Raw genomic sequence first — 144,179 nt, 5'->3', positions numbered from 1 at the left:
GCTCGTGATGTCAATAACGTGATTGTTTGATGGAGAGTCGATTATTTACAGACCGCTGTCATATAGCTGGAATATCACTAGTTCGGCGTTAGACAGAAAGCAAACAAACAAGATGAAGTGTGGTTGAACGTCGAGTGCAATTGTTTTGTACTAACATAGCGACGTGCATGGACGTGTTTGTGGCTGCTTGTGCTAGCATGGAGACTAATACCTGCCTTTGTACAGCTGAGCCACAGACACAATATACCAAATGCAATCTCTGAAGATTCAGGTTAGAATTGGTCGTCAGCAACCACGTCCAACAGAGCCCGACCCGTGAAGATCCGGATTAGAATTGATCTTCAGTAACCCATGCTTGTCGTAAAGGCGACTAACGGGATCGGAAGGTCAGGCTCGCTGACTTGGTTGACACATGTCATCGGTTCCCAATTGCTTAGATCGATGCTCATGCTGTCTATCACTGGATTGTCTGGTCCATGCTCGATTATTTACAGACCGCCGCCATATAGCTGGAATATTGCTGAGTGCGGCATTAAACAACAGACCAACCAATAACATACCATGCCGTAGTTTAACATCGTTATCCCACTGAGATACAGTATAAGTTGAAGTGTGTACTGGTATATTTTACGAGTGATTCTTTCAATTCGATCAGCTTCCATTGCAATTAACCTGGTTTATGTCGGTGTACATGTTTGTGGTTGTTTGTTAGTTAACGCCGTCATATTCCAGAAATATATACTGAACAAATATAGTTAGGGATATATGCAAATTTTGAAATTATGAATAATGATCTATTTATTCATTGACACACTGATAAAATATAAATCATAAAAATACCAATATCCCTAACTTATTATGTCTAGTATATATGTCGGTGTATAAGCTTCGTTTTGACTTCGACTGTGAGATGGCCACAATCTTATGGTTGTTGGATGTTGTTTTGCGCCGCAACCGGCTAAATGCGCGCTTGATCAGGGCGGTCGAAATTGCTCAAGGCAGGTGAACTAGGTTTTGAGAACATTCATGAGAACACAAGTCCACCTGTCGGTCACATCGATACCTTGCCAATTTAATCGGCTCTTAAGACAACAATTAGAGAGGTAAACATTTGAAAGAATGGCCACGCTACAACAAAGTGTGACGTATTTTACAGACGCTTGTTTCACTTTGCTTAACGTTACGGACCTTCAAGTGACTAATCTTCGTGTTCACATGGTCTGAAAAGTACTTTTCCTATGCATCTCCATGTAAATTATGCCCATGACATTGTCTTTAGTAGAATATGGAGGCACGAGATCGCTCACTACCCATTATGATGCGTGTTAGCGATAAATAGCGAAGTAACTGGATTAATTGGTAAGAAACCATCCGATGCCATTAAACTGAAATCTGTGACTTAGTCAAAGAACAAGGACAAGGGAAAGTTGCGCCCTGGGGTAGTCAAAGAACAAGGACAAGGGAAAGTTGCGCCCTGGGGTAGTCAAAGGACAAGGGAAAGTTGCGCCCTGGGGTGGTCAAAGAACAAGGACAAGGGAAAGTTGCGCCCTGGGGTCAAAGAACAAGGACAAGGGAAAGTTGCGCCCTGAAGTGGTCAAAGAACAAGGACAAGGGAAAGTTGCGCCCTGGGGTGGTCAAAGAGCAAGGACAAGGGAAAGTTGCGCCCTGGGGTGGTCAAAGAACAAGGACAAGGGAAAGTTGCGCCCTGGGGTGGTCAAAGAGCAAGGACAAGGGAAAGTTGCGCCCTGGGGTGGTCAAAGAACAAAGGACAAAGGAAAGTTGCGCCCTGGGGTGGTCAAAGTTGCGCCCTGGGGTGGTCAAAAGAACAAGGACAAAGGGAAAGTTGCGCCCTGGGGGTGGTCAAAGAGCAAGGGAAAGTTGCGCCCTGGGGTGGTCAAGAGGACAAAAGGGAAAGTTGCGCCTGGGGTGGTCAAAGAACAAGGACAAGGGAAAGTTGCGCCCTGGGGTGGTCAAAGAGCAAAGGACAAGGGAAAGTTGCGCCTGGGGTGGTCAAAGAACAAGGACAAGGGAAAGTTGCGCCCTGGGGTGGTCAAAGAGCAAGGACAAGGGAAAGTTGCGCCCTGGGGTGGTCAAAGAGCAAGGACAAGGGAAAGTTGCGCCCTGGGGTGGTCAAAGAACAAGGACAAGGGAAAGTTGCGCCCTGGGGTGGTCAAGAGCAAGGACAAGGGAAAGTTGCGCCCTGGGGTGGTCAAAGAACAAGGACAAGGGAAAGTTGCGCCCTGGGGTGGTCAAAGAACAAGGACAAGGGAAAGTTGCGCCCTGGGGTGGTCAAAGAACAAGGACAAGGGAAAGTTGCGCCCTGGGGTGGTCAAAGAACAAGGACAAGGGAAAAGTTGCGCCCTGGGGTGGTCAAAGAACAAGGACAAGGGAAAGTTGCGCCCTGGGGTGGTCAAAGAGCAAGGACAAGGGAAAGTTGCGCCCTGGGGTGGTCAAAGAGCAAGGACAAGGAAAAGTTGCGCCCTGGGGTGGTCAAAGAGCAAGGACAAGGGGAAGTTGCGCCCTGGGGTGGTCAAAGAACAAGGACAAGGGGAAGTTGCGCCCTGGGGTGGTCAAAGAGCAAAGACAAGGGAAAGTTGCCCCCTGGGGTGGTCAAAGAGCAAGGACAAGGGAAAGTTGCGCCCTGGGGTGGTCAAAGAACAAGGACAAGGGAAAGTTGCGCCCAGGGGTGGTCAGAAATACTCCTACCCTTGCATGCCCCAAAATCCAGGTCAGAGCCAATTACCAAGTCATCTTAAATTTACGATATGTTAAACATTAGGTGAAAATACGGGGTTTTTTTTGTTGAAAAATCTGTTATGGTTATTTTATTTTTCCGATACAACCATGCCAGTTACGCTAACCAATAAAGTTAGTGAAGGAGACCCATCGCACCCGCATCAGGATATCCAATATAACAGCATCAGAACTACCAAAAAGTCACACGCAAACATAGCCAAAGACAACCATCAGAGCTACGTGTACAACCATCAGAACCACATGAAGTACGTTCATGTCCAGATAAGACAACAAACACAACACTGTAAAACGGCCTTCACATGGCAAATTTAAGTTGACGACACATGTTGTCAAAGAGAGTGAGTATGTTGTCAAACTCGTGTTTGAGAGTGTGAACATTCCAGCAACTCGCCAATTTCAGGGTTGTCAAACTGTTGTCGAGAAATGGGATCGGTCTCTATTCTCACCAACTTTTCCACCATTTTTCTGTGTTGTCAAACTAAGTTTGACGTATGAAGTGTTGTCAAACTCGTGTTGTTCAGAAACTACCAGTCACAGTCAACGAAATTATCACGTGATGTTTTGGGTCTCCTTGTCACAGACCGCACCGATAGAGACATGGCGCTCAAATGACACGAAAGTTTAACAACATGTGTTTGACGTGAGAAAGAGCGAGTTTGACAGCTTTAAAAAAAATTAGCATGTGCTGTCAAACGTTAGTTTACCATATGAAGGCCGCTTGACACAACAATGTAAGTCACATACAACAAACAGAATAACGTCAACGTCAAATCATTCTGTTATTGATGCATAGAGAATGACGCCATGCAACAAAATATTTGCAATTCATTCTGTTACTGATGTAACGTTTGATCACATATATAACAATATCACAAAGTCATCACAACTGAATCAGGGGGAAAGAACCAACTTCAGTGAGATTGATCAATGCTCACAGTGCTTATTTTACTAGCGTGTCACAGAGAAAGAAACAATTTGCTCAATTGAACGGAAAGGTTTGGTGATTATTCCCGTTTGACATCATATGATGTCGACAACAAAATATTTCTCTGTCGTTATTATATGTGAGGCTCATGTGCACACTATCACTCAAGCTTCGTTTAAACCCATGCAGTGTTGTGCCCGAGTCAACACGAGCAACTCTCCAGGTAGTCATACAATGTCGGCTGCAAACTATTTCTCTTTCATTATTAAATGAGGCTCACGTCATCACTCAACTCTATAAACCCATGCAGTGACGTGCTCGGGTCAACACAAGAAACAAATGAAAATAATTTTAATTAATATCATTTCCTTTTATCTGTACCACCTATAAATGGGTTGTTTGTTTCATTAGAAACATCATCACCCGGCATCGACCCAGTATGTTGCTGTTGCTGACAGTTCTGACACTGTTTTTCTGTGGAATCTTTCAGACGACAGTCGAGGCTCAGAGTTTTGACTATGTTATACCTCATAGGTGAGATAACCATGATTCGTTGGTTTGAAACAATGAGTGAGTGAGTGAAGGCCAAACCCGTGAAGGTCCGGGTTAAAATGTGCCTTCAGTAACCCATGTTTGTCGTAAGAGGCGACTAACGGGATCGGGTGGTCAGGCTCGCTGCCTTGGTTGACACATGTCATCGGTTCCCAATTGTGCAGATTGATGCTCATGCTGTTGATCACTGGATTGTCTGGTCCAGACTCGATTATTTACAGACCGCCGCCATATAGCTTGAATATTGCTGAGCGCGGCGTAAAACTAACTAACTCACAAACTACTGAAGGCCAAAATTCTAATCCGGACCTTCACGGGTCTGGTTTGAAACAGTTTACAGTGAAACATCCGTATTCCAAACGGCACACTTAACTATAAATTGTCCCAATGAACGAATGAACGGTACTTACTTGTTTCTTGTGGTGCTGTTAGTGTGTCAGGTTTTGTTATCCACGAACATGTGTTCATGTGAGGAATATGTCATCTATAACTGGGATGTGTCCACTGGACTATCGGTAAATGTTTCCGAATTTTCGTGTCGTTTGTTAATGAGCAATAAAGTAATACTATGTTCTATGTATGAAGACCGACCAGAAAGTGTGGACTAACCATGGCCACATTAACGTGGTTTACCTGTTGCTTATTCACGTTGGAATAATCGACATCAAACATATCTATGGGATCCAATTCCAGGTTCGTGATAATAAAGTAATATCGGACTGCTTTCCAGATCATAATTAAAATATACCTTACCCTTAACATGCAACCGCCTCCGTGGTGTAGTGATTAGAGCGTCCGCCCGGAGAGCGGACGGCCGCGGGTTCGATCCCCGACCGCGTCACACCAAAAGACGTTAAAATATGGTACTTGTTGGTGCCTGTCTGGCGCTCGGCATTAATGGGTACAACAAGGACTGGTCGGCTCGGTGTCAGTATAATGTGTCTGAGTGGGGTATTCATGCTTCACTGCGGCATGGTATCTCAGTGGTCTAGCACTATTAAACCAGCTTAAGTCTGGGCTAGTACAAGCAGCCGCACATACACATACACACGCATGCACGTCGTCATATGAGCGAAATATTCTCAAGTACGACGTTAAACCCAATTTCACCTCACCTCACCTCACCTCACCTCACCTCACCCTTAACATGCGTAGTGAGCAGGCAGTCCGATGATGTCACCGCTGTGTTAAGTATTACTGCGCAGCTGCGATAGTGAGTGAGTGAGTTTAGTTTTACGCCGCTCTCAAAAATATTCCAGCTATATGGCGGCGGTCTGTAAATAATCACGTCTGGACCAGACAATCCAGTGATCAACAACATGAGCATCGATCTACACAATTGGGATGCGATGACATGTGTCAACCAAGTCAGCGGGCCTGACCACCCGATCCCGTTAGTCGCCTCTTACGACAAGTGGGTTACTGAAGACCAATTCTAGCCTGGACCTTTACGGGTCCCGCTGCGATTGAGAGATCAGACAACGTATGTATAAATTCGAAGAGGTGATTTTGGGATAGGTAAGAAACAAATTACTGCGTTCTAATCTTTGTTCAGTTGTATATTTTGGAACAACTCGTTGCAAGAAACTTTTATCCTGCACCCCTTCCTGTTGGTCTGGGCCAGTGTCGTGCTTTATGTACCTTTATGTGGCAAACAAACCTCTTAGCTATGCTGAGGTCTGTAAACCTTTACCATTAATTTTCTAGACGCTCTGAAAGTAGACCACCAGTGGATCCTCGGTGTAAAATCCCACTGGACCAACACTTCTGCTACTACGGAGTGCCGATGGTAACGTTTGATGACGACGACGTTATAATGATCTACAGCACGAGGTACAAGGGAGTCCACATCCCAGGCATCGACGTTGTGGTGAGAACACTACATTCTTTCTTAACTAACCCAGAGCGGTGGGGTAGGCTAGTGGTTAAAGCCGAAGGCCCAGGTCCGATTCCCCACATGGGTACAATGTGTGAAGCTCATTTCTGGTGTCCCCTGCCGCGATGTTGCTGGAATATTGCTAAAAGGGGCGTTAACTAAAGTCATTCACTCACTCTTAATTAACCCACATGCAGATGGTGTTGGGGGCAGACATGCACAACCCAGAAATACAGAAATGGTTTGAGATGTCCTGTGCCTAAACGTCAACGACAAAAATACCTATATCAAGAGAATATGTGAAAGAGTGAGTGAGTGATTTTAGTTTTACGCCGCGCTCAGCAATATTCAAGCTATATGGCGGCGGTCTGTAAATAATCGAGTCTGGACCAGACAATCCAGTGATCAACAGCATGAGCATCGATCCGCGCAATTGGGAACCGATGACATGTGTCAACTAAGTCAGAGAGCCTGACCACCCGATCCTGTTAGTCGCCTCTTACGACACGCATGGGTTTCTGAAGACCAATTCTAACCCGGATCTTCACGGGTTATATGTGAAACATATTTACAACCCATGCATGAACACTAACCATCTCGTAAATATACCTCAGTTCCTTGTCTGTCCGCACCATCTACATGTATCTTGTTCCAAGGGCCGGCTGTTTGAAATTTCAGAGGTTATGTGTTCCTTAAAGTGGTCGAAAATTTCTCTCTGTCCCTATGTTTCAGCAAGACAATAAAATATACATAATGTGTTCTGGGTCCAAGGAAAAACTGTTTGGCTCCTTCTTCGGGGAAAAAGAATATTTGAGCATTGACTGAATACTTTGGGTCAGATGATTAAATATGCACTAATAGTGTGTCACACATCTTCTCGAGAAACGGGAGGTACCTGAATTTAGCTGGAATGGTAGTCATGTTTGGGTTGACACATGTAACGAATTCGACAATCCGGTTCGTAAACTGTCCTGCACATCTGGGCTGATTAGAAGATTAGTAACTTGGGGAGAGGCATTGAATAAAATAAATGAATCCAAGTTAGGATTTAGACATGGATATACGACTACTGACAATATGTTTATATTACAAAGTATTTATACAGAGATACCTCAACACCAAAGGTGGTAAACTCTATACACTCTTCGTTGATTTCGAAAATGCATTTGATTCAGTTGACAGACAAAAGCTATGGCCTATTTTTAATACCCATGGTCTAAGTCCTAAAATGAAAAAAATTATTCAGAATATGTATGAAAATGTTAAAGCTTGTGTTAAGAATAACAATGAATTCTCAGATTCCTTTGAACTACAACTCGGGGTAAGACAAGGCTGCATACTTAGCCCATTTTATTCTCCTTTTTCATAAATGAATTAGCAACCCAAATTGAAAGCAATTGTGAGTATGGAATACAGTTACACCCTGACCTAGTACATATTTTTCTTCTGCTTTTTTGCAGACGATATCGTGCTATTCTCAAGCACTGTTGCAGGTTTACAAAGACTTATACAAGAACTTGAGAGTTATTGTGACAAATAAAAATTAACTGTAAATAGAAATAAAACTAAAGTAGTAGCTTTTAAAAAAGGGGAACGTTTATGAAAAAACGAGAAACAGTTGTATAAAGGTAAAGAATTAGAATGCACCAGTTCGTACAAATATTTGGGAATGTTCTTCAGTAATTGTTTATCTTGGACAGCACATGTTAATTACGCTTGTTTGCAGGCACAAACGGTCATGATAGGTATCTTTAAACATTTAAATGTACTTGGAGACATAGATTATAAGTTCATACTTTAAAATATTTGATGCCAAACTTAAGCCAATTATATTGTATGGAGCCGAAATATGGGGTTTGAATTATTGCAATGATATGGAAAGAGTTCAATTGAAAGCATGTAAAAGATTTCTTGGTGCTAAATCCAATACGATGAATACAATGGTGTATGGAACATGTGGTAAATACCCGATGCACTTGTTTTCAAATATCAGAGTTATAAAATACTGGTTAAAATTACTGAAGATGCCTTCTTATAGGTATAAGATAAAAATGGACACACAAATTGGGTTTCTTCTGTTAGAAATTTTCTATTCTCGAAAGGGTTTGGTTTTGTATGGAACGAATAGTATGTTGATTCTGAGGGTAAGTTTATTTGAGAACTAACACGAAGATTAAAAGATATCTATTTGCAAGAATGGTTTGAAAAGTTATCACTTTCCAGTAAATGTTTGTATTATAAGATGTTTAAATGTACTTTTGACGCCGAAATTTATCTTTCATGTCTAAACGTCAAAAAGTATAGGACAGCGTTAAGCAGATTAAGATGTTCTTCACATGATTTATTTATCGAAAGTGGAAGATTTAAAAATGTCAAAAATGAAAATAGAACTTGCAAATTATGTGTTATTAACCAAATAGAATATGAATATCATTTTCTTTTAATTTGCCCTGCTTATAATTCCCTGAGAAAGTTGTATATTAAGAAATATTATTGTGCCCATCCAAACCTTTATAAATTTTCAGCATTGTTAAATAACAAAAACCATACTATACTTCAAAACTTGTCCATGTTTGCTTACTAACCCATGTTGTTTAGGACAGAATATATCTCAGAACACAATGTAACCTACAGTTGATTATTTTCTCTTCTACTTGTATATTACAATGTGCGTGTAAATATTGATTTATAAATGTGTTGTGCTACAGGCCTGTGGCCTTTCAGTACCCGAAATAAATATATATATCTGGGTTGATTGCAATAAATACAACATACGTGTAACGTCAAACGAGCGTCAATAGGTATTTACTAGAGGAAAGATGCTGAAGTAATAATGAGACACTTGAAGAGGTAATGCCCGTTTCAATACAATATTATATCTTATTTTTTATCATTTCCTCTTGACTGGGAGCAGCCATTATGTTGGTAGTTAATGCAAGTAATATGATAGGGAAAATCTGATTGGCCAATAGGAAGGACAAAGAAATGATATAACTAGCCACATGCCACTGGTGGCGCTACCATTAAGCCACGGATTTACAGCCTAGTTCTGCAATGGTGGAAACTTGTATGTTATTTTGTTTCGGGAGGATATGTGACACACTATCCAGGCGTCACTCATCGACTCCATCCTAAGCACACAAAAATCTCTGAGTATGAAACCAAATCAACTCAAACACTTCTGTTGGAAGCAAATGCAAGTAATATGATCGATGAAATCTGACTGGTCAATAGGAAGGACAAATAAGGGCCATAAATAACCAGTGCAGATAGAACCACGAAATTCCATATCCAGTCGTTACTCATCGGTGATAACAACTGTTAGTCGACTTTAGCACACGCAGAGTATGAAACCACACACCTACGTATACATAATAAGGTCATCCAGATGTTTACCTAGGTCACCCAGGTGCATCTTAAAAAAATCAAAATGACCGTCTTTTTTTCTGCTCAATGCCCAGGTATAGGACAGCAGACATCTGAGTGTAAAAACCAAACCAACTCACACACTCGCTAATTCACTTCAGATGCCTCATCACGCCGCCATTGGCCTTTACAACCTCAACACTGGCTTCAACTACACCTTGGACTGGTACGCTATGTTCGGTATCTTAAACTGCTCCTGACCTACGGTGCTGGAGGATGATTCGTTCCTCTGGTGTAACCAAGGCGCGTCATGCTTCAGTGACAGTTTCAACAGTTTCTTCCAGGGTCTACCAGCAGAACGTCATCCAGTGGCGAAGACAACCGGTAGGTCCACAAGATTCACCATTGTCACCAATACCTAAATAGCTAATGCGGCACTGCGAGAAACTATGGTAAATTTGTATACACCAATCCATGGCAATGTTCCACAGAGATAATATATAAATCCGGTCAACGATGGGCAGTAATTCGGAAGTATTATACATTCAGTTATTTCCTGTTATTTTTATCTTATCCAATTAAAAATACTTAAAGGGAAACATCTTTTCAGGCAAAATCATCAATGCTTTCTCTGACTGGGTTACGTGGGACAACAATACTGGTATCTATGGCGGCTCGGTACATCTGATGCGTTCCAGGGGTGAGTTGGGGAGCATTCTCTATCATCCGGGGTGGCATTTCCGTGAACCTACCCTAAGCCATGGATATATGTCCATGGTTGTCGCAATCTTAAATTATACACCCTTGATGTATGTTTGTCAATCTGATTGGTTACGCTAGTGTGTTTGTTAAACCATCCTCAGCATGGCAGCCAGTCCCATTCATAACGGACGAGTTTGAGAGAAATTCAAGATTGAAAAAATGACTGACACACAAAAGAATGCCCTCAAACAGCGTATTGATGGAGAGGATGTTTTCATGACTTTTAAAATTGTCAGTGGCTTCGTTTATTTGGTACTAAGAGACACATCCTTGCCTTCTCCCTTTTATTTGTTTTTTTCCAACTCAGGACAAAGACGTAAATCTTCATATAATGTAGTTGTTGAATGAATACAGAATGCCATTTAGAAAGTGGTCAAATATATCACTTTCTCAGAAAAGTACATATTCTAGTACTATTGCCGTCTCTTTGTTTGTTGTAGAACACAGCAATAATGCAGGTTCATGAAGTTCATCTTTAAATGCAAAATGCGTTATATTTGGGATTAATACTTTTGGGGTTGAGACCCATCCGGGATTCGAACTCACACTCTCAGTGTGAGGCACCAAATCGCAAGCACAGCGATCTAACCCACTCAGCCACAGATCTTTCACAAAATGTTTCGATCACGTACTTTGTATACCTCTCTGAGAAGTGTAAGTATTTCTTATCTGCACTGAGTAATACACTCCACTGATTTTTCTTTCAGTGGCTTTTCTTGACCTTTTCTCCACTAGTCGTTGGTTGGAGTCACATATTCCTGACCTTTTCTCAACCTTACGCTAAGTCGTTGGTCAGTTTAAAGTCACATATTCCCTTGATAATCGACCACCCAGTTCTATCAACTATAAGATTTCCGACCTTAACGTCGCCTCTTACTGACTGTGAAAAACTTCAGTATATGTTTTAAAGGGTTTAAATCACACTCATATTCATTTCATTCCAGATGGTCCCTACTGGACGGACACCTGGACCTGTGGCAGCTTTGTTCAGCGGGCATTTCAAGCACTCTATGATCTCGGCGTGAGATTCTATCCCGACTTTCAACCAACCTACGACCTGGCCATCGCCTACACATATATGCCTGAATACCTGGGCAACCACACGGAGATATTCGGCGTTGACGGAGACCCAGTCTTGGCCCAGAGGCTGATCTCGTTCTTCAAGACATGGGGCAACAAAGATATTGACCATTTGTACATGTATTACAATGAAGCTTACTGGTATGCGAAGTTAACAACCCGAGCTCCAGACACGCTTACCCAAATGGTAGTTCCGTTACCAGGGTACGAGTAGACCATTTAACAGGGGATGAGGTTCATGTGGCAGCAGTAACAGATTTTTTTGTGGGTTTGTTTGGGTTTGTTATGTTTGGAGTTTGTGGGTTATTTTTTAGTTCGTTTTGGAGGTTTTTTTTTTGCTTGTTTGTTTGTTTTTGCTTGTTTGGTTTTTTTTGTTTATTTTGGGGTTTTCTTTTGTTTTTTGTTTTGTTGTTTATTTTGTTTTGTTATTTTGGGGAGGGGTTGTGGTGGGAGGGACGTTTGTTTTTGTTTTGTTTGTTTATTTTGGGTTTGTTTGCTGTCTTTGGGGGAGAGGAGTTGTTGCAAAATATATTGATGTTCCTGAACTAATAAGCGGGAGAATGACAGGTTTCATGGATTGAGAACTGCACAGATGCTGCCACCGTTTTCAAATGAGGGATGCGCAACATCCAGAACCAATGTAATCACACTCAATTGTATAAACGCATGTATCCTTCACGTATGTTCTTGTTGATTTTCAATCCATAAAATTTGCTCTTCTTCGTCAAACCAGTTTCTAATTCCACTTAAAGAAACAACCCGAGACATCACCGTGAGGATAAACCGGGCGATTTCCTATGCCATTGCCATTTACATTGCCAAATGAAATCGGGGATCATCAACAGGGAACAGTAGTTATGTATCCCAACATGAACTTGCCCGACTCTCCACCCTCCTTCTTGCATTGGATCAAATGGCCGTCACTTCGTCTGTGTATTGAAATGTTTTAATATCAAGGGCATTTCCCAGACAATAAATTGACAAGTTTGGATTTTCTCGTTCCAAATACACAAATAAATACTTTGATTGGATATCTGTACGTATTGTTCCTAATTAGTGTCTTCATATGGTGTGCCACTGCCGTCCCCAGGTGTACTTGTCCTGTGAAGCGACTGGGTGAGTGAGTGAGTATGGTTTCACGCCGCTTTTAGCAATATTCCAGCAATATCACGGCGGGGGACCCCGGAAGTGGGCTCCACACATTGTACCTATGTGGGGAATCGAACCCGAGTCTTCGGCGTGACGAGCGAACGCTTTAATTACCAGGCTACCTCACCGCCCTGTGAAGCTACTGAACGGGTCGGACGGTTGGCACAGAATTGTAGACACGAACATGCAACACAGCATAACACACGTGCACATCAATGTCAGTCATTGGCCTCCAACACAACCATTAGTATCGGGCAGCCAACACAACCACTAATCTCAGACAACTAACACAATCATGGACCACCAACACAACTATTAGTATTGGACAGTCAACACAACCATTATTATTGGGCAACCAACACAACCATTAGCATTGGACAGCCAACACAACCATTAGCATTGGACAGCCAACACAACCATTAGCATTGGACAACCAACATAACCATTAGCATTGGACATCCAACACAAACATTAGCATTGAACAGCCAACACAACCATTAGTATAGGGCAGCCAACACAACCATTGGTATTGGACAGCTAACAGAACCATGACATTGATGGATAACAAATACAACCATTAGTATAGGGAAGCCAACACAACCATTACTATTGGGCAGCCAACACAACCATTAGTATTGGACAGCCAACACAACCATTAGTGTTTGACAGCCAACACAACCATTATTATTGGATAGCCAACACAACCATTATTCTTGGACAGCCAACACAGCCATTATTATTGGATAGCCAACACAACCATTAGTATAGGGCAACCAACATAACCATTAGTATTGGACAGCGAACACAACCATTATTCTTGGACAGCCAACACAACCATTATTATTGGATAGCCAACACAACCATTAGTATAGGGCAACCAACACAACCATTAATCTCAGACAACTAACAATCATGTCAGTCATGGACCACCAACACAACCATTAGTATTGGACAACCAACATAACCATTAGCATTGGACAGCCAACACAACCATTAGTATTGGACAGCCAACACAACCATTAGTATAGGGCAGCCAACACAACCATTAGTATTGGACAGCCAACACAACCATTAGTATAGGGCAGCCAACACAACCATTAGCATTGGACAGCTAACAGAATGATAACAGTGATGGATAACAAATTCAACCATTAGTCCTCGACAATTAACACAACCATGACAGTCATGGATCACCAGCACAACCATTGCAGTCATTGACAACCAGCACAACAATGATCGTAATGAAAAATGTACACAACCATGGCAGTCATTCAAAACCGATATAAGACAGTCATGAAAGACAACATAATAAGTTGTTCACTGGTCACGAGGGGGGAATGGGTTGATGTACCCTCGATGTTTGTTTACAAACAAACATCGAGGGTACATCAACCTTTCGGGCTCAGGGAACATAAACAAACATCGAGGGTACATCAACCCATGGGCCACGAGGGACCAGTGAACAACGTATTTATCTTACCGAACATCTTAATGTTAATTTTGAATTGTTTTAAGCACGGGTACAAATCTTTTTGTAGCCATCGCTAGATTTTGCTGACAAGAAAAACAGATTTAGAGTTATCTCCCTTCCATCGATTTGCATTCGCAAAACATCGGTAATTTCCGTACAGCATACGTGATTCAATGTAATTCCAGATAAAGAATTACTACCGCGAAGTACCAAATGAGTTGCCATTGACAGCGGGATACATTGAAATGTACCTCGCTTGTACGCGGGGTACATTGAAAATAATAGAAGAGCGCTCAGCCAATCAGAAAGCGGCATTTATGTGTGAGGTTAGATAAAACCATTTGTCATCGACAACCAACACAACCATTAGTCTTAAATAAAAGCACAACCAAAATAGTCATACACAACAATACAAAAATGACAGTAATAGACGTTCAACTCAACCATAAGTCGTTTACATCCTTCACAATCGTAGGTCTTGTACAACCAACACAACTACGCTACTCGTAGACAACAAACACAATATCTGAAGTAAAAGGCATACAACACAACTATGACACACATAGACATCCAGCACAACCACAGTCCTGTACAACCAACACAACAATGACAGTCATGGGCAACAGATACAACCGTTAGTCTTGGACAAGCAACACAAATGTGACAGTCATCGTTAACAGACAACCGCGACAGTCATAGCCAACCAACAGAACCATTAGTCTTGGACAAGCAACACAAATGTGACAGTCATCGTTAACAGACAACCGCGACAGTCATAGCCAACCAACAGAACCATTAGTCTTGGACAACCAACACAAATGTGACAGTCATTGTTAACAGACAACCGCGACAGTCATAGACAAACAACAGAACCTTTGGTCTTAGACATCAAGCAGGACCATCATAGTCAAGAATAACAAACACATGACCAACCAACAGAACAAGGGCAGTCATAGACATCCAGAACAACTGTTAGTCTTGTACAACCAACAACACCATGACGTCATGGGCAACCAACACAACCATGGCAGTCAAAGATAACAAACGCAAATATAGCAGTCGTAAACAGTTAACAGAACAAGGAAAGTCATAGTCACCCAGAACAACTGTTATGGACAACCAACACAACGATTAGAGTCATGGGCAACAAATACAACCATTAGGCTTGGATGACCATCATAACCATGAAAGTTACAGCTATTAAACATAACCGTTACAATCATATACACCCAGCACAATCACAAGGCTTGGCCAACCATTTGTCCAGAACAACCAACCCCCTCCCAGTTTTGAATAGTCATAGACATCCAGGACAACTTTAGGTTCTGGGGGTAGGGGGAGGTGGGGTGGGGAAAAGACCCACCAAACATGGTGGTTTTGGATAAAAACGCGACCATGAGAGTCAAAGACAAACCACGCATGATATCAACATGAAAGCATCAGTATTTGACAACCAACACACCCAAGTGACTAAACGACAATAAACAAGAACGGTGTCAGAAACAGACAACAAACACAAACAATGTCAATAGCAAACAAAATACACAACAATGCCAGTGACAAACAGCAAACACGACAACGTCAGTTACGACACGACAAAGCAGCACAATGTCACTAACAGACAACTAACACAACGATGTTAGTGACAGACCATAAACACAACAATGTCACTGACAGTATTGTGTTTGTTCTCTGACAGACAATAATAACAGTCACTCACAACGGGCAAAACAGAGTTCTGTATCGAGAAAACACAACAAAACTTTATTATCAGACTCTGAGCAAATCACTCCGAATAAAATGAGTTCTTTTTTAAGAATAGTTAGCATAATGCCTTCTACTGTCAAATTAGGGCTTTTGTTATCACAAAAGTTCAGAATATTATAAATACACTAAGTATATACATTTTAGAACGATCTGTTGTCAAAAACAAAACAACAACGTCAGTGACAGACAATCACAACAACGTTGTTAGACACAAACAACTAGCAGAGTAAATCACTGACAATTACAACAGTGTCAGTGACTGACAACAATCATCACATGGTCAGTGACAGGCAACAACAGCGTCTCTCAAGGGTAAACAACACAACAATGTAAGACACAGACAACAAACAGAATGACGTCATCGTCAACACATTCTGTTACTGATGCAACGTTTGATCACATATATAACAATATCATAACGTCAGCACTACTGAATCAGAGGGAACGAACCAATTTCAGTGAGATTGATCAATGCTCACAGATCAATGCTCACCGTGCTTATTTTACTAACGTGTCACAGACAAAGAAACAATTTGCTCAAGTGACCGGAACGTTGTGGAGATTATTTCCGTATGACATCCAGACAACCTATATAGCTATAACTGTGGGTTTAATCTTTCATTTGTGTCTAAGTGTCTTGAGAGGATAATAGCTTCACACTGTTATTGATGCAAAGGGAATGACTAGAGCATGCAACAAAATATATCATTCTGTTACTGATGTAACGTTTGATCACATATACTATTCCAAAAAAGAAACGCATACAAAATCTATTAATTACCTATTGTGTTCAAACAATCGTCCAAATATGTAACAAAAGTGTTGATAACATGATTTTACACAATTGCACAAGTAGAAAATCGACTTTACCTGAAAATGTTGATTTTGATGCGATTTCTTACAAGGATTAAACAGGCATCGCCACAACGCAACAGAAATCACCTTCCAGTTGAAATTGTGCAGCAAAGAGCATGCACTGTCAGGCTATAAAATGCAGATTACTTTCGGAAATCGGCATTCGTTTTGAAGGAGTTTCAGGTCAAATCACTACGCCACGTCTTGACGATGCGACACAGAACATCGCCATTGAAAGAATGCACGCTGGAGATAAGCAATCTTTTGTTGCCAGGCGTCTGAATGTTAGTCTGAGCACGATATCACGGCTTGCAGCTCGTTACAACCAAACAAGTATAACAAACGACTGTCCCCGTACAGGCAGACCTCGAGGCACCACTCCAGCCCAAGATCGGGTCATCCGGGTACTACATTTGCGTGTTCGTACGGCCACGGGTGAGAGCACAGCAGCCAGGGTGCCTGGACTTCGGAGGATATCCGGTCTAACTGTACGGAACAGGTTGATAGAGATTGGACTGAGAGCCAGAAGACCTGACGTCGGGGCCGTTATCTAAAATAATCCACTTGGTTGTATAGACATTTCCTTCTCTAAACTGATGTAAAAGTTCATGTACTAAAGTCTATTTGTGGACGAGTTATACGTGTTTGAAAATACAACATTTTCGCAACAGATTTCTGGTCTATGCGTTTCTTTTTGGGGATAGTATATATAACAATATCATAAAGTCATCACTACTTAATCGGAGTGAAAGAAACAATTTCAGTGAGATTGATCAATGCTAACAAGTTGTGGAGATTATTCCCGTATGACATCCAGACAACCTATATCACTATCTTCTCTTGGTCTTATCTTTCATTTGTGTCTAAGTGTCTTAAGAGAGTAATAGCTCCACACCTAGAGCAACATTTGATACATAATTATGTTACTGAAACATATCAGCCTGCACACAAGTCAAATCACAGTACTAAGACAGCTCTTGCGAAGGTCTACAATGATATCATGACATCCATTGGGCAACAGAAAGCTACACTTCTTGTCCTCCTCGATCTTTCATCTGATGTTGACACTACTGACAACACCATATTGCTAAACAGGCTTAAACACCTTTGGCATTCGTGGGCAGCTCTATAGTGGATCAAATATTATCTTTCTGACCGTACAATGTCCGTGAAAGTTCAAGATAAGCGTTCTATCACATTCAAAAGTCAATGTGGGGTTCCTCAGGGTTCTGTTCTCGGACCACTTCTTTTTACTTTATACAATCTAACAATTGGAGATATTATCAAGAAACATTCTTTGAACTTCCACTTCCATGCTGATGATAATCATATGTATATTTCCTTCCAAACTGCAGAACTATCTATCCACATCACAAGACTCGGACAGTGCATTGATGACACACGGCACTGGAGGAATCTGAATTACCTCAAACTGAATGACGAGAGGACAGATATGAAATACACAATGCCATTTCAGAAAGTGGTCAAATGTAACATATGTTATATTTGGGATTACACTTTCTCAGTAAAGTACAGATTCTAGTACTCAGAGTCAGGCACCTGATCGCCAGCACACAAAGTCAGACGCCTAGACCGCTCAGCCACCGCGGCTTCCACAAAAATGGAAGTCGGATAACTGGTAGTCTAGACTGCGGACTTTGTGTACCCCTCTGATAAGTGTTAATTGGCACGGCTCCCACGGCCGAAAGCTATGAAATACACAATGCCATTTTAGAAAGTGGTCAAATGTAACATATGTTATATTTGGGATTACACTAGGCGTCTGACTTTGTGTGCTGGCGATTAGGTGCCTGACTCTGAGGGTGTGGGTTCGAATCCCGGATGGGACTCAACCCCCCAAAAGAACAGGAGGTACCAAACCAAGGGCACCGAGAACAGTAGGGAGTCTGACGACAGTATAGTTGGGATGAAAGCAAGACATTTCAAAGGCGAGGTACGCATATTTAGCATACTTTTCCTGAATCTTGTCAATCACGTTGCTGTCAAAAGGGACAGAAAATTCAATGATATAATTATAATTGGCTTTATCAAAGAGGACACGATCAGGTTTGACAGACCACAACTGTTTCCAGAACCTCTCATTGGCATCCATCGGAGGCCGTCAGCATGTTCACCATTACCCTTTGTTTTGAGTTGCCTGTAAAAATGCTTCTCAAACAGATTGTTTCTAACCTTTTTATTTGTTTGATGAATTTGTTCTTCTTTTCCCATTTTCTTCTTTCTCTCAGTCCAAACCTTTACTTTTCCCGTAAGGAGAAGTACATTTTCTTTCGTTGTCCTATATTACAATGTAGAACAATTTTTTTAGGATTACAACTTCTTTATTTTGTGAGTGCGACGTTTCGATACAGATTATTGTACTCAATACTCAAACAAGTTGTCCTATATTTAAAAATTTTAATTTTCTCCAGATTGACTTTTGTCTTTTAGACATTGGGTTCCCTGACGATCTCATTTTAAGGCACAGCTCTCTATCCAGAAATGTTTCTTGTAATTTCATTAAGTTTTACTAGAAACCGTTTTTTCTTTGGTCTTTTGTTATCATCAATAGATATTAGATGTGAAGTTCCTTTAGAGTTCGAGCGGCAGCATAGACACAACAATTAACTTCATGTAACGAACAGTCCGCAGAAAGTTTTAGGGAAATAGCTTCATTAAATAAATCAATTTCATTTTTGGGAAAAAACATTTTAGTTCTTTAATTTGCCTCCATTTGTTAAAGGTAAATCACAAATAATAAATTGAGTTAATCAAAATGTAAACTGGATTTTTACCTGAGGAAGAAGAAGAGTGAGGGTCAGAAATTTCGAGGCCAACTGGCTCTATGCCGGAACAGTTTTCATCAGAAAGAGGAAAGAGGTTGCCGCAGACGTCCATAAGGAGTTTTGAGTCTGCAGCTACTTGAGCATTCTGCTCATGCAAAGGTTCCTGACGGGCACCAGTTGTGGGTTCAACTGGCTCACGGCGCATGTGAAGCTTAAGTTGCCAGAGTTGGTCCCGGAGATTTTGCTCCGTCGGGTAAGCATACATTGACATTGTATTTTCCCAATGCAGCTTAAGCGATTTTTGCCATTGACGCGTGGATTTTCAGGCCATCCTGTCGCTTTTGCACACTCAATTAGTGTGGTTTTTAGATGGTTTGACCATCTGTGCCTTCCCCTGGGGCAAGTCCCATCTCCAGTATGGTTTGTATAATTACCGAAGGAAGGCTCACTGGGCTGCGGAAGTAAAAGATCGAATTCTTCTTGGTTTTCAGCATCATAAAATGTCCACAACAAACAATTTCTCTATCATTATTATATGTGAGGTTCACGTTATTACTCACCCCTCGTATTAACCCATGCAGTGATGTGCCCAGGTCAACTCAAGCAGCTCTGCATGGTGGGATGTGTCCGGCGAACTAATTACATTCATATTTAATTACCCTTATACATATGTACTACCTATAAAAGGGTTCTGTGTTTTAATAGCAATATTGCAAAATTTACTGTGGCCCGGCATCGACAATGTTGCTGACAGCTCTGATACTGTTTTCTCATGAAATCTTTTGGACGACAGCCGAGGCTGGGAGTTTTGACTATGTTATACCACACAGGTGAGATAAACATGAGTCGTTGTTCTAAAACAGTTTGCAATGAAACCGCGTTCTTCCGAACAGTACAGTTCACTGTAAATTGTCCCGATCAGCGTTTACGTTCACTTTCATGTTTCGGATAACCGGATTACCGGGAACCAGTCCAGTGGTGGTGTTTGTGTGTCCTGTTTTGTTATGGAAGAACTGGGTTCATGCTCGGATGTGTCATCTCACACAGGGGTGTTTCGACTGGGCTATCAAAGACATATTTTCGAGTTAAACAGTAATTCTGTATGTCCTATATCGTCCTGAAAACGAGGACGAACCATGTCCACGATAACGAGGTTTTACTGTTACTTGGACATGTTTGCGACAAACATGGCAACCATGAGACCATTCCAAAAGGTATGAAACGTAGTTTGTCACCGGAAGTACTAAGGTTTCGCTAAGTGTCCTGACCTACCTACCATGTCTAGTTTCCACCATTACTATCATCATTGCCTTGCCAATTTACAGACATGTCTGAAATCTTTTTGTGGTAGTCGCAGTACGTATCAGTATTAAGCAGGAAGCTGGGTGATGTCATTCAAGAACTTTGTTTTATGTATTCAAGCGCTACTGCCATAAGGATATTAGGCTAAGTATCCATACATTTGAAGGCCTGAGTTTAGGGTGGGTAACAAAAAATGTTACTTTTGTCTTGCTTCAGTCGTATATTTTAAACAACTCGTTGCAATAGACTTTTATCAAATAGTACTCCTCTCTCACAAATTCACAAATCAGTTGAAGATAAGCATCGTTGGGCGCGGAGAATTCTTGGATGGGTGACCATTGGCAGCTTGACTCCTAAGAGTTTCTTGGAACTTCAGTTCTGCCCTACAACAGCACGTGTGATACATATGGTCTCACCTTAGGCAAGTGAGTTTGTTCAAAATTGCCTCTGTTCACCCAGCAGAAAATAGGTACCAGGTGGGAAATGTCATGTGACTATTAACCCTCTGGCACCTCACAAGCAGCTTGGGTTATCCGTGATTATTAATATATATATTATTTGCCTCATGAAATAGGAGGTCATCGGACTTACTAATCAACAGAAGGGAATCGATTATTTTATAAGTATCTTAGGGACCGTTCACCAACAACACACGCACGCACGCACGCTCGCACGCACGCGCACACACACACACACACCTAAGCCATAAATTATGAACGGTCCTTTATTTTGTCGTCCAAGCCCTACCTATAAACCCACCCTCATCCTGTTAAACATCCGGGTTACAATACAGGTCACCAGAAACCATTACTGATCAGGTGGCCAGTAATAGTGATGATATAACCCCGAAAGAGTTTTCGATTGACTCGATAATTTACTGATAAAATAATACTTAAGTAAACAAACCTCTTGACCATGCTGATGCAGGTTCAATATTTCCAGACGCTTTGAAAGCAGACCACAATCGGATCCTCGCTGTCAAAATGCACAGGGAAAACACTTCTGTTTCGGCGGAGAGCCGATGGCGACGTTTGATGACGACGACATCATAGTGATCTACAGCATGAGTGGAAGTGGAAGCCATACCCCAGGCACCGACAGAATGGTGAGAACACTGCATTAATTGTTGATTAACCCTCTTGCAAATAGTTTTGGGGACAGTATTACATCATCCACAAAAAAACAGGACAGATTCTGAGTGTCCAGCGCCTAAACGTCCTGTGTCTATACAGCCTCTGTAAAGGGGGTATACTCAATGACACTTAGCTCGCATGTACACCTCCCGTCTCTTCTTACCCCACCACCCGTGAAGATCCGGGGTGGAATTGGTCTTCAGCAACCCATGCTTGTCATAAAAGGCGATCGGGATCGGGTGGTCAGGATCGCTGACTTGGTTGACACATGTCATCGGTTCCCAATTGCGAAGATCGATGCTCATGCTGTTGATCACTGGATTGTCTGGTCCAGACTCGATTATTTACAGACCGCCTCCATGCAGCTGGAATATTGCTGAGTGCGGCGTAAAACTCACTCACTCACGCTTAACCCGACACTATGTAAACGATTGAAAACGTTGAGCCAGACGTTTACAATATTCACCGATAGTGTGTCACCCATCTTCCCGAGGCAAGGGGAAGTCCATCTTCCACCATTGCCGAATTTCGCTTGACCTTCATGAAAGTTATGTTCTGGCTGGATTAACGGGTCTATGCATAGTCCAAGCTAAGCCACCAAACGAAATAGACATCCCTGCAGATTTCGGTTGATAGCAGAATTGGAAAACATTTGCCCCGTCAAATGGACGTCGACAGATATTTTGTCATTTTGTTCATGTTATTAATCAAGGTGTTGACATTATTTGATGCACTTAGCAAGGTAATACTCGTTTCATTCCAATATACATCAAGACCGTCATTTGTTGGAAGCAAATACAAGTACTATGATAAGTGAAATCTGATTGGTCAGTAGGAAGGACAAAGAAGGGCCGATCGAACCACCAATTCTGTATCCAGATGTTACTCATCGGTGATAGCAACTATTGGTTAGTCGACTCTATCCTAAGCCCGCCCCGGTATAGCTGGAATATTGCTGGGTGCGGCGTAAAACTAAAACTCACTCACTCATAGGCACACGCGACCCCTGAACATCCTCACGATTTGCAAAACATGAATCCCGTCAACGAGGTGTCGACAGATATTTTCCCATTTTTCATGTTTTTAATCAAGGTGCTAAAGTAAGTTGATGCACTTCGCAAAGTAATACGCGTTTCATTACAATATACAGTCTGTAGATCTTGATTTTCGATCGGACCGTCTTGACTGGGAGCCGCCATTTTGTTAGACCAATATGCAAGTAACATGACAGGTGAAATCTGAGTTGTTAATAGGAAGGACATAAAAGGGGCATAAGTAGCAACGCGCCATTGGTGGCGCTACGAACGAACACGAAATTCGAAAAGTTCGACACGGATACAAACTGGTATTCTATTGCCAGTAAACCACCTTGTATCGGGGAAAGCACTGTACCCAGATGCTACACATGATTGACAGTGGCCAATCTATCCTGTTCAGATAACACACACTGATCTAAGCACGGTTTGAAACCAAACCAACTCACACACTTACTCGCTAATTCACTTTAGATGCCTCATCACGCCGGCATGGGCCTGCACAACCTCAACACTGGCTTCAACTACACCTTGGACTGGTCCCCTCTGTTCGGCGTTCTGAACTGGAGCCGACCCACGGTGCTGGAGGATGATTCGTTGCTCTGGTGTAACCAAGGCGCGTCGTGTTTCAGTAACAACTTTACCGGCTACTTCCGGGGACCAGGAACAGAGCGCCACCCGGTGGCGAAGACAACTGGTAGGTCCATGAGATTCACCATAGCGCCGATACTGTCACCCATACCTGCTTAGTTAATGAGGCACTGCGAGAAACTACGATTATGTCTGTAACTAGACCATCACAGCCGCCTTAGTGAGATATACGACCTTTTACTGAAAAGTGACATCATAATATGATACAGAAGACGTCATCCATTAAGTAATCACCTTCCTCTCAACTCACCATTATGGTGCCAACCAAACAGATCACAATCAAACAGAGGCACCATAAGTCCCCAAAGTAACCATTATGGTGATCTTCGTTAAGTTGATATATATACACTAGCATAAGGACATTAAAAGGTCATAATTGCGACTGCACTATTCAAAACAGAAAAAGGCTTCAGATAGCAATCAACTTAACGTAGATCACCATTATGTTACAACCAAACATATCGCAATCAAACAGAGGCACCATAATTCCCCAAAGTCACCATTATGGTGATCATCGTTAAGTTGATATATATACACTAGCATAAGGACATTAAAAGGTCATAACTGCGACTGCACTATTCAAAACAGAAAAAGGCTTCAGATAGCAATCAACTTAACGTAGATCACCATTATGTTACAACCAAACAGATCGCAATCAAACAGAGGCACCATAAGTCCCCAAAGTCACCATTATGGTGATCTTCGTAAAGTTGATATATATACACTAGCATTAGGACATTAAAAGGTCATAACTGCGACTGCACTATTCAAAACAGAAAAAGGCTTCAGATAGCCATCAACTTAACGTAGATCACCATTATGGTGACTTATGGTACCTCTGTTACCTGACCCTCATCAGCATATTAACTCTCCGGGTTTTGGCGATAACTGACGAATGACGTGGTCTTCATCACCACTGAGGAAGTGGTAAATACTATATTCTCAGGTAAGGATGTATTGCTTATAAATAATGTGCCAATATGTGTTGGTTTTCTGCCTGAAAATGAGTGAGTGAAGGGGTGGAATAAGTCCAGTTATATTCTTTTCATTATCTCACCTGATTAATGTTTTAATGGAAACATCTTTTCAGGCAAAATCATCAGTGCTTTCTCCCACTGGGTCACGTGGGACAACAATACTGGTATCTATGGCGACACGGCATATCTGATGCGTTCCAGAGGTGAGCATCATCCTACTCTAAGCCGTAGATCCATTCACGTGGTTCTAACAATCTCAAGTTACCTTTATTTGATTTCTGTTTGTCAATTTGATTAGCTACGCTACTAGGTATAACCAATCAGATGGCGAGTACAATACGCAAAAGTATGCCCTTTAAAATCGATTTGCATGACCTACCACGATTCACAGATGAGCTGACCCGTGAAAATCCGGGTTAGAATTGGTCTTCAGTAACCCATGCTTGTCGTAGAGACCACTAACGGAATCGGGTGGTCAGGCTTGCTGACTTGGTTGGCACATGTCATCGTATCCAAATTGCGTAGATCGATGTTCATGCTGTTTATCACTGGGTTTTCTGGTCCAGACTTCATTATTTACTGACTGCTGCAAAGGAGCTGGAATGTTGCTGAGTGCGACGTAATAAAAAACCAAACTATGTGTTTTTATTGGACATGGCACTAATCACACCTACATTTCATTCTAGATGGCCCCTACTGGACGGACACCTGGACCTGTGGCAGCTTTGTTCAGCGGGCATTTCAAGCACTCTATGATCTCGGCGTGAGATTCTATCCCGACTTTCAACCAACCTACGATCTGGCCATCGCCTACACACATAGGCCTGAATATCTGGGCAACCACACGGAGATATTCGGCGCTGATGGAGACCCAGTCTTGGCCCAGAGGCTGATTTCGTATTTCAAGCATTTGCGCCAGAAAGACCATCACCATATGTATCTGTATTTCAATGAAGCGTATTGGCATGCTAAGCTGACATCCCAACCTCCAGACGCGCTTACCAAAATGATAGTTCCCTTACCAGGATATGAGTAGACCATTTAACAAAGAATTAACTTTCTGACGTCCCCCCGCCGTGATATTGATGGAATAGTGCTAAAAGCTGCATAACGCCTAGCTCACTCACTCAATCTTCTCCTTGCATTCAACCAAATGGTCTTCCATTTGTCTGTATTATATATCGACGTTCGTCAAGGCCGATTCCAAGACGGTCAATTGAACAGTTTGGAGTTTGCCGTTCAACATTTCATGGAACACCAATAAAATGCTTTGATGGGATATATTTATGCTTTGTTTTTAATCAGTGTCATATGAAGCAAGCATCATTGCCGTCTTAGTGTTTGATTGTGGACAGAATAATTCAGATATATGAAGACGATTGAACCTTATATTTGGAATTACACATTTATGGTACTTTGGTTTGGGGGTCTCACCATTGATTTAAATCCACCCCCTTAAAACTGAGGCACCCAATCGCCTCCCCTCTAACACAGCAATCTAACACATTCATCCTCCGATCATTCCACTAAACGTCATTCGGAAAATTGGAAACAAGTAAATGTGACAAGTGTTATGATTGGGACCACAAATTCTTAGAGAAGTACACAATCTGGTGTGTTTGAGGTTCAGTATGATCCGAAATCACATCCGATAATAAGCCATTCCGGAACAGACACTCATGTGATTGAATTGCTGGCGTTCCCCGCGACCCATTTTAATCGTGACCATTTAAGCATAGGTTGCTGGGTATCTGCCACGAATCATCGCCGGTTCGTCTGCTGTGGGTAGTGGGGTGGTCATCGGAAAGAAAGTCACAGGGAAAAAAGTCACGGATAAGTCACAATTTTGGCAAGGAAAAAAGTCACAGGAAGAAAAGTCACAATAATTGTATAGTATCTGTTTAATATGTTTAATTATGATCATAAATCACAGAATGAATCATAAATCAGTTCCTCACAGAGGATCAGTCATGAATCACAGTTACTGATCACATATCCTCATACTGTCCTTCGTCGGCAGGTTTTATAATCTCTATATATATGCTATTTCTGTTCTCGTCACGATATGGCTGAAATATTGCCGATGTGACGTTAAATAATAACTCACTCACTCACTCACATATCCTCACAGAGGACCAATCATGAATCACAGTTACTGATGACGGTTCCTCACAGAGTATCAATCATGAATCACAGTTACTAAGCACAGTTCCTCACAGATGATTAACCATGAATCACAGTTCCTTACAGAGGATCATTCATAAATCACAGTTACTGATCACAGTTCCTCACAGAGGATCAATCATGAATCACAGGTACTAAGCACAGTTCCTCACAAATGATCAATCATGAATCACAGTTCCTAACATAGGACCAATCATAAATCACAGTTACTGATAACAGGTCCTCACAGAGGATCAATCATTATCACAGTTATTAAGCACAGTTCCTCACAGAGGATCAATCATGAATCACAGCTCCTGACAGAGGGTCAATCATAAATCACAGTTACTGATCACAGTTCCTCACAGAGGATCAATCATGAATCACAGGTACTAAGCACAGTTCCTCACAGAGGATCAATCATGAATCACAGTTACTAAGCACAGTTCCTCACAGATGATTAACCATGAATCACAGTTCCTTACAGAGGATCATTCATCAATCACAGTTACTGATCACAGTTCCTCACAGAGGATCAATCATGAATCACAGGTACTAAGCACAGTTCCTCACAGATGATCAATCATGAATCACAGTTCCTTACAGAGGATCATTCATAAATCACAGTTACTGATCACTGTTCCTCACAGAGTATCAATCATTATCACAGTTATTAAGCACAGTTCCTCACAGAGGATCAATCATGAATCACAGTTCCTGACAGAGGGTCAATCATGAATCACAGGTACTAATCACAGTTCCTCACAGAGGATCAATCATGAATCACAGTTACTTATCACATTTCCTCACATACGTTTTTTCCTGTGTCTTTTTTTCCTACATCCAGCGTGGTTGGTGTTTTCAATTTTGCTTTAGAATTGGTCCCCAGCTATACTTGTCCTGTGAGGTGACTGAAGGGGTCGGGCGGTTAGTACACAATTGTGTCCAAAAGAGTGTCTACAAGCTTACAACAAAGCGAAACACAGAAGCACATCAATGACCATCACGGACAACCACCATTATCATTCGTCACTACCATGGTAGTCATAGACAACCAACACAGCCCTTAGAAATGAACAGTCAACGCAACGCAACCGCAACCGTGACAGAGGTGACAGAGGTGGATAACAAACACAATCGGGACAAGGAGCTCAACCATTGGTCTTGGACAGCCATGGTAGTCATGGGTAACAAACACAGACATAACAATTATAAACAAGTAACACAACAACGGTAACCATAGGCAACCAACACAACTAAGGCAGTCATTGACATAGAGCACAGCCATTGGTCATGAATAAGCAACATAACGATGGGAATCGTGGACATCCAAGCAACCATGGCAGTAAAAGGCAAACACAACAACTATGAGAGTCAAATACAGTCATTTGTCTTGGACAACTATCGCAACTATTAAACACAACCAACATAATCGTGACAATCATAAACAACCAGCACAGCCATAACAGTGATGGACAACCAGTACAATTATAGGTTTTTAATCAAACATGTGACCATGAAAGTCTTAAACTATCAACGCAGCTATGCCAATAATAAACGGCATAGATATAGAGCAATGTAAATGATAGACAACCAACACAACAATGTCACAGACAGACGAAAAATAGAGCAATGTCACTGACAGAGGACATATTGGGCAATGTAAATGATAGACAACCAACACAACAATGTCACAGACAGACGACAAATAGAGCAATGTCACTGACAGAGGACATACTGGGCAATGTAAATTATAGACAACCAACACAACAATGTCCCCGACAGATGACAAATAGGGGAATGTAAATGATAGACAACCAACACAACAATGTCGCCGACAGACGACAAATAGGGGAATGTAAATGATAGACAACCAACACAACAATGTCGCCGACAGACGACAAATAGGGGAATGTAAATGATAGACAACCTTCACACCAATGTCACAGACAGACGACAAATAGGGGAATGTAAATGATAGACAACTAACACAACAATGTCACAGACAGACGACATATAGGGGAAAGTAAATGATAGACAACCAACACAACAATGTCACAGACAGACCACAAATAGGGGAATGTAAATGATAGACAAACAACACAAAAATGTCACAGACAGACGACATATAGGGGAATGTAAATGATAGACAACCAACACAACAATGTCACAGACAGACGATATATAGGGGAATGTAAATGATAGACATCCAACACAACAATGTCACAGACAGACGACATATAGGGGAGTGTAAATGATAGACAACCAACACAACAATGTTCACAGACAGACGACAAATAGGGGAATGTAAATGATAGACAACCAACACAACAATGTCACACACAGACGATATATAGGGGAATGTAAATGATAGACAACCAACGCAACAATGTCACAGACAGACGACATATAGGGGAATGTAAATGATAGACAAACAACACAAAAATGTCACAGACAGACGATATATAGGGGAATGTAAATGATAGACAACCAACACAACAATGTCACACACAGACGATATATAGGGGAATGTAAATGATAGACATCCAACACAACAATGTCACAGACAGACGACATATAGGGGAGTGTAAATGATAGACAACCAACACAACAATGTTCACAGACAGACGACAAATAGGGGAATGTAAATGATAGACAACCAACACAACAATGTCACACACAGACGATATATAGGGGAATGTAAATGATAGACAACCAACGCAACAATGTCACACACAGACGATATATAGGGGAATGTAAATGATAGACAAACAACACAACAATGTCACAGACAGACGACATATAGGGGAATGTAAATGATAGACAACCAACACAACAATGTCACAGACAGACGATATATAGGGGAATGTAAATGATAGACATCCAACACAACAATGTCACAGACAGACGACACATAGGGGAGTGTAAATGATAGACAACCAACACAACAATGTTCACAGACAGACGATATATAGGGGAATGTAAAGGATAGACAACCAACACAACAATGTCACACACAGACGATATATAGGGGAATGTAAATGATAGACAACCAACGCAACAATGTCCCCGACAGACGATATATAGGGGAATGTAAATGATAGACAACCAACGCAACAATGTCACACACAGACGATATATAGGGGAATGTAAATGATAGACAACCAACGCAACAATGTCACACACATACGATATATAGGGGAATGTAAATGATAGACAACCAACGCAACAATGTCCCCGACAGACGACATATAGGGGAATGTAAACGATAGACAACCAACACAACAATGTCACAGACAGACGATATATAGGGGAATGTAAAGGATAGACAACCAACACAACAATGTCACACACAGACGATATATAGGGGAATGTAAATGATAGACAACCAACGCAACAATGTCCCCGACAGACGATATCTAGGGGAATGTAAATGATAGACAACCAACGCAACAATGTCACACACAGACGATATATAGGGGAATGTAAATGATAGACAACCAACGCAACAATGTCCCCGACAGACGACATATAGGGGAATGTAAATGATAGACAACCAACACAACAATGTCACACACAGACGATATATAGGGGAATGTAAATGGTAGACAACCAACGCAACAATGTCCCCGACAAACGACATAGAGGGGAATGTAAATGATAGACAACCAACACAACAATGTCACACACAGACGATATATAGGGGAATGTAAATGATAGACAACCAACGCAACAATGTCACAGACAGACGATATATAGGGGAATGTAAATGATAGACAACCAACACAACAATGTCACAGACAGACAACATACAGGGGAATGTAAATGATAGACAAACAACACAACAATGTCACAGACAGACGATATATAGGGGAATGTAAATGATAGACAACCAACGCAACAATGTCCCCGACAGACGATATATAGGGGAATGTAAAGGATACACATCCAACACAACAATGTCACACACAGACGATATATAGGGGAATGTAAATGATAGACAACCAACGCAACAATGTCACAGACAAACGACATAGAGGGGAATGTAAAGGATAGACAACCAACACAACAATGTCACACAGACGATATATAGGGGAATGTAAATGATAGACAACCAACGCAACAATGTCACAGACAGACGACATATAGGGGAATGTTAATGACAGACAAACAACACAACAATGTCACAGACAGACGACATATAGGGGAATGTAAATGATAGACAACCAACACAACAATGTCACTGACAATGTCACTAATAAATTTCGAGCAGAACAATGTCACTGACAGACGACAAACAGAACAGTGTAAATCATGTTAAACAATGTCACTGATGCAACGTGACATTGTGACAATTTTATTAAATCAGAACTATTGAAGAAGATCTGTTTTCATAGAGATTAAGCAAAGCTCACAGATACCTGTTTATTTTACTATCTTGTAACAAGAAACAATTTTCCCAATTGATAGGTAAGTTTCCGAGATTAAAACCGTATGACATCATGTAACGTCGACAACAAAATATTTACAATGACATTACTGAAAAAAATAGGAATTTACATGGACCTAACTACACCACAACATGATCACGTGGTCACGCACTGTTGTGCCCGGGTCACTACAAGCAACTCTCCGGGGGATCATGCAGTGACGACAGCAAACTGTTTCTGTATCATTATTATATGTGAGGCTCACGTTATCATTCAGCCCTATAAACCCATGCAGTGGCGTGTTCGGGTCAACAGATTGGAGAAGTGCCCCGTGAACTAATTAACTAATATTTAATTTCCCTTTCATATCCCTTCCAACTATATATGAGTTGTTTGTTTCAACAGAAACATAACAAAGTCAGTCACCTTGCATCTTCATATCGACAATGTTGCTGACAGCTCTGATACTGTTTTCTCATGGAATCATTTGGACGACAGTCGAGGCTGGGAGTTTTGACTATGTTATGCCACATAGGTGAGATAAACATGAGTCGTTGTTCTGAAAGGTGTCGTGCCGGGAAGGCTAAAATTTATTTTTTCGTTGTCCCGGGAAGGCTAAAATGTATATTTCGGATTTCCCTGGAGAGCTAATTTCCAAGGGAGTAGGGGAGTACCGCCAAAGCTAAAGACACGGTGCCGGGATGTATAATCGGTGTCGGGAGTAGAAAGTTTTCTTTTCAAACCATTGTTATAGTAGAGTGTTATCTTCTTCGCTTGTTTAGAACTTTAAGATGAAACTATTTACTATTTCGCTATTCCGAACGGTACAATTCACTGTAAATTCTCCTGATCAATCAATCAGTTTAGTTCATGAAGGACATAGGCCCATATGCAAAATAAATATGCATAATATGTACAACATATACAACATACGACACACACGTTACGTCAACGTTTCAACAGTTCAGTTACTTCTAACCGAATTACCGAGGACCACTTTAGTCGTTTGTAGGTCATGCTTTGTTATGCAAGAACATGGGCTCATGGGAATGTGGCATCTAAACAGGGGTGCGTCGACTGGTCTGTCAAAACATATTTATCGGATTCTCGAATCATTGTTAATGAGTAACTCTGCACGTCCTACATCGGCTTGGAACGAGGACTAACGGTGTCCACACTGAAAAGGATCGACTGTTTCTTTGACGCGTCAAAGATATATACGAATATATTTACAGGACTCCATCACAACACTGGTATATTGCTTAGTGCGGTAATAAATAACACGCAAACAAACCTTTTTAACCATGTTCACTTTTTTAATATTTCCAGACGCTTTAAAAGTAGACCACCAGTGGATCCTCGCTGTAAAAACCCACAGGACAAACACTTCTGTTCCGACGGAGTGCCGATGGTGACTTTTGATGACGACGACACCATAGTGATCTACAGCATGAGGGGAAGTGGAAGACGCGTTCCATCTATCGACAAAGTGGTGAGAATAGGTACCATATTAATTCCGATTGGAGACAGAAATGCATCACCAAGAGAAACAGAACAGATCCGATGTGTCCAGCGCCTAAACGTCATCTATCTATAGAACATCTGTGAAGGACTGACTGACTGACTGACTGAGTTTGGTTTTACGCCGCTTTTAGCAATATTCCAGCAACATCACGGTGGGGGACACCAGAACTGGGATTCACACCTTGTACCCAATCTGTGAAGGATGTATGAACACCACATATGTATATTTAACAGCTCTTCTGCATAAGTGAGTGAGTGAGTTTAGTTTTATGCCGCAGTCAGTAATATTCCAGCTTTATGGCGGCGGTCTGTAAATAATCGAGTCTGGACCAGACAATTCAGTGATCAACATCATGAGCATCGACCACCCGATTCCGTTAGTCGCCTCTTACGACAAGCAAGGGTTACTGAAGATCAATTCTTCTGCGTAAGCACCCAACACCAGGTAAAACCACGATCCCCTTTCCGGGAGAAAGTTGTGGGAGGCCGTTTTATATTCACGGGGTAAAGTGTTCAGCAAAGTGTTGAAGAATTAAAAACTAATGTGTTGTGGGTCCAAAGAGAAATTGTTTGACCCCTCCTTCGCGCAAAGAAGTATTTGAGCAGCGGCTGAAAACGTCGGGTCATGTGATTACAATATGTAGTGAATGTGTCACCCATCTTCCCGAGTCTATGCAGTCTAAGCAAAGCCCCCTTCAGAAATCAACATTTGCTTGGTAATTAAACTGTCCTTTAGATTTCGGCATCCCTGCAGATTTCGGTAGATAGCAGGATTTGCAAAAGAACAGAACGCTGCCATATAGCTGGACTATTGTTGAGAACAGCAAACCAACCTCAGCAAACGCAGACATCTGAGTATGAAACCAAACCAACTCACGTTTTCGCTAATTCACTTTAGATGCCGCATCACGCCGGCATTGGCCTGCACAACCTCAACACTGGCTTCTACTACACCTTGGACTGGGCCCATATGTTCAGCATCATAAACTGCTCCCGACCCGCGGTGCTGGAAGATGATTCGTTCCTCTGGTGTAACCAGGGCGCATCGTGCTTCAGTTCCAACTTCAGCAGCTTCTTCCAAGGGCCAAAAGCAGTACGCCATCCGGTGGCGAAGACAACCGGTAGGTCCACAAGATTCACCAAGATTCATTTGCTCAGAAAAAAGTCAAATTGCGCATACAGCATGAAATGTTACTTCCCAGAGAATTGTTTGTTAGTTCCGAATGATCCGATTGTGTTAGTGTTGAAGCATAATATATTCACTTATTTTCTACTTAATATCTCATTCTATTTATTTTCTAATAGAAATATCGTTTCAGGCAAACTCCTCAATGCTTTCTCACACTGGGTCACGTGGGACAACAGTACTGGTATCTATGGCGACACGGCACATCTGATGCGTTCCAGAGGTAAGTTGGGGGGCATCCTCTACCATCAGGGGTTGAATTTCTGTGAGAAAGTATTTGAAGCGCCTTGATTCCGATTCTGTTCTTGACTACATAATTCCTGGTGATTCTTACTTTCATATATATCAGATACATGTCATCATCATGTCCATTAAGACAAGCGCTGTCTTGGTTTTCTTGGTAATACGCGTTACCTTAACTGACGTGTTGTCCTTGCATTTTCTGCAAATTGCTTTAACTGAAAATTAACATCAGCAGTGGATAATGTACGATCGCAAGAACTACGTTTTGGTTTGGTTGGTTTGTTGTCTAACACCGCACTCAGCAATGTTCCAGCTATATGGCGGCGGTCTGTAAATAATCGAGTCTGGACCAGACAATCCAGGGATTAACTGCATGAACATCGATCTACGCAATTAAGATACGATGACATGTGTCAACCTAGTCAGTGAGCCTGACCACCCGATCCCGTTAGTCGCCTCTTACGACAAGCATGGGCTGCTGAAGATTATTTCTAACCCGGATCTTCACGGATCTCCAGAACCACGGAGTGGATCCAGGGGTTATTGTAAGTTTACAGAAACGCGAGTCCAGGAGATATAGATAATGGTGAGGGGCCAAATTAGCATACAACAACACCTTACTATATGGGCATCAGATAGCAGACTAAAGTAACGAACAAGACTATGGTTCTCCAAGCCCCTCGCCGGTGGACTGATCACGTGGTCCGCCTGGAAAAGCCTACTGCGATTCTCTTCGGAGTTATATCGGAGAGTCCCATGTCTACGTGGGTTATAGTTTTACGCCGCTTTTTGCAATATTTTAGCAATATCAGGGCGGACAACATCAGAAATGCGCCTCACACAGTGCACCCATATGGGGAGTCGAACCCGGATCTTCGGCGTGACGAGCGAACGCTTTAACCACTAGCTTACACCACCGCCCCCGAGAGCCGCAGGAATCACTGCATAAAATATAGTTGTAGGATGTGTAAAACACAAGTAATTAAATGTACTATTTTCCACTAAATGGTCGTTGCTGTACAAGTCTGAAAAATCACATTGTATTATACTTCAACTTAATTGTCTGAGCTAGTTATACGTCGGGACATTATTCGCCAGAACCCTTATTCTCTCAACAGACTTTATCAACATCTACGTCTTAAACCTTAGCGATACCTCATACATTAAACAGACTCTATGAAAACACTAAAATGGATGTTTTCTGGGGCGTGATACTAAACAGACCAACACTTCATTCCAGATGGTCCCTACTGGACGGAGTCCTGGGACTGTGGCAGCTTTGTTCAGCGGGCATTTCAAGCCCTTTATGATCTCGGCGTGAGATTCTATCCCGACTTTCAACCAACCTACGACCTGGCCATCGCCTACACATATATGCCTGAATACCTGGGCAACCACACGGAGATATTCGGCGTTGACGGAGACCCAGTCTTGGCCCAGAGGCTGATCTCGTTCTTCAAGACATGGGGCGACAAAGATATTGACTATTTGTACATGTATTACAATGAAGCTTACTGGTATGCGAAGTTTACATCCCGAGCTCCAGACACGCTTACCCAAATGGTAGTCCCGTTACCAGGGTACGAGTAGACCATTTAACAGGGGATGAGGTTCATGTGGCAGCAGTAACATCTTGGTTTGAGATCGGTCTTAATTACCTGTGGCCGGTTTTGTTTAGTGGGGTTTTTTTCTCGTTTGTTTGTTGTTGCTTTTGTTGTTTTTTTGGTTCTGGTTTGTTTTGTTTTGATTGTTCTTCTGGGTTTTTTGTTTGTTTGTTTTTTGTTGTTGTTTTGGGGGTTTTGTGGGGGTTTGTTGGTTGTGTGTGTGTGTGTGTGTGTGTGTGTGTGTGCTTGCTGTGCGTGGGTGCGTGTGTTTTGTTGTTGTTTATTATATGTATCTATTTTTTGGGTTTTGTGTTTTGTTTTGTTTTGGGTTTTTGTTGTTTTGTGTTTTTGTTGTTGTTGTTTTTGTTTTTGTTTGTTGTTGTTGGGGGTTTTTTGGGGGGAGCGTCGTTGTTGCAAAATACTGATATATTTCTGATATTTTAATTTGTCTTGACCAATACCCAGAGGTGTCACCATGAAGATAAACCGGGCGGTGTCCTATTCCAGGTTGGAGGCTCATGTAAAATATACATTCAAATGTTAGCTCTACTCATTGTCAAATGAAAACGGGGATCCTCAACAAGGAACAGTAGTTTTGTATCCCAACATGAACTCGCCCGACTCTCCTCCGAAAAACACCACCATCCTTCTTACATTGGATCAAATGGTCTTCCCTTTGCCTGTACCACGAAACAACAATAAATTGCTTTGTTGGGATATATGTTCGTATTGTTTCATCAGTATCTCTATTTTATGCAAATACCATTTGCTTCTTTCTTTCTTTCTTTGTCTCTGCACTCAGCATTAATCCAGGTACATGAAGTAGATCGGTAAATGTAACAAGCGTCGTAGTTTTAGGGTCAACATCACCATCTTTGTGTTCCCTCCCACAAGGGTAAGTTTGTACTTCTCGCATAGCCGAAAGTTATGAATACTGTCATTTAGAGAAGGGTCAGATGTAATAAGTGTTATATGTGGGACAATACCTTCTTAGAAAAGTAGAAACACCAGCACGTTTGATGTTGGATCTCATCCGGGATTCGAACCCACGCTTTCCAGGTGGAGATAGGACGTTCATGATCAGCCAGTCAAACAGCTGGAATGGAATCTACGCTACTGAGTCAGACCACCCTGTCATCTCTTCCAAGCAAAGGTTGCTGGTTATCTATAGACGATGCAAGGAATCCCCTGTTGTTGGTGGTGTTCGATTATGTGTTAGAATTGGTCCTCAGCTATGCTAGTCTTGTGATGCGACTAAACGGGTCGGAAGGTTGGCACACTTGTGTCCAGAGACACACGAACATCGAACACAGCATGAAACTCATGCACAATCATTACAGTCATACACCACCAACACAATCACGACAGTCATGGACGACCAAAACAGCCATTTGTGTTATTCAACCAACACAACCGTTACAGTCATGGACAACCAAAACAGCCATTTATGGATGACCAAAACAGCCATTTGTGTTATTCAACCAACACAACCGTCACAGTCATGGACAACCAAAACAGCCATTTATGGATGACCAAAACAGCCATTTGTGTTATTCAACCAACACAACCGTTACAGTCATGGACAACCAAAACAGCCATTTATGGATGACCAAAACAGCCATTTGTGTTATTCAACCAACACAACCGTTACAGTCATGGACAACCAAAACAGCCATTTATGGATGACCAAAACAGCCATTTGTGTTATTCAACCAACACAACCGTCACAGTCATGGACGACCAAAACAGCCATTTATGGACGACCAAAACAGCCATTTGTGTTATTCAACCAACAAAACCGTCACAGTCATGGACGACCAAAACAGTTATTTATGGACGACCAAAACAGCCATTTGTGTTATTCAACCAACACAACCGTGACAGTCATGAACGACCAAAACAGCCATTTGTGTTATTCAACAAACACAACCGTCACAGTCATGGACAACCAAAACAGCCATTCATAGACGACCAAAACAGCCATTTGTGTTATTCAACCAACACAACCGTGACAGTCATGGACAACCAAAACAGCCATTTATGGATGACCAAACAGCCATTTGTCTTTTTCAACCAACACAACCGTCAGTCATGGACGACCAAAACAGCCATTTGTCTTTTTCAACCAACACAACCGTGACAGTCATGGACAACCAAAACAGCCATTTATGGACGAACAATACAGCTATTTGTGTTATTCAACCAACACAACCGTCAGTCATGGACGACCAAAACAGCCATTTGTCTTATTCAACAAACACAACCGTCAGTCATGGACGACCAAAACAGCCATTTATGGACGACCAAAACAGCCATTTGTGTTATTCAACCAACACACCCGTCAGTCAGGGACGACCAAAACAGCCATTTGTCTTATTCAACCAACACAACCATGACAGTCATGGACGACCAAAACAGCCATTTGTCTTTTTCAACCAACACAACCGTCAGTCATGGACGACCAAAACAGCCATTTGTCTTTTTCAACAAACACAACCGTGACAGTCATGGACGACCAAAACAGCCATTTGTCTTTTTCAACAAACACAACCGTCAGTCATGGACGAATCAAAACAGCCATTTGTCTTTTTGTCATATTCAACTGACACACCATGCAAGTCAGGGAAAAACAGCCATTTGTCTTATTCAACAACACAACCGTGACAGTCATGGACGACCAAAACAGCCATTTGTCTTTTTCAACCAACACAACCGTCAGTCATGGACGACCAAAACAGCCATTTGTCTTTTTCAACAAACACAACCGTGACAGTCATGGACGACCAAAACAGCCATTTGTCTTTTTCAACCAACACAACCGTCAGTCATGGACGACCAAAACAGCCATTTGTCTTTTTCAACCAACACAACCGTCAGTCATGGACGACCAAAACAGCCATTTGTCTTTTTCAAGCAACACAACCGTCAGTCCTGGACGACCAAAACAGCCATTTGTCTTATTCAACCAACACAACTGTGACAGTCATGGACGACCAAAACAGCCATTTGTCTTTTTCAACCAACACAACCGTCAGTCATGGACGACCAAAACAGCCATTTGTCTTTTTCAACAAACACACCCGTCAGTCATGGACGACCAAAACAGCCATTTGTCTTATTCAACAAACACAACCGTGACAGTCATGGACGACCAAAACAGCCATTTATGGACGACCAAAACAGCCATTTGTGTTATTCAACCAACACAACCATCAGTCATGGACGACCAAAACAGCCATTTGTCTTATTCAACAAACACAACCGTCAGTCATGGACGACCAAAACAGCCATTTGTCTTATTCAACCAACACAACCGTCAGTCATGGACGACCAAAACAGCCATTTGTCTTTTTCAACCAACACAACCGTGACAGTCATGGATGACCTATATAACTACTTGTCATGGACAAACAACACAATCTCAACACTCATAGACAATAGAAGCAACAAAACCCTTTCCACATCCATAGGGCTGAGTAACGCTCACATGCAAGCAATACTTGAAATTCATCTTTAACAAAAGATCGTCCTATTTGTATACAATATCTTCATAGTCGTTAGGTGTATGGGACATTTGTGTATCTCCTAAAACCAACTGCAACTTTAAACCTACTACATCTGAAACAGGTCATGCAGAGTCTCAGGTGTACAGAGATAGGGAGTTTAAGATACCCTTCTGAATACATGTCCTGATGTTTCACCTTGCAAACACAACAAAAGACCGGGATATATTGTATAAACATATTTATTGGTGTCACTCATCACCTGCCACACATATAAGAGGCAATAGCCACAGTTCCACGTCACCTATTTAGCCACGCCCTTGGCAAAACCAAAGCTGCACCTAGAAGGCCATGGCCAACTTCTTTAAGTGTCAGTTAGAAGCTGTTACACTGAACAAAGCAATAATCCTATGGATATACAACTTAGTAACAAAGAGTGTGACATAGATAGTAACACCGTTAACCAGAACGTGATGCAATGTCACTTGCTTGGTAAGGGAGTTACATATACTATTTTCACTGAAATACTCATTGTAATTTATATCATTCAAAAAAGTAGGGGATGTTCAATTTTTCGAGCATACCACTAGCCAATGCAAATGCATATGAGAAAAAGTGATATATATCCATACAGATGAAACATTTCCAAAGGAATGGAATAAATTGTCACATTTCCCCTTAATTTCTCTTCATCATCTCTTTCCTCCTTGGCTTCATCATCTGCATTTTATCAATCTTGTACATCCAATATCCCCTACTATTTTTTAATGGTATAGTCGTATATCCATACAACTGTCTCGCTAATGGCTGATAATGAGAAAGCGTAACATGTTTATCTGATAAAACAGGCAACACAACACCACATGAAGGACATGCTTACATGACAATATATCACTGTGGAAAAAATAAGAACACTGAAAAGTGAATCAAGTGTCATAACACTGAACAAGTAAATCACGTGTCATAACACTGAACAGGTCAATCAAGTGTCATAACACTGAACAGGTCAATCAAGTGTCATAACACTGAACAGGTCAATCAAGCATCATAACACTAAACAAGTGAATGGACAGTCCATTGTAAATAAATAAAATATATAAAAAACACAGACACAATGTACTACCACATTTTCAAAACAGATCTTTAGGATTCCATGTGTCTTTATCAAATGAGTTAATATAAAAATTAAATATTCTTCACTGAACAAAAAAAGGGATTATGAATACTGGGTGGGATGGTGTGTAGTGAAAAACAATAACTTAATTTCATAAACATTTCCCAAAGAATTATTCCATGTCCTGAACAGTCTTTAGTTGCATGAATATCAAAAGTAAATGATATTACTCAGGAACACAACACATAAGATATTACTTTATACCCAGTAGTTGGCTATAATAAGATCTCTTAATGGCATCGTCCTTTGTTGTAAAAGCTGACAAAAACATAATGACAAGAAGGTTCTATTCCAGAGTCTTCTTGTCCTTATAGTTTCATTTCCATGCAATTTCATGTGAAACGGACTTCACTGAATGTGATGTAAGATACCGGTAGTAACTAGACAAACTGGATACAGAGTTTAATTTAGTTTTTTAGCCTTTCAAAACCGGTTAATAATGAGTATAACACTGTTGTACATATGTATGCTGTTACACTGGAAAACATAAACCTCTCACCATTTAATAGGAAGCACAGTATATTTTCTCTGCTAGGATATATGAAAGTATAAGCAAATATGACAGGTGGTGTTCACTGGAGAGTCAAAGAACAATGTCATTTCAAAATCCCTGAAATTCAAAGCTTTAAAACACATGGGGTTTCTGTCAGATCTGGATACATATGATACACATAAAAAAGCTGGACTATGTATCATGTCTCAATAGTATAAAAAGCAAATATCATTATGCACACTCACCAAATAAACACCTGTCATGGTGTCATAATAACCAAATATCAAAATGCCTCAAGCTGACAAATAACAGTATATACTACTCAATATACTACTCAATTTTAGGTAAAGATAATTGGATGTCTTAAACAATAAATATACATTTGAAACAATGAGAATCAGTTTTCTGTAGCTGTTTACGAGATAAAAATATCCAACAAAGACTTCAAAAGTGGAACAGTGTAAGATCTCTTCATCTTTCATATTTCATATACACATGATGCTATGTCTAACTGCTAAAGAAACATTAAAATATCCCTATCAAATGCTTTGTCTTTCTTCTATTTGTATAGTTGTATACCTGACAACTTTTGATGGGGATATTCTGACCTTCTCAGTGGGGGCTGAATGTATATGTGAAGATGTTGTCATGTGAATAGTATTTGATACTGACATGGAACAGTACATTTTCATTCGTTTGGAGTTGATGTAAGTAGGCACTCTTAAGATTACTGAGTTTCTTAACTCTAAGTATTATATTCAGTATTCCGAGCAAACATTACTATCATAATGAGTGGCAGCACTATCCACTTGGCTAACCCACATTTCCTCAAAAGTTAGTGAGTGAGTTTGGTTTTACCCCGCTTTTAGCAATATTCAGCAATAGCACGACTGGGGACACCAGAAATGGGCTTCATACATTGTACCCATGTGGGGAATCGAACCCCACTCAAGAGAGAATCAATTTTGATACTATCACTAATAGTGAGTGAGTGAGTGAGTATGGATTTGCACCACTTTTAGCAATATTCTAGAAATACCACCATGAGAAACACCACATTGCTTCACACATTGTACCTCTGTGGGGATTCAAAACTGGGTCTTCAGCATGAAAAGCGAATGGTTAAACCACTGGGCTACCTCACTGATTTTAACAAATATTAAGATCATAACAGTAAACAAACACTTAACAGTTCTGTTAACATGAGCATGGCATCATTGTCACCATCAGACATTCAAGCACTGTCTGTCTTCAACTTCACTTCCACAGTCTCTCACTTCCATCTGTGAAGATCCGGGTTAGAATTGATCTTCAGTAACCCATGCTTGTCGTGAGAGGCGACTAACAGGATCAGGTAGTCAGGCTTGTTGACTGGGTTGACACATGTTATCGTATCCCAATTGCGTAGATCGATGTTCATGCAGTTGATCCCTGGTTTGACTGGTCGGGACTTGACTATTTACAAACCACAGCCATAAAGCCGGAATAGTACTGGGTGCGGCGAAAACCTAAACTCACTCACTCACACTCTCAGTTCCTGTCTTATTGTTTCTATATATTGAACACAAGATTTAATTTTTGACAATGCAACACAAAACAAAAAGTAGCAACACGCAGCACCATTGAGTATCATAAATAATCATTCATATATAAGTATTGATTACTGACAGTGTTTTAGTGGTGGTCCGATTAATTGAAATAATCGAAGATTGGTCGCAATGACTAAACGACCAAGCAATCGATCATGTTTTCTCATAATCGAACACAAACAATTCTGGAACACTTGTTTGCATTAACAATATTTTTCACAAGGTTGGTTTTGTCTGTTACATTTCATAAACATTACAAGCTCGTTCCAAGTCAGGATTGAATTTATCTTAAAGACTCCTGGAAATTTATGTTCCTAACATACTAGTCATCCTTTAAAGATGTTAAATTTGCACATGCATTTTGTGGAATTTGCAAAATGACTCATAAGAACTACATGTTTTTTCTTTGTTTTTTGTGCAGTAACAAACATAACCAGAAACATTTGATAAATGATGCTGACCAATTATTTTCGATGATTGATCGGTTGTATTGAACCAATCATCAATTATGAGATTTTATCCAATTCCCAACACTACAGTGTTTATCAGCAAATAATTAATTTTGTACTTATTGATGTCTGGCAGAGCCTCCACATTCAACAGTGGCCAAGTTAATCCACAAGTTATTTCTCCATGGTCAGTACTTCACAGGTTTGTTTCCACAACACTCTTTGTTGTAGAGTACACAAACCTAATGTGAAAGGAATGATGACATATTGCCTTAAATCTAAGTTGCTGATTCAATCAGAAGTGGTTATTGTGATTTGTAACCTCGGATAGGCCAATCAGAATTAAATATTTTCAAAATTCATGTACTAATATTTTTATGCAGGAATCAACCAATATTGCTTCTATGATGGCAGCTGAGCATAAGTGTACACCACACTGAGCTGTTGTCTTACTGTTAGGTGAGTGAGTGAGTGAGTTTAGTTTTACGCCGCACTCAGCAATATTCCACCTTTTTGGCAGCGGTCTGCAAATAATCGAGTCTGGACCAAACAATCCAGTGATCAACAGCATGAGCATCGATCTGTGCAATTGGGAACCGATGACATGTGTCAACCAAGTCAGCAAGCCTGACCATCCGATCCCGTTAGTCGCCTCTTATGACAAGCATAGTCGCCTTTTGTGGCAAGCATGGGTTGATGAAGATCTTTTCTACCCCGGATCTTCACGGGTCCTTACTGTTAAGTAGTTGAACTAACATCAATGTTGAAATGACTGAATGAGTTTGGTTTTACGCCGCTTTTAGCAATATTCCAGCAACATCACGGCGGGGGACACCAGAAATGGGCTTCACACATTGTACCCATGTGGGGATTCGAACCCGGGTCTTCGGCGTGACGAGCCAACGCTTTAACCACTAGGCTACCCCACCGCCCCCAATGTTGAGTGAGTGAGTGAGTTTAGTTTTAAGCCGCACTCAGCAATATTCCAGCTATATGGCGGCGGTCTGTAAATAATCGAGTCTGGACCAGACAATCCAGTGATCAACAGCATGAGCATCGATCTGCGCAATTGGGAACCGATGACATGTGTCAACCAAGTCAGCGAAAGTGACCACCCGATCCCGTTAGTCGCCTCTTACGACAAGATAGTCGCCTTTTTATGGCAAGCACATGGGTTGCTGAAGACCTATTCTACCCCGGATCTTCACGGGTCCCCCCAATGTTGAAGATAAGGGGTATAAACATGGTTCTCCTGACTGTCAATCACCCCATATACCTGCATATTGCGACACATATGCACGTGTGTTTGTGCTTGCTTGTACTCATCAGGACCAATGCCTGATTCATTGTGCTGACCCATTCCGATACCTACCAGACAGGGAAACAACAAATACAATCTTTTTATCGTATTTTGTGTAGTGAGTGAGTGTGTTTAGTTTTATGCCGCACTCAGCAATATTCCAGCTATACGGCGGCAGTCTGTAAATAATCGAGTCTGGACCAGACAATCCAGTGATCAACAGCATCAGCATCAATCTACACAATTGGGATACGATGACAGGTGTCAACCAAGTCAACGAGCCTGACCACCTGATCCCGCCAGTCACCTCTTACGACAAGCATGGGTTACTGAAGAACAATTCTAAAAAAACAGATCTTCACTGTTTAACCAAGACAGCCAAATAGTTAATGAATGGGCTGACTGACTGAGTTTAGTTTTACGCCGCTTTTAGCAATATTCCAGCAATATCACGGCGGGGGACACCAGAAAATGGGCTTAACACATTGTGCCCATGTGGGGAATTGAACCCGGGTCTTCGGCGTGACGAGCCAACGCTTTAACCACTAGGCTACCCCACCGCCCCTTAATGAATGAGTATGGTATGAGGCCACTTTTAACAGTATTCCAGCAATGTCATGGCAGGGGACTCCTAAAATGCATATCAACCACTGGACTAATATTAAGGAAAGGAACCTGGACCTTCAGCAAGGCAAGCAAACACTTTAACCACTGTGCTACCCCACTGCCAAGAAAGCCCTGTATTTAATAGTAGTATATAGGAGATGCAGGATCATGTGCCACACAAATAAACACTGGTTGCTATGGTAATGATAGACTTGTGTCAATATAAAATGGAATTAACTGGTATCTTTATCCCTGTCAGTTTGAAAACAGCTGAGGTTAGCATTCGTCAAACTGTCTCCATCAACACTGCCATTTCTTTTAACTGCCGGGAAAAATTCTGAAACAGAATGAAGACAATGCCTAAAGTTGTACACATTTCTGACATATATTTACTGTCACAGAAAGATATAGCTCTGAGGATTTATAGTTCATAAAATTGTTTTTAATTATTTTCAATATTAAGTCATATTATAACAAAACAAGATAAATAATAAACTCCAAAATATAGCATACATTCTAACTACATCTAAGAAGAATAATGCATGAAAACAATCTCAATTGTGTGAGGTGCCAGATAACATGGCTACCACAGCAATGCATTATGGCTGAATTTGCCAAGTTTGCCAAAAATATATTTCACCTTCATGATCAGTGATGTGCGATGTGTATCATTTGTGCATTTCAACATCTATGTTAAACATGCTGAGGGTCAAATTCAGAGATCAACAGCTAGCTGTTTTAAACATGTTTGCTTCAAACACCTATACATGTTATATGAATAAAATTAATTCCCAGCATTTCAAAGAAACTCATTTGTTGTCCAAGATGGCAGCACCTACCCTAAACTGGGTGAGCGTCATCTCCACGGAGTGTTTGGTGATGCTGCCACCTGTCTCAGCGATGGTGAGGAGGAGGGTGATGGTGGGGGGAGTTGAGGCTCTTGCAGTCATCGGAACTAATGGCCACACCCACTCTCCACTGCAGGTCCAGCAGCTGGGGATCAAGGGAGTGAGGGATTGAGTGCTCAAAATGTATGGTTTTCATTTGATTACATGTTCATTCAAGCAATGAATGAATACGCCATTTTCCAGTTTTGTCATTTAGAGTTATCTGCACCTTATGACGTGACCGCGGGCATGACAATCCAGTCTGATAAAGACACAGATAATAAAACTTATCAATTACAAAAAATCGAAGGTAGTTGAATGCGATTGAACAACCCCCAAAAACCCTAGAATCTGCACTTTACTGATAAAGTGTGATCCCACATATACTCTTAAAAAAAAGTAGTGGAACCTGAAGTTTCAATTTGGATAGGAAATTTAAGCATTAACAAACTTTTCAAAGACAAACATCTTAAGAACAAACCGCCATTTCTCTTTTGCACCACCCTTAAACACAACTCATGGGATGAACGCAGTAGCCCCATACACGAGCATGGGGTGTCATTCTTGATTTTGGCGGTTTACAAGAACATGAAGAAGGTCGAAAAATCACTGTAGACCATTAATCTTGACAATCATCTTGCATCACACACTTGTAAGTGTTTGTTTCTAGCCGGGTTATTTGGTTTGAAAATGAAAATCGTACACATGCAAATTTCACATCATAAACCAATCATCTTTCAAGAGCGATTACTGTACAAACAACTATGGTCGTAACGAAGTGCAGGTGGTGATGCACTCTCACAACATTCATTATTATCATATCAACATTGACTGACTCTGAAATATCTCCCAATTTTTCAATTGTAAATTAACAATGAAGTTCCCCTACTTTTTTTGTAAGAGTATATAAGATATGTTACATCACATATATATCGTGAAGCACTGTTGTGTCGAGACTCAACATTCTGCTTGTGTTTATAGCATGACTGTGAATATGCTGACAACGCTGACAGAGAAGGATAAGAACAGAAGATTATCGCCATTCTAATACTATGTGAAAACACACACTGTAATTCAACTGAAGTTACAGAGTGGTAACTGTAAATAGAGATACAGTGGAAACCGCAGAAGTAAAGACCGCTTAACTAAACTGACCTGATTAGTAAACACTATTCTTTGGTCCCGGCAAATTTCTTCATTAATTATCACTATTAGAGTCTGGTTAACTAAACTTGGATAAGTAAACAATACCGCTTAACTAAACGTCTTCTCACGGTCCCTGGAAGTAAATTACTTAACAAAAGAGACCAGATAACTAAATTAGTGATTACCACGTAATCCGACATGAGGGGCACGTGTCAGTCTCCAGTCAAACAAACATCCTACTTACAGCTCACTGGCAGCACGCAGTTGACAATACACCGACAACTGAAGGCCAGCCCTGATAAGTTGTTCATTGTTACATATACATGCATACGGTTGTCATTTGCCAGTTTTTATAAGTTTGGATAAGTAAAATACCTGATAAGTAAACAATTTTGGTGAGTCCCTTGAAATTTTACTTATCAGGTTTCCACTGTAGTAGCATAGGCATCAAATTAACCAACAAAACTCAGCTCAAAACGTTGCCAGAGATCTTCTGTAGATCAGTTTTTATCAGCATGACCAATGATTGTATATGATACTAACCTGTCCCACGTTCAAGCATTGCAGTTGTGATGTTGTTTCCATGAGTTGTCTCCCCTGACAAAGAAATATGAAACGTCAAGCGTGTGTGAGTGAGTGAGTATGTGTTTATGTGGCTTTTAGCAATATTCCAGCAATATTATGGTGGGGGACATCAGGAATGAGCTTCACACTTTGTACCTATGAGAGGAATCGAACCCATATTATCAATAAGACATATTCAAAGCCCACGAGGGCTTGTCACATTTACTCAATTCTGAGTGCAAGGTAACAACAAGTACTTTCTTTGAATGTCTTTCACCAGTGAATGGAACAACTCTCACTCACATAGTGAAGAGATTTAGTTATTCTTTTCAATAAGAGCTGCAGGATCTGTACATGTCAGCTAAATATGATCGTACATTCCCCCTTACCTGCTCCCTCCAGGTGTGCACCAGTGTGTCCAAAACATCCTTTGTGAAAATATCTGATGTGATCAGCTGATTTTGAAATTCCTCGCCATCTAGCTTTAATGCTGCAGCCGATCTGAGAATCAAACCAGATGCAAAATCTAAGATAACATCACAGCCATTAGGAAGGATCATCATCATAATCATCATCGCCATCAACATCATTATCATCATTTTCATCTGATCATCATAATCAATATCATCATCACATCACCAAACCCACATCAACTACATCATCATCGTCATCTTCATCATCATTAAGACATTCTAAAACATCATTATCACCTCCACCCCCACCATCATCATCATTGTCACCATAACAACAACATCCAACATCGTAATCATTACCATCTTACCATTTATCAGGCAACTTACCGAAGTATATAGGTGAGAGCATTCACAACACTATTCATTGAGACCTTGGTTGGACTTGCTGAGGCGGCTTCCAATAGCTGCAAGAATCAAATACATAATGTGCTATGAATGTATGCTAGCTTAACACACAGTGTATTTGTATATGTTATACATCACATCACCATTCTAATAGTGGGAATGGCACACATTGTTTTATTACATGTCATATATATTCATACCAGTCAAAAACAAGAGTTTCATAAGTCAAGAGATATTTATTCTACAGGTTTTCATTACTTATTTTTTAAGGAAAAAGTTTCTTGGCAGAAACAATATTTTTACAAGTGATATTGTCCATAGTCACATTCATATACAAAACTTAAATGTACAAAACAATTTAGTGTTTAGGTGAAACAATTTAGGTTAATGATCAGTCATTTATGACAGGGGGGCAGGGTGGTGTGGGTTTGGTCGGGGCATGGGGCATGTTTGATTCACAAATGTACCTGAAGATGTATAGCCCCTCAATTCATGCTTGTCATAATTTTGTTCGACCCTTCAGATGTCCTTTTCAATTTTTTTCATGACCTTCAGTGAACGAAAAATGTAAAAGCACAACAATATTTTTCAACTTTGGTTGACAAATGATATTTGTTCCTTTCTTCGTACAACAACAACTTTTTTATTAAACTTTATAACTTCTTTATAATCAACAAGGGAGGGGCTATTTATTATTGGGCTTCAGAGGGAATAAGAGGAGGGCCATGGAAAAATATGGGTTTTCAAAGGAGGGTCATACAAAAAAAAATAATTGGACAGGGTCATGAATGAATTGATATTATACAAAAAATTAATTTTGTTTACATTTCTTTTCAATTTAATTTCAAAAGGTTTTTCTTAAATTTTGAAATGTAATGTAATTTTGAAAGCACACTGATACATAGAAATAAATGGTCTGTAAACCTTTCCTTACTTTAGATAAACTATCACTAACCCCCAGGTATTTTGTGATCTACCAATGGATTTAACAACCTATGTTTCACTTGTCCATGAAAATTGTCCTGTTTTGTCATTTGCTTTTCCAAATCATGAGCAACTCTGATGTACACAATGAACCTGCATGACATTGTGAAACTGAAGCTGCAAGATACCATCTATATTAGAACACACACATTGTCAACTGTCAGTGTGATACGTCGTCAATCAGGAATCACAACATGACACAATCTCAGACTCATTGTTGTTTTGTTACCATGGTAACTGTCACTTGCAACATCTGTGTGTTCATTCTACCTATCAGGGAAATAGCCAAATAAGAGTAATGAGTAATGTACTTCAATTCCCAACAAGACAGACAAGCTGGAGACACAAAAATATAACTAGCCAGTCTTGAAAGTTGCATGCTCAGGTTATTAAATGCATGCAAGTAGACAATACATGATCAATTTTCTTAGATTTACGTTTAACAGCTTCATAATCATTAACATATTTCTTGCGATATGTTCACCGGAAGCCCTAAAAAATCATGCTAGTCTGTTAGCCTGAGACTAATAGAGTCATCATCATAATTTTTATCAGACTTTCTAGAGTTCTTTTAGCATTCACAGCTTTATAAACATAAAGATAGCTCTTGCGACATGTTTACCTGAAGCCCTCAAAATTACCGCTAGTGTGTAGACAGACTAGTAGCTGTTGAGAGCTGTAACTCTAAACCAGTCCTCTATGCTACAAACTGAATACATTTTACATTCCATCAGGACTAACCACAAAGTCTGAGCACTTGTGAAACAGCGAGTATTAAAGAGATGGAGGTTACCTGTGTATACTTCTCTGGCTTTACTGGACCAGATTTGTACTGCAGAAACGTTGAAACATCCTGGCACTGAAAACATGCATCAATAGGGAATGAGTTGTACACAATTACCAAGACCTTCTGAAAAAAACCAATTTGACCATAATTGAAGTACTTGAAGGAGAATCTCTTTATTTCTTTGGTATAATAATGATTTATTCTGTTGAAAACATCTTGGAAGTAGTTCTCCCAGATATTTTCAAATACATTGACAGTCATCACTCGGACAGAAATAACTAGCTGGTAGTAACCATTTGTGCAATTGGCAATAAAGTAGTTAAGAAGAGCTGGCAGGGTCCAGTCTAAGTAAACTTAGGCTCAGTATTTTTCCTTACATTGCAATACTGATCAGTATGGCAGTGTAACAAATAATACTGAGCCTAAGTTTACTTAGACTGTTGCAGTGTCAAGCAAATTTCAAACACTGTTTATACCGCCTCCATAGTCTATTAAAGGGAACGTCTGTCCCGAGAACAGGTTGGCTGTCCTTGACCCTGTCTTCTACTTGGCTGTCAGCATTATGGGGACACAACAAAGAATGGTCAGTCTGGAGTCAGTTTAATGACAGGGGTATTCGTGTCAGACTGCATCATAGTATCTCAATGTGTTAGCATTAATAAACTGGCACAGATCTGGAGAAGTACAAGTAGTTTAATAGTTTGTTCGTTTTTTGTTTAACGCTGCACTCAGCAACATTCTAGCTATATGGCGGCCATCTGTAAATAATTGAGTCTGGACCAGAAAATCCGGTGATCAACATCATGAGCATTGATCTTAGGGGTGGGTATTGCAGAGAATTTTCATATTGCGATATATTGCAATGTGGAAGCATATATTGCGATATGTATTGCAATATATTGCAAGGATTATTTTGTTAACAAAAACTACTTATAATCGAGTTAATGCTTGATTATAAAGCAAAAACACAACAAAATCACTATGATTGATTAACCTTTTATAAAAACTTTTAATCATGACAAAATAAAAATGTAAGTAACATTTGGCACTAATGAAACAGGGAAAAGAACAATTAAAAAAAAACCGAAATATCCGAAGATTACGAAGTTTACGAAGTTTTCCAAATGCATGTCAAAGTACCGGTTTTCGATCAGCGAATCGCAATACGTATCGTTTTCAGGTCTGAACCGGTAAATACTGGTTAACCGGTTATATTGTGCAGCCCTAATTGATCTGCACATTTGGGATACGATAAGTAGAGCAATGCTCATGACGCTGATTATTTTAATAGACATTCATGCATTTCATTACAGTAGTGCAATAATTTCAAACACAACATCGGACCACGTTTCACATCAGCTCTAACATATTCATATTCTTGAATACTGACATACTCATTCTCAATGATCCAGAATTAAGGTGCAGAATTAATTTTTCCTATTGTAATTTTTTTAACTGTGAGCAAGGGTCTGGTGTCGACTGATGAACCCAGGAACATAATCAATGCAAACAGGGACCAATAACCACAGGCTACTGGCCTGCCTAAAGGGATGGAACTACATTCCAACACTGCAAGAATGATCCAAAAGATGCTGAAGCTATCATAAAATTGCATGACAATCATTACATTATTGAACCTTTCAAACATCTGTCACTTCACTTCCCCAAATATGGCAATGTTCGTCCTAAGCAGAGACCATATATGGTCTCTGGACTATGACAGCATTTACTCCATCTGACATTATCAGCTAATCTAATTTCAACCAACCCATATTCATTTTCTTTTGCATCAAATGAGACTAACAGTTGATGTCATTTGCATCCACTCTTAATTTTGATTGGTATGAGATGTATTCTGGTAAAATCCTATATAAATACAAGTTTAATTACGATATTGCTTGTTCATCATAGAATGAGGGTGGAGGAGGGTTGCAAACTTGTATTACAGCAGTTCTATTTTTTACTCACAATCTGTGCAAGCATATCTTGAGGAAGCTGACTTGCATCTGTAATAGCTTCTTGGAAACCTGAACAAAAACATCAGTGACATGACAAACTGTAACAAAACAAAGATTCTTTTCAGGAGAAAATCTCTCCACTTTCAACATGATTAACATTGCTAAATTGATTAAACGTAACAGGTAAACACAGTGTTATGTCTGGAACAGTTACTGCAGAAGTTGTAGCTGTAAAAGTCTCGTTGCAATTGAAACACATGAACGTGCGGATGGTTTCAACGGTTTAGGGTCAATTTTGTCATTTCGTAAAGAGGTGAAATGTACCAGGTCATAATGGGATTACACTTTCTTAGAAAAGTACTAATTCTAGTTTTTGGTGGAGTTTCGTCCTGGTCTCATGCCCACATAGTCCAGCATATAACTAAACGACCTTGCACTATATACCAAGGTGTGCTCGCCTAACTAGTTTCAGATACGCATTCGCATTCGTGTGGTCGGCGACAGTTGAATGATGTAACATAAACATGGTATATTCATAGGCGGATCCAGAGGGGGGTGCAAGTGTGCACCCCTCCTTTTCTCAATAGTGTGCACCCCCCCTTTCTCCAAAAGCTGTATCCGCCCCTGGTATATTAGTAATATACCATGTTTATGTTACATCATTCAACTGTCGCCGACCACACGGTAGTTGAATGATGTAACATGAACATGGTATATTAGTAATATGACATGTTTATGTTACATCATTCAACTGTCGCCGACCACACGAATGCGTATCTGAAACTATTTCTGCAAACTGTAATGTTTTATGGCGCCTGTGTCACAGCTAGCATCATACCACTCCAACGCTGGAGGATACACTGGCCATGAAAAATATTTACAATTTTGATGTAAGTTTATAAGAATAACAGCTACGAATTCCGGACGAGCGATTGCGATTATATATTAAGATTTATTGCTACCCTCCAAATAACATTCCAGGAACTCATTGAACAACTTGAAAGTATTTTAAAAAATACTCCATCGTATATTAAAGCAACTGCGTTTGTATTTCTACTTGGAAATGGTTTGATGGTTTCACCTTGCGGCAAGCTTTGCAATATAGCCGCCATGTTGTTTAGTCACGTGACACCGGTTGCAAAATCACGTGACTTATGTCACATGATTCCTAACGAAACCTCTGCTAGTGAATACGTTTGCTTTTATCAGGAATGGGCGCGCTTAGTTTAATACGACACACAAATAAGATCGTTATATCCGAACGAGCGCGGACATGATGATCATTCAAACTCCAAGTGAAGTAGAAAGCTATGGAGAATCTTCATGACCCCCCCCCCCTCTAAACTTTATGTACAAAGTAACACACACCCCATCATGCCATGTACAAAATAAATGACCCCCACCCACCCCTTCCCATAATTTTTAAGCCCATTTGTTTAATATCATTATGTACAAAATTGAGAAAAATGGCTGACCTTCCCTCCCCCTCCCCACCCAAACCCCCGAAAATTGATGACTCCCCTACCTGCCCAGAACAAAATGGATAACCCCCTTTAAAATCATCACCATTCCCTCTTTCTTGTCCCTTCCCCCCTTAAAATGTAACATATGTTACATTTGACCACTTCCTAAATATGATCAGTAACCAATTAATAACCCCTTTTCACTTGCATGTTAACATACTTAATTAAATCACTGCAGGTATTCGCAAAATTAATTTGAGATGACATTTCCAAATTTGAAAGAGTTTCCAGGAGGTCCATCAACTGAATCATATTTAATGTTTTCACAATGTGACAATTCCACACACACAACACTGGATTGTGAAAACGAAAACATGTCCTCAATGATATTTGGTATCCTCACAATCATCTGTCTGTCACAAGTATATTCCCAACAACGCAAGTGGCCAGTTGAGCATCGGTAAGTGAAATTTTAGCCGTTCTGTTGTATATTTGTGGTGTAACGAAAACACTTAGCAATTATCCAGCTTATCGTCATCGGCCAGGACGGCGCCCTTCTATCCAAAATGTAAAATTTAGGTATAGAAATGTTTCCTTAACAAGTAAAACATGTTTTGGACAGGAGTGTCCCTAATATACAATGATTCAGTAATGAAGGTTCGAATTACATCGCCGCCGTGATATTGCGGGAATATTGAAAAAAGCGGCGGAAAACTAAACTTACTCATTCGAATTACATCTATTTCCCTAATATGACCCCATGTTTGTCTGCACAACATCAGGATTATATTCGTGATTTCTCTGAATGAAATAGGCCTACTGTTGAAAGAGCACCCACTCACTCACTCACTCACTCACTCACTCACTCACTCACTCACTCTGTGTTGCAGGCGAGTGTCTCACCGGCCACCGTTAGATCCGAGATGTGAGAAGCCCAACCCACCATTCTGTGCAAATGGTATCAGTATGCCGAGGTTCTCCGATAATGACCGAGTGGAACTGTTCCATATGTATTCCGATCTGACGCCAAGCCTACATTTGCCTGATGTAAGAATACCAGTGTTAAATTTGGGTTAGATTAAACACTAGGGAAACGGCTGATATTTGATTAGGTAGTGAGCATGCTTAGACCTTGACGCTTCAAAAGTATGGGACAAGGAAAGTGTTTAGGATCTACATACATTTTGAGGATTAACAAATAGTGTGGGTTTTTTAATGTGTCCCATCTTTGGACTGGTAAATGTGTCGGATTCGGCTGTATCCCTAAAGGGGATCCGCGTTCAATTCCCCATACATAAACCCATTTTAGTGCCCCCAATATAATATTAAATAATCATTTTAAACCCCACTGCGACATTGCTGGTGGGTGGGCGTTCTATCCATGTTATCAAAAGCAAAACTGAAGATATGTTAAACTGTTCCGCTTGAATAAATGAAAAATTGCATATTTTGTCTTTGGCAGTTTCCGAAGCACGTGGCCGTAGGTTTCCGTAACGTCAACACCAACACCAACTACACCGTTGACTGGTACGGTTTGTACCTCATCAGTCAATGTTCATTCGCGAGAGTGCTCGAAGACGACAGTCTTCTCTGGTGCAATCAAGGCGGCTTCTGCGTCACTGATGCAATAAGCGACAAGTTCCTGCCCGAGAACAACGGACAGATGTCTCTCATAGCAAACATGACAGGTAGGAACAGATAGTAGTGACAGATGTCTCTCATAGTAAACATGACAGGTAGGAACAGATAGAAGTGACAGATGTCTCTCATAGCAAACATGACAGGTAGGAACAGATAGTAGTGACAGATGTCTCTCATAGCGAAACAAGACAGGTAGGAACAGATAGAAGTGACAGATGTCTGTCATGGCAAACATGACAGGTAGGGATAGATAGAAGTGACATATGTCTCTCATAGTAAACGTGACAGGTAGGAACAGATAGAAGTGACATACGTCTCTCATAGCAAACATGACAGGTAGGAACAGATAGCAGTGACAGATGTCTCTCATAGCAAGCATGACAGGTAGGGCTAGATAGAAGTGACAGATGTCTCTCATAACAAACAGGACAGGTAGGGCTAGATAGAAGTGACAGATGTCTCTCATAACAAACAGGACAGGTAAGAACAGATAGAAGTGACAGATGTCTCTCATAGCAAACATGCCCACAAGGGTACAATGAGTGAAGCCCATTTCTGGTGTCCGCCGCCGTGATATTGCTGGAATATTGCTAAAACCGGCGTAAAACCAAACTCAGTCAGTCAGTCACAGCAAACATGACTGGTAGGAACAGATACGCAATTGGAATACGATGACATGTGCCAACCAAGTCAGCGAGCCTGACCACACGTTAGTCGCTTCTAACGACAAGCATGGGTTGCTGAAAACAACTCAAATCCGGATCTTCACTGATCGTTATCCTGGAAAATTACTGTCAAATGTTATTGGTCGTTTCAGGGAACCAGTTTAACAAGTATGCTGGCTGGTTACAGCATGAAAATGATACAAACATTGACTGTGGAGGCAGCACTATCCTTGACACTTCAGGTAAGGATCTTCTCGAAAATCAGGCATGGGTGGCTTTCGGTAGAATCTTTGTATGCTCATTCATAATATATACACAAAGAATTTAATTAAGCACCCCCTGTCTGATAATTGCTCGTTTTGAAAAACACCGATTTTCATACAAAATCATGTCTGTACAAGTATGACCCTGGAATGTTTAATGTTGCTCATTTTGCTTGTCTTACACGATTTAAGGTCAATACCGAGTGTAATCTCCATGTGACTATATGACTCTCCTCCTCATACCCCGCCTTCTGTTCCTCCGAAAGGGCAGTATACGCCATTCCTCGTGTAAAGCAGCTTCCAGTTGGGCCAGGTTCGGTACAGAAGGATCCCTTTGTTGTCATGTCCCATATATGTTCCAAAGGGTTAAGATCTGGGCTCATTCAATCGTGCGCTATATCAGTGGTGCTTAAATAAGTTCTTTGGGTATAGATCTAATACACGGTGATTACTCCTGTTAATACACTAAAGTGATGTCAAGTCTCGTACAAAGTTTCTTTGGTATGTCCTCAATCAGCAATATTCCGGGGCGGTGGGTTAGCCTAGTGGTTGAAGCGTTCGCTCATCACGCCGAAGACCCGGGTTCGGATATTCCAGCTGTGTGTTTGCTGTAAATTATGGAGTGGACCAGACCTTCAATTTCTGACAATAGCATCGATCTATGCAATTAATACATATCATGCCAGACATCAAGTGAATCACTGATCCTGCTGGAGGCTAGTTTGTTTCCCAGACACTAGAGAATGTATTAAACAGGAGTCATACTCAAGTCTAGCATGATTTGGCAAGTATAGATTGCCTCCTTAGATTAGGGATTGTTCGGGGCTCCATTTGGCTTTGTTTTCTAGATGTTTATATTTCATAATAAGATAACGTTATTTCTGGGACAAAATGTCAGACATCATTGTACTATTTAAAGGTTCAACATTCTGGTTTCGTTCCAACGACTGTGGTAGTTTCATAAACAGAACCTACCACGCAATGGCGGATATAGGAGTGACATTCGTGAAGGGCGCCAAGGCAAACTACACAATGATGGCCAGCCGAGGACCAGAACCGACGTTTCTCGGAAACTCTTCGGTAATCTTCGGCTCGGGGCGGGATGAATCGTTGGCCAAGAACATCACTGACTACTACCGCCTATTTAACAACACATTTGGTGGATTCAATTCGGCGACAAATATGCTAATTGCGCAGACTTATGCCGAAACTCACGGAGGTTTATACATTCATATCAACTCCGAATATTGGTTTGCACCTCTTGTTAAACCGTTTTTTAGCATTATACAACTAGCTCTCTATTTCCCATAAAGCGACCGCTTGGGTGGTCGAGTGGATATTATGTTATAATTTCATCTCAATGTACTCGTCTGAGACAACGTAACTGTTAATTCACTACAGAATCGTTTTGGGTGATATGATGTAATATCAAAGAGTTGATCATTATTCGGACCTGTAACATGTTTTTGTTATCTCATCATCTGTTATGTTCGTATGTGCTTTCTTTGGTTCAAGGGGCGGTGGGGTAGCCTAGTGGTTAAAGCGTTGGCTCGTCACGCCGAAGACCCGGGTTCGAATCCCTACATGGGTACCATGTGTGAAGCCCATTTCTGGTGTCCCCCGCCGTGATGTTGCTGGAATATTGCTAAAAGCGGCGTAAAACCAAACTCAGTCAGTCTTTGGTTCAAGGTTTAATATTATACGTGAGTATGGAGAGGGGCGGTGGGTTGGTGGTGGTACCCTATATGGAGATGCGTTATTCTGGTGTACATGTTATTCTTGATTGATACACACTTGTTTGTCAACATCCTCGGTGATAATAAAACCTATCATGTACAAGATTGTGTTCCTAATTGTGTCATTGAAACGATTGCATGTTGATACCGCGTTGAGACTTGGCGGTAATGTCTCAGATCATGAATGAGTGAGTTTGGTTTAACATTGCTACAACCCGTGAAGATCCGGGTTAGAATTGATCTTCAGTAACCCATGCTTGTCGTAATCGATCGGGTCGGGTGGTCAGACTCGCTGACTTGGTTGACACATATCATCGTATCCCGTTTGCGTAGATCGATGCTCATGCTGTTGGTCACTGGATTGTCTGGTCCAGACTCGATTATTTACAGACCGCCCCCATATAGCTGGAATATTGCAGGGTACGGCGTAAAACTAAACTCATTCACTCACTAACATTGCTACATACTGCATGTTAGTTACATCAGGGATGTCAGCACAATGTGGCTGGAGGACCCGGAGTGCACGCAGGTGTTAGAAGATGACCCGTTTCGTGAAACCAGAGACCAAGGTTTTGGTGATGACAAGAACCCATCGGGACTCAAAAGCACGATCGGAAGGCCTTCGCATGACAGAGGGGTGCTTTTCTGAACGTCGAATCGGCTCGACTCATCACAGTCGTAAATCCCAGGTTCAGGGGGAAATAGCGGATCCAATCAAATTCACATCTGATTCACCGTTAGATCAACCGCATCCAGTCTTGAATCCCATGTGCACAGGAAAACAGCGGCTCCAATCAAATTCACATCTGATTAACCGTTAGATCAACCGCATCCAGTCTTGAATCCCATGTGCACAGGAAAATAACGGCTTCCATCAAATTCACATCTGATTCACCTTAGATCACAGCATTCCAGTCATGAATCCCATGTGCACAGGAAAATAACGGCTTCCATCAAATTCACATTTGATTCACCTTAGGTCAACCGCATCCAGTCTTGAATCCCATGTGCAGAGGAAAATAACGGCTTCCATCAAATTGACATCTGATTCTCCTTAGATCACAGCATCCCAGTCACGAATCCCATGTGCAGAGGAAAATAAGGCGTAAGATGAAAATCACATATGATATGATTCACTTTAGATCACGTGAAAGAACTGATACCAGTGTTTACCAGATGCTTCATACAACTGTCACTGGTACCTGGACATGTTGATACAAATGTTTCTCAATTATAAATAATGGACGAAAATACGAATTCATAAGCGGGCAAGTTATAATGATGTTTATCAGGCTTTATATAAACATGCGAGGTAGCATCTGTGTTTTTGTCATGCCATAACGACCTACAACGCAAAGCAAGGCTATCTATACTACCCATCAAAGGTTTAGACTCGCTTACTTCAATCAACTAGATTTTGCAAAATACTCCATACTGTTTAAGGGTACTGTTCACACATGAACTGACGTATTGTTAAACAAATTCGTAACGTTGAAAAGTTTACTGTTATGAGTTCAATAAATGATGAAACTCAGTGAAATTGGCGAATTCCTACCAAACCTTTACACCAAAACGCAGCTGTTCACATGCACGATGTTTTGCGCATGCTTTACAGCATTTGGATGCATGATTCTTGTGTGATTTATCTGCATAACGTTTACAGTTGGTTCCCCCAAGTTAGTGGAGAAATTCATCTTCGATGTAACCATATATATATACATAACATAAAAAGTCTGTTTGCAGTGAAAACGTACCGATGAATTTCACTTTAAACAAACAAGTAAATCAAATAAAGTGAAATTAACACTGCGACTCCTCATAATTTTACCTTGCCAATTGAACATTTGAATCTCAGAATTTTATTCATCTTAGGATAAAATTTGTTTAACGCCCTTACAATGCAAACCAATAAAAACGATTTGAAACTATGATCGTTCGTTAAACAACTTTTATCCTAAGTTTAATAAAATTCTGATATTTAAATGTTCAGTTGGCAAGGTAAAATTATGAGGATTCGCAATCTTAATTTCACTTTATTCGATTTACTTTCTTGTTTAAAGTGAAATTCATCGGTACGTTTTCACTGCAAACAGACTATAGTGAGTGTTTAAAGAGAGTCTAAACTATTGATGGGTAGTATATATAGGAGGGCTCTCCTTAACGTATATATGTGAATAGTTGGTAGGTTATAAATATAGCATGATATCGCATTATCTCGCAGTATCGCTTCAAACAACGTTGCTCGTTGTCATTGCCGTTGCTTTTAAACCCTGAATAGAAAACTGGTATACCTAGCAACTTAATTACAGTGTGATCACAACGCTCTTTATCTATGTAGACGGCGGGTGTGTTTATTTATTGTATCCGAAAACCTTTGACCCCTGGCCTGTATCCGATCTCACGTGTCTATCGCTAAAGTAGCCCATGGAAGCTTACAAGCACGTGTTGTCATTTGATCATGAGGGTCACGAAATCTACACCAGACCTTCAAAATGGCTGCGGTCGATAGGCTTGTGTTGATATTTCTCGTTGTCATTGGAATAACATCAGCAACAGAATGGCCAGTCCCATATCGGTAAGACGTTGTTACTATTTTCAGATTTGTTTTACAGAGACCTGTGAATATGAAATCTTGAATTAAACGTTGTACGCCTCAGCGATCTTGTCATATCGGGTGGGGTAGATTAGTGGTCCAAGCGTTGGCTCATCACTCTGAAGTGAGTGAGTAACTATAGCTTTACGCCCCTTGTAGCAATATTCCAGTAAATATCACGACGGGGGACACCAAAAAAGGGTTTCACACATTGTACCCTTGTGGAGAATCGAACCCGGGTCTTCGGTGTGACGAGCGAACGCTTTAACATTTTAGGATACCTCACCGCCCCAATTCATGAATGTGAGTTTTGTCCCTGAAACAAATGATTTTGGTAAATGATTTTGGACGCTTAACAATTTTGTATCCGGGCTAGAATTAATCTTCAGTAACTCATACTTGTCAGGCTCGCTGACTTGGTCAACATATGTCATCGTATCCCAATTGCGTAGATCGACGTTCATACTGTTGATCACTGGATTGTCTGGTCCAGACTCGATTATTTACAGATCGCCTTCATATAGCGGGAACATTGCTGAGAGCAGCGTTAAACAACAAAACCAACCAACCATCAAATAGTGAGTGGTTGGCTCGTTGGTTTGTTGTTTAACGCCGCACACAGCAATATGACAGCTTTATGGCGGAGGTCTGTAAAACTCGAGTCTGGACCAGACAATCCAGTGATCAACAGAATGAGCATCAATATATGCATCAGAAAGAAAATATGTGCAATCTAACAACTTTGTAATAGCATGCGTTCCTCGTATTTGGATAGAGACAATGAGGTAGCTTAATGGTTTAAGCGTCCGCTCATCGCGTTGAAAACCCGAAGCCCATTTCTTGTGTCCCCCGCCGTTGTGTTGCTGGAATATTGCTAAAGCGGCGTAAAACTAAACTCACTCACTCCTTTTTAGAGAAGATACAAGATCTCAGTGTTCTAAGGGTACATATATGGTTTTTCAGGCGGTTTACGTCCCGACCCCCAACAAACCCTTACTGCCAGGCTGGGGTGATCCCATTCTGTCCCACAGGGCGAGAAGCCAACACCATGCCGACCTTTCAGGCCACTGACGTGATAGAGGTGTATGCTCTGAAGGCCCCAGTCTGGGAGTTCAAGTTTGGTGACCTGCTTGCCAAGTTTGTAAGTACAATGCATCATTTTAATGTAATGGGCACTAAGTCAACTTTGCGTTCTGTAGCCTGTCTCCCTTAGTCCGCCCAGCTCTTTCTGTAATGCTAAAGCCTTAAATGGAGCAAGTCTATAATTCCTTAGGGTCTCCCATCTCACTGGGGCTCCTTTTCAGTTTAAAAGGAACCATTTGTTTCTATTAAAATGATATATATTCAGTGACTAAGCGTTAGTCTATTCATCCTGAAGATATTTTGAAAACGTGCCGGTTGGGCAAAACGTTGTAAGCGTGTTTTGTGTGTTTTTGTCTATGTTATATAAATCTTTTGTATAGTATTTTGCAAAATGATGGTTTGAATCAATATCACTTCAGTGCAGTTTTCTATCATGTTATTTGTATACGTTAATTGTCAATAACAATGTTACAGAGACATGTACTATATTTCAAAATAATTATTTGAATCAAATATAACATCAGGGTAGTTTTCTAAAGTTCTAATTATATATGTTAATTGTCAATAATAATGCTACTGAGACATCATTCCCCCTTGGGAACCCGTACTCTCAGAGTGCGCCACCTAATCACTAGCACAGTTAGCGTCTTTGCACTTCTCAGAGGCTTTGTGACTCAACGCGATTAGGTCTTCCAGTTCTCTACCTCTCTGAGAGTTGGGTTTGAATCTAGGAACGGACTCATTCGATAAAAAAGTATTAGGTTTGCACTTAGTACTATCCCATATATAGGATTTGTGAGGTCTATGAGTGTTACTAATAGTGCAGCAATGGACTTAACATCTGCTTCAGCATATCATGCACGACGCCCTTGGGTTCAAGAACCTCAACACCGGCCTCAACTACACCATGGAGTGGTACGAGCTGTTCCAGCTGTTCAACTGCACCTTCGCCCACGTTCTGCCCAACAACACCTTGGAATGGTGCAACCAGGGCGCCACCTGCATATACGACGGCATTGACGACATCCACTGGTCGCAAAACGGCACCTTGGTCAAGGTGGCCGACATAACCGGTATGCAAGCAGGGGGAGTGTGAGTGAGTATGGTTTTACACCGCTTTCAGCAATATCCCAGCAATATCACGGCGTGGGACACCAGAAATGGGCTTCACACATTTAACCCATGTAGGGAATCGAACCCGGGTCTTCGGCGTGACGAGCGCACGCTTTAACCACTAGGCTACCCCACCGCCCCTGCATGGAGAGTGAGTGAAGGGATGTTGTTAAACGCCGCAGTCGTTATATCACAGGCAGGGTGAAATATGATAATACGCAAGATATGTCCACTGCTTGTCCATCCGATTTACATTTTTGTCGGCGTTGACATGAGGAGCATGTCAGTACTTCCTCGGGTACATCAGAGGTTTTGAAGAATGAGTACAATATGTTTCTTATCGGGCATGGAAGACTTGGAAAACCTGTCTTACCACTATTACAAATAAATGCCTCGACTTTTCCAATAAGTGAGTGAGTGAGTATGGCTTTACGCCGCTTTTTAGCGTTATTAAATCAATATCACGGCGGGGGCCTTCACAAATGTAAACCCATTTGGGGGAATTGAACACGGGTCTTCGGCGTGACGAGTGAACGCTTTAACCACTATAGGCTACCTCACCGCCCCACTTTTCAAATGAAAGAGCCTAACCACCTGATCCGTTAGTTGCCCGTGAAGATCCGTGCTAATTAGACTTGGTCTTCAGCAACTCATGCTTGTCGTAAGAGGCGACTAATGGGATCGGGTGGTCAAGCTTGCTGACTGTGTTGACACATGGCATCGTATCCCAGTTGTGCCGATATGCTCATGATATCGATCACTGGATTGCCTGGTCCAGACTCGATTATTATGACAGCTGTCATACAGCTGGAATATTGCCGACTGTAGCGTTAATCAACAAAAGAACAAACTGTCGCCTCTTACGACAAGTTTGGGTTTCTGAAGGCCCATTCAAACCCTGATCTTCAGGGCGAATTAATCCGTTAGTAAACGTATTCTTTCTGTCTGTACCAGGTCAAATGTTCAACGAATTTGCACAGTGGACACTGTGGGACAACAAGACTGGGATTTTCTATGAAACGTGGACTGCTGAAAGTGAACCAGGTAACCATGAACGGCCGCAGACATTTCAAGCTGAAAACCTGATATTGTCATCAAGCACACATTATTATGCCGGAAAATAGTATCAGCCAAAACAGTTACAAAATACGTTAGGGTGAAGCATAATCCTTCGTAACATTTCAAAATTAACATATTAAACGACCTAGTAGTCACTGAAATTTCAGCATAGCCAAAAACTCCCACAGATAATGAGTCGCAGAAACATGAGTTTATCTAATGTTCAAAGATAAATTGTTATCAATATGACCAGGGCCGTTCAGCAAAGCGATCGTAGGGCTAACCCGATAACTCCCATACGTTAATATAGATTTATGTCAACCTTAGCGAGAATGTCGGTTTGCGGAACGGGGCCATTCATTTCATCTCGCAAACCCCAAGCAACGGTACCGGTGATGCGACCTCGTCTGACGTCCCTGATTCATAGACCTTCCGTGTGAAATCTGTTATTCTATAATATGAATGTGGAAGGACATGCATATAATAATATAAAAAATCCGGAACAAAGGATAAAGCAATGCTCCACTCGGCCCAATGAGTAAGACAAATTTTGCATTTTCAAATAAAATATTCTGATATTCGAACACGGAAACAAAAGTGTATCCTCAACATACAGCAACTATGGCAATGGAAGAAGACCAGGGTCCCGATCCCCAAAACGTTCGTAGCGCAGCGACATTCTTAAGTCTATGATAAACTCTAGAGTTACGACAGGTCGTAACGTTACGAACGCTTTGTGGATCGGGACCCAGCCTCGGTATACTAGCGTAATTGGGTGCAACCACCTGGGAACAACACTGAAAAAAAACATATTTCGAAAGATCGCCTTTTTAAGCATATTAACAATACCCTTTTCTGACGAAACCCATTCCTTTCTTTCGTCTGTTTGTTTTAACATGTCAAATGTCGTAATTCATGATCCCGTAACAACTTTTCATTCCAGGTGGGAAAATGTGGTTCGATTCCTTCGACTGTGCGAGTTTCGTTTTGAGGGCATTCCAGAAAATTGGTGACCTTGGAGGAAAATTCAACAACAGCGTTCACCTAAATTACACCCGTATACATCTCTATAGCAACGAGCCTCAGCATCTAGGCAACGCCAGTACCTTATTTGGACCGGGTCAGAACGAGACCCTTGTGAAGGACATGCTGGCTTTTTATGGGCATTTCCAATCCCACCAATCTATTGGCCACTTGCTGGAGAGCCTTGCAGAGGCTTACGAGGAGGTGTATACAAGCCATCGCTTCTACTTCTTCTATAACTTCGAGTACTGGTTCCTGCCGATGGTAGAGCCTTACATAAAGCTTACCTACTATGAAGTGCCTTTGCCTGGTACACCTGGATATAAAAGACTCCCTGATTACTGATGATGATCCAGTGCTTATCACACACCACATATGTATCTATTAAAAAACATATAAAAACTTGATGCTTAGAAGCTTAAAACATACAAGTCTGGGTGTGATTGTGGAAGGCCGCCTCATGACAGGGTAAGACTGCTTGAGTAATCAATACACCCTTTTCAATGATTGAGTGACTGTTATTTTTATGCAAAAGTTCAATGGTTGAGTGACTGTTTATATTTATGCCGCTTTTAGCAATACTCCAGCAATATAACGATGGGCTGACACCAGAAACACATTGTACCCATGTGGGGAATCGAAACCGGTCTTAGGCATGAGGAGCGAATGCTTCAACCACTAGGCTACCCCTACGCACACATACACTCGCCCTTTCAATGATAAGAAAACATTCAAACTGAACACAAAATATTATTTATTATGACAGGCAACATGAACACTTTGTACAACATGTCTACATTCAGTCTGAGACAAGAATATGTGACCCAATAAATATATGACCTCTTGAAGGCAGATGGACTATAGTCATGGGGTAATAAAAGAAATAATGCACACAGTGGTTATCGAAAACAGGGGCCCTGCTGTTTCCTAACTGTTCACTCTTCATTAAGCAACAGTTGGGCTTTCAAAAGTAATTACATTAATCATAAATGTCAGAGTGTAATAAAGGATTTCTGTCTCCTACAAATGAGCCTGTTCTTGTATTACTGAAACACAGTGTGCTGTCTTTATGTGACGGAAAGTGTATTTGGGAAGACTAGTTGTATCTGCTGAGAAAGTGCTGTTTGAAAATGCTTACACATTACATTTTAAATCACTGACAAAGATATCACCCAACACATGCACATTACTATTAACACTAGAGTTTTATCGTATAGTTGGAATTGAGAAATAAAACAAATCCATTACAAAGCTGGAAACTAGAAATATTGATTTGCCATAACACACGGATATACTACTCAAATTTTGATAAGGGATACTTATATCTCTCAATGATACGATAGTTATGTCAAGTGTGTATAAAAATATGACATCTGATTATCCCTGTCAAAAGGTGAGTAGTATAGTATTCCTTAATACCATTACATCTATGCCAGACAGACTCTATAAAAGAGTGAGTGAGTGAGTTCAGTTTTACACAGCTTTAAGCAATATTCCAGCAATATCACGGCAGGAGACACCAGAAATGGGCTTCACACATTATACCCATGTTGGGAATTGAACCCGGGTCTTCGGCGTGACGAGCAAATGCTTTAACCACTAGGCTACCTCACCGCCCTTCCCTGTAAAAGAAGAATGACTCTGGTCCTGCATGCATAGTGGTCTCACTCAAATATAGAATAGATGAGGGGAAAGATGTTGCACCATCCTCTGTATCTCAAGAGCTAACATTTTTGTAAACCTCAATTAACCCCTTGATCTATTCCTGGGGTTTTTGTGATCTCAAATTACCTGCCCCTGATTTTGACAAGTGATTTTAACAGCTTTGCTAATAAATCTAACATTCTAATCAAAATACTAGTTACAAATAAGCCTCAACACTGGGTGGGTCACATTAACACCATAGCAATATGAGTTACCTCCCTTACCCATTTCTTTCTTCCTTTCACATTTGACTAGTCCGTGAAATATTTATGAAACTCAAGGGCAGGTAATTTGAGATTTCCTGAACTACTGAAATTGATCCAGGGTATAGTGACTTCATCAAAATGCAAGCCCTGGAGGTATATTAGATGGTTTTGCACCAGCAGTAAGTTAACACAAAGATGGTCTGTTTCCTAAAATTGGAGAAAGGGATATCTGCCAATCCGTAACCCTGACAACTACTTTGACTGAGATGGACTGGAAGTAATGCTGTCATTTGCCAGTAATGACTTGAGAAATGGAGACAAAATACACAATTGATAAAGAATATCTTTGCTCCCTTGGTAGCGGAATGTTTCGAACATGAAGTAATGAGGCTGGCAATGTGAAGGAAATATATTCAGAAAGAAAGGAATGTTAATTGAATGACTACTAAATGTAAAAGTAATTCTTTTTACTTCTGAACATCTGATAAGCATTTATTTTTTAGAGTGATAAACATAATGACATTGGCTACTATTTCATATTTTTCTTGTTTCAATTAACTTAAGGTTGACAAGCAAGGGTATCATACACAACACCCAGTCCATGTGTAGCACTTGTCATTGATAATACTGAATAAATACATAAAGAACATGGACAAAAGGAAACAGAATTCAAACATTTTTCATCATATTCAACACTTTTCATCATGTTCAACACTTGTAGACATAGAAATAACAGTCTACCAACATGATATTCAATGTACAATATTTCTAACATCAAAATGAATTTGGCAGTTTTCCTCTCTGAACAAAGACAAATGGAGCATGGCATAGCTGATGAGGTCTTACTCTTAGTACATATTTCACAAATGTAATGGGAGTTGAATGGCTTTATCTGAATACCAAACACTTGAATCAGCTGAATATTCTAAAAAATACATTTTTCACCATGGGGCAAAATAAGTCCGATAAGCATGCTCCTTGCTTGATGAAATAATTGAATCAGAAGAAATTTAATTTAGATGTTGGGAAGTTGTTGCGGCATCATCAGTATTTCACAGGACTGTATACAAAACATTCTTCTTTAATTTATTAATACATACAGCTGTTTGTGATGAAATCGTCATTTTTAACCATCATATAAAGCAATGGCCTGGCTCAAGCCAGATTGAGTACCTCGGACAATGGGCTCTCCGTATACGCTACCTGCACACTAGCTCTCTCCTTGACAAGACCCTCAGGCACACACTTGGAGTGCTATGGTTTAGTGAACCTTATCAAACACGATTCAACACATCACTTTACTCAAAATTACTGAGAGGCAATAGTAGTGCTTGCACAAAGTTTATACACAGAGCAGCTCTCACCTGGCAATGCACCACTTCATTTCAATAGTTGAGTACAAATACACTCATCACCACAATATTAGCTGAATATATTCACAAATTACAGAGTAACATGATGGAAAACATGTGAAGTATTGACGATAATGATATTGAGGTTGCAAAGAAGTATTGCATAAGTGCACCAGCGTTGCATTTCTACAGCAGTTCATGAAAGGCCATTTTAAGAATAGGATGTGTGAAAAGTTGATGTCACTGTACTGTAGATGTACTGTAATATCAAATGTAAAACCTGTCAACTTCCACATTTATATACTTTATGTTAAATACTATCCTTTGCCAATTTAACAGAAATCTGAGCATAATAGAAAGGCTGATTGTACAGTATCCAACATTCCTGATGAATTGCAATGAGTTATCTCCCCTGAAATCTAAGAAATGACTCTTCTCCACAAATGCTTGTATCATAAAGATTGTCCAAGGAAAAAACGATATTGTAACTTTTGACACACACCCTAGATGACCAATGTCCAGATCTGTCAATAATACCAGGCTGCCTCACTTTCCAGACGACACCCACTGGTTTGGGTGTCACTGAATGACTCCTATATACAGTCTTATGTACATAGACACATCAGTATAAGCTTGTCTTCTTCATTATCCTTAAGAATTCCTCTTGATTGATTTCACCATCACCATCCCTGTCAGCCTCATCAATCATTTCCTGAAAAATACAAATTCAAACCACATCTACATAAAAAACTTCTTAATTACCATGCTTATATTTATCACTTCAAACTATAAGGCAGAGTTAAAAATACAGGGGGGTCCAGGCATCATTGATAACTGCCCCACTTGTATGTGAATCTAGAAACTGTCTAAATCTTTAAATTTTAATTTCTTAACTTTAAACAGTAAAGTCCCCTATTATGCTGATATTTGAAAACTAAAGGGCAAACTTGAAAATAATATGTGGGTCACCCCTGGGATATATGTAGGTGCCAAAACGAAACAAAATCATTTTAGAAAACTAACTGGCTAAAGCGTTGCACCTCCCTCACTTTCACTTAGAGACTCAAAGTCACTGAAGCTTTATCTGATGTGGCTATGAAGGTCTTAACATAAAGAGGTATTCTATCAGATTAAAAGACTTGATTTCAGTGAGGTAAAATACTATCAATATATACTAGAAACACAAATATTACAATCCGCAGCCCACAGTATTCATTATTAACTAACCTGTCACTTTGTGCAGTCAGAGGCCAAACACCCATATTGCACCTATCTTACAAACTATACCCAGATAATCAAGACCATCCCACTCGAGATAAAACATTGGAATTTCTCTACAAGAAGATTGTCTCACTAATCACAGGAACCAACCTGCAGTTCTTCATCTGTGAGATTTTCTCCTAATTCTTTGGCAACACGTTTGAGGTTTTTGAAAGATATTTTTCCTGTCTCATCATCATCAAATAGACGGAAGGCTTTGAGAATCTCCTCCTTTGCATCCTTCTCACTCATCTTCTGCGTCATTAGCGTCAGGAAGTCATTGAAGTCAATCGTACCTGGAAGAACATGCAATGTTTCTTAGTATGGGTTAAGACTAAATAATCCTATATACACACCCATTAGTGAGTGAGTGAGTTTAGTTTATCCACTAGTGAGTGAGTATAGCAATATAATTGAGGGAACACATTGTGCCCATGTGGGGAATTGAACCCGGGTCTCCGACGCTTTAACCAATAGGCTACCCCACCATCCCTAAACATTAGACCAAATATTCAAGACATTTGATACATTTCACAAGGACATGGAGAGCTAAAACCCACCAAGTTCCCACAAAACTTTGGAAAGTTAAAAGCATTCTATCTCATCAAATTTCAACTTGGTCCACAAGCTGAAACGCTAAACTTTTGCAATTTCCTAATTATCAATTTAGCAGGTTCGGGGCTGAAACCATCATGAACAGCCCATATCCTTATCTACAGAATACCATTACATATTTACTTTGTGGTTCATTTACAAAATAAGATTAACCATCATCATGTGATGACATTGAGATGGTCAAGACACAAATAAAATGCTGTCACTCCCATACATTTTCCATCACCTTCAAAATAACTTACCTGTTCCTTCTTTGTCAATATCAGCAATCATTTTCTTTATTTCTTCCTTTTTGGGCTCAAAACCTAAGGCTCTCATTGCAACCTGCAACGAAACATGAATAAATCTGAAACTGCCATACCTGAACATGTGATGAAACCTCGAAGTAAAGAGGCTGTTGTCATCATGTTGTAGTGTTTAACATGTTTAAGGTTAAAGACCCAGAGTCTTTGGATTCATATACCGCTATAGAGCTTAACAACCCCATGATCCCACTTAACTTCAAACACTGCATAACACATCCTTCTGAGTGGAAATGCTATTCAGAGCGGATATTATCTTGTATAAGATGAAGACCTTAAAGACACAAGAGACCCTTACCTTTGAACACTCAATAACATCCTTTCATAGTGGAAATATTCTCTGATCTGGGATCATAATTGATAATTAAGAGCGATTAACCAGTAAATAAAATGAGCAAAGGAGACTACAACATTTTAACATCAGAGAAAATTAGGTACAGCAAGTCTGCAGACCACTCCTTGCAGGTCATTTAATGACAGTGCTTTTATACTTAAACTATATGTGATCTGTCTGCAACAATAACCATGGTAACTGTAAACTCCAGTCATTCGCATTAAATAGCAATTAACCTAATTACATGTCTAAATATCTCCAACTCAAAAAGCTAAACACCAACCTTTAAACTGGAAAGGGACAACAAAGCATATCATCTAAAATTGCTCAACATGCTTTAATAAGAACTTGAAGGTAATATCTTAACAGGCTACTCAAGTCTGGATTTGTCACTAAACAGAAAACGAGACAAGATTTAGGATTAAAATGGCAAGGATGAACACTAGGCTTTAATATGGGCTTGTGTCCACTCTTATCTCGGGAGGTTGGCCCTACTATTGATTAAGCATTTTAGCAAACGACACAGTACAAAAGATTACCAACACATCCTACATTTGACATGTTCAAGATACGTGGATATGCAGAAAGAGGAAGCATGTCTTCTTAACTATGAAGCCTGTGTTACAATCTCATCCAAACTTTCATAAATTCTCAAACAACAAACATCTGCATGGCAGACACTTCACCTGTATTTTAGTGAGAAACATCGAAGACAGCACTAATAATAATCATAATCATGTTCTACCTTAAGCTCTTTGGCATCTATTGTGCCGGAGCCATCAGCATCAAACAGGTCAAACGCCTCTCTGATCTCCTGCTTCTGTTCCTCAGTCAGTTCCGGCTTGGGCCCAGCCTTCTTCCTGCCACCACCAGCCAAAGATGTCTTCTTGTATGTTGCCTACAGAACAGAATGACAACTTCTGTTATAACCCCACTTGACTTTATATTTTGTACTTATAGCAATAAACCAAGAAGTCACTAAACACTGGAACAAACTGGAATGCACAAGTTCAAGCATGTATATCTACAGTCTTCAGGCAGGGATTAACATAGGATTCCAAAACATTTCTCATATAAATATATTTGCAACATTCCATTCCACACTGTTCAATGCAATAATCTAAAACTAATCTTAATCATATACACATCAAAAGCCTCTTCCCATGTTACATGTACTAAGTACACTTACATACAAGTCACTACATTAGCCATAATTATGCCAAGGGAAATTCCTGCATTGACATGATGCATTGCCACATAACAGCTCTGCTTAAACATATTAACTGCTCGTATGGACCACATTATTTGAATTTACATTTACTTTCACCATCAAGTGATTCTATGAGGATTGCTCATGTTAATGAACTTAATGTTCCACAAATGAATTGGATTGGTATGTGGTGCATACCTGACATGAATATCAGTGTCATGTTTAAGACACCTTTAGAAGAACTCTTTGTGGGTGTTTATAAAATGAGGTACATCAAGACAGGCACTACTGCTTCTAAATAAAAATATGGCATATGCTGTGAATAGTGGTGAAGCTTCTTAAATTTAATTAACAAAATAGTGTTGGTGCAAATACAAATTAATCTTTGAAGCACAATGTTAGTGCTATGGACATGACGGATGATATAACCTTGAACATAAGATGTTCTAACTTAAACATTAGAAATGTGACATTGTAAAGGAGTATCGTTTTGAAAAGTGTGTTATTTGGGACTCAAACTCGGAGTCAAACAAACCAGTCCAGTTGGACAAGCTGAGACATGAATTAGATCTATTCTATAAGTTAATTAACAAACTATAAATTCAGATTTGAATGAACATTAACATTGCATATTAAAGCTACAGACGTAGCACAGCTAGATGGTGAATCCTGTCGAAGAACATTAACATATATGCAGGTATTGGACAGTATTGATCGGGTCGAAGCTTTCTCGGTCTGACAATTCGTTGCAAACAAATTCGGAATTTATGCCGAATAAATTCGCCAAATTACGGCAGTCGATAACTGTCGTGTTGCTAGTTTCAAGAGGAGGAACACACATAATTCTATCAAAACAACTGCAAAAGGCAATTTAACAATTTCAAGACTCGAATTAGGAATGCGAACAAATATGTTAGCTTACCATGACTTCTGTTTTGTTGATCTTCGAGACGAACAGACCGCCTTGGTATCCCGGATATAAGGACCGAAGTAAGGTTTTGATCGCTATTTGATTGGCCCATTTCTTTCAAAGACGAATAACCTTCAGTAAACAACTACTAACAATATCCGAATGACATCTCGAAGCTTCAGGTGGATATCTTTTAATGTGTTCTTCCACCAATTCAACATCATCATTTTCCGTTAACATGTTCACATTTAGATAGTATATTATTTATAAAAACACAGAAATATTTTAAAAAAGATAATTATATTCCTGATTCAGTTCTTTATTTTTGTTTGTTGCATTTCCAGTAAGAAATATACTACATATATTCCAACGTAGTCATTAATATCCCTATATCAATTGAGAGATACCTGTCATAGTCTTGAGCTTATAATTAATCGTGTGAAAGAAGACTTTCCTATTGTACTGAAGACACCATATTCTTATTTCAAATAATCGAATGTCAATACCCCAGTAGGTATTGATTAGTGTTGTATATTTTTTACTTTTACTCGATTTCTGAGTTAATTATACTACAGGTTCATTTGGCCCACTCACTCACTTTCCAAAATATTCCACACCTAAAAACAAATATATAATATTTTAGACAATACTGAACTTTTTGTTGATGTCAACAATTATAAGATTTCAGTCACTATATAACCATTACTATTTACCATTAGAACTAAGTAATATGTTCGGATTTGTATTTTTTAAGTAGTTTATAAATACCCATGAAAAATCAGAAAATAACAACCGAAACGCCCACGCGTTGCCTGAAGACCGCAGATGCCCATTTTGATCTGTTATTAGTTTTAAGGGTAGTACTATTTATACACGAGATTAGGCCTGCACCAAAAGTAACCACACAGCTCATTGGCGAAAATTCTTATCAACAAACAGTATGGCGGCTGCTTCACTGGTATGGAAGTTTTCAAGAAATCATATGAACATTAGTACAGTTGTTAGGCCGTTAATTATTAGATGTCAATATGACAACCATTATGGATCTCAGTTTAGTAATTGGTGGTGTTGCTACTTCTCTCTAACCATCGTTAAAATAGTTTGCACTATTCAAATTGGCTCGTACGTTTGTAGCAGACGAACCTTTCTATCACATGTTCCTCTCGGATGCTATGATTGGTGAAATTGTCTCAGACGACACACATCACGTCGAACCACTTTGACAGTTTGAACTGAAATCAGCTTCGTGAAACATATGAACAAGGTTTATTCAACATTGTTTCGCAAAATATTAAAATATTTGGGGCTTTTTCTACGGGACACAGGGGCGGTGGGGTAGCTTAGTGGTTAAAGCGTTAGCTCGTCACGGGTTCGATGCCCCACATGGGTACAATGTGTGAAGCCCTTTTCTGGTGTCCCCCGCCGTGTTATTGCTGGAATATTGCTAAAGGTGGTGTAAAACCAAACTCACTCACTCACTCTATGGGACAAGTTGCATAAATGATAAGTTAGTTTAGATCTTTCCTGAGCAATCCTGAAAAAGCAGTCTTTTCGTTTAATTTTCACAAGTTAAACATTAAGAGAACAATTACAACAGTTTATGGTATGTACAAACATTTAACATCCATTGGTACTCCATTATCGTTCAGTAATGTTATATGAAAGAAATTCCCATATGCCCCTTTAAATTTTACTGAGGTCTGATTCCTATTGATCACAACTTAGAGTGAAAGCATCTCCTCATCTGTAGCACTGATTGCGAAATACACTAACCCTACCTTGAGACTTGCCCTAAACTGAAAGTTTGTCAATGGACTTTGGTACCAACCTCTCTGTGTTTGATTCCACCAGTTGTGCTTCTCTGCTAGAATCACTCATAAAATCTCAATTTCTTTGTTACATAGAATGCCTTTGTCCTATCATACCAGCTGCTTGTTTTAGGGGTTGAGTGAATAAATAATACATTGTAACTCACCCATAGACCAATATATTTTGTCTGTTCATTATGGAAATTTTATGAGTATATCTCATAGCCACAAGAAGTCATAATATCACATTCAGCTATATAGAAACTGTGTGAGGGAAGCCTGTGAATACCTATAGTCCGTCGACCTAACTTTTGGACACAGTTTTTTGCATGTTACGTTTAAACAACAAAAGGTATCCAACTTTTATTCGCTCAGTTAATAATGATATCTGACGACCTATTTGGGTGTTGAATTGCTAAAATTTATATCAACTAGTAAAGAAACCATCATATAAAGTTTCTGACAACAACAACATTTTCACAAGGGAGTAGTGGCAAGTACTGGAATAGCTATCAACAATGTTGCAATGTGTGTGGCACATGCAGATGGGGTTACATTGTGATTGTGTATGGACATGTTGAGAAGGGACCATATCACCAAACTATTTTTCATTTTAGACAGATTTTTATAATTATTCATTTGTATTGAAAGGTAAAGGCAAGTAATTAATATAATAATCAAACATCATAATGTTACAAAGGTGAGAAGGTGAAGACTTGCCATATTATGAGAACATATCAATGTTCAGATACTGATGAGCCAGAAGTCCCGACTTCAATGTCAGAGTCAGATTCTGAGTCAAAATCTATGATCAATAGTGTGACCGTTTCTGTTTGCAAACCATCATTTTGCCAATATTGTTCCTCTATTTGCAAAACGTGATCTTCACAATTTTTCAACAAATCTGCTGGGATGTTACAAATTTCGTCAAGCACAATACGTGTTACTTCGGCTAACTTAAACAATTTGTTCTTCTGTGCAACTTGTTTTTTAAGGTGGCCCCATACGAGTTCTATCGGATTTAAGTCACAGTGATAGGGTGGGAGACGTACAACTTCATGACTATGTTGTATATGCAGATTGTTCATTTGATAAATAGGTGGTTGCTTTTTGGTAAGGATAATCTTGTACAACTCTACTTTTGTTGATTTTGATGGATGTTCGATGCCATGTTTGTCAAGCCAAGCAATCATATCTCCCTTTCTGGAAGCTGAGGTTGGACACTTATCCTGGGGGTCAATGCAGCTGTGATAAGGTGCATTGTCCATTACGATCACAGAATGGTCAACCAGTGCTGGAATCAGTTGTTCAGTCACATATTCAGTGAACACTGCAGAGTTCATTTCACTGTGGTAATCCCTTCCATCATTGGATTTGGCCCTGAAAACAACATCACATCCAGGAAGAAACGCCAAGCAAGAGCCAGTGTGAAGGATTATGAGTCTCTCTCATTTTCCAAGAGGTATTCTTATGTTGCTCTCTGCATCTGGGTGCTGTCATTGGTAAGAAGATGTATGGTTAGCATTTACCCACGTTTTCATCAAGCCACACGATTACATGTCCTTCTTCTCTCATCTGACGTATCTTCCTCAGATACCGAGCTCTCATTGCTATGATATCGCCCCTTTCACAGAATGTCAACTTTTGGTTGCTCAGTCTCTTGAAGTGGTATCCATATTTAAACAATAATTTGCATATCGTGTACTTGGAGACATGGATATCATGGTCATCTTGAAGTATCTTCTTCAACTTTCTGGAAGATATAGCCTCATTCGACTTGTGTAAACGTCGAATTACATCCCTCACTAATCGTCTATCAAGATTCAGTGTCAGACTCTGCATCATTGTCAAGGGATATAATGCGATGAAGTGTTGTTCTTGAAACCTTGGTAGCATGAAGTGTACGTTTCATGAAGCAATTCAGAGAAATAAAGGGGTTTTGTCTCTTGGCTTCTTTCTTGGAAAACGCATGTACTCTTTTAACTATATCCCGTGCATCTTTAGAGAGTATCTTGCCGACACCCGAACACTGGCTGTGATGTCACAAACACTCTCCATGAAATGCTCGTGCATCCATGTACATAACATGTTGACACACATTGCGACATTGTTGATAGCTGTTCCAGTACTTGCCAGTACTATCTTTTGAAAATGTTGTTGTTGTCAGAAACTTTATATGATAGTTTCTTAAGTAAAATCTTTAATAGGTGATATAAATTTTAGCAATTCAACACCCAATTAGGTCGTCAGATATCATTATTAACTGAGCAAATAAAAGTTGGATACCTTTTGTTGTTTAAACGTAACTTGCAAAAAACCGTGTTCCAAAAGTTAGGTTGACGGACTATAGGGTGCTGTTGTACAAAGTAACCTTTGCACTACGCCAGTCGTAAGTCTGTGTTAAGGTATGAGAGTTACGATCACCTTTACGCTAAAATCGCTTTGTACAATGGCACCCTGGTCAGGGCTATGCAAACCAGGGATTGATTCAGTTCTCATCTGGAATCCCCATTGAGGTGATTATTATTGTAAGCACTGTAACAAAAAATGAATAATATCTGTTTAAAATTGGTAATAAATTTTCCGTTAATCGAGAGAATGTAAATGTATCCATCAAGGAGCAATGTTGAGTGAACAGTAGTCTCTGTCTGGTATGAGTTTCGGCTTTTTGGTACCAGTATTTAAAATCAGGTCTTACGTTTCTCAAGGTGTTCCCTTTCATAGCTGCAAGGGGTAAAACATAAAGAAAACATGTAGTACTTGAAAATTTGTCATGAAATAGCATTTTATTACTTGAATTAATTATTAACTTTTAATACTGTCTTGGTATAATGAATAATAGCAATTGTAACTTTTAATAAAACATTTGTAAGTGGTAACTGCAGGCAGAAATATTTTTACTTGTTTCAGAACAAGACATGTTTGGTAATAGGAGGTTGTGGTTTTCTTGGCCGCCACCTCTGTGATGAGCTCCTCAAGCGTGGCTATACTTGTCGTGTATTTGATGTAAGGAAAACCTTTGATGATGACAGAATCAAGTTCTTCACAGGAGATCTATGTAATGAACAAGTAAGTCACACATCATTACGTATTAAATGACCTGTACATGTTCTTTGCCTTTTTTATGAAAGTCCCCCATTCGTTTTTCTTGTCACTTGCCTGAATAAATATATGAATGTTCAGCTTAACTGCTTTCTTATTATCCTAGAGCTAATTTATTGTGAGACACTCACATAACCATTCAAGACTGTCCCCTTGAATACATCAAGCTGAAATACAATAGTTCATTTACAATATTATCGATTACGCAGTTTTCATATTGATAATCATTTGTAATGATTTCCATAGACAATATTTCTGATTAATATAGATCTTTTTAGCCAACCCTATTGATTGGTGTTTTGTTTATGTGACATGTTTGATTATTGTATATTAGGATTTACAACCAGCTTTGAAGGGAGTCAGCTGTGTGTTCCACTGTGCCTCCCCAGCGCCCTCTAGCGACAACAGAGCCCTTTTCTACAAAGTCAACTTTCAGGGAACCAAAGTTGTCATAGCAACATGCAAGAAAGAAGGTGTAAAGGTAAATCCAAATTTTCTGGATTTTAAAATAATTTTCTTTATAAGAATTCAACTGTTCACTCTCAGGAATATTATGCCATATATAAACATGTGAGCCCCATTGCAAAAGGTTATGTTACTGCACTGAGACTGCCGTCAGTTCATGTTAAACGATGTGAGTTACAATCATCTGAGTACTAAGATCACTTTCAACTTCTTTGAGTGGCATTTTAAAAGTTGGGAAGTACAATATAGAACAAACTTTATGGATAACAACTCCTTTTATTCGTGAGTGCGACGTTTCGATACAAATTCTTGTACCATTGTCAAGCAGGAAATGCAGGAGTTTGTTCTATATACTGACTGCAGTCTCTGAGCGTTTCAATACAGATTCTTGTACCGTTGTCAAGCAGGAGTTTGTTCTATATACTGACTGCAGTCTCAGCATTTTGATACAGATTCTTGTACCGTTGTCAAGCAGGAAATGCAGGAGTTTGTCAAGCAGGAGTTTGTTCTCTATAAACTGACTGCAGTCTCAGCATTTCGATACAGATTCTTGTACCATTGTCAAGCAGGAAATGAAGGAGTTTGTCAAGCAGGAGTTTGTTCTCTATAAACTGACTGCAGTCTCAGCATTTCGATACAGATTCTTGTACCGTTGTCAAGCAGGAAATGCAGGAGTTTGTCAAGCAGGAGTTTATTCTCTATAAACTGACTGCAGTCTCAGCATTTCGATACAGATTCTTGTACCATTGTCAAGCAGGAAATGCAGGAGTTTGTCAAGCAGGAGTTTATTCTCTATAAACTGACTGCAGTCTCAGCATTTCGATACAGATTCTTGTACTGTTGTCAAGCAGGAAATGCATTTCCTGCTTGACAACGGTTCAAGAATCTGTATAGAAACGTCGCACTCACAAATAAGGGAAAAAGGTATACCCTCCAGGACCTTTTGTAATGACAGATGTGGTCTTACTTCTTTGAATAGCCAATGACTAATTGTGAAACTGTCCATTATAAGTGTGAACTAGTACAATATTACCAGAACTATATGGACTGTGGACGTAAGTATTAATCCCTTAATTTATATCGTAAAATACATGCTGATTCTCAGTATATAGTGACAATGTGTGATGAATTGTTCAGCTGTTCAAGGGGCACTGATCTGAGAAAATGCCCTGGGACTGATAGTTGACTTTGTTTTTGTCCTTTTATCTTGTGCATACCCTAATGATATCCAAGAAATCTCATCTAGTTATTGATCTATGCCGCTCCATCCTTACAGGTTAATCCTAGCTTACAGTGTTAGAAAGGGACATAATTCTGCCAGTACTGTTTGCCCAGATTATGGTGGAAGAGTCTGTAAACTGGTAGCATAACTGTATTCCACAAATTTGCAATGTTCTGTTTTTTGTGGAATCACATCTAGCATTCATATCAACTTCCTCACAGTGAGGCTTCTAATGACCAGGTTACAAAGCAACATTACCCATACACTGTTTGATATTTATCTGCTCAGCACCTGGTGTTGACTAATAGTGCCAGTGTGATATATGTTGATATATATCCCCCAGCACCTGGTGTTGACAAGCAGTGCTTGTGTGATATATGTTGATATATTTCTGCCCAGCACCTGGTATTAACAAGCAGTGCCAGTGTGATATATGTTGATATATATCTGCCCAGCACCTGGTGTTGACAAGCAGTGCCAGTGTGATATATGTTGATATATATCCCCCAGCACCTGGTGTTGACAAGCAGTGCTTGTGTGATATATGTTGATATATATCTGCCAAGCACCTGGTGTTAACAAGCAGTTGCCAGTCTTGTATGTGTTGATATGTCCCCCAGCACCTGGTGTAGACAAGCAGTGCCATTGTGATATAACATGTTGATATATTTCTGCCCAGCACCTGGTGTTGACAAGCAGTACTTCTGGGATATATGTTGATATATTTCTCCCCAGCACTTGGTGTTGACAAGCAGTGCTTGTGTGATATATGTTGATATATTTCTATCCAGCACCTGGTGTTGACAAGCAGTGCCAGTGTGATATATGTTGATATATATCTGCCCAGCACCTGGTGTTGACAAGCAGTGCCAGTGTGATATATGTTGATATATTTCTGCCCAGCACCTGGTGTTGACAAGCAGTGCTTGTGTGATATGTGTTGATATATTTCTGCCCAGCACCTGGTGTTGACAAGCAGTACTTGTGTGATATATGTTAATATATTTTTGCCAAGCACCTGGTGTTGACAAGCAGTTCCAGTCTGATATATGCTGATATGTTTCTGCCCAGCACCTGGTGTTGACAAATAGTGCCAGTGTGATATATGTTAATGTTATATATCTTGATATATTTCTGCTCAGCACCTGGTGTTGACTAATAGTGCCAGTGTGATATATGTTGATATATATCCCCCAGCACCTGGTGTTGACATGCAGTGCTTGTGTGATATATGTTGATATATTTCTGCCCAGCACCTGGTGTTGACAAGCAGTGCCAGTGTGATATATGTTGATATATTTCTGCCCAGCACCTGGTGTTGACAAGCAGTGCCAGTGTGATATATGTTGATATATTTCTGACCAGCACCTGGTGTTGACAAGCAGTGCTTGTGTGATATATGTTGATATATTTCTGCCCAGCACCTGGTGTTGACAAGCAGTGCCAGTGTGATATATGTTGATATATTTCTGCCCAGCACCTGGTGTTGACAAGCAGTGCCAGTGTGATATATGTTGATATATTTCTGCCCAGCACCTGGTGTTGACAAGCAGTGCCAGTGTGATATATGTTGATATATTTCTGCCCAGCACCTGGTGTTGACAAGCAGTGCCAGTGTGATATATGTTGATATATTTCTGCCCAGCACCTGGTGTTGACAAGCAGTGCCAGTGTGATATATGTTGATATATTTACCCCCAAGCGCCTGGTGTTGACAAGCAGTGCTAGTGTGGTGTATGAGGGAAAAGATATACAGAATGGCATAGAAGATCTTCCTTATGCTGCCAAACCCATAGACTACTACACAGAAACCAAAATACTGCAGGAAAAGGTATGTAGGATTTTTGAACTTATTCTTGAAAGTCAGTATGTTTCTGTTGAGATATCTGCTTCACATGTAGGGGACCTGAACTGTATAGTACCCTTGTATCCCCATGATCACAGACGCATCATGCTTATCACTGTGAGTTGTGATGGGTTGATTTTCAGGTGACTACCTAAACTGCTTTGCTTTCCAGAGTTGTGTCCCTTAGGCATGCCAGGATCCAAATATCATGGGTTCAACTTTCACCTTGGCCATGGTTATGAGTATCAGTGTAATAGTGCCCTTTCCCCTGGTAAACATCTCTGACCTTATTTTAAAAATATTTTAATCCTATCATATGGTGAATGTTGTCAAACTGGTAAATGTATTGTAGAAAGGTATATTTTCATAATTGATTAGAATCTAAAAATTAGAAAATGGTAATAGCTACGATGTTTGCCATCATGTGAAAACGTTTTTAAAATGTCACAATTAATCTTTTGTACCTACTTACTGTATAATAAACAGTATAACTATATCTCCCATGAAGAAAGTTTTTATGTTGAAGTCATGACGTTTCATTCGTCAATGACCCTCTCCTGGCAGATTTCTATCAGAACTTTTTATAAAAAAAAAAAAAAATGAAAGTTGAAAGGAAACTATTATCTACTATTTGCTGTTTGCTGCGATTAAGCTTTTAAAAGTTAAGAGAGCATTCTGTCTTGGAGGTCTGCTGGTTAACTCATGCTTCTAAAGAATGTAATTCCTTAAACCATTTAGGATTACACTTATGTGAAGGTGATACTCTTAAGTAGAAAATGGGTTTTTTGTCTAAACGAAAATAACAGTGATGTTTGCACATGCATAAATAAGCCTACTTCCTTAAACAGAAGTGTGTTGTGAAAAAACATGGCTGAACAGTTAAATGACTTAGAGACTTGACTGCTTGATGGATTAGATCTGAAATAGCTAAAATTATCATTTATTTTGGAAAATTATATTTTATTTTGTCATTTATCGACTTTGGACTGTATTATAATTTGCTGCCACTTTTACTTTTTTATGTGACATTTTCGCATGCACAATACAACCCCATTTCTGAAATACCTTTAACATCTTCAATTGTGTAGCATGTTGTTTTATTTGGCAGCAAGTTGATCATGTTGCAAGTTTGGTGACTGTGTAAAGTCACTCTTTCTTTTGAAGTTTTAATGTTTTACCCACCAAACTTGGTCATTTGAATAGGATTACTTTCTACATAATGGTTTGGGTCAAGGTAAGAACATGTGAAGGGGATGCTGCCATAACTGATGTAACTTTTGTAGTCTTTAGTTGCTTTCAAAGATACATTTGACTGGAAAATAAATATATGTACATATACGTTTCCTCCACCTCACATTTTACCCGTGAAGGTCCGGGTTAGAATATTGATCTTCAGTAACCCATGCTTGTCGTAAGAGGCGACTAACGGGATCGGGTGGTCAGGCTCCCTGACTTGGTTGACACATGTCATCGTATCCCAGTTGCGTAGATCGATGCTCATGCTGTTGATCACTGGATTGTCTGGTCCAGACTCGATTATTTACAGACTGCCACCATATAGCTGGAATATTGCTGAGTGCGACGTAAAACTAAACTCACTCACTCCACCTCACATTTGAAAAACCAAATTTATGAAATACTAGTATTAATTTATTGTGTTCTTAATTTGATCATGGTAATCTTTAGACTTTTCTGCTTTTCAGATAGTTAGACTATTCAATAAATCTATACTACATATCTTTTGTCATTATGTTGATATATATGCTTGACGTATTATGAGAATCATTTTTGTGTATGGAAAGATACAAATATCCCTATGAATAGTGGAATAGTATATTATATCACTATTTGATAGGGATATTTATATGGAATAGTCTAACTATCTGAAAAGCCATGGAAACATACAAATATCCCTATCAAATAGTAGAATAGTATATTATATCACTATTTGATAGGGATATTTATATGGAATAGTCTAACTATCTGAAAAGCCATGGAAACATACAAATATCCCTATCAAATAGTAGAATTGTATACTATTCCACTATTTCATAGGGATATTTGTATCTTTCCATACACAAAATTGATTCCTATAATTCTGGTCATCAAGACATTCTCAGATTAATACATGTTTTACAAGGAAAGCTGGATGCAATCCTGTTTACAGACTAGTCAAAGTGTAAGTGTCAATCAGCTGTTAATCTATTGTTGAGTATACCCTCATGACATTTCGTCCCCCACTGTGATTTACATGTCGACCAGCATTACATTGTAACACTTTGTTGTTTGCTCAAACTATCTCCTTTGTCATATCAGTTCCGGTAAACTATGTTCTGCGTAGATCATGACGTCGGCTTCAAATAAATGTGCTCGCTTGGTGTATTTGAGTTCAGTATTGGCAGCAGTGACGTAGAAATATGTCGCAAGTAATTGACCAAAGCTTGAACATGTGTTTACCTTCTTGATAACTGATTGACTGGCTTGTGCGTGTCAGTTAATCATCGAAACTGCACTCGAAATGAATACTGCCCCTGTTGGAGTGTAATATACGCTTGTATTGTACAGGTGTTGTGTCAGATTTATAAGTGCAAGATTAAAAATCTTCAAAGAGCTTGAATGCACAGAACTTTGGTGGTATTTTCATAATGAATATGTTCCTGTGTTCAGTCTCTTATATATACATGTTCAAGGCTTAATTTATGAAAATTTAATGCGAGTTTTGTCATTTCATCTTTTGCCAAGAGAAGCTAGTTTACTAGAAAGTGTTAGTCTAAGATAGAACTTGTGAGATAAGAAATGTAATACTTATCAGCCTGAAAAGGTAAATATTTAACCCAGTGAATATGATGGTAGCTTTTCCTATGAAAGATCTGAGTTGTGATTCTCCACATAATAACATGTGTGATACATAGTTGTACTTCACACCATTTAGATATGGAGACAACATGGTAATATTATTACAAACAGAATAAATATGTGTTTGGATCTTTTATGGTTATTGATGTTTAATGGTGAAAAAATATATTTTCAAATGAATCTGCGGCATTTGATTGCTTAACTAGCCAATCAAAACATATTAGACCAAGCCTATTACTTCCTGACTAATAATAAACTGGCTTGGCTTCTGTTGCTTTAGTGTTCTGATTGATGTTACTGATTTTGTTCCATTGTTTTGGGGGGTATTTTCGTGTTAAGTTGTTTGTGGCAAATTAAGCAGTCTGTGAAGTTGTTATTAATTATACATTTATTCACAGAGGGTAACTTTAATACTATAAATCTGGAACATTTTGGGTGTAGGAAAGTACTGCAAACACTGCGTGTGACACTCTCAATCATTTTGAAAAGCAACAATAAATTTAAAGGCAGGTACATTTCATTTCTTCACTTCCACACATTCTCAAGCAGGTAATACATGATTAAATAAGTAACCTTTCACTCCCTGTGTGTTCCTTAATTAGACATCATCACTCAGTGTCAGATGTCAATCAGGAAAGTTCACTGACTTACCAGATCTCATCAAGTTGCGTACATAACAATGAGTAGTCAAGACAAAAACCAGCCAGTCTCTACAGTTAGATAAATACCCTACTCCGCCCTTCCTGGTCAACAACGATATTACATGCGTCAATAGTTCACACACTCTCCATGCGTTGTTCATTTGTCGTTTGTCCCACCACGATATGTATATTTCAACTATATGAGTGGGTGAGTGAGTGAGTCGGTTTTATACCAGTTTTAGCAATATCCAGCAATATCACAGCAGGGAACGCCAGAAATGGGGTTCACACAAAGAAAAATTTAACCCTTAGGCATGATGACTGCTTTTCATGATTGGCTATCCTACTGCGCCAGCTATATGATGGCGGTCTGTAAAATAATATAGTTTAGGCCAGACAATCCATTACATGAACATCTATCTAAATACATTTTGGACACAATCAACCAAGTCTGCTAGACTGACCACCTGTTCTTTTCTTTGATCTTTTACGAAAAGCATAGTTTGCTGAGGATGAATTCTAACCCATATATGTTCAAAGGTCTCTCCTTGTGAGTGATGTTTTTATTGCTCATTTAATGATCAGTTAATACTGATTATTTGTTATTGCAAATTTATCATACAATGTCAATAAATCTATTTCTAAGACATTACTTTTAAATTTGGTTTGTGTGACATCATAGTCACTGAAATTAATTTTTCTGATAGTTTTATCACAAGTATGGTATAAAAATGATGATACTTTCCAGGATATATCTGGGATTCCCAACTAAGTGCCCTTGGTAGGCAAATTGATAAAAACTTGGGATATTTATATAGGTAACATTTTCATAGGTATATTTCATCCAAGCAATTACAGTGGTTATAACCATATTTACATGAAATAGGAACTTTTAAAATATTTTTAACAGTTTATGCAGACTTGTCACACAAGTGATGTTGTAAACTGTTGTTGATGAGATGAATATACAATGCCGTTTGGAACGTGTTGTTGATGAGTGATGATACTGTTGAAATCAAAAGACATAAGACTGAGATTTTATTCATATTACCATAAGTCATTGTGGCAACCTTTAACTTTGTAAACAGTTATAACCTATGTCTTGAGTGTAAAAAGAATAGGAAATTTCAGTGGTAAAGAGAGTTTCATTGTGATGTCATGTTAACTGATGATGTCACAATGGTCTATAAATCATTGCGATGCAGTTTCATTGTAGTTGTATCTCTTAGGGAATATATAGAGGATATTTTATGTACCCAGTATAATATGGTGAAAAACATATTTTAACATTTTTCACATCAGCGCTTTGAGCATTGCCTTTGTGTGGTAAAAGTCAGCGCTATATAAATAATCTTATTATTATCACAAGAAATATTCCATTTAAATACGAAAAATTATGTTTATTCAATACTTCTAATTTTTGTTTAATTATATTTAAACAATGTTAATCCAAGAAAATTCAATGAGTGAAATCCAAATTCTGCCAACTGTAAACTAAAGACGGCTCACTTCTTTGTTCAGTCACACAGATAAGACATACTAGTAGTTCCGGTATTCAAAAATAAAATAAAAACTGAGACAGCTATCATTATCAATTACTCTTTTTATTGTCATTGTATGAATAACATCAGCACTTAAAATAGTATCCATCAAACTAGCATTGACGTCAAAACTCAGTGCAGGTGCACAAATACATAAGAACCACAAACAAACATGTCACGTCCAGAAAAAGAAAAGAGCACAATTGAAAGAAAAAATCAACTACAAATATTTACAGTGTCAATAAGCATAAATACAGGTAATGATCGTGGACCGATCAATCAAGTGATATATTGTCGGTTGTACATAAAATGACACTTTTTGAACGTTGACAACTCATAACTCAATTGATCTGAACAGAAGTAGATTTGCATGAAGTGAAGCATGGACTCGACACAACACAACGAGGGACACTCTCTCATTGTCTCACTCTCTCAGTACCAGAGCTTGTGAAGATCCAGGTTAGAATTGATCTTCAGTAACCCATGCTTGTCGTAAGAGGCGACTCACGAGATAGGGTGGTCAGACTCACTGACTTGGTTTACACATGTCAATGATGTCATCGTATCGCAGTTGAGTAGATTGATGCTCATGCTGTTGATCACGGGATTGTCTGGTCCAGACTCGGTTATTTACAGACCGCCACCATATAGCTGAAATATTATGGAGTGTGGCATAAAATCTAGCTCACTCTCTCAAGCAGTGCCAGAATGACTCATTGATCAGCTGATCATCAAGTAGTTTGGGCAAAGTGATATCACTTTTCTCAAACTCAGAAATCTCAATCTTTCACATTTAAGTTTATTATAGAGATTAATCTCTCCCAATTCATATGTTCCATGGAAGCCTTGGTGTGAGGAAAATTATGCTGTGTCCTGTACACTTAAAAACTACGAATGGAAAGAATTTCCTCTGGCAGTTTAATTTGAAGCACAAAAAATAATTCTGTTTGAATAACTGAATCTAATTCAGGTTCAGCCATGGCAGCATTCATAGAAATGTTCTTTCGTAATTGTTATTTTATTTCCCATTACAGTCATAATTACAGATATGACGAGGAACCTAGGGTAGAAGGAATCTTAAGACTATTTCTTGTCACATGCAAAGGTATAAAATGAGTTTCTGAAGCTATTTGTATGGACATGTCTAGGTTTAGCTGATACAATGGTCACCCAGTAGTAAAGAGGCCGAAGTAAACATCTGCTTAAGTTACAATTTGACAAATTTTAGCAAATGCCCAGGTTACTTTAGTATTGAGCTGTTGATCTCAAGCTGTAGATTCAAGGCTAATATCAGTCCCTGTACAGTAAATGTTCTTAACTCCCAGGACAGCCCATTGGTCAGTATCCGTGGATAGCTTCTTGTAGGCTATTCTAAGTCCCTCCCTTGTTGTTGCGGTGTAAGTATTAAGCAAATCAGAGTCATAAGATAAAGGGCCTATCAAGGAATCAACTAGCCACTCCAGATCGGGGAGTGTTTGAATGCCGTTCAACAAGGGAAATATTTGATTGGCTTAATTTACAACCCGTATAAAAAGAAAGGTTTCGTAATTTGGTTCAGAGCGTAAAAGTCACTGGCAAAGTATCCAGGAAGGGACAGGTTCCAAATTTATTCACAGACACTGGAGAAAAAACTATCAACTGAGAGATTTGTCTGTTGACAAGAGGATATTTTTGTGACAATATCAAGAAAGGTATTGAGATTTATGCTGCATTTGACAGTGAATTAATCATGAAATGCTGTAAATATAATGACGGTGAAACGTCTGTTTGAAAAAATTCAAATTGGTATAAATATTGGAAGTGAACCTTGTACAGAAGTAATCATCAAGGTATGCTATAGAGTTAAAGAGGTACTTTTTAGCTGTGAGAGATAGAGATGTAAGGACATTGAAGAATTTCTGCTTTTCTTCATAAACACATACCAAGCAATCTGTTGAAAGAAATAGGGAAACCTCTCCTGCGTTTGAAAAATACTGGAACAACTTGAAGTATTAATCTGTGGAACACTACAGTAATCACCAAGAACCTCATGGAAATGTCGGATTCCACACGGAATGCAATGTTTGATATCCTCAAGTGTTTTGCAGTGTTCATGATTTCACTGCAGTTGAGCAATGGATGCCCAACTACCTGTTTTTGTAACACAACAGCCAAACTTGTTCATTGTCAAGACAACACGATGGTCGGCATCCCGTCTACAATTCCCAGGGATACCAAATATCTGTCTGTGCTGGGAACCCCTAGTTCAACATTCTCTCAAGTCTTGCAGCTCAAACGGAATGATTTCTCAAACATGAAAAATCTTCTGGAACTCCACATTTCGTATTCAGATGTCAGCACCATAGATGGAGATACTTTTCAGGATTTGTCATCAATAAGAGAAATAAGTTTACCAAATAATAAAATTAAAACAATTAATAAAGAGTTGTTTCAGAATCTGCCTGATCTGGCGTATATAGACTTGTCTGGAAACTTTGACTGTGTTGTAGAGGTGGGAGGTTTGTCACGGATCCCATCTCTGCAGTATCTCTATGCTGGAAACATGAATTTGGGATCTCTGGATCAAGGTACATTTCAAGGACTTCCTTCACTGAAAGGTTTGTACATACCAGGTAATGGACTCACTGGTATTGATAGAGATGTTCTTTTGCCTTTGACTGGCTTAAAGGTGTTGAATATCATGGAAAATAACATTGAATCTTTGAATCAAGATCTGGAACCACTACTTTCAAACCTTAAAAGTTTGTTTATTTCGGACAACCCTTGGCAGTGCACATGTGAGAACAAATGGATGAAAAGCCTGTCAAGTGTTTCATCATCACATGTGGACTCCATAGTGATCTGTCTTGGTCCTGATAAATTCAAATACCAAAATCTCAACACCATCCCTGACTCTGAATTTAAGTGCATACCTCCCAACATAACATGTGGTGGTCCTTTCACTGTCAATGCTGGTGATTCTTTGACATTAGAATGCCATGTTGAAGGAGACCCTGTACCCAATGTAGTCTTCACAAACCCTAATCAAGTGATTATCTCTAAGGACACACCAGTACTTGGGTATATATTGCAAAATGGCAATACAATTGTCATACAGTCTGTGGTAGAAGCGGAAGATGGGAACTGGACTGTATCAGCAACCAACAGCGAAGGAGAGGACACAGACACCATACATGTAACAGTGATCCCTCCACCTACAACTACTGTGTCCAGTGTTAGTCCTATTCAGCCAGCTGCTGTAGACAACACTGGAATCATCATCGGAGCTGTTGCTGCAGCCATTACTCTCATTGCTGCCATCACTATCTTCACATGTGCCATTTACAAGAAATACATGAAAAACAAAGTGGAACCCTTTAAAGATGATAAAGAAGATTTGTTTGGTGTTACAGTTCATCGTATAGAAGGACATTCAGCACCAATCTCAACAGCTTGGATCTAATTCATCTGTAAGATTCCATGGTAATTGGAACAAGGACTTGGGAAGCACATGGTGATGCTCATCCTAAAAGATGACTAAACGGGTTGACCTCTGATGACCATGTGAGACTAAGTGTGTCTAACAGACCCTGGCAGTGATAGGTGTTCATGCTATCAACCACTTGTTTGCCTGTCCCAGACTATTCATCCATTGACTGCAGATCTGTCGTGAACATGACAATACAGAACATGACCTTTTGACAAATCAAAAATACAAGTGGCAATTGAAACTTGGATGTTATGAGATTGTGTTGTATCTATCAGTCTTGTACCAGAAAGCTGGCGTAAGACTGTTTTGAACATTCATGATGTACCCTAATTTACTCAAACAGTATATTTTTAATGACTGTGATATTCTATGTTTTTTGTGTGCATGGTTTTAACCATTTTGTGATACCCAAAAGCTATTTGATATTATATATCTGTGATAAGACAAGGTAAGTCTATTTTACTTGCGTACTGTGGTAGAAAATGTTTAGATAGAATAGAATAGAATAGAATAATACTTTAATGCCTTTTCAGGAATTTGTGTTACATCAGCAGAGCTACTGACACATCACAGAGAAAGAAAACATATTTACATAAATTCATTGATTTAGGTATCTTCACATTTGTTTAAGAGAGATATGGTACTTGGAATAAAGGATGTACGGGCTCTCTTAGTTTTCACAATTCGAACTTTGTATCGGCGGCCTGAAGGGAGGAGGTTATATTCCGAATTTAAGTAGTGAGTACCGTCAGGTATAATTTTGACAGCTTGATTCACGATTTGCCGCTCATATATTGATGATAAACATTCAAATCTGACTCCAGCGATTTTACTTGCAGTGTTAACAAGTTTGTCTATTTTAGATTTGAGATGATTTAGAGTTTATATATGATGCTTTTGTTCAAAATATGTACCCTTATGTTATATGGCCTAACATATAATTTATTTACAACTCAAAAGAAGTTCAAGAACACCAATATTTTTCATGTAACACTGTAGTAAATATGTTATGCCACTCTGTTGTATATATATGGCATACATGACGGGATATAACTGGAATACTCTTCAGAGCTGTGTTAAACCCAACTCACTCACTCACCCATTGGTTTAGCATGAAAACATGTCATCCTGTATTACTTTGATCAATATAAAGCTTCAACCTTTCCCAATATAAAGCTTATATAACTGAAATGATATTCAGGTTGGAGGTCCAGAACTCTACCCACTCACTGCTCATTGCTTCAAAAGCATTGTAAATTCTCATTGATGTTGATCATGTTGTTATGTCTAGCCTGTTATGTCATATGTACAATGTATTCCTCATGTTTTCATCATGATTGGCCTGTTATCATTGTTTTCCTCAATATCTTTTCCCATCAGTACCTGTGGATGGTTTCTGTCTAGTTCTTTATCCCATTACTGATAGAGTGGAAAATATGTGTATTATTTCAGCTGTTAAAATAATGCTAGTTACAATGAGCTAAGAACTGATCAGCTTCATACTTCCACTGAAATAATTCTTAAAAAATGAAGTTAAAGACATTTGTAATTGTTTGGGATTAGGAATATGAAAGGAAAATACATGTCAGTGTTCCAGGTCCAAGAGTATTAATGTCTGCTCTAATGCCATTTAAATGTATGGACCCACTGAATCTTTATTTTCAACATTCTGGTCATGACTAGGAAATTCATGCTTAACTTGGGTCTCACCTGAGAGTTAGTTTGTACAGTTCAGGCTTAGTTTCAAATACTGTCAGAATATATTCAGTTTCCTTACAGTATGAATATAATCACAAAGTGAAATATACACTGGAATAAAGATATATTAAAAAATCGATGTGATGACAAAGATAATGGAGAACTACACATTGTTCTCCAAACAGCCTTCTTTCTCAAGTCACGAGTAAATTCTTTAATTGTAACTACTTTGTTCATGTCTTCTTTTGCTTTTATACATGTATATACCGTACTTCATATTCATTCAAATGTAAATAAAGTACTTTATCCTGTCCCAAGTGTTATCATAAATATGTTGCAAGAATTCCGTGCAAGTCAGGGGATGGGTCCTCAGGGCACAGATAAGTTATTTGATCACTTGAATACTGACACACACACTCACACACACATCATGCGTATTATTGCTTTACTTACATTCTAACAGTAATGTCAAGGATTAGATTTGGCCCTCAGTGACCTATCCTTCTTGTGCAGTGGGATTAGGTGTCCAGCCTCAGTGATATGGGGTGCGGTGGGGTAGCTTAGTGGTTAAAGTGTTCTCTCATAATGCCGAAGACCTAGGTTCAATTCCCCACATGGGTACAATGTGTGAAGCACATTTCTGGTGTCCTCCGCCTTGGTATTGCCGGAATATTGCTAATATTGGAATACAACTAAACTCACTTACTCAGTGATATGGTTATTTGTTGTTCTGAATATCAATCACTTGATTGTCTGATCTACTTGCCAATGTCATTTAACTGAAAAAAGTTGTTATGTAACGCCCAAAATAAATGAAAACAGTTATTTGCAAAATTTATTTTCAGCAATATATTTTCTCAGCGTATATGTGAACTCTTATGAATTATGTTCCACAGACAGGAGACTGTTTTTCATTTTACTAGTATGGATCCATACTGAAGTATTGTGTTTGTAAAACTGTTGATATACATCAATTTTCATTCATAATGAACTGAATGGGACCTGGTCATTAGCTGTATATTTTAGTCAAAATGGATGTAAAGAGCTACGGTTAAAATGAGTGAGTGAGTGAGTTTAGTTTTACACCGCTTTTAGCAATAATACAGCAATATCATGGCAGGGGACACCAGAAATGGGCTTCACACATTGTACCCATGTGGGGTCTTCGGCGTGACGAGTGAATGCTTTAACCACTAGGTTAAAATGAACTAAAATTAATGGTCCCTTTGAGTTTGTTATAACCATAGTGTACTGTTATTATTTTATCAACCATCAGTTGATTGTCATTGTCAGTAAGTGCTACCTTTAATGAATTTATGACTTGTTGCCTTTTTCATGTGACATATATTATAACACGAGATTGACCATTCTCTAACCTTATGTTTAAGCAGTTATATCTTGAAAATGTCACTAGACAAAATGTTAAAAATGCTTTGTTGATTAAAAAAGATGATAATTTTTCTTTGTCCGTAATTTTGTCTTTGACTTTTATTTTATTTTTAGCATTGACATGCTTTAACATTTTAAGATATCTTTTCGTTCGCGTTTTGGGATTGGTTCCAGATTGATATAAGCTATATCTGGTACCCTCCCATCCCAAGCTGAGACCACACAGGGCACCTGTTCTTTGAAATACCTGGACAGGGGGAAAGCTCAGACTAAGGCTTAGTCTCTGAATATATATAATTTGGATAGTAACAAACAAGCCCATTTATATTGAAAAGGAGCCCTAGGGAGACCAGAGGAAATCTAGACTTGCTTTATTTAGGGCTTTAGCACTGCAGAGAGGGCTAGGCAGTAGGGAAAATAATGTTGTTCAGGGACTGTGAGACAGACTAGGGGAAAGCTATACAAGAGTTGTAGTAAAGATTAACAAGTATTCTGAGTAAATCATGGACGGGCCAGTGGCAGGTGAAAATCTCTGCTTATCACATGCAAACCCAGGCCAAACACAGGCTGTGTGTAGTCCGTGGATGTTACATAACAGTGTGTGATTCTAGTCCAGTGCCTGACTGTCCCAGCTACCTGGTGGATAAGACATTCTCCCGTAGTTGACAACCGCACATAAAACTGCCCTCTTTCTTGCTGAAATTTGTGTGCGACAAATATTCTAAGAATGTTCAGATTTTGAAACTGAGCATGTATCCACTTATTAAGTGAAATGTTTGACAGTGATAACAAGATAAGGGTTTTACTATATGTCTGTAGGGTTGTAGAGCTGGGTGTATCTGGAATTTGTTTATTTGTCATATTGGAAATGTATTTGATCTCAGCTTAAAAGTAAAATTATTAATTCTTCTTGAAGGTCATGAAGATTTTAACATGGAAACTGCATAAGAAGGGAACTTATAATCACAATATAATGTACCTGAAACTAACGTTTGATGCTTAGAAGAACAAGAGTTTGTCCGGAGACACAGTTGTTGAGTACGGAAGGTGAGCAACAGTACTCTGGTGCTGGTTTGTTTGCTTCAGGCAGGATTCTGGCATTATATATAGCATTCAGCAAATAAATGACGAATTAACTTAAATGAATGAAAACATCTGTTAAGTTTTACTCTGCAAAACTCATAAATGATACTGCTTATGTTCTCTTAGCACTACACCTAATTGTGTTGGGGTATCCATCCTGAAAAATATTTAAGTCATTTTTCACAACCCCCATTGTACAAACTGTCTTGATAACAATCTTGCAATGAACAACACATCAAATTGCTCCTACTGAATTTCACAAAGATCTACATATAAAATATCCTTGTACAAGAAAACCATTTATTATTTCATTGACTGTAATAAATTAACGTTTAGGTTTCCTAGTGGAAAGGCATGTGAAGTCATCTGATGCAACAGGACTTCCATTTATATTTAAAACAAGGTAGGTTCATTACTGATAAAATAGAAATATGTTATCCTCGATTATCAAAGATGACATAGAGCAGAAATTGATATCAAGTGTAATCTTTATTACCTTAAACTTAAAATTCCATAAACTTAAAGTGCCATACTTGTTCCTTTTCAATATAAAATGAAGTATATTTCATTGTTTCAACCCTTATGAAATGCATTTGATCTCATATGAAACAGTTGCTGTATATTAGATATGAACATTATAACAGAATGTGATAAATGTTGACACTTACTCTCTCTGTATATATTCTAATTTTGGCTGTAATTCAAAAAGCCCAGTTTATGAATCAGTGTGCCCTGTCAAATATTGATTGATACTACATGCCATGTTAATATAAAGTCGAACTAAGGATATCGACCCCTCGCCTTTGAATAAGATCATCAATCTTCCTGACACAAGATAATCAACAGATAAACGGCCTTTTGATAGTCACCCACTAAGTACTCTTGCCCCTTTGATAAATGTCACTCACAGTTTTGAATTATTTTCAACAAATATTGATGCAGACTGATATGAAAAGAGGAAGTGTTAATGATTTATTTGCTTCAAAGAGAAAAATGACTTGTTGGTGTCTGATTGCAAGACAGAAGAATGTTCATCTGGTGAAAATCTTAACTTTGTCTGCTGTAAAGTGTTGCTCAATAGTCTGTCTGTATCACAGGACACTAGCGACCTTATCAAACCTTATCTTGTTCAGATTTATTAGGTGGTGGGCTAGCCTAGTGGTTAAAGGGTTTACTCGTCACTCCAAAGACCAAGGTTCGATTTCCCTCGTGGGTACAATGTGTGAAGCCCGCCCTGATATTGCTGGAATATTGTTGCTAAAAGCGGGGTAAAACTAGACTGAATTTGTGATCATAACTTTCACTAGTCTTCATTCAAGTCATCAAAACATTTTTTTCTTCCTTTTCCGTAGTGTTTGTTTGTTACTTACTGACCCATATAACAACAATGAGTTCTCATTTCATTAACTCATACCGTGTGGCGGACTTTTTTAGAATTGGTCCCAAGCAACTTACGGTATATGACTGCAGATGAGCTGTATATACGAAGGCTCGAGAAAACATTCTTTAGAAAAGGGTTGGTTATTGTATACGAAGACTTTCTTCAAATGTTTTTTTTGTGGTGATTAGAAAAAAATTACATCAAACCAATTCATGTGAGCAAACATGAGAAAAGAACTCTCAGTAAGGATGTGAAGTTTGCAATTACATGTCACTAGATGTGATGACCCAAGGTTTTTTATAAGGTATGAATAAAATAGGCTTTCAGATACCATTGTTGTTTCCCAGCACCAACGGACATCAGTCATTCTGATAGAGAAAGTCTTGCAAGCTTGATTGAATAAACAATTACACATTGATAAATGTGTTATTACTTCGTACTTTACTTCTAAAAAAAATGTAAAAAAAATTCCTTCCTACCTACCTACCCTAAATTTTAAAGAGGTGTAATCGGAACCACAACATTTTTTTTATTTTGCCTCATACTGATTTTAAGTGGTCACTTACTGGATTTGGCAGTCTGACTCAGCAATTAGTTGATGGCATGTATAGTTTGGCATGAAATGCATGTGGACCCGTTTTTTTGTAAATATCTCTTCATCCAATGACCCAATCGATCTCAAACTGTGCAAGTGGATGTTTTGTCAGACAACCTAATCACATTGTAAATCACCGATTTTATGCATTTGTATTAAAGAATCTGTCTATGTAACTGTCAACAAAATCAACAGCAGAACGCAGAATGCTTGCAGAGGGAGGGAGCAAATGACCTGTAACAGCGGCAGTGTTGGGTCATAAAGGTCAACGTTTGTCAATATAGGTCAGCTATGCACGTGACAGGTATGAAGAGGTGTTCATTTCTAGCAAATAGCCGGCGAATGACATCTCTGATGGCCCTGATGTCAAAAGAATCTAATTTTGGATGCCTACCTTTTTGTACAAGGTTTTGTCTATTGGTTGTTGGTTTATTTTTCACAATTGTTAGCACGATGTTCTATTTCATGCCAAGAGCAAAAGTTGTACGTCTCATGTAATCCGACACCTTATAAATCGGTTTGCTACGTTTGCTCTCTTTTTTTAACAAAATTCAACACATTTCTAATTAAACGTTTAGCATCATCTGAATACGCTTTCATGATGACAGCTAGTTGATAACCAGTTAACAAAACAAATACATTTTAATTTGTTGCAAGCATGTAATTTGAATTGTATATGATGAGCAATAAGGCATCTGCTTTACTTTAATAAATGTGGGGGGAAAACATTTATTAGGAGAGAGCCTTGTTTTTCCCTGCAAACTACGTGAAAGGTTCTTGAACATAGAAATGAGTACTGCTTTCTATGTTGCCACTTTGGCAAACAGTGTGCATGTGAAATTTACGGTAAAAATATGCAAGTGTTTCTCGGAAATGTCAGTGTTTGTTGGCATAGATTCTTGAAATACATAAACATTTTTTACAAATAGTTTGCTCCCATTGTATCATATCACTGGATCCCATATACCTCACCTCACCTCACCTCACCTCACCTCACCTCACCTCACCTCACCTCACCTCACCTCACCTCACCTCACCTCACCTCACCTCACCTCACCTCACCTCACCTCACCTCACCTCACCTCACCTCAACTCAACTCAACTCAACTCAACTCAACTCAACTCAACTCAACTCAACTCAACTCAACTCAACTCAACTCAACTCAACTCAACTCAACTCAACTCAACTCAACTCACCTCACTGTCTTCAGTCACAAATTCCATTTTCTGGATAGAGAGCAAAATCTGCTCGTACATTATAATAATGGACCCCTGGAAATTAATAATGACACCAGGCATTCACAAAAAGGGTGAACATGTCCTGCTCTAATGGCAGCACCAGCCATTCACACGTTATGCCAAAAAAGTAACTACAGTCGAGCACCGTTGTGTCGAACTCTGATAACTCGATATCTCTTTTAACTCAAAAGGATGTCTCAATATTTCGGATATCTCGATATGATTTCATGGTCCCAACAAGCAAAATTACCCTTTTAACTCAATATTTGCAAAGAAACTCGATATTCACCTACCTTTCATGGGCAAGATTCCCTCTGAACTGATGTTGTTTAAACACGGTGTGGCATGAATCAAAGGGATCCGGTAGTGTAAACTAATGAGGGCTAATTGAATTGAAGGTGTCACTTGTTTGTTATTCAATTAGGATTAATTAAGAAGGAATTAATTAGGAAGTACTCACTGTTACGACTAAACACTACTGATAACAGATTATAGTTTCGAATCAAAACATACTGCTGGTTTTGTGTAATCACGTGACTGAGCATGTGATGGACACTGGAACATGAACTGTATCATGTGTGATTGCGATCCCTGTGAGTAAAAATGTATATACAAATAAATATACATAAAATCTACTTTTTGTTTTCTTTCATAGTGGTATGTGATGATATGCCCTAGGTGGGTGTCTCAAAGTTCGGATAACTCGATATTTTTTCTTGGTCCCATGAATATCGATGCTCGACTGTATTTACACCCTGTGCTGCACAGTACTTCTCCAAGCGACAATCAAATTATTGATGAACCAGCAAATGAAGTTATTAATTCTGGATTATGACTATTGTAAAAAGGTTTGCCTCTCAAACATACCATCACAAATACAGCACTATGGGTGTCATAAACTGAAATTTAGTCATCAGCAAATATATCCCAGTGTCAAAATTCTATCATTAATCAAAGAAATCTTATCATAGTCACACATCTACTCTTTCCATAGACATGTTAAGCCCACCCACATGGAAACATTTATCAAATTGCCAAATACAGCATAATATCGGCATAATCTGTACCCATTGAACATCAAGTACTCTTTTACATGTTGACAAAGCTGGAAGCTTTAAGCCTGCGCCCTTCCACTTCAGCAGGTAGATTCAGACACTGTCTCTCATTTGGACTTGTTACATAGGCTTTGGGCTTATCTGATCTTTAATAGATTCTGTTAAGATTTTCACTACCTCTGGATGTAAATGATTGGGTAAGATAAAAGGAACCAAGCCTTTTACTTTGGTCACTTGACTGGATAACCTTCCAGCATGGCACTTGAGTAAGACATAGTTGTGCCTTCAGAAGGTAAAAGAGAACTTTGATTTGTGAAACACATACTTTGTTTTTTGAAGCTGTGACCTGTCTTGATATATGTGTTGGTTCACCCTTGCACTGATATAACAGGCTTGTATACTAAAGCAATAATTGGATTTTTTAGTTGAAAGTGTGCACCTACTGGTTTGGTTACTTTTTCTGGAGTCTTAACACCTTTAGAAACATTTGATGTTTGACCACAAACTGAGGAATTTGTGTTAATCTGGAATACATTTATCAGGATGAAGAATAATTTGAAAACATTATTTGTCATGGCCCTACAGTGTTTTGCTGGAATTTCTGAAAGTTGAACAAGCTCATGAAGGTCATCACCAGCATGTGTGACACCAAATTCAAAGTGATGGGCAGGTTAGTACGTTTGAGCTTCTTTATTTGTGTCTTCGTTGGTGTTTCATCTGATAGTGGAAGCTGCCCCATGGAGTGCAACTGTAACACAAGGACAATGATAGTTACCTGTGAGGACAATGACTTGATGACCATTCCTAGTGGTCTGCCAACAGACATGTACACACTGGTTATTTCTGGAACAGCGTCGGTGCCATTTGACAAACTGACCAATCTGAAGCGCCAAGATGTTAAAAATGCTAAAGATTATCACACAGTGATTATCACAAACACAGCCCTTACGACCATTGATGCTGATGCTTTTCAGGATTTGCAGGAATTGAGAATGCTGACTTTGAAAGATAACAAAATGTCCGAGATTCACCGTGGAACATTTAACAACCTGCCCAATCTGGACTCTTTGGATCTTAGTGGGAATGAATACTGTAAAGTTGAAGCAGGAACCTTTGCTAATATTCCATCCTTGCATTTCCTCTACCTGGGAGACATGAAACTTGGTCATATTGATCTGAACAGCTTCCAGCATGACACATCTCTTCATGTTTTGGACCTTCATGGAAATGAACTCAGAAAACTTCCCAGGGACCTCTTTACTCCTGTCACCAGCTTGGAAACACTGGATTTGAGTAACAACAAGTTGAAGATCCTACCAAAAGATTACCAGTCATTTTTGACAGGTCTTGACCATCTGGATTTGTCAGACAATCCCTGGCAATGCAACTGTGCCTTGGATTGGATGAGGAATCTTCCTCAACTTTCTTCAGCCAAAATAGGATCCCACACATCTGTTGAATGCTATGGACCAGATCGACTCAAGTTCCAGAACCTTGTCGACATCCCTTCATCAGATTTGCTATGCATTCCTCCAAATGTCACCTGTAATGGACCTTTTACTGTCCAGACTGGGGACCCAATCAGCATCAGTTGTGAGACATCCGGAGATCCTGAACCATATGTCACCTGGGTTGTCCCAGACTCTACAGTGCTGGATGATGATCACAAGAAGACTGGATACAGTGTCGAGGGAAATGTTCTGACCATACAGTCAGCATCCAGTTCTGATAAGGGTAACTGGACCGTGAAGGCCTACAGTGTTGGAGGATCTGTCAACACCACAGTTGTGGTAGAGGTGGAGGAACCAGAAGAGGTTGAACTTGCTGAAGCTGATACTGACATCATGCCCATCATTATAGGTAGGAAAACAATTGTGTTAAACACATTAAGATCAGGAAAATGGCATGTTTTTTTCTATTTAGAATTTAGCTGATTTTTCATTTTGCGCTTTTAACTGCTGTCCTCATCTAAAATAAGGTCATAAAGTAAGTGTAGTGATTACAAGACCAGACCAATTTTCCCTCTGTTTTTAACCAATTTACCACTTCCATGCTTTATTAGCATTTGAATAGTTTTTAGGTTTACATGAGAAATACAAAATTGAAAACATCACTCTTGAAAATCCACTGACACAGATCTAAAAGGCATAATTCTTATAACTGATCATTGAAAATCTATTATGACACCAGGTGTTCTCAAATGTGTCGCAACCCATGCTTGTCGTAAGAGGCGACTACTGGGATCGGGTGGTCAGGCTCGCTGACTGGGTTGACACATATATATGTAATATTCCTGTGCTGTGATTCAACAGTCAAAAAGTGATGTCATATTATATGACATCACTTTTTGACTGTTCATCATAGCATTTCAACCCGTGAAGGTCCGGGTTAGAATATTGATCTTCAGTAACCATGCTTGTCGTAAGAGGCTCACTGACTTGGTTCACACATTTCATCATATCCCAATTGCGTAGATTGATGTTCATGATGTTGATCCCTGGATTGTCTGGTCCAGACTCGATTATTTACTGACTGCCCCATATAGCTGGAATATTGCTGAGTGCGGCGTAAAACTAAACTCACTCACTCATTCAAAATGTGTAAGAGAGTCCAGCACTGATTTCACCCACCTCTTATACAATGTTCATTTAAAATGTAAGTGTAAATTCGTAAGTTAACATGGAATGCATCATATTTAGTGAATCTAGCTACTTATATGTATGGCATTATGAGACTTGAATGGTGAAACCATGATTGAAAAGGTTAGTTGTAGGCATCATGTGTCCTGTGCAAAAGCTGGCCCTGATTGTACATTGCTAAACAAGGCAGGAAAATTCAAGATTGGTAAATTCAAATTATGCTTTTTTATTGGCCAGCCTGGAGCACATCCTTTTGAATTTATGTGTACTGATCTTGATGAGGCACAGATATGAATGCAAACTGTTTCTTATATTTCAAACTCTGATGGATAGATGAGATTAAAATATCTTGACATTGTTGAAGATATTGCATGTAAACGCCCGACCATTTCCAGGCTCAATTAACTGCCAAGACAGATTTCATTTGAAATGCAAAACAGCTGTGAAAGTGTATGATCTGATTGTTGAAAATCGCTGAATGAGTGAGTGAGTGAGTTAAAATTTATAGTCACATCGGCAATATTTCATCCATATTGTGACTTAAAAAGTTATAAATTAACAATAAACACAATTACGTTATAAAACACCTGTCAACGAAGGACAGTAAAATAACTAGATTATCACAGGTATAAATTTAAGACTAGTAATTAAATCTAAAATATTTTACCTATAAATGACAATACAATATAAAAACAGGCTATAGATTGCCAACAACTGCAGGTAGATCACCATACTAGGGACCATGGGGACTTACAGTACATTTGCTTCCTGCATGGGCCCTAGCTGGATTTACATCAACCCCTCAGCTGTTAGCAATTTAGATATATCTAGCCATACATTAAACTTACACATACATGTATTCTACGATTAAAAAACGGAAAGTTGAAATTTACTTTGAATGTTTTGGGACTTACATACCCTCTCAGGAGGACAATAATTTTACAGTACTTTAACCCCCCTCGAGGATCGCTGAATGAAATATTGTAATGTGTAACAATGAGGTAATGCTTGATTTGATGAACAAAAGAATTCAGATTCTCATGTTAAAGTAAGTCTACATGACAACAGTAACTGTTTCTGTGTATTTGTCTACCTTACCTCACTACCATACCTCTCATGGTTGTACATAATTTACATGATAAAATACGACTCTGTCATGTACATAGTTTGCTTTTGAAAATAGCAAACTTTGGATAAAATTAAAATCACATTAATACCAGAATTTAACTGAATTAAATTAATTAATATCAGGGATCAAATTGGTCTGGCATAACATGCTTTTGGTCACCTTCAAATAAAGAAGGATTGATAACAGTACAATCCTCAACAGTTAATGTCAGTGTATGAAGTAAAGATACTGTATTATTCTGTATAGTCCATTCAATTAAGTGTTTTCTTATTACTGTTCAGAATGTTATCAAATATTGAAATGTAGATGTATTCATGCATGTATATGAGTATCCCACGATCCCTTCCTCTATCCAGGAGCGTCTGTGGGCGGAACACTGCTGTTGGCAGGGGCGGGGCTCCTGCTCTATATCAGACACAGGAAGAAGAAAGATGAAGTTAAGCCATTCAGGAACGATAATGACAGCGATGATGAACAACATCACATCAAGACTAAAAAATCAAGAAATGTGCCTCCTCATGCAACAAGGCTGAGATAATGTGATATTCACATTTATATGGAAATAGAGTTCAGCTTTATGCAAATATATGTTCTTCAAAATTAGTTTTGATTTGTCATTAAGACTGTTAGATGTAATTATTTGTGTGTTATTGGATTATTGCAATGTATTGGTTGTTCTTTGTTCATACTAAATTTGCTTCTCATCATATAATGAAATTATTTTTATTTATTTTACTTTTTATTCTGGGGGAAAAAGTGCTTGTGGAAACTACTTAGATCAGATATATTTTAAAAATGACTTGTTTCCACTTACAAATATCATGTTTTAAACAATATGTTTGTGTATTCATCATTGTCTATTTCTTTCTTTTTTAAATTTTATATATTGTGGGTGATTTCTTTGTAATATGGTAATTTGTGTCAGGCAAGGTAAACATGGTTTGAAACTCTTCATTTTTAAACATTTGTATTGCAGTGTAAATGAAAACCTCAATTGTCAAGTTTGATTAATTTTTGTCAGAATTTGGAACTGTGAAGCTATTTTCTTTATAAACTCTCAGCATACCAAGTTTCAAAGGCTTTCCTGTACTAAGCTGTCCCCAGAACTATCTTTTGTTATCATGACAACGATAATAATTCTAATGGCTACCTTTTTTGTCTGTAGTTTTCACTAAACGAGTAGGAACATATCTTCTATTACGGTGTATCCTGGTTATGTAGAGAGCCAAAGACAGATTGGTGTACCTTAATATTGTGCTGTATTTATGAGATGCAGAACGAAACTTGCAGAATGAATACAAGAACTTTCTCCTTAAATATATGTAGTACCAATTGTATTTTTTAATAATGACATAAACTAATATGACTACTTAGAAAACATTATATCTAATTTCTTTTGTAGTAGATTTGAGATTGAATATCAATAAATGTTGAAAAAACATATTTAAATATTCAATATTACCACGTTCTTGTGTTATTTATGTTTAAATATATTATATAAGATTGACATAACCACGCTACTGAAAATTGTGAATTGTGAATGTGAATGTGAATTCATTGTGAATGACACCACAATAACTATTAATCTAATCCCTGTACAAATGGTACGCATCATACCAAAAGACGTTAAATTATGGTACTTGTTGGTCCCTGCCTGGCGCTCGGCATCAATGGGTACATCAAGGACTGGTCGGCTCGGAGTCAGTATAATGTGTCTGAGTGGGGTATTCATGCTTCACTGCAGCATGGTATCTCAGTTGGCTAGCACTATAAAACCAGCTTCAGTCTGGGCTAGTACAAGCAGCTGCACCTACACATACACACGCATGCATTTCGTCATATGAGCGAAATATTCTCAAGAGCGACGTTAAACCCAATTTCACCTCACCTCACCTCACCTCACAAATGGTTAAATGAAATATTTACGAGGTTCAACTGGTTGAAGAAAGCAAATTGTGGGGACAAGAATTAAATTATACCTTAACAGCTCAGGAAGTGGATACCTTTACAATTACGGATGTTAACATTTAAGGTACACTTATTCACATCATTGATATTTGCGTGATGTGATTGAATATCTGTACCAAGTAGTAATAGCTATGTATCTCTTATATCTCTTATTATTCACAAAACCAAAATGATTAAATACATGTGAGCAGCAGACTTAATTGTCTTCTTTCTAATGATTATGAAACTGATATTTTGTTAAAAAAATAAACTGCAAAAGGTTGCCATGATATTTCCATAAACACAAACAAATTTAAACCACAACCACTAATTGCTGATTGACTGATATTAGAATTGGTGAGGCTTGTGCTACAGTTTTGCGCTGAAAGATGTCAATAAATCTTGTTTCTTGTTTTTGGTGTGTCCATAAGCAGTCTTTCAGCTGTTATTATTTACATATTTCCTTCAGAGTTGATATATGTTTCTACCTTTCTGTAGCTACAAATGTAAGGTAGGGTGTGACATGACCTTTTGTTTATCTCCTTAAGTTCAAAATGCTGAAGTCAATTCTAAAACAAATGGGTGCACAAGTACTTCTGTTTATGGAAATGATTCATGAACATTCTTTATGAGGACTGTGGGGTAACTTGGCGGTTCAAGCTTTCATTGCTGGTCACATTAGTGTCTCTGGTTAGATTGCCGGCAGAGGTATACTGGGTAATGTGTTAAGCCCATTTCTGGTGTCCACTACCATGATATTGTTGGAATATTGCTAAAAACGATATAAAGCAACACTCACTCTCTCACTCTTATAGGTCCGTCTCCTATTCCCGCGGGTTTCTATTCTCGCGGTAAACACGATTTCTGCCGAAATTGCCGATGCGCGACACTTACCGGTTGTTTACATCACCGACTGGTAACTAGGAAGTTGACCAAGTCTGTGAGTGATCAAAATCTTGCAGTGTCACGAATATTGAGCAGTTTATACCAACTTGGACATACCATTACTTTTTCCCGCCCTTTCCGGCAGGATTGCTGTTACACACACTCAATAACGTTAATTCCTGGTAATACCGCGAGAATGGGAGAAGCCTTGTTTCGTCAATGGCGGATGGCATTGTTTATCACTGGGCTCACGAGTGGTAATTCACCTGATGGATCTAGCAGCTGATAGATGTAGATGTTAGAGGAGAAAACCCTTCATTTAAAAACAACTAACATTCATACAATAAGAATTGTTTGTGTTATTTTTTTCAGCCGATATCCGTAAGTACCGCGAGAATAGGAAACGCCTTCCTATATGAGACTTCAGGCCACACCAAGAGATTATCTTTAAGACAGCAAGGTATTAATGACAAAAATAAGTACAATTGACGGATTATAATTCAGGAGCATTTTCTTGAGTATCAGTTTGTTCAAAGAAAATTCTAAAATATATGTGAACTTATTTTAAAGAAACATTTTTTCCATCGACAAGAATTGAGTTTTTAACCTTCTGGAAATTTAGGGCATTGCAAACATGAACATGACTTGGTCTAACCTACATGACATAAGGAGCTGAAAATATGGTCCTGATTATTAGAAAAATAGTCCTTAAAGCTGTTTATTCTTATCAGAAAGTGATATACAATTTGTAATATATGTAAGCGTCATATTGGAATCGAATAGAACAAACATAGTATTTGGCTACAACACAAAACCACTCTGTAGCAGTTTATATCAAACATGGTTGACATTTTTTGCGTAGTGGGAGAGACTAATAATTACATAGATAAGTATCAAACTATTTTTATATACAGGTAATGCAGTCATTTTCTTGTTTGTCCCTAGTATCGGATTAAGCATTCTCATAGATCTGGTGCCATACCTCTTTCTGTACAATTATTCATTTAGATAAACTGTTGTATTAATTTCAAATAATTTGTTTTCAAAGATTTTAAGTTGCTTTGTCGCGGAAGTTATCGAGATACAATGCTTGGCTGCAGGATATGTTGCAGGGGCTTGAGTTTAAAAAACGTAGCCAAAGGAATTTCGGCAGTACCATATGCAGTGTTTCAAGATAGCCTTGGTATAAGTGGTAGCTTGAAAATGGTACCAGTGAAGATGTAACGTGTTATATTCGTGATTACACTTTCTCAGCCATTCCCTAAATGATTTTATGTGGTAAGTATTACAGTTGCTTATTCAATTATGGCACTATGGATTGTACTTTAATGCATTACATTGTTATGTTTAAGAAAAAAAAATAGTTAACATTTAAAGATAATGTGTTTACTTACCCCAATGAGGATTCCTCTTGAGAGAGGGCGGTAGGGTAGCCTAGTGGTTAAAGCATTTGCTTGTCACACCAATGACTCGGGCTCAATTCCTCACATGGGTACAAGGTGTGAAGCCCATTTCTGGTGTCCCCCGCCGTGATATTGCTGGAATATTGCAAACAGCAGCATAAAACCAGACTCACTCACTCCTCTTGAGAGATGCTTGAATATACTTAAAGGTCAGTCGCCATTTCTTGGCTGATTGAGTGTCATCATCCCCGTCAAAAGTGGGTCTTGGTCATAATATCAATCACTGGTTTGCCTGGCCCAAGGTTAAATCTTTACAGGCATTCAGCATTTAGCTGGAATAGTTCTGAAGACAGTATTAAGCAAAGGAAAGGAGCTTTACAAAATTTATGTTTTGATATTCTGAGGGTTCTAATGAATTCAGTTTGAGTTCATCAAATGTTATAAATGGTATAAGGCATTCAGAGACTTGCATAAATTTGTGATATATTTTCAGTAGTAGTGTAAATTTTTTATTTCTATTCATCTGCAGAAGTTTGCTGTTTGTGAATATGATGATTAGATGTTTAAACACACTTTCTACAATGATTAGAGCATAATCAGTTTTGTGATCGATGGTCTTTTTTCGGTTCAAAACGTCTAATATCTAATGTTGAGAATATCCACACTTGAAATCAGATGTTCGTAAAAGGGAAGAGCATGCCCTACCTTACCAGTAGATAGAAATAAGAAAATAAAAACAATATTTATAGTCAGTTTGGCTCAAAATCCGACTGATTAATTGCAATCTAACTCGAAAATTACTAAACATATAATGCTAGATAAAACACTAATCATAATCAAAACAACAAGCCAACTCTGTGATTTTTTTGCAGAATTTATGTCCTAAAAATAATAAATTGTTTAACAAACTATCATTAAAATTTTGACACAGGTCACTGTTTGTTATGAGGAACAGCCAGGTGCGCGAGAAAGGATGGAGACAGCACAGCACAGGTAAATGATTCAATAACTTTGTCAGCACGTGCCCCGTGTATACCTGGCTGTTCCTCTCTTTGCAGCCCTCCCTCGTAACAAATAGTGAACTTTGTCAAACTTTAAATGATAGTTTGTTAAACAACTTTTTATTTTAGGACATAATTCTACAAATAAGTCACAGAGTTGGTCTGATGTTTTGATTATGATCAGTGTTTCATTGAAGTGTTATATGTTTAGTAGTTTTGAGTTAAATTACAGTTCATCGATCGATGTTGAGCCAAACAGAATACAGTAGAACACGGGATATAGCGAACCACGGATATAAGCGTACAAAAACGGATATAGCGAACAAATTTAAAAGTCCGTCAACAGTCCTTTATAATATCATTGAAATTATCTGCGAATAACGAACTTCGTGAGTAGCGAATTAACGGCTATAGCGAACTGATTTACTACCCCAAGCCCAACTATCGGCGTGATTAGCGAACTCATTAGCGTGTCTGTGATGCAGTCGGCAAAATGAAGTCTGCAAGGCGTGGTGTGCAGAGCAAAATTGTGTACTTTGTTAAGCGTAATTAAGTTATATACATGTATTTTTTGAGATTGTTGTGATTGTTAAACATGTTCATGTATAATATATAATACACAACATAAAATAAACTTAGAATAATTGGGATGTAATATTCAACATCATCAGACTGGTGTATGGCCAGTGCTTCCAATATGCATTTCAAACCACATTTCATTAATCTTCTGATTAACCATTACGTGTTGTCCTGGACATGTGCTTTCATCCAAGCATTCAGAACTCTTGAATCAGCCTGGAATAAGAGCAAGCTTGTTAGTTTTGTATGTAATCAACACATTGTACTGTCACACACTGTGTTCATACTTTATTGAACAGTTATGGGAAGGGTGAAATAATAAACCATTGGGCCAATGTCTTCTCTTGTTCTCAAACATCACTGTAATATTCACAAACCTAAGCATCAATTTCAGTTTCAAGATTCACAAAGTTTTTAAGAAACAACCTGTTAAAAAGGAAGTGTCGACATTATCTCAGCTTGACATGTTTGTTTCTTAAATTAATATATTTCTAGCTATGCATCAGGTCAAATCAGCAATTTATCCATATGCAAGCAGGACATTTCTGCATTTTATGCCTGTGCCATTAGGTCATATCTGCAATTTCTGTCTATACCAAAGAGGACATATCTGCAGTTAATGCCTATAATAGGAGGATATATCTGCAGTTAATGCCTATAATAGGAGGATATATCTGCAATATATGCCTATGTCAGGAGGACAAACATCTGCAATTTATGCAAATACCTGCATTCCATCAGAGACCATATAATAGATTATTATATGGTCTCTGATGCCATATATGTGAAGGTAAATGGAATATGCGCTTATCTGTATACCACATATAATGTACCACACTCTGATATAAGTGTTGGTGGAACTTTCTATTTGTATATGTAGCATATATATTTATCCCCCCTCACATATAATACAACGGCTTGTGGTAATCAGGTTGTTAGCTTTTAAGGATTTTGGTTAGAATTGTTATTTTTCCCATTTCCTTGGCAACCACTGAGTTTTACTTTGGCTCGGTTCATAGTGATGGGTTTGTCCAGATCATATCTCTTAAAATAATGGATAGTTTTTTATGAAACTTTGCGCTCACAAAAAACAGGTTGTCCCTGGGGCCTTTTGCCATTTGAGGATTCTTAATGTTTATATTTTTTTCCTGTTTCCATGGCAATATGTTTGAGTATTACTCTGTTCATAGTGGTGTGTTTGTCTGGATGATGATTTTCAAAACTAATTAATATTCTTTCTTGAAACTTTGCACACACATCAGAATGTTTACAGGTGCCTTTATCTGTCTACAGATTTTAAATATTATTTGTATCTCATTTCCATGGCAACAAGTTTGACTTTGACCTAGGGATGTTTTTTCCAGAGCGTATCACCAAAACTATTGGTTTCTTCAGTACACACACATAATAACCAAATGGTAAACTATTGCTTTTAATTCTTAACAGAATTTTTGTTACACCTCTGTCTCTTTATATGTTTTCGTAATTTTATATGACATAATCTTGCATACTTATAGTTATATTCATTTAAATTGTAACAGACTGCAGCTTATTGTGCCAATTGTGTGAGAAAAGCTAACTTAAATCTTTGCAAAAAAGAACCTTATATACCAATACATAGTTCCGAATCAAAATTTCAAATTCATAAATTTGATTGCTCAATAACTAGTCTTGTATATGGGAAGACAGACTAGATACAAATACACTCATCATGTTAGACCAATCACTTTTGATGGACTTGCTGTAACAATCAGTTGATTTGTTGTTTCAAATTTGTGGGCGATTTGTCATTATCTGATGATGCTTTTTTAAACTGTTTTAATGTGTATCATTTTCTTCATCTTTATCTAAAAGAGGCCCAGTTATGTCAATTGGATCTTTTACTATTCTTTCAATGGGCGGTGGGTTAGCCTAGTGGTTAAAGCGTTTTCTCGCCACACTGAAGACCTGGGTTTGATTCGCCACATGGGTATAAAGTGTGAAGCCCATTTCTGGTGTTTCCCACCGTGAAATTGATGGAATATTGCTAAAAGCAGCATAAAACCATACTCACTCACTGTCCTTTCATAATCAAACTTGTCCTAGTAGAAGTAGTCAGAGGTAATTGTCCATGTCATGAGCATATATATATTCAACAGCAAAACAAACAAACATAAAGTGAACAGAACTGATTTAGTCTCGATAGTAGAAACTGGAAATGTTTTGTGTTTGAGTTGAACTTGAAAATGTTAATCAGAGTCTATCAAATTTCAGTCTACACCATAAAACTGTCACTGAGTCTCATTAGAACTGACTGAAATTTCCAGTTACATATCACAACAGCAGAATCAGCTTGTAAGTATTACAGTTAGATCCAGGTGTAACATAGTGTGTTTGTATGGCACCAATCTCCTGGTGGGGGCGTTGAGAGGAATAGGTGTATGTATCCGATAAAATTACATACAATAAAAATGTTCTGATGTCTGAAAATGATTAATAAAAAACAGTATCTAATTATTGAGTATTAAATCTTTATACAAAGTAACTGTTCTATCAATGAATATAGGTGAGCTTCCTAACCCATGGATTTAATTAATGTTTTCCTGCTAATAGATAAATGACCTTATAAATACCCCGATAAGATCTTAATAAAAATACCTGGGTCATGTCTGTGATTAATGTTTGGCACACTAATGCTGGATTATTTTTATACATCATAATCCATCTCCAGAATACAGGTTCTATACAGTGGTTGATTAATGCTTGACATAGGAATACTTATATATTTTCCAAAGCTCACCCAATGAATATAATTATGGCAATGCTTCGTTGTGTCAATGCCGTACTAAATTAATTTCCTTTCATCACAGAATTTATCGCCTTTGGTCAATAGCAGGAACCTAAAATGTTGTTAAGTCAGGTAACAAATTTATTGTTGATCTTCCCACAATAAATTCAACCTTTTAAAGGGAGACCTTGCTTGGATCAACTAGCAGTTCCAGCCATTTTATTTAAGTCCTTAGTGAGCATGTGAGTGAGTTTTATGCCGTTTAGCAATATTCCGACACTATCACACCAGAAATGGGCTTCACACATTGTACACAAGTGGGGAATCAAACCTAGAACTTCAGTGTGACGAGCAACAGCCCCTTTAAGTAATTGAACGCCTCCGTGGTGTAGTGATTAGAGCGTCCACCCGGAGAGCGGAAGCTCGCGGGTTCGATCCCCGACCGTGTCATACCAAAACACGTTTAAATATGGTACTTGTTGGTCCCTGCCTGGCGCTCGGCATTAATGGGCACAACAAGGACTGGTCGGCTCGGAGTCAGTATAATGTGTCTGAGTGGGGTATTCATGCTTCACTGCGGCATGGTATCTCAGTGGGCCAGCACTATAAAACCAGCTTAAGTCTGGGCTAGTACAAGCAGCCGCACATACACATACACACGCATGCACGTCGTCATATGAAGCGAAAATATTCTCAAGCACGACGTTAAACCCAATTTCACCTCACCTCACCTGGGCTAGTACAAGCAGCCGCGCATACCGCGTGCATGCATGCTCATCGTCATATGAGCGAAATATTCTCAAGCACAACGTAAAACCCAATTTCACCTCACCTTTAAGTAATTGAATACCTGTTGTTAGTGTACAAACAATGTTATGATGTATGGATGACAGATAATCTATAGTAATGTGTATTGGGTGTTCTTCAACTTGTTGTGATTAGTAAGTATCTATTTGTCAGGTAATGATTAACTCATACAGGCAAATTGGTCACTTTGATAGAAATCACTATTTACATGGGCAAAAGATTTCGGAGCTTTAAGTGAAACCAAAGGATGCTTTTGAAAACTTAAGTTATAAATCACTTGTAAAACAGGAATAAAATACATGGACACCAGATAGGGGAGTGTAAGAAACTTTTGAGTATCATAAGATTTAAAAATTTAAAACAAGAAATAATATTACTAAACATGTTCCTTATTATCTGAAATCTTAAAGAAAATCACTCCGTTTGACCAGCTGGTGACAAATGAGTACAATATATAGAGAATAAAAAATACCAGGCTGAAGTTTTAAGTACTAAATTTCAAATACATATCTTAATGCATGTGCATTAAGAGGTATATTTGATTTTGTATTTGTGGGGATTTAGATATGTTAGAAAGCAAGAGTAAGGGTTCAGCATGTGCGTCTATTTATCACAGGTAATTTGACGCAAGTGGTATTTCACTGGCCCTTGTTATCAGGCTGTAAACTGTGAGCTGCACTGACACACCTGTCGCCATGAAGTATTCGCAGTAAATCTATTAGGATAATAATTGAAAAAATTGTTCAAACAGAATTTCTGTTGACATGACACTGAGGTATTTGAAGTCTTAATAGAAACGTTTATGGGATTATGGGATAGATGTGTAGGTATTACTGACGCATAGAAAGGTTTCATGTTTAAAAAACGTTCATCATATCAAGTCAGCAGTTAGCTTTGGACCACGCGTTTGATTTAAGATGGCTGTTAAACATTTTTCTGTCTATTAAAAACAAAGACGCCAGTAATGACATCAGTCATTTAATGGTATAGTTTCGTGGGTGAACAGGTGATAACCTCATCAAAAACTTATCATTGCCACTTTGACTTGCAATTTCATGCAGGCTTTTTGTCAAGATTTTGTAATATGAGGTTAATTCATATGTATTCTTCAATCTTGTATAGATTTCCATGGTCAGTACACCTAAGTACAAGAAGTTAGTGAGGTTGAAATTAGAATAAATGTGATAAAATTGAAAAAAAAAAAGTTTTAATAATCCCTTTTGTTGAATTTAGGGTAACTGTAAGTTGATCTTGACTGACTGACTGAGGTTTTTTTAGGCATTAGTGGGGGACACCAGAAATCTCAAATTGTACAAAACCCGGTGAATGCTACATTGTATCTTGTCTCATAAAACATTGTATGTCATAAAAGTTCAGAAATTGTATGGAAAAGTACATGCAACTCCATATGTTATTAACTGGGGTAGAGATCAGCGTAATTTGGGTCCTTTACACAATCTAAATCTGAGTATTGTGATCAACTGTCAATTTGGCCATCTCCTTCACAGGCCTGTCCAGCGCTTAGCATTGCTGTGTACTTGTAAGAGGCCAATCTGTCACTGGTGTACTTGTTACCCCAACAGAGGCTATAGTTCAACAGGCCCCATAATAGCAACCCCTTTAAGGGAAGTATCTTATTACAAATTTCCTTTGCTCATGAGTCATCGTTGTTCATGCTATCAACCACTTAACCCACCTAACCTGTGGGATTCCAAGTAAGAACTGAACTAATGAATTGGGTGGTCAGATTTGGTTGATAGTGTGCTGTCGTACCCTGATGGCATGGACCACTGTGACTGGATTGTCCTGTCCACATTTAGGATAGCGGGTAGTGTGGCGAGCACAGAAAGCTATACTCACCAGGGCTCCAGATAAGGGCTGTATTGGCGTATATACGGATATAAAATATGTACGATACGGTAGGAAATAATTTAGAAAACGTAGCAGATACGCACCACAGCAATGGTGTACGGTCTTAGATTCATTTACAGACGTATTCATCTGAAAAAGTATTGTTTTATTGTGTGTTTACCTGTTTACACAAGAGTAGCAATGTTGTGGTGCATATATGAAACGAAACACAAGATTACTGATACTCCATTAAATTCTGTTCAGTACTCTATAAGGTTTTCCAGTACTCCTGTATTGAAAAAATAAGGAGTACGTACTCCTGATGTTGAAAAATTATCTGGAGCCCTTCAGCAGTTGTCACCTATTATCTTTGATCATTGATATATCGTGGTTCAAAATCACCAGTTTTTTTTACTTACATATGTTACAAATTGCTTTTTGAAAATTATATCTTGGCACACTAACACTGCAACAATGCATATCTGTGATATTATAGCACGGTCACATTGCAATATGATATCACTTTTCGACTGTGACATAATCTCACAGTAATGTTACAATGTGACATCACTTTTCAACTGTGACATCATCTCACAGGAACATAACAATATGACATCGGTTTTCGACTGTGACATTATTTCACAGTAGTATTACAATGCGACATCACTTTTCAACTGTGACATCATAGTATAGGAACATTACAATATGACATCACATTTTGACTGTCATCATCTCACAGTAACATTAGAATGTGACATCACTTTTCGACTGTTACAGCACAGGAACATAAGAATGTGACATCACTTTTCAACTGTGACATCATAGTACAGGAACATACAATATGACATCACTTTTTGACTGGGACATCATCTCACAGTAACATTAGAATGTGACATCACTTTTCGACTGTGACATCATAGTACAGGAACATTGCAATGTGACATCACTGTTTGACTGGGACATCATCTCACAGTAACATTAGAATGTGACATCACTTTTCAACTGTGACATCATAGCACAGGAACATAACAATATGACATCACTTTTTGACTGGGACATCATCTCACAGTAACATTAGAATGTGACATCACTTTTCGACTGTGACATCATAGTATGTAAACATTGCAATGTGACATCACTTTTTGACTGTGACGTCATCTCACAGTAAAATTACAATGTGACATCACTTTGTGACTGTGACGTCATCTCACAGTAACATTAGAATGTGACATCACTTTTCGACTGTTACATCACAGCACAGGAACATTAGATTGTGTCATCACTTTTCGACTGTGACATCATAGCATAGGAATATAGGAATATCATATTCCTATGTTCCTGTGCTATGATGTCACAGCTGAAAAGTGATATGATACTGTGATGTTCCTGTGAGATGATGTCACAGCTGAAAAGTGATATGATACTGTGATGTTCCTGTGCTATGTCATAGTGTAATATTCCTGTGGTGTGATTTAACAGTCGAAAAGTGATGTCATATTATATGACATCACTTTTTGACTGTTAAATCACAGCATTTCAATATGATAGATATTGTCTGCAAGTGGCAGATATGTATGATGCAGTTGACGGTATTCTAACAAATACAATACTACTTTAACAGACAGGCTCCACATTTTGGACAGCACTTAAGGCAGTCATGTCACTAATATGTGGTAGTTTGTATTTAGTGGCTTAGATACACACAGCATTCATCATATCTGAAGAGTAACATGAAAATGCCATTTTTGTCATGATGTATTTTAAGTAGCTTCATATGACGGTGATATCTACTTATCATCAAAGGAACCGAAGTGTGTCACCAGAGGTGGTGAGTGTCACTTGTGACACTATCTGTACCCTCACACATTCAGGTAGCCCTCAAACCACTATTTCACCTGTGGCTTGAATGTATGATTTATGTTAAAATACCCACAGGGGTCTGTCCCCTTCAGTCCAAGGTAGTGTTAAGAATAAGAATATAGTGGTGGACTAAACAGCATTGTATATTCTAGCATATTCGACAGATTAGTACCTAAATATTAACAATCTCAAAACAGCGGAGTCGACTAATTTATGATCCCAAACTGTGTTCCACTGGACATATTGCTTGCGTGAGATCAAACAATATCTCCTAGGAGATATCGTTTTGACAGTAGATTTTGTACAAATTGCCCTGACGTCATCAATTACATGAGTCACAATGCTGTGACATCAAAAACCTGATGACGTCACAATGCTATGACATCGCTGCACTGCAAGTCTAATGGCATTACCGTGTTCAGAGATGTACATTTTTCATTGAAAACTTATTGAGTGAAGAGTGATTTTTTATGATTAATAGAATCTCACCCTTGTGTCCTCTGATATCAAATATGTCAACAATCGTTGATAAAAGTAAAAATATCCTTGGCAAGCCTCAGATATTTTTAACTTTATCAACTTGTGTTGATATGATTGATATCAGTAGACAGTGTGAGATTCTGTAGTTATCAAATAGGGATGTAAAGATAAAAATGTCAGTCTGAATAGTAGCATTACAGCTTCTCACACTGCAGTCAAAAGATTGTGTTTGTAAGTTTATCACTAAGAGGTTGATAGATTACACTCTTCATACAAAGTGGGGGTTTTTTCCACCTAGACAGCAACCTTTGCCCATATGGTTCACTCTAACACTTGAGCAATTGTTATTTTGCTGCTTGATCGTTCTCTCTCTCGGTGGGGTAGCCCAGTGGTAAGGGTGTTCGCCCGTTGAAGACCCGGGTTCGATTCCCCACATGCATGGGCACTATGTGTGAAGCCCATTTCTGGTGTCCCCAGTGGTAATGTTGCTGGAATATTGCTACAAGCGGCGTAAAACTCTCTCTCTTTACCATGGTTATGAAGTCATAGATGTTAGGATGGCGTCAGTGAGTTCAAGATGTGTTGCCACACTTTGGTTTTCTCAGCCATGTCAACTTAAACATCTCCAACAGAGATTTGAAATGAAAATGAATTGTTTGTGAAGCTTTTGGAAACTGAATTTTTGTCCGAGAATGTTTTTTAAATTTGAAAAGGAAAAAGGAAATATGGTTTCATGCTACACAATATAACTCACTGCTTTTATTACAGGCAAAATGAACACACAAAATTCACAGATTCATAAACACACAAACATTGTAATTGAGCAGTGTGGGTATAGAGCTACATGTTGCACTGAGCAAGATGGTGGATCATCTAGACAAACGTTCTTGGAGTATACAAACACCTGGTACATGCTGAATTGTTGCCAATACAGAACTAAAGGTTTCCCCAAATGGATAAAGTTATTAGAAGATAGATTCCTTGATAGTGGGATGAGAAAAAGTGAGGAAGGGTGCAGAAGAATGGCATGCAACACAAACTGCAGTTTTGTGAAAGGATGGTGAAAGGATGCTGAAGTGGCACCAATGGCCAAGGATGCTCACCAGTTCAATTAGCCATGTAACCCTTAAGCTTTCATTTTAACAGGGAGTTTTTGTAAAACCTCAAATTGACATTTCAGGCATACCCTATAGCTATACCAGCTATTAATGATGGCTACTAAAATATGTTCTACATCCTTCATTGGTAGTATAATACACTACTTTGTTGAAATATATTCTTTACCCAACCTAAAGGTATACAATACTAAACTGCAATATATTCTGCACAACACATTAGTGATATTATACACTACTTAGTTGCAATATATTCGTCACCCTTCATTCATGGCATAATATAATACTTAGTTATACTACGTCCTTTGCCCGTTTAATGGTATAAATAATTGTTCCTTCCAGGAAGTTCTCCAGGCCAATGGTGCTGACCTCTATACAGTTGCCATCCGACCTCATGGGATATTTGGACCCCGTGATCTTCAACTGGTTCCCACAACAGTAGACATGGCCAGGAGGGGGAAGTCAAAGTTCATCATTGGGTAGGTTTCTAAACAAACTGACATAAATGTCATGGATGTCATGGACTTTCATAAATGTAACATAATTTGCTTTCAATTGTGGATATGCTTGAAAATGCAATTGCTAGCTCTGTGGAGGTTTGCAGGTCAGGACACTTTTATCCTTTGTGTAAAGACAATGCTTTCACGGTCTAGTAGATAAAGCCTCTCTTCAGAGAGGGAAAGGTACATATTGTTTTCTCATGTGGCACTGAAGTCCAAAACGTGGTCTGTTGGCTCAGGCTCAATATCCTCTGCGTGATTGTGTAACCAGATTAAACTGTTGCATCTCTGTGGGCTGAGGTTTTCAGGGTATTTAGGGTAATAACCAACTTTCAGATAAAAAGAAAATATTTGAATATTTGAATACAAAGTTTAAGAAATCGAGTAAAAATTGCTGGGGTGCTATGTGGCTTGTACCAAGTCATTCTTTGGTCTTCGGCACCCCATTCCTGTCGTACAAGGTGACTAACAGCATCAGGTGGTCAAGCTTGCTGCATTTTTCGTTGGTTTCTTTCTTTGTGTATTGTTTACCTCAGCAGTATTCCAGTTATAAGACAGTAGTCTGTAAATATTCGAGACTGGACTAGACAATCCAGTGATTTACATCATGAGCATCAATCTACACTGTTAGGATATGGTGACAAGTCAAGCCTGGCTACCCAATCCCGTTAGTTGCCTATTACAACGACCATGGGTTACTGAAGATCAATTCTAACCCCAGTTTCTTCATGAATAGACTTGGTTGATGCATATAATTATATCCAAATTGCATTTTGCTTCTTGACAAGGTGGTTCCATGATGCTCCTATTTATTGGATCAGGTGGTTAAGCTTGTGGAATTTGTTGATACAAATCATCATATCCTTATTATGTACACTGATGCACCTGATATGAATCATTGAATTGTCTGGTCTCAATTATTCAGAGACTACCATCATATGACTGTAGTGTATTGGTGACTGTTGCATTAAGCAACCGACTTTGTCTGGGAGGATCAGAATACCCTATTTTCAACATATACACATGTCAAAAGTGTCTTGTTTTGTTTTGTTTCAGGGATGGCAAGAATGTTGTTGACTTCACATACGTAGGAAACGTGGTTCATGGTCACATTCTGGCAGCAGAGAGTCTGAGGGAAGGGTCTGCAGTGTGTGGGAAGGTATTCCATCACAGTGTAAACAATTACACGCCATACTATTGTCTTCACAGTTGATTCCAGCCATTTTAAGAGTTATACTGATGGAATATTTGTCATGCAAAATTTTAATGAATTTATATCAACGAAGACATGATTGAAGTCAGAAAAATCACTCAAACTCTGTTGATTCCAGAACAAGCTCCTTAAAGGCTTATTGATTCTAGTTTTATAATAAACAGATGCAAGTAATTTCTAACTTACAAACACTCCATTTATACTAATATTGCAATCAAAGAAAACATACTCTTACATGACTTGATGAATATTTGTTATGGAGTATTGGACATATAGTATTGCTCCAATCACTCAAATATCACAGGACCGGTGCCATATAGCTGGAATATTGCTTAGTGCGGCGTAAAACTAAACTCACTCACTCACTCAAATGTCACAGTGAATCTGACGTAAGTAGCCATCAGAGAGTGAGATTTTGTGATAAACAGGGTCCAGACAAACCAGATTTCCCTGTATAACCAAGTATGTCTGTGAGGTGAAATGGGGTTTAACTTCATACTTAAGAATATTTCGCTCATATGACGACATGCATGTGTGTGTATGTGTGGCTGCTTGTACTTGCCCAGACATAAGCTGGTTTTATAGTGCTATCTCACTGAGATACCATGCCGGAATCAAGCATGAATACCCCACTGAGACACATTATACTGACTTCGAACCGACCAGTCCTTGTTGTACCCATTAACGCCAAGCGTTAGGCAGGGACCAACAAGTACGTCTTTTGGTATGACGCGGCTGGGGATCAAACCCGCGACCTTCCGTGCTCCGGGCAGACGCTCTAGCCACTATACCACGGAGGCAGTTCAAGTATGTCTGTACTACTTACACGGTGCCAATTTGCTTTTTCAGGCGTATCATATAACAAATGATGAGCCAATATTCTTCTGGACCTTCTTGACAAGGATTCTGACAGGACTGGGTTATGATGCTCCGAAATATCATATTCCCTTCATGCTGGTGTACATCATTGCTGTGATTCTCCAGTTCTTCTGCCAGCTCTTGAAACCCATCCTGGAGATCAAACCAACCTTCACGCCGATGAGAGTGGCCCTGGCAGGAACTCATCATTTCTACAGCTGTGATCGGGCCAAGAAGGACATGGCATACAAGCCAGTTGTCTCCCTTGATGAAGGGATAAAACTAACAGTTGATGGTTATCCCCATTTAAGAAAAAATGCTGGAAAATCATGATATATAATTAAATATATTTTAAATATAATTTCACTGTTTTTGTGAATTTGTATCTATATGTCAAGGAACGAGAGGAGAAATAACAAAATAGACCTTAAAGATGAAGATTGATATGATAGTTTCTTAAAATGTTCTTTTGATAGAAGTGTATATAAATAAAACAAGTTGTTTTGAGAAGCATAATTATTGTCAGAAAGTGAGTGTTTAATTGAAATATTTATTTGCAAAATTTGGTGATATTCATAAATATAATCCTGAATTTGATCAAGATCTTCAAATTGGATTAACAATATGGCCATATCACAACAGCCATATTGCAAAAAATCCACTTGTTATCATCACCCAATCATTTATGTTCAAAATGTAATATAATTTTGTTACACATGTAGTTTGTAGCGGGACTCAACATTTCAAAAACTGGAACTAATTTTATTGTTCTTACTCTATGTTCCCAACTACAAAGACACATGAATTAGTTGAAGAAGTTTAAATCTGATTTTCAAGATGCCATGGGTCGGACTTTCATAAATGTAACAAAGTTTGCTTTAAAACAGTAGATAAGCTTGAAAATCAGAATGATAACTCCATGGAAGTTTGCAGATCAGGACACTTTTTAGGTCTTTGTGTAAAAACAATAGGTCCTTTTGCCTAGTGGATAAAGCCCTTCTCTAGAGAGGGGCAGGTACTTGTTTTTCTAGTGTCCGGAAACATTCCACAAAATTCAGCTAACATTATGTTTTTCAGAGGTGTATTTCACTGACAGTAGGACATGTAACCCCATATGCTGTTTAAGTTAATTTTACTTCATTGAATAGAATGCAATTTTCAACAGAAAACAGTTGAAATAAGAATTCAAAAAACAGTTTTACAAAATAATGGTTGTTTTCTTCCCAAAAGCCAATTTGTTTGAAATCCTAAATAAATTCCTGCTCTATTTACAAGCAGTTAGTCCTTTTTAGTCTCTACATATGAAAACATCTGTGTTGATAAGATATGACTTTGTAAATATGGAAATGAATTATTTCTCATATTTGTACATGTACTTACTTACATGTTAACACTTTATCAAAGTTATATTACCAAAAAACAAATGAAAGAAGAGTACAGTCAGAATTCTAACAGAGGTTTGTACAGATAACCCTTTCAGTTTCTATGTCACATATGCCACTATTTATGATAAAGAAATTATTGTACATCTTTGTTTTGTTTTTTCAAACCTAAGAGTTCATGTCTTGGTTGAGGTACCAAGAGAGGTAACTCTTGTCATTATATGACAAATCTGGCCTTCTTTATCACACAAGTTTAGTAAATTGAGATTCCATTCCTGTGAAAAACACAGGATGTTAAGATCACAATTTGCTCTGCAGAGATAGGCACTCCATATACCTTTGTTCATTACCCGTGAAGGTCCGGGTTAGAATATTGATCTTTAGTAACCCATGCTTGTCGTAAGAGGCGACTAACAGGATCGGAGGGTCAGGCTCGCTGACTTGTTTGACACATGTCATCGGCTCCCAATTACGCAGATCGATGCTCATGCTGTTGATCACTGGATTGTCTGGTCCAGACTCGATTATTTACAGACCGCCGCCATATAGCTGGAATATTGCTGAGTGCGGCGTAATACTAAACTCACTCAATCACTCACTTTGTTCATGGCGCTCCGTGTACCTTTGGTCATGGCACTCCACATACCTTTGATCATGGCACTCCATGTACCTTTCGGCGCTCGGCATTAATGAGTACAACAAGGACTGGTCGGCTCGGAGTCAGTATAATGTGTCTGACTGGGGTATTCATGCTTCACTGCAGCATGGTATCTCAGTGGGCTAGCACTATAAAAGCAGCTTCAGTCTGGGCTAGTACAAGCAGCTGCACATACACATACACACACATGCACATCGTCATATGAGCGAAATATTCTCAAGCACGACGATAAACCCAATTTCACCTCACCTCACCTCACCATGTACCTTTGGTCATGGTACTCCATGTACCTTTGATCATTGCGCTCCATGTACCTTTGATCATGGTACTCCATGTACTTTTGATCATGGTACTCCATATACCTTTAACAGTGGTACTCCATGTACCTTTGGTCATAGCATTCTATATACTTTTGATTGTGGCACCCCATGTACCTTTGATCATATCACTCCATGTACCTTTGGTCATGGTACTCCATGTACCTTTGATCATGGCATTCCATGTACCTTTGATCATAGTGCTCCATGTACGTTTGGTCATGGTACTCCATGTACCTTTGATCATGGCATTCCATGTACCTTTGATCATAGTGCTCCATGTACCTTTAATAGCAGCACTCCATGTACCTTTGATCATGACTCTCCATTTGTTTGGTATTGTTTGTCGATAACCACCAGTGCAAACTGTAACAATAACTACTGATATTTCCTTATCAAATTGATGACATCCACAAGACTGTCATTACAAATGTTGGCAGACTAGAAGCAATTCATGCAAATCACATGAAAAGAACTGTAATACAACAGCAAATGAATGTAAATGCATACATCTGTTGTGGTTGTAGGTAAAGTATATTCACGATATTATACACATGTATTGTTTGAGGAATTTATTGAGTGAGTCAAAATACCATATTCACCATATTGAGATCCATGCTTCATTAGACGCGCACCCACAAATATATATTACAAATATATAGTTTGCATATCACAAATTGTTTTACATCAGCTTTGAAAGGGTATATAATTGCATAGTGACGAAGGTGTACACTCTTGCAATAGCTTTCAAATAATAGCAACTATAGTCCCTCAACCGAACTTTTGGAACACGGTTTTGTGCAAGTTACGTTTAAATAACAAAAGGTACTTCCAGTACTTCCATAGTTGATATAAAGTTTTGAAATTCAACACTCAAATAGGTCGTCAGATATCATTATTAACTGAGCCAATTGAAGTTGGATATCTTCCGTTATGTAAACGTAACTTGCAAAATAACTTGTTCCAAAATTTAGAATTTAGGCACATAATTAGTAGAGGAAGAGTGTTTAGCGAGAGTTTCACCAAGTTTATTCGCAATATCTGATTTCTTAGTAAGTAATTGATCTCCATGTTTAAGATGATGGACACTAGATTTAATACCTTAACCTTTAATTTTCTGGACCATGTTCCATACTTTGGACATAGGCGTTCGAGAACTTATTTTGGATACATAACTTTGCCAAGATTGGCGTTTATTCTGTTTAAAGGTACGCCGCGCTTTAGCATTTAACACTAAATTATGCACCATAGGATGGCGACGGAAATTATGTTCTGCTTTTTTCCTTGCCTTCCTAGCTTGTTTGCACTCATCGTTGAAGCATGGTTTTCGGATATGTGGAATTGCAGAGGACTGTGGTATACACTCATCAGCTATGGTATTCAGTTCATTAGAAAAACAGTTGATAGCATCAGGAACATCAATAAAAAGTTCAGGTTTAAGTTTTTCAGCACACAGTGTTTCATATAAAGCCCAGTTAGCCTTTATCAAATTCCGCCTTGATGATGTAGGTACATCAGAAGGAGTTACAGGTTTTAGTATAGTAGGAAAATGGTCACTTCCACAGAGGTCGTCGTGGACTGACCATTCAAATTGATTTAATAGGTCTGAATTTGTGACTGACAAGTCCAGAGCAGAATAGGTTCCTGTACCAGGGTGTAAATATGTGTTGGAACCATCATTATAAATACATAAATCATTATCTGAACAAAACTCTTCTCGTAATTTACCTTTAGCGTTTGTATTTGTACTACCCCAGAGTGGGTTGTGCCCATTTAAATCTCCCATAATAATACAGGGCTTCGGGAGTTGGTTATATAGAGCTTGAAGATCGGTTTTGTGAAACATTGAAGACGGAGATATATAGAGAGAGCATAATGTAAACGCAACGTGCAAAGTTAGTCGCACTGCAACAGCCTCAAGATTAGTAGTAAGTGCAACAGGGCTATGGATAACGTTCTATTTGACTAGGATGGAAGATCCTCCAGTGGCCCTGTCACCGGGAGGTGAAAAACAATTATATGCATTGAAAGAACGCAGGACAAAAATATCTGTCTGTTTTAAATAGGTCTCCTGTGGACAGAACGCTGATGGTGTTAAATCCTGGACTAAAAGTTGTAATTCACTGAAATTAGTCCTCAGTCCTCTACAATTCCACTGTATAATATGATTGTGATAACTATCTTTTGGGAGGATTTATTGGGGATCTTCCCCGAACTTTTTTTATGGGCGACAAGCTGCGCGCCCTAGAACGAACAGTTTCGGTCACGCCCATGTCCTCAAGAGATCCATATTTGTTGTATAAGTTGATTTGGTTTTCTTACCCTTTTGGGGCTCTGCCACTGAGTTTTTTCAAAGAATCTTACTTCTTACCTTTGCCTTTAAGGGGCTGTCTAGACTTTGATGTCGACTGAGATGATGCATCAAGATCAGAGGAAGTTTAACATTGGCTTTGAGACGTACTAGGAACTGATTCTGTTGTTTGGGTAGATATTGCAGGTGAGAATATCAGAGGAGATTCAGATTTAACCCAGGTCAAGTTTGTCTGACAGCATGCAGATGAGTTTGTTATTCTAGTGGTTGCTTCTGACGGTGTTCTGGTGATAGAAGCATAGCTCTCTTTATGCTCTGAGCTTTGAACTAGTTTTTTGGCATCTGCAAAACTAATGTTTTGGGTGAATTTGATTTTATTTATCTCCCTTTGATGTTTCCAAACAGGACAGCTTTTAGAGTAAGAGGAATGATCCCCTGCACAGTTTGTACATTTTTTGACATTACTGTCACAATTTTCTGTTGTATGTGTCTTTTCACCACAGTGAGCACATACAACAGACAATGTGCAAGTATTGACGCCATGACCGAATTTTTAGCATTTGAAACACCTTAGAGGGTTCGGAACGTACGTTTCTACATTGATGTTACAATAACCTGCTTTAAGAGATTTGGAGCATTTGGTGAAGAAAATGAAAACAAGTAAGTATTGGTTTTTATATCAGCATCGTTTTTCCGGGTTGTGAAACGTTTGACATAGAGTACGCCTTGATCTTTCATCTCAGAGACGATGTCAAGTTCCGACATATCTGCAAACAATCGATCGCGGTCTCTGATGATTCCCTTGCTCGTGTTTAATGTTTTATGAGCCGTGACCGTGACCTGAACGCCGACAAACGATTCTGTACTCATAAGGTTGGTGGCTTGTTGCCTTTTCCCACACTCAACCAACAGAGCACCGGAACGTAAACGTTTAATATTCTTGACATCACCAGCAATGCCATGTATACCCTTAGATATGGCAAAAGGGTTCAACTTTAATGTCTTGTCAACAGTTTCAATAGCAAGAAATCGTGGCCAGTATTCAATGGACGTGGACAGTCTTTGATCATTATCAACTGGATCATGGCCCATGAGCCACCGCCTTCTGGGCACACGACTCTAGGCAAAAACATACATGGAATTGTATATTCGAAATTTTGAGTTAAAAAAATTCGGCAAGACTTAAACATATCATGTAATCATTCTCAAACATTTTGTGCAATAGTACATAGTTGTAGCACAGGGCTTGGCGTGACCAGCCAATTGATAGAATCGGGCCAGTTCTACCACCCGTCTAGGTGAAGTAAGGGGCGAAGTGGTGTGTTGGGCAAAAGGAACACGGTTCCAGGCTCCCAGTGCCCTCAACCACCAGACTCCCGTCCTACACCGACACAGGGGCGCAACCCACGGCAAACGGGTTGGTGGACCAAATATACCCCCGGGTCCACAACGGCTTAGGTTACCCAGCACCCACCACGAGAAGGTGGCTGTTCACGGGCGCCTCCAGTAGAAGAGGGAATATGTCCCATGTGTCAGAATGGAGTGGAAAGTGAACTTCATGTTATTTTATATTGCCCTTTTTTATGATGATCTTAGAAGAACCCTCTTTATAGAAGCAGAGTATGTTCACAACGATTTTAATCTTTTACCAGATGCAGGAAATTCTCAGTGCTTTTTAACCTTAAAGATGGGCGGTGGGGGTAGCCTAGTGGTTAAAGCGTTCGCTCGTCACGGCTAAGACTTGGGTTTCGAATCCTTTTATGGGTCCAAGTGTGAAGCCCATTTCCGGTGTGCCCCGCCGCTATATTGCTAGAATATTGCTAAAAAGCAGCGTCAAACTAAGCTCACTCACTCACAAACATATTACTTGAATGTGCATGTTTGTTACATTCACACTATTTTCACAGCTATTTTCCCTTTCCACCAAAAGGAATCTGTTTCTGAGGATAACCAAGACATTCGTTTATGCTGACATTATATTTGTGATGGGTACTAGAAATCAGAAACGACTGAAAGAGTTTTGAAAAAAGTTAACTGCATCCGGCATCATGTTGGTCAAATTTGGACATGTCCTCGAGTTGTCAGCCTGAAAGCTTCACTCTGTAACCCTGATGAAACAGTGTTCGTAGTAGTTGTATGACGTTCTTTGAAAACATGTGAGAAAGAGCATGCTTCGTTGCACCTCAGACGTTGGTAAAATACGTAAAATAATATTTGGATGCCATAATGTTTTAGACCTATATACAGCAACCGGTAAACAGAAACGTATGGACCATATTTAGCCTTTTTGGAGTATCTATAAACGCATGCTCTCAACCAAAAAAGGTAGTTATGGCATACATGTACATATGAAGTATCTACAGTGTAAGAAATAGTCACTGGCCCGCGAGCCCGTGGCGATTAAAAATCCAGTCGGGCAAGTAAATCTCCACAGTCACTGGCCCGACTGGCTAGTGAATTTTCATGGAGTCATTTTGTAAACATATCACTCTCCTACTTATCAAGTTAAAATACACTTTTAAATCATGCAAGATTATAGCCTGATAAGAATGTTCATCATATTAGCATGTTAATGATGAAACCCTTGTCATGTCGACAATATCTCATTATCATCTATTTTTGTAATCTTTTGCTTAGTTTCTACATTCAAATTTCGGGCTAATGAATTATTTTGTGGGCTAGTAACTTTCAGGAATAGCCAGCCCGAATGGCTAGCCAAATCTAGAAACTATTTCCCACACTGAGTGTCCATATGTCATACATCTATGCATGAAGTCACTACCAGGGGCGATATGGCTGAAATATTGCCGATGTGACGTTAAATAATAACTCACTACCAGGGTTACTTGCGTCACATGTTGCAAATCTGATTACTGATCACACAATACATGACGGTAGCGCACATATGTCAAGCAATGTGTGATAAGGTCACAGAACAGTTTTGCACAGGTGGGTAATGAAATCAACAAATGAATCAATTTCCACCAAAGGGCAATGCGTTTGGCTAACATGACGACTGAATAATTGTTGTCATGTAGCCGGTTTAATTTCGGTATCTCCACAACTTTCGTTCTCATTTAATAACTTGGCGGTCAAGCTGGGTGCCTAACAAGAATGTCTGTATTGTCGTGTATGTTCCCCAACCCCCACGTAATTGCATATAATGTAAAATGCACATGCGAGCTTATGACAGAATCCGAATACCGATGACGATCCAACATCAATAGGTCTTGATAGTGTTAAGGCGTAACCAGCTGCAAATGTGATTTGATAGATTTTACTGAATTTGTGTGTCTTTTTTTCTACCCTGGCTATCTGTTCATGCACAGCGGTTCCTCATTTACTTTCGTTTATACTGTTTTCTGTTTTAAATGATTTCTCGAAAGTTTTCACACTTTTGTCCAAACAAGGTGGAGGACCCGTAATTTTTTTCAGGCAAAGGTTAAACGAGCCTGTTTTAGTTGCAGTCACTGTCATTGAGGAAGCCATCTAGATGCTCAATCCGCGTCAAAGTTTCCGTTATCTCAGTCATCCCGTCTTTGTATCGCCACCTGGCCATCTCGGTGCCTCTCGGATGGCGTGCAACAAAATACAGCATCTGTAGCAAGGGAGAAAAGAACGTTACATCATTACAAAACGAAATACGGTTAGGTCGACTGTGTTCCAGCCATGTCAGACCCGCGATGATCCGGATTAGGACCAGCAAACGACGTTGTCATAGTAGGCGACAAAGGTGATCGGATGACCAAGCTCTCTGATTTAGATAACATGTATGATCGAATCCCAGTTGCTTAGATCGATGCCCATAATGTTAATCACTGGTTTGTCTGGTCGAGACTCGATTATTTACAGATCCCAAATATATTCAGCCATATCACGATGTCCTTGTGTTTTGTGTGTGTGTTAGACAGGAAAAGCAACGATCTTCACAATCCAGTAAATGTAACAGAGAGATAACCAGTAGTCACGCCCAGGCAGGACGTATCTGGTGCTGAGCCACGGCCTGGAATCATACTGTCAATACGCCATACAACAGTGAGTATGATTTTGCGCCGCTCTAAGCAAAATATTCTTTCAGGGAGACACCAGAAATGGGTTTCACACATTTTACCTTTGCAGGGAATAGAATGCAGGTCGTCGGCATGACTCAAGAGTCAAGTTCCTGACAAACCATGTATCATGATTTATTAAGGTCCCTCTTGAAGCATTGTGTTGTTAAAAAATGTTTGAAGCGGCAAGATTTTGAATCAACACCTTAGTAAGAATATCTAAATGATTAATATCATTATGTCAAAGATTGTCTACCTGGATTGGAGTGAGTGAGTTAACATTTAACGTCACATCGGCAATATCTCAGCCATATCGTGATGAAAACAATTCATACAATATAAAGAGAAAATGTTTTGAAGATTAAAAAAATAAGTTTTGGACAGTAAAACTACTAGAGAATCACAGATATGAATAAAACTAGCGAGCAAAGCTAAAACATTTCAATTAAAGAGGACAATACAGTATAAAACACGGGCTATAGATCGCCAACGACTGAAGGTAGATCACCATACTACGTGAGTGAGTGAGTTATTATTTAACGTCACAACGGCAATATTTCAGCCATATCGTGACGAGAACATTTGATATTTGAAATAAAATATATGTATATTATAAAACACCTGCCGACGAAGGACAGTAAAACAACTAGAGTATCACAGATATACATGTAAAACTAGTAATTGAATCTAAAACATTTAACTATAGGGGACAACACAATATAAAAATGGGCTATAGATCGCCACCAACTGAAGGTAGATCACCATGCTAGGAGCCATGGGGACTTACATTACTTTTGCTACCTGCATGGACCCTAGCTGGATTTACACCATCCCTTCAGCCGCTGGCGATTGTAGGAAAATGTAGCCGGCAGTTAAAAGAACAAAGATACTACGTTTAAAATATGGTACATTTACATTTTACATTGAAAGTTTTGGGACTTACGTACCCTCTCAGGAGGACAATAATTTTACAGTACTTTAACCCCCTTTGAGGGTAAAGCCACTAACAATCTAAGTTACTACTCTAAATTACCAATCTTTAAAATATGTCTATTTACAAAACACATTAATCAGAATCCATCAAACAAATCAATTTCTTTTAAAAAAACAATAATTATATGATAATTAACATTTGTAAAAAGATCCTTCATTGTTTTTACATTGAAATATTTATCCCTTATGATGGAGAATTCAACACAGTACCTGGATTGGAAATTCTCCCAGCACGTTGTAGTTGACATAATGTATGCCAATAGTTCGACGTTTTAAACAGTATTCCATCAGGTTGTGCAGTTCCTCTTTGTACGAGGAACTAGTTTGCCCTGAAGCAAAGGAGTTATTGTTTGAATCATACTGACTTCTCCAAATTTCAGACATGGTCAAACTTGCATGAAACTCTTCCCAGCGTGTACAGTTATCGTTATCCGAATGTGTCAATGGTTTTACGACGACTACAGTCAATTATCTTATCTAACCTACAAGTGACAAGTGACAAATGTATTTGCATTGGGAGCCACGTGACCCATATTGCTAATGCAGAAAAACTGCACAAAGTGCGCATCTATCATTCAAAACAATATTAAATTGGCAAAGTTCGTTTTAAATACAACGACAAAGATTGAATAAGTTTTGTGATAGCAGTTGATACATTTTTGTAGCAGACGGATTATTCTAATAACATTCAAGAAAAAATGTTGTCTGCTTGTCTTATAATAAGGACAAATAAATATGAAATTCGTCTTCAATACAGCCTAGAAGACACTTTGTACATAACACTGCATTTGGGTTATCATAACATTTAAATGTAGCTAACTGGACTTTCAATTTATGAGATGCACAGCGAAATTTACAACATACCCTCAGCAGGTCCTTTTCCGGAAACAATTCAAAATCATACTTTTCAACACCCAAGACATATTTAAAACCATCTTACAATGCCAGTTCTGAAATTGTATGTCCCAAATCTGTGTGAGAGCAAATTCATCTAACTTACCTCGCATGGTGAGTCGGACATCCGTGAGAAACAGGAATTCCCCGTGAATGGTGTCTGGCTCTGTAGCCCGTGCAAGAAGGTCTTTGCTGATCTTCAGATCGGCTGCCAGATTCATCTCGCCATATACGGACTTCACATTCATCGTGAGATTGGCAGCTAACAGGACAGCTTCCAACGGTCGCCAGTCGCACAGAGCTTGGAATTTGAGAACTGAAAAAAAAATTACATCAGAACCGAGACCATCACCTACCAATTAATATTCTTGTTGGCACTGCCTAAGGATCTGTGGATAAGGAGATATAAACGTTTCTCACTTTCTTACAGCTATGATAGTTTACATCGACTTTTATACTTAATGACATAAGTGACTGAGAGAGGATATACAATTTGGCGGTTTATGCAGTATGCAAGCCAAATTACAAAGGACATGACACAGTAATTTATTTTAGACATTTATAACTCGGCTCACGCTTTCCCAAGTATCGAAACATCTATTGTATAGGTTAAAAGCAGTTTCACATATATTGGATTTTTGCATACATATATTGGATTTTCCTGTTCAGTGTTGATATTGCAACGCTTTTTATGGGAATTCAAAGCATTGAATAAATTTATGTATTAATATCGGACATCAAATTGAGGAGATTCATGTCGAAAAGTGAGAAAATCGGCTTGAGAAAATCAAGTAGTAGGTGGGATAAATATGGAAACTAATGATCCAACACGAAACAGAAAGCATTTGGACACTTCGGCAAGAAAGGAGAAGTTTCCCTTTCCGAATACTTTGGCATGTTGGATGGTGCAAATCTTTGGGGTGAATTTTTATTCCATTAAGTGTTAAAAAACATATACGTATTTATAAAGTTACATGAAAAATGAAGGTTTCCGGTTGGTTTCTGGATGACATTCGGATGCAAAGTTTCTTCAGGTGATAATTAGGTGGGTAGACTTACTTGTTACAACCCGTGGTTCGCCAACGACCTGAAAGATTTGAAACAAAATGGTTTAAGATAACATATTTGGAATTTATCCAGTGTATATCCAGAAATTGTCAACTCAACCACCGAACCAGAGAAAATATTCGTGATACAAAGATGTTCGATTGAAAAATGAACTGTCTAAAAGTAGCGTGATTTATCGTTAAACAGTTACCTGGGTCTTTTTTACAAACAAAATATATTCACTAGGGGTTGGTGGTTTGCGATTGGAAAAATATGTTTTTGCCTTAAAACGCCACTCCTGTAGAAATCGGTAAACATAAATGGACTCGTCAATTTTGGAGGCAGATACATTGCAGAGAATATGATGTTGAATTCCTTCTAATTATTCCTTAACACTGAATTGAATAGGACTTACTTTGAAAGCTTGTTCAACTGTGATGCCCTCTACACTATACAAGGCATTGTTTATAGTCGCCATGGTGACCCTAATGTCCTGGCCAGCTTGAGGTGCCACAATGTCAACATAAAAGAGTTGGTCGTCATTCCCAGTGTTGTCACATACACCACAGTGGAACATGGTAACACCAAACACAAGGAACCAACACAACATCATGGCTGCTTCTCTACTACACTACTGTGTAACTGCTGTGGCAAATACTGTATATATAATCTATCTGTGTCACTGAGTCATCGCGAAGCAGCTAAGATCAAGTTCCCATTAAAAATGTGCATATAATGATCAAAGCACAAAAGTTGGTCATCATTTTCAAGAACATCTCTTAAAAAATTTCAGACATAGAGGCACATATGCAGTAGACAAAAAATGCCGTACTATTTTCAATGTTTCCTCTTACATAGTCGGCATAATCATTACAAACCAATAATTTCACAATGAATGATTTACAGGTACAGGAAAAGAGAACAATTACTTAATTTACATTAAGATTAAACATCCCCAAAATTTAAATGCTCCCTCCATCCATAACGGCAGGTAGCAGAGAGCTTTTTTAATATGGAGCTCAATGACAACAGATAATTATGTTATGGTTTCATCTGATCAATGATGAAAGTGAACATAATATTTAACACGTTATATTTTGGGATTACACTTTCTTAGTAAAGTACAAACTCTAGTACTTTTGTTGGTTCGAGTCCCATCCGGGATTCGTACCCACACCCTCAGAGTCAGGCACCTAATCGCCAGCACACAAAGTCTAGACCGCTCAGCCACCGCGACTTCCACAAAAATGGAAGTCGGACAACTGGTAGTACAGACTGCGGACCTTGTGTACCCCTCTGATAAGTGTTAATTGGCACAGCTCCCACGGCCGAAAGCTATGAAAATACACAATGCCATTTAGAAAGTGGTCAAATGTAACACATGTTATATTTGGGATTGCACTTTCTGAGTAAAGTCTGGACTACCAGTTGTCCGAATCCCGGATGGGACTCAACCCAACAAAAGTACTAGAATCTGTACTTTACTAAGAAAGTGTGATCCCAAATATAACATGTAAATGTAAGATACAATATTTTCTACACGTTTCCTTTATATACTATTTCAGCATAATCATGTTGTGAAGTTTGGTTTTTCAGAATGTTGATGATAATACACTAATACACTTATGTGCATAAAATATTTTGTTAGAAATTGAAAACTCATACATATGGTGACACAATAATCTTCTTCTCTTACTGTCCCCGTGGCAGTTATACTACAAATGACAAGTTACCATATTGAATTTGGACTTCATGCTCAAGGCCATAATGAAATCTATCTACTAGCATTGATCATGCAATAACCCACTTTTAAAGACGAGTGCGAAAGCACATGTTGGTGCATATGCTTTGAAAACCTAATTTACACGGATTAAAATGGTAACTGCAAAACATAGATCCTAATGTCGTTATCAAGCAAGTGGTGCAAGACTCAAAGCTGTATTTGCTCAACTTACGTGTTTGTGAGCGGTCAGACAGAGAAGAACAATGTCGATACACATTTCGACAAGCCACATATACTAGGTTAACCAGTCAAGTGATCTACTCAGATTCATATTCACGTGGAAGTCAGCTGGTTGCATTTGACAGCTAATATCACACATGGAACACTGTAACGGATTTACTGTGAGAATTTGTCACCCATAGGTTGACATGGAGATTCCGTCTTGAATGATCTGGTCCCGTGTACTTCAATCGGTTCCATGAGGCAGAAAAATATTGATGTCAATTCATTCTTTAGCAATACACTCTTCTTTTAGTAAACCTAAACCTAGTGTCATGGACAAATACCTGGAGAGCAAAGGCACCACTAAGTTTCTTAATAGAACTCCTACTGGCTTTGGAGATAGCCATAGCAAGTATACTACCATGGACAAAGTCAAACTTATTGTCAAGGAATCAATACATACACATTCCAAGATCTTAATATAGCACAGGGCTCATGTCCATAACTTGATCTCTCTCTCTCTCTATCTCTCTGTTCAAAGTTTATGATGAATATGTGTTAGTTTTAGAGATATGGAATGAAATTGTAATTATTAGAGACGTACCTTCGGATGGACATACAAGCTGTCGACTATATATAAATTTTATATACCTATGCAATAAATAGACATCTGTACTATCATATATGTGAGAACAACTTCTCCATATTGATAGAGGATAGTTCTCTTTCAGATAAATCATAACTTTGATGAGACAAAAAGAGGAACTTAATTGCATGTTCCTGAAGTTGTGTTTATTTTACCCTTGAAAATAGAAAATATATGCTCTGAAAAGTCTTTTATCTATGGTTTTATTTAAATGATATGACTTTTCCAGCTCACGTATTAGTAGTTCCATGTGTCCTTGACAATATACATATAAAAGTACATTTGGGTTTCAATATAAGATGTTAAAAATTATTGTCTGAAAAGGTGGAGGACACGTAACTTTATTCAGTCAAAGGTTAAACGAGCCTATTTTAGTTGCAGTAACTGTCACTGAGGTAGTCATCCAGACGTTCAATCCGGCTCAGGGAGATCGTCATCTCAGTCATCTCGTCTTTGTATCGCCACCTGGCCATCTCACTGTCTTTCGGACGGTGTACAACAAAATACAGCATCTGTAGCAAGGGAGAAAAGAACGAAACATCAATATACAACGAAATAAGGGAAGGTCCACATTGTGACAGCCATCAAGCTCGCTGACTTGGTTGACACGATACATCGAATCCCAGTTGCGTAGATCAATGTCCCTAATGTTAATCACTGGATTGTCTGGTCCAGACTTTCATTATTTACAGATCGCCGTCAGATAGCTGGAAAACAACTAAGGGACCGTTCATAATTTATGGCTAGGGGGGTGATGATAATTTAAAAGGGGGTCACCCATTTTGTTCTTGGGAGGTGGGGAAGTCCATCAATTTTGTAGATAGTAATATTTAAAAATTGTGGGAAGGGTTGGGGGGAACTGATTTTGTGCATGACATGCAGGGGTGGGGGCGTCACTTTGTACAAAAACTAGGGGTCATTCGCATTGTACATGCTACTACATTAAAATCATTATCATCTTTCCCTAACCCCCACCCCAACCCAAACCCAAACCCCCCAAGCCATAGATCATGAACGGTCCTTAAATCCAGACATGTCACGATGGTTCAGGCTCACGACGCCGACCTTTCGACCCAACTTTACGGTTGGGTGCAATCTGAAGGTCGACGTCCTGAGGGTTCAGGCTCACGACGCCGACCTTTCGACCCAACTTTACGGTAGATTACCCTAAGCCTAATCAGAACCTAAACTTCAAAAAAACCGCAGGTCGGTGTCCTGAGACTAGTGGAAAATCGAAAGGTCGGCGTCGTGAGACGACACCGTCACGATGACCTTGGGTTTTGTGCGTGTTAGGCAGCAAAAACAACGATCTTCACAACCCGGTAAATGTAACAGAGCGATCCCCATGGTCGGGCCCCAACAGGACGTATCTGGTACTGAGCCTGGCCCGGAATCATGCTATCAATACAACATACAACAGTGAGTATGGTTTTGCGCCGCTCTAAACAAAATATACTTTGGGGGAACACCAGAAATAGGTTTCACACATTGTACTTATGCAGCGAACAGAATCCAGGTCTCCGGCGTGACTCAAAGAGTCAAGTTTCTAATAAACAATGGACCATGTTTTATTAAGTTCCCTTTTGAAACTTTGCGGCAAGACCTGATTTTGAATCAACACATTAGTAAGAATATCCAGATGATGAATAGTATTATGTCAAAGATTGTCTACCTGGGTTGGAAATTCTCCCAGTACGTTGTAGTTGACATAACGTATGCCAATAGCTCGACGTTTTAAACAGTATTCAATGAGGTTCTGCACTTCCTCTTTGTACAAGGAAGTAGTTTGTCCTGAAGCAAACAAGTTATTGTTGGAATCACACGGACATCTCAAAATTTTAGACATGGTCAGACTTACATCAAACTCTTCCCGGCGTGTACAGCTATATTTATCCGAATGTGTCATTAGTTTTACGACTACAGTCAGTGGTCACATCTAACCTACAAGTGACAAGTGTGACAAGTGACAACTGAGAAATTGAATTGCATTTGGGGCCACGTGACCCATATTGCTAATACAGAAAATCTGCACACAGTGCGCATTTATCATTCAAAGCAATATCAAATTGGCAACGTTTTTTTTAATACAACGACAAAGATTTAATCTGTTTTGTGTTTGTGGATAATAGCATACATTTTTTAAGATAATACGTTTTTTAAGCAGACGGATTATTATAATAATATTCAGGTAAAAAACTATGTCTGCTTGTCTCATAATACGGACAAATAAATAAATAATGAAATTCGTCTTCAATACATTATAGAAGACACTTTGTAAATACCAATGCAAAGCGGTTATCCTAACATTTAAATCTAGCTAATTTCAATTAACTTTCAATTTTCGAGATGCACATCGAAATTTACAATATGCCCTTAGCAAGTCTTTTTCGGGGAAAAAATGAAGAATACACTATTCAACACCCAAAATAGATTTAAAATCACTATAATGTTTTAGAAATTATGACCATTACGTCTCTAGATTTTGAAATTGTATGTCCCTGTGTCTTTGTGAAAACAAATTTATCTATGCCTACCTCGCATGGTGAGTCGAACATATTCAAAATACAGGAATGCCCCACGAATCATATCTGGCTCTGGAGCCCATGCAAGAAGGTCTTTGCTGATGTTCAGATCGGCTGCCAGATTCATCTCGCCATATACGGACTTCACATTCATCGTGAGATTGGCACCTAACAGGGCAGCTTCCAATGGTCGCCAGTCGCACAGAGCTTGGAATTTGAGAACTGAAAATATAACATCAGAACCGAGGCCATCACCTACCAATTAATATTCTTAATACATAAAACCTGTAAGATATGAACGTTTTGCTATAAACTTTCCTTCAGTTAGGAAAGTTTACATCGACTTCTATACTGCACGACGTGAATGAATTTTTATAGCAGTGTTAATCTTGTCAGAATATGTTTCACTGATTTAAAAAATCCAGTCGAGAGGCAGACGCCATTTTGTTTAAATGTTATATAGTAGGTAGCGATCTTTAAAATAAAATGAACTGCTATTTTGTAATTTAACATGGCGGTAAGATAAATACGGTACCGGCTCGGGTGACGCTGCTACAAAGAGGCGTACATCAGACCGTATTACCCTCGAGAGAAGCATACATCTTATAATATTGAATTTGGACTTCACACTCAAGGCCATAATGAAATATATCCTTTTGCATTAATCATGCAATAACCCACTTTCTAAAGATGAGTACGAATAAAAATTGGTGCATATGCGTTGAAAACCTAAATTACACGGATTAAAATGGTAACTGTAACACACATTACTCTGAGTTCAGCAAAATCAAAACTGAAATTGAAACATGGTAGCATTACTACAATCTGAGAAAAATACACAATAACGTGAACATCAGCAATGCTGGAAAGTACATCTCCAAATTTCAGACATGATCAAACTTGCATCAAACTCTTCCCAGCGTGTACAGCTATCGTTACCAGAATGTGTCATTAAGTTTATGACGACATCAGTGGTAACATCTAACCTACAAGTGACAAATATATTTGCATTTGGGGCCACGAGACCCATATTGTTAACACAGAAAAACTGCACACAGTGCACATATATCATTCAAAACAATATCAAATTGGCAAATACGACTAAGATTTTAGTAGTTTTCTGTTACTTGGATGATAGCAGTTGATACATTTTTAAGTAGACGGATTATTATAATAATACTCAGGTGAAACTGCTGTCTGCTTGTCTTATAAGGACAGATAAACAAAAAATGAAATTCGTCTTCAACACAGCCTAGAAGGCACTCTGCACATAACGACGCTTTGGGGTTATCATAACATTTAAATCTAGCTAACTGAACTTTCAATTTATGAGATGCACACCGAAATTTACAATATGCCCTCATTAAGTCCTTTTCCGGAAACACTTCAAGAATATACTTTTCAACATCTAAAACAGATTTAGAACCACTATAATTGTTTAGAATTGATGTTTTACCACGGCAGTTTTGAAATTGTGTAAGTCCCTACATCTTTGTGAAAACAAATTCATCTAACCTACCTCGCATGGTGATTCGGACATCCACGAGATACAAGAATTCCCCACGAATAATATCTGGCTCTGGAGCCCGTGCAAGAAGGTCTTTGTTGATGTTCAGATCGGCTGCCAGATTCATCTCGCCATATAGGGACTTCACATTCATCGTGAGACTGGCAGCTAACAGGACAACTTCCAACGGTCGCCAGTCGCAGAGAGCTTGGAATTTGAGAACTGAAAAAATAACATCAGAACCGAAGCCATCACCTACTGTAAGAAGCTGTAAGATATGAAGTTGGGAATGGGAATTCAAAACATTGAATAAAGTTTAAGTATTAATATTGAACATCAATTTCGGGAAATTCATGTCGGAAAAGGAGAAAATCAGTTTGAGAATATCAAGTAGTAGGTGGGACAAATATTGAAACAAAGTAATGATCCGACAAGAAAGAGAAAGCATTGGACTATTCAGCAGGAAAGGAAAATTTCCGTTTCCGGATACTTTGGCACTTTGGATGGTGCAAATCTTTGGGATGCATTTTATTCAGTTAGTGTTAAAAACATATAAGTATTTGTAAAGTTGCAAGAAAATTGAAGATCGATGGTTTCGTTTCTGGAATCCATCCAGATGCAAAGTTTCTTCAGATGATAGACCTACTGGTTATAACCCGTGGTTCGCCAACGACCTGAAAATGATTTAAGAAAACGGATCTAGAATTTATCCAGTGCATATCCAGAAATTGTACAACACAAACACCGAACCAGAGATAATATTCGCGATACAAAATACCTTGTTCTATCAGGTTGAACGATTAAATGAGTGAGTGAATTTAGTTTTACGCCGCACTTAGCAATATTCAAGTTATATGTCGACGGTCTGTAAATTATCGAGTCTGGACCAGACAATCCAGTCATCAACAGCATGAGCATCGATCTACGCAATTGGGAACCGATGTCATGTGTCAACCAAGTCAGCGAGCCTGACCACTTGATCCCGTTAGTCGCCTCTTACGACATGCATGGGTTGCTGAAGATCAATCGAACCCTGTTCTATCAGATGTACGATTGAAAAATGAACTGTCTACAAGTAGTGTGATTTACTGTTAAACCGTTACCAGGGTCTTCTACACACAAAATATATTCACTAAGCGTTGATGGTTTGCGATTGGGAAAATATGTCTTTCATTACAGAAATCGGTAAACATAAAAATCGGACATTTTGTAGCTGGATATATTGCAGAGAATATGATGTTGAATTCCTTTTAAATTATTCTTCAACATTAAACTAAATAGGACTTACTTTGAAAGCTTGTTCAACTGTGATGCCCTCTGCACTATACAAGGTATTGTTTATAGTCGCCATGGTGACCCCGATGTCCTGGTCAGCTCCAGGTGCCTCAATGTCCACATAGAAGAGTTGGTCGTCATTCCCAGTGTTGTCACATACACCACAGTGGAACATGGTAGCACCAAACACAAGGAACCAAAACAACTTCATGGCTGCTTCTCTACTGTGTCTCTACTACACTACTGTGTGAATGGTGTGGCAAGAACTGTATATATATATTTCTTCATATATATCGGCTAGGATCAAGTTTCCATTAAAAATGTGCATTTAATGATCAAAGCACAAACGTTGGTTATCATTTTCAAGATCATCTCTTAAATAATTTCAGATATGGAGGCACATGTGGTGCAGTAGACAAAAATGCCGTACTATTTTCAATGTTTCCTGTTACATAGTCAGCATAGCCAATCATTACAAACCAATATTTCACAATTAATGATTTACAGGTGCAGGAAGAGAGAAGAAATATTCAATATTCATTAAGATTAAACATCCCCCAAATATAAATGTTCCCTCCATCCAAAACGGCAGGTAGCAGAGAGCTTTTTTGAATATGGAGATCCATGACAAAAGATAAGTATGTTATGGTTTCATCTCATCAATACTGATTGAAAATGCACATAATATTTGGCTAAAGAACTCCAGGAACAATAATTCGTAAGTTAAAGTTTGGATATTTTTTTAACAATAAAATCTTTAAGTCATTAGACTCAAGGGCAAGTGCGGCAGGTAATCCAGATTTGTCTTTCGCGAAGGAGCAGTCATTATTTTGTTATCATTATTTTATTCCAATGAACATCACTAAAGACCACCTCCGTGGTGTAGTGGTTAGGGCGTCCACCCGGAGAGCGGAAGTCGCGGGTTCGATCCCCGACCGCGTCATACCAAAAGACGTTGAAATATGATACTTGTTGGTCCCTGCCGGGCGCTCGGCATTAATGAGTACAACAATGACTGGTCGGCTCGGAGTCAGTATAATTTATCTGAGTGGGGTATTCATGCTTCACTGCGGCATGGTATCTCAGTGGGCTAGCACTATTAAACCAGCTTAAATCTGGGCTAGTACAAGCAGCCGCACATACACATACACACGCATGCACGTCGTCATATGAGCGAAATATTCTCAAGCACGACTTTAAACCCAATGTCACCTCAACTCACATCACTGAACCGCACTTTTACTGTTCAATTATTTTTTTTTAAAACCAATTAAAGTATTGCAATTCAGTGACAGTTTTGCCTGATTCGATGTTACACATGTAAAACAAATATTTTCCTCAAGTTTCTTTTATATGTCATTTCAGTATAATTAAGTTGTGAGGTTTAGGTTTCCAGAAAGTTGATGATAATACCTGATGTTTATGTTCATAAAATATTTTATTAGAATTTGAAAACTCACGGTGACACAATAATCTTTTCGCTTTTATGCCCAGTGGCAGTTATTCTACAAATGGCAAGTTACCATATTGAATTTGGACTTCATGCTCAAGGCCATAATGAAATATATCCATTAGCATTAATCATGCAATAACCCACTTTTAAAGATGGGTACGAAAACACATGTTGGTGCATATGGTTTGAAAACCTAAATTACACGGATTAAAATGATAACTGTAACACATTGTACTCTGATTTCAACAAAAACAAAACTGAATTTGAAACATGGTTACATGCAATCTGAGAAGAATGCACAAAAACGTGAACATTTTATTGAATATTTTAGTATTGTCTGTGTTCTACTTTGCTGGTTTGGGAATTCACAAACCTTTTATCACGACAATTCCTAAGAGGTAACACCATTAGCATCTGATTCCTCTGTCATTCCCGAAACAGCGTATGCCTCAACTCTTTACTTAAAGGGGCGGTGGGGTAGCCTAGTGGTTAAAGCGTTGGCTCGTCACGCCGAAGACCCGGGTTCGATTCCCCACATGGGCACAATGTGTTAAGCCCATTTCTGGTGTCCCCGGCCGTGATATTGCTGGAATATTGCTAAAGGCGGCGTAAAACTAAACTCAGTCAGTCAGTCTTTACTTTAAACTGAAAAAGGTCCAGTTCGAACCTGGCGTCAAACAGTCCGAAAGATGTTCAATGGGGTTTATATCAGGGCTCCTTGGGAGCCATGGTAAAGCTTCGATGGAATTGGTCTCTAAAAAGGGTGACGACGGCACGAAACGACATAGCGTTGTCATCCATGAATATCTGACGATTGGCAAAGTTCACAAAATGTGGCACCATGGTCGTATCCAGTACTTCCTGTCGAAAACAAGGACCCTTGTGTTTCCCAGGTACTGTAATGAGATCCAACTTGCAGTCACAGGAAACACAACCCAAATCACTGATGCGTTCAGCTGCATAGATCTCCTGATGATACGACGTCTCTTTAGTTGACAACGGACGTGGGTAACGTGTAGAAGAAAGCAACTTTCATGAGACCAATGAACCCCACGCCATTTCCTCAAGTTGCAGTTCTTGGAGTTTGCACCACACCAGACGTTTCTGCCTGTTCCTATCTGTGAGGAAGGAACGTCTGATGGGACGACGTACACTCAGACGTTGCAGCCTCCTTCTGATGAGTAATGCTAGAGGGTGTGAGAGACTCCCACTCCCCATTGCAGTTCTTCGGCAGGGTTATCATACTGATGTCTTGCCAGACGAATTTGGACCTGATCATCATGGTCACTGGTGTTCCTCAGTCTGCCAGGACTTGGACGACACTTTACTTCCCCGGTGGTCTCGTTGTTCCAAAATTTCTCTTAAGTGAACTAATAACCAAGTGGCTAACACACAAGTTAGCACCAATGTTGCCACAGGACATTCCTGCATCATGCAAGCCAGTACAGTAGTTTGCCATCATGTATTTTCTTGACGTCAAAAAGTTACTTTTTAGTAGGGATACATCGATACATCGATACTTTTTCTAAAACAATACAATTATCGATACATTCAAAACTGTATAGATATATTTTTGAAAGTATAGGTTTAAATATGCTAATGTATCGTTTACATTTTGCAATTGTATCATGTTTGATGTTATGAGAGGTATAAAATGCTTATTTTCCATGCACAAAGAAATTAGAACTTGTTAATCTCTGAGAATAAAATATTTTGATCTTTTCATGAACAATTATGAAATATGAAATATTAATGTTCAAAATGTAACTAAATTTACACAATAATGCCGCGAAAATAGGTATCGTGATACGTATCAAATCGTGACATGGGTATCATGATACGTTTCGATTCATGAAACCTAAGTGACATCCCTACTTTTTAGTACTGTCGTCTTTAAATCATTTCAGGAAATTGTTGCGCACATACTGCAGTTTTGAAATTTATACTCCACTTTGCTCGGGACTCACGAATTATGAGAAAATGGGACCATTAGGAAAAGATCTTTACAAAGGAAAGAACAAAGCCGAGTAACAGTATGTGTCTTTTACGTATATTTTAACTTTGATTGATCATTGAAAAAACGTAAAAAGGGGCAAAGAAGAGCTGGAAACAATGAAAAGTAACATCAGGAGTCAGTCACGTGGGAAAATTTAGATGATTCTGAAAAGCAGACACCATCTCTATCAGAAAATGGATGTTTTCGCACTGGTACAGAATGTGACCTGTTGGCACATAGAGAAGCAGATTGCCTCTGTTGTGTACCTTTGCTACCTACATGGACCCTAGCTGGATTTACATCATCCCTTCAGTCGCTGGCGATTGTAGTCAAATGTATCCATAATTAAAAATCACAAAAATACTACGCTTAAAATCCTTAAAATCAAACCCAATTTGAGGATACAGCCACTAACAGTCACAGTTATTAATCTAAACTACCAATCATAACATGACATGTACAAAAACAGATCATTCAGAATTTATCAATTAACTGTATCACTTTAAACAATTCAATAATATAATTGCAATTATCATTACTAAAAAGATCCTATAACGTTTTAACATCGAAATATCTTTCCCTTGTGATGGAAAAATGAATGCAGTCAATCAGGACATGCTTGACCGTGATTCTTTCATCACAAGGGATACAACACGGAGGATCTTCGCCTTTTAACAAATACTCATGAGAATACCTGCTCTGGCCAATGGGACGTCGTCGCATGATGACCTCCACAAATCTGGACTGACAACCCAAACAGGTGTAACCAATAAAGGGTTTTTAGAGCATGTAATTTATTAATACCTACTTGAGTGTCCCACTTCTTCTGCATCAGATCACGAATGTAATGCTTTGTAATCGGAGTAAGGGATTAGAAGTCGTATCACAGATTTGTTGAGTGCTGCCTTAGCAGCAAGATCGGCCATTGTGTTCCCAGAAATTCCAATATGGCAGCAACATGAAGTTAAAACGGACTCGGGATTGGGGATTCGAATACCGAATCTGAATCCTTATTTGATTCGATTCTCGAATCTGAAACTTTTTTTCATTTCGGGATTTTTTTCATATTCGGGATTTGAATCCCGAATCTGAATATTTTTTTTCATATTCGGGTTTCTCTTTTGCAGATTCGGCACTCGGCATTGGGCATTCGGTATTTGGTATTTGAACTCTAATAATGCATTTCTTCAACACATCCGGAATTGGAACTTCAGGGTCCGACTATACTCAACTATACTATTTGCACTTTCATCTGTCAAACCTATCTATCCTAGACGTTGCCGTGCAGATAGTCAACGGTCCTGAAGCTCTTCCCTACATGCAGGCGTCAAGTTTCCGATATTTGAACCTAAAGTCTGAGTTTTCTTAACATTCGGGTTTCGGGATTTGAATCCCGAATCTGAATATTCTTTTCATCAGATTTGAGGTTTAAATATCGAAAACTGTAGTTTGGTTGCTTATGTTTTTAAGTTACCCACGTATACAACGAGCACCTAGTACATCAGAAGGGGGATGAAATAATGAATATTGATATTGTTCGTCTTTGCTCGATCGTGACCGAGGGTTGACGCCTCTGGACCGTTGACTATCTGCACGGCAACGTCGAGGATAGATAGGTTTGACAGATGAAGGTGCAAAGAGTATAGTTAAAAGGACGCTGAAGTTCCGAATTTCAAATGTGTTAATACCCGTGAAGGTCCGGGTTAGAACTGATCCACAGTAAACGATGCTTGTCGTAAGAGGCGACTAACGGGATCAAGTGGTCAGGCTCGCTGACTTCGTTGACACATGTCATCGGTCCCCATTGCGTAGATCGATGCTCATGCTGTTGATCACTGGATTGTCTGGTATTTATGCATGCATATATAGGTATTTTTAATGAACTCAATTTTCGCCTATTGTATTTTTAACCTCATATCATATATATCATGGTTTTGTTATCAGTAATATATCTGTAATTAGAAGTTCATATTATCTGTTGTCAGCAAAGTTTTTTAGATCTACAAACTGCATCAAAATTATTGCCTGTTCTACTAATTCCTTCACCATATGTTCCGGGATATACAGAGTGTGAATGTGTGAGCAAGTGTGGTGTCCTTGTCTAATGTCTAGAAAAGACCCACACTCAGAAAGTTCTTTCTTCATTAGTTTTTGTGCAATTGGGCTCCTGCTACCCTGGTCATGAGCCCCTATTTATAACAGGGACTTCTGAAATAAAAAAATAATTAATATATATATATATATATATACTGTATATGTATATATATATATATATCTATATATATAATTCGCAGTGGTCTTAAAATCATTACTTGTTTGCAGGAATCATTACCCTTTATGAAACTAACACTATGTCACAATGACAATCATTTATACA

At 38.9% G+C, this 144,179-nt stretch overlaps 9 protein-coding genes and 2 long non-coding RNA genes across 14 annotated transcripts; 7 read left to right on the top strand and 4 right to left on the bottom strand.

The window, feature by feature from the left end:
• The first annotated feature begins 23,298 nt into the window (after positions 1-23,298).
• Positions 23,299-25,635, top strand: LOC124285680 (ceroid-lipofuscinosis neuronal protein 5-like). Its single transcript, XM_046721989.1, has 3 exons — positions 23,299-23,512; positions 24,557-24,646; positions 25,130-25,635. Exons 1-3 carry the CDS (start codon positions 23,308-23,310, stop codon positions 25,477-25,479), a joined length of 645 nt encoding a protein of 214 aa, XP_046577945.1. The 5' UTR covers positions 23,299-23,307; the 3' UTR covers positions 25,480-25,635.
• A 1,266-nt stretch (positions 25,636-26,901) lies between these two features.
• LOC124286495 lies at positions 26,902-27,330 on the top strand. Its single transcript, XR_006901056.1, has 3 exons — positions 26,902-26,995; positions 27,128-27,158; positions 27,290-27,330. It is a non-coding gene; the product is annotated as an uncharacterized LOC124286495 (long non-coding RNA).
• Positions 27,331-31,482: 4,152 nt separating this feature from the next.
• Positions 31,483-35,579, top strand: LOC124290006 (ceroid-lipofuscinosis neuronal protein 5-like). Its single transcript, XM_046726722.1, has 5 exons — positions 31,483-31,571; positions 32,366-32,528; positions 33,459-33,681; positions 33,880-33,969; positions 35,230-35,579. Exons 1-5 carry the CDS (start codon positions 31,483-31,485, stop codon positions 35,577-35,579), a joined length of 915 nt encoding a protein of 304 aa, XP_046582678.1.
• Positions 35,580-44,679: 9,100 nt separating this feature from the next.
• LOC124285591 (COMM domain-containing protein 6-like) lies at positions 44,680-52,982 on the bottom strand. The gene is given in 9 exon segments (XM_046721881.1): positions 44,680-45,044; positions 45,547-45,627; positions 45,629-45,700; positions 47,284-47,337; positions 47,694-47,805; positions 48,105-48,181; positions 49,900-49,965; positions 51,862-51,920; positions 52,933-52,982. Coding segments are annotated over 9 exon segments (603 nt in total). The 5' UTR covers positions 52,964-52,982; the 3' UTR covers positions 44,680-44,993.
• Positions 52,983-54,280: 1,298 nt separating this feature from the next.
• On the top strand, positions 54,281-57,412 carry LOC124289911 (ceroid-lipofuscinosis neuronal protein 5 homolog). Its single transcript, XM_046726614.1, has 4 exons — positions 54,281-54,361; positions 54,777-55,002; positions 55,773-55,862; positions 57,399-57,412. Exons 1-4 carry the CDS (start codon positions 54,281-54,283, stop codon positions 57,410-57,412), a joined length of 411 nt encoding a protein of 136 aa, XP_046582570.1.
• Positions 57,413-60,063: 2,651 nt separating this feature from the next.
• LOC124281897 (ceroid-lipofuscinosis neuronal protein 5-like) lies at positions 60,064-65,513 on the top strand. Its single transcript, XM_046717938.1, has 5 exons — positions 60,064-60,194; positions 61,176-61,353; positions 62,146-62,368; positions 63,363-63,452; positions 64,411-65,513. Exons 1-5 carry the CDS (start codon positions 60,112-60,114, stop codon positions 64,833-64,835), a joined length of 999 nt encoding a protein of 332 aa, XP_046573894.1. The 5' UTR covers positions 60,064-60,111; the 3' UTR covers positions 64,836-65,513.
• On the bottom strand, positions 65,228-72,501 carry LOC124281994 (caltractin). Of its 2 annotated transcripts, XR_006900056.1 has the most exons (6): positions 72,396-72,501; positions 71,009-71,161; positions 69,870-69,951; positions 69,124-69,308; positions 66,232-68,464; positions 65,228-66,200 (listed from the first exon to the last, which is right to left on the bottom strand). XR_006900056.1 is itself a non-coding variant. In XM_046718024.1 (5 exons), the coding sequence occupies exons 1-5, from the start codon at positions 72,396-72,398 to the stop codon at positions 68,375-68,377; spliced, it is 513 nt and encodes a 170-aa protein (XP_046573980.1). In that variant the 5' UTR covers positions 72,399-72,501; the 3' UTR covers positions 65,228-68,374. The 2 variants fall into 2 exon arrangements, 1 of the variants encoding a protein (XP_046573980.1); XM_046718024.1 differs by having other exon boundaries at positions 65,228-68,464.
• Positions 72,502-73,278: 777 nt separating this feature from the next.
• LOC124281694 (sterol-4-alpha-carboxylate 3-dehydrogenase, decarboxylating-like) lies at positions 73,279-120,335 on the top strand. Of its 2 annotated transcripts, none has more exons than XM_046717685.1 (7): positions 73,279-73,341; positions 77,102-77,260; positions 77,628-77,774; positions 80,683-80,811; positions 116,579-116,715; positions 117,793-117,895; positions 118,799-120,335. In XM_046717685.1, the coding sequence occupies exons 1-7, from the start codon at positions 73,324-73,326 to the stop codon at positions 119,138-119,140; spliced, it is 1,035 nt and encodes a 344-aa protein (XP_046573641.1). In that variant the 5' UTR covers positions 73,279-73,323; the 3' UTR covers positions 119,141-120,335. The 2 variants fall into 2 exon arrangements, with proteins under 2 accessions (XP_046573641.1, XP_046573716.1); XM_046717760.1 differs by lacking the exon at positions 73,279-73,341 and adding an exon at positions 73,454-73,647.
• On the top strand, positions 95,170-105,557 carry LOC124281840. Its single transcript, XR_006899993.1, has 3 exons — positions 95,170-95,264; positions 102,472-102,480; positions 105,548-105,557. It is a non-coding gene; the product is annotated as an uncharacterized LOC124281840 (long non-coding RNA).
• Positions 120,336-126,888: 6,553 nt separating the features above from the next.
• Positions 126,889-131,027, bottom strand: LOC124281605. Its single transcript, XM_046717573.1, has 5 exons — positions 130,874-131,027; positions 130,471-130,498; positions 129,518-129,727; positions 128,728-128,846; positions 126,889-127,073 (listed from the first exon to the last, which is right to left on the bottom strand). The coding sequence occupies exons 1-5, from the start codon at positions 130,934-130,936 to the stop codon at positions 126,933-126,935; spliced, it is 561 nt and encodes a 186-aa protein (XP_046573529.1). The 5' UTR covers positions 130,937-131,027; the 3' UTR covers positions 126,889-126,932.
• Positions 131,028-133,370: 2,343 nt separating this feature from the next.
• On the bottom strand, positions 133,371-138,574 carry LOC124281302. 2 transcript variants are annotated; one of them, XM_046717434.1, is made up of 5 exons: positions 138,367-138,574; positions 137,725-137,752; positions 137,091-137,300; positions 134,722-134,840; positions 133,371-133,561 (listed from the first exon to the last, which is right to left on the bottom strand). In XM_046717434.1, the coding sequence occupies exons 1-5, from the start codon at positions 138,562-138,564 to the stop codon at positions 133,421-133,423; spliced, it is 696 nt and encodes a 231-aa protein (XP_046573390.1). In that variant the 5' UTR covers positions 138,565-138,574; the 3' UTR covers positions 133,371-133,420. The 2 variants fall into 2 exon arrangements, with proteins under 2 accessions (XP_046573390.1, XP_046573322.1); XM_046717366.1 differs by lacking the exon at positions 137,091-137,300 and adding an exon at positions 135,584-135,793.
• Between the last annotated feature and the right edge of the window lie 5,605 nt (positions 138,575-144,179).

The sequence above is a fragment of the Haliotis rubra genome, unplaced genomic scaffold, assembly GCF_003918875.1.
Source record: "Haliotis rubra isolate DU_JTF1 unplaced genomic scaffold, ASM391887v1 Scf1, whole genome shotgun sequence".
NCBI lineage: Eukaryota > Metazoa > Mollusca > Gastropoda > Lepetellida > Haliotidae > Haliotis > Haliotis rubra.
The sequence above is the reverse complement of the archived record's forward strand: the minus strand, read 5'-3'. Positions and strand labels throughout refer to the sequence as shown.

Excerpts from the sequence above, each read along its gene's own strand:
- LOC124281897 (XM_046717938.1), top strand. The coding sequence starts at position 60,112 with ATGGCTGCGGTCGATAGGCTTGTGTTGATATTTCTCGTTGTCATTGGA. Across the intron at positions 60,195-61,175 it reads GAATGGCCAGTCCCATATCG|GCGGTTTACGTCCCGACCCC; the intron begins GTAAGACGTTGT and ends ATGGTTTTTCAG. Across the intron at positions 61,354-62,145 it reads GTGACCTGCTTGCCAAGTTT|CATATCATGCACGACGCCCT; the intron begins GTAAGTACAATG and ends CATCTGCTTCAG.
- LOC124281302 (XM_046717434.1), bottom strand. The coding sequence starts at position 138,564 with ATGAAGTTGTTTTGGTTCCTTGTGTTTGGTGCTACCATGTTCCACTGT. Across the intron at positions 137,301-137,724 it reads CGAACCACGGGTTATAACCA|TTCTCAAATTCCAAGCTCTC; the intron begins GTAGGTCTATCA and ends TTATTTTTTCAG. Across the intron at positions 133,562-134,721 it reads TGGGAGAATTTCCAACCCAG|ATGCTGTATTTTGTTGTACA; the intron begins GTAGACAATCTT and ends CCCTTGCTACAG.
- LOC124281605 (XM_046717573.1), bottom strand. The coding sequence starts at position 130,936 with ATGGCGACTATAAACAATGCCTTGTATAGTGTAGAGGGCATCACAGTT. Across the intron at positions 130,499-130,873 it reads CAGTTGAACAAGCTTTCAAA|GTCGTTGGCGAACCACGGGT; the intron begins GTAAGTCCTATT and ends CAAATCTTTCAG. Across the intron at positions 127,074-128,727 it reads TGGGAGAATTTCCAATCCAG|ATGCTGTATTTTGTTGCACG; the intron begins GTACTGTGTTGA and ends CCCTTGCTACAG.
- LOC124290006 (XM_046726722.1), top strand. The coding sequence starts at position 31,483 with ATGTTGCTGACAGCTCTGATACTGTTTTCTCATGGAATCATTTGGACG. Across the intron at positions 32,529-33,458 it reads TTCCATCTATCGACAAAGTG|ATGCCGCATCACGCCGGCAT; the intron begins GTGAGAATAGGT and ends AATTCACTTTAG. Across the intron at positions 33,682-33,879 it reads TCCGGTGGCGAAGACAACCG|GCAAACTCCTCAATGCTTTC; the intron begins GTAGGTCCACAA and ends ATATCGTTTCAG.
- LOC124289911 (XM_046726614.1), top strand. The coding sequence starts at position 54,281 with ATGCCGAGGTTCTCCGATAATGACCGAGTGGAACTGTTCCATATGTAT. Across the intron at positions 54,362-54,776 it reads CAAGCCTACATTTGCCTGAT|TTTCCGAAGCACGTGGCCGT; the intron begins GTAAGAATACCA and ends TGTCTTTGGCAG. Across the intron at positions 55,003-55,772 it reads TCTCATAGCAAACATGACAG|GGAACCAGTTTAACAAGTAT; the intron begins GTAGGAACAGAT and ends TGGTCGTTTCAG.
- LOC124281694 (XM_046717685.1), top strand. Across the intron at positions 77,775-80,682 it reads GCAAGAAAGAAGGTGTAAAG|CGCCTGGTGTTGACAAGCAG; the intron begins GTAAATCCAAAT and ends TTTACCCCCAAG. Across the intron at positions 116,716-117,792 it reads AAGTCAAAGTTCATCATTGG|GGATGGCAAGAATGTTGTTG; the intron begins GTAGGTTTCTAA and ends GTTTTGTTTCAG.
- LOC124281994 (XM_046718024.1), bottom strand. Across the intron at positions 69,952-71,008 it reads TAGATGCCAAAGAGCTTAAG|GTTGCAATGAGAGCCTTAGG; the intron begins GTAGAACATGAT and ends GTTTCGTTGCAG. Across the intron at positions 68,465-69,123 it reads TCACAGATGAAGAACTGCAG|GAAATGATTGATGAGGCTGA; the intron begins GTTGGTTCCTGT and ends TGTATTTTTCAG.
- LOC124285680 (XM_046721989.1), top strand. The coding sequence starts at position 23,308 with ATGGGCCTGCACAACCTCAACACTGGCTTCAACTACACCTTGGACTGG. Across the intron at positions 23,513-24,556 it reads CCCGGTGGCGAAGACAACTG|GCAAAATCATCAGTGCTTTC; the intron begins GTAGGTCCATGA and ends ACATCTTTTCAG. Across the intron at positions 24,647-25,129 it reads ATATCTGATGCGTTCCAGAG|ATGGCCCCTACTGGACGGAC; the intron begins GTGAGCATCATC and ends ATTTCATTCTAG.